The sequence below is a fragment of the Salvelinus fontinalis genome, unplaced genomic scaffold (genome assembly GCF_029448725.1).
Source record: "Salvelinus fontinalis isolate EN_2023a unplaced genomic scaffold, ASM2944872v1 scaffold_0030, whole genome shotgun sequence".
Taxonomy (NCBI): Eukaryota; Metazoa; Chordata; class Actinopteri; order Salmoniformes; family Salmonidae; genus Salvelinus; species Salvelinus fontinalis.
The window spans coordinates 271338-399682 of NW_026600239.1; the positions used below are offsets into that span (position 1 = coordinate 271338).

Consider the following 128345-nt stretch of genomic DNA (forward strand, 5'->3'; position numbering starts at 1 on the left):
GCTGACGGATCTGGCTGCTCATGGCCGGCTGACGGATCTGGCTGCTCATGGCCGGCTGACGGATCTGGCTGCTCATGGCCGGCTGACGGATCTGGCTGCTCATGGAGCTAGATCTTCTGTCTCTATTAAATTAAGACCAGATCTTCTGTCTCTATTATATTATGACAGACCAGCTAGATCTACTGTCTCTATTATATTATGACAGACCAGTGTCATGACGTTGGCCTATTTGGGTACAGCCTCTCCCTGCCTCTCCCTGCAACCCTACAATTACGCTGCTGTGGTCAGAGATCGTAAATTCCTGAGGAGAAGACCCTGCCACATGGCCACAACAGTAGAAGAAGCAGAGCTTTCATAGAAAACAAAGGAATTTCTTACACCTCACAGAACTTGAGGTACAAACAAATTTCATGTTCCGGAGAAAGTATAAAAGATCTTTGAAGAATCCAGCTACGAACTGGTCCGTTTGTTACAACTTGGGGAAGCTCATGGGAGACGGTGTGGCCACATTACCATAACGCTGTTAACTTCTCCACTTGGGACCTATCCTTAACTTCTCTAGGGTAGGGGGCAGCATTTTCACGTTTGGATGAAAAACATACCCAAAGTCAACTGCCAGTTACTCGTCGCCAAGAGATAAGATATGCATATTATCAGTAGATTTGGATAGAAAACACTCTGAAGTTTCTAAAACTGTTTGAATCATGTCTGTGAGTATAACAGAACTTATTAGCAGGCGAAACCCCGAGGACAAACCATTCAGATTAAATTTTTTGAGGTCACTGGCTTTTCAATGAGATTTCATTGGGACACCAGATTTCTAAGCAACTTACTTGCAGTTCCTACGGCTTCCACTGGATGTCAACAGTTGTGAGAAATAGGTTGATGTTATTCCTTTCTGTAATGAAGAAATACGGCCATCTTGAAGTCGAGGCACTCCAGGTGTCCTAGACATGCGTTTCAATCAAACAGAAGGCATGCTACATATCGTTTTAATCCTGTATTAAACACATATCACCCCGTCTTCAATTTTATCGATTAACGTTAAAAAATACCTAAAGTTGTATTACATAAGTAGCTTGACATTTCTTGGCAAAGTTTAAAGGTAACCTTTGATATATTTTGTCGTCATGTTTGAGCAAGCTGGAACCGGTGTTTTTCTGGATCAAATGCGCCAAATAAATGGACATTTTGGACATATATCGACGGAATTAATCGAACAAAAGGACCATTTGTGATGTTTATGGGACATATTGGAGTGCCAACAACAGAAGCTTGTCAAAGGTAAGGCATAAATTATATTTCTATTCTGCGTTTTGTGTCGCTCCTGCAGGGCTGAAATGTTTTCTCTCTTTTGTTTACAATGGTGCTATGCTCAGATAATAGCATCGTATGCTTTCGCTGAAAAGCCTATTTGAATTCTGACATGTTGGCTGGATTCACAACCAGTGTAGCTTTAATTTGATATCTTTCATGTGTGAAAGTTTGATTTTATAGTAATTTTCATAGTCATTCATTTTAATGTGGCACTCTGCATTTTGTCATGATTTTTGCCAAGTGATACAGTAGCATCTTGCCTAAACTCAGATTTTTTGGATATAAATATGAACTTTACCGAACATAAAATACATGTATTGTGTAACATGAAGTCCTATGAGTGTCATCTGATGAAGATTATCAAAGGTTAGTGATTAATTTTATCTCTGTTTCTGCTTTTTGTTAATGCTCTCTTTAGCTGGAAAAATGGCTGTCTTTTTCTGTGACTTGGCTCATACCTTATATAATCGTTTGGTGTGCTTTCGTCGTAAAACCTTTTTGCAACCGGACACTTTGGCTGGATTTACAACAAGTGTAGCTTTAAAATGGTGTAAAATACTTGTATGTTTGAGGAATTTAAATTATGGGATTTCTGTTGTTTTGAATATGGCGCCCTGCAGTATCACTGGCTGTTGATGACGCTAACGTCCCACCTACCCTAGAGAGGTTAATAACTAGCCTCAGATATGAGGTTTACATCTAATTGTTGTATAAGGTGAATGAGTGAGTATGATACTGTTTGTAAAATTGTGTAATATACTTTTGGACTGTTTAATGAAGGAAAACCCAATTCCCTTTTGATTTGAACTAAATCAGAGGACCGCCCCTGAGCCCCGTTAGGGTCAGGCATCCTGGGACAGCCCTTTTTCGGATAAAACCCCAACTCGGGTTTTCGATCACCAGACCGAGCTTACCTCAATTACGAGATGGCTGAAGGTTGCAGACCATTGCTGAATCTTTTAACCATACCACATGGTTAAACTCTTAGACGATCGATACCGACAGAATAATAACAAGTCTTTGATATTAATTACTAGTCTGCAGCTAGGAATTCGGTATCATTGAACGCGAAGAACGACGACCGCCGAAACATCCATTCTACAACAACACGAATGAATGTCACTCTGAACTACCCACGACAGAGAGAGAGAGAGAGAGAGGACGGAAACTCTCCAACAGAAACAAACTTTTCAACAGCGATCAAGATGACACACTGAGCGTAAATATAAATATATATATTGATTGCAATTGTTCCCGAATGAGTGAGCGTTCATGTGCAAAGGATTAGCATTTAAATTGTTATAATTATTAACTCTGTAGTGACGTCTCAGTCGACCCCCACTTCCCTTTGGTCTAACAAGCCGCTATGCCGGTTTAGCCCACTAGGGCACATTCTCCTATCATTTCTTGTAACCATTTAACTTTGTTTGTTTGCGGAATTTCTGTGAATTACTTAGTTAGTAATAAATAAATGTAGTGAAGACTGGGTTCGTGCAGATAACCAACAATTTACGACGTTAGAAATTAGACTAACGTGAGGTAAAGTAAATAATTCATTAATTAAGAAGACTATAGATCAGATATGAAAATATCTGAGAAGTTATTTTAGGAAGTGATAACTTTGTGATCTGAATATTCTCCTTGGTGCCCCGACTTCCTAGTTAATTACGGTTACATGATTAATCTATCTAATCGCGTAATACTAATTACAGGAATCTTTGATAAAAACGAAGTCTTCAATTTAATGATAGTAAAGACATGACATATATGGCGCCCCCTGCGAGGACTTTAAAACTAGGACGCACGTTTGGGTCATTTTGATAATAACGACCGTTTATAGACGCGGAAATCGACTCTGCCTTTCGAGCTTTTGCACGTGCCGGACCTCCGTCTAGAAAGTCGAGGGTTTTTGGCTGTGGAATTCTCAAGCAGAATTGTACAAACAGACTGCTTTGTATACAAACAAATTGGTTGCGTGTGTGTTCCCATTGGAACAAGCTATTTTGATAGCGCCTTCGGTCCTGTGTCGATAGCAATGAGTGATAAATTCCAGATTTAGTCCGTTAGGCCAAACGGTATTACTTCTGTCAGTCAATATTAATTCATAGAGCCAGTAAGGTTCGGAATTAGAGAATAGATCTTCGGGGTTCGAGCTGAAGTATTTAGCTGCCTACCGCACTACACCAGTGTGGACTGACTACAGGCATATCTGTATTTATGTACCGTGTCGCTCCGGTCAACATAACGCTAGCAAAGTATGCCGAATGGTTTAATGTGAGACGTCACTAGTAAACCCACCCTTTCCAGGGTAAAAGGGACCCTATTTTGTGCTTAGAACGTGATATAGCTGGCACGAGATGGCAAGCTAACAGAGAGGGAACATTTTTCACTTCCTGTGTTCCGTTTAAATTCGTCCGCCTTGCGCGACGGAAGTCCCGCCCTTTGTACTTCCGTTTGATTTCAGGATTCTGCATCACTGGTGGTGAAGAATCGCAAGTACATCTCTTAAAAGAAGTGTTGGAAATCCAAACATGGATCACGTTAAAATAATCCAGCAATCTCAATTGCTTGGGTATTATCGTCTCATTCAATTTATTTATTTAAATTGTCGAACACACCATTCTAGGTTCTTCCAGTTAAATGAGACACTTTAAGCTTTGCAATAGTAACCTAGATGAATCAACTTCCCAGGTTAATTTAAGATTTAATTCCCAGATAGCCTATCCAGGTATGATTAATCATTATCATTGATTATTTCAATTTGCTTTTGCAAATTCATTCACGTCCAACTTCCACAGTACTGTCGAGTACTGATGGTTCATTAACGTGTATAAATAGATTAAAATCGTCTTTGCAGCTCCCAATATATTACAAAACCAAACTTTGGAAAATTAGGAAAAACATTTTTTCCTTTCAAAATGTTCTAATAATGTGCAAGCTATCAGAGGGGGTAGTCCCCACTCGCCCGCTAATTAGTGAACCTCCACCCGCAAATGTATTGATCTCTGACCTCAGCAGCGATACCAACCCTAATTATGCCCTTAGTGGAAAAGCAGACAACAACGCTTTCTTAAATCAACCATCAGGTGCAGGCCTCGTAAAGGTTCTCTCCAGTCTAGCCCTGATGTCTTGCCACCCGAGATTGGCATCTGTCCAATACCACAGTGCACAGCTGAAGCACGAGTAGGTAATGGTAGACATAAAGGGACAGGTGGAGAGAACCGGGAAACCAATGACAAATGCAGAAAAGGGAAAAATTCTGCTAGCTATGTAACTGAGCTTGAAAACTGAACAATTAAATGAAATTGCAAAAACGTATGACGATGAACAAGCACAAGCTCTTCAACAAAATCGTCTTCTACAGGAACAACTCGATTTAGCCAAAAGTAAATACGATGATGTCCACGCCAAACTAGATAAATCTGAAGAGATATCTACAAACAGGAGCGCTCAACTTGATAACATGCATGCAGTTTTGTTGAACGTTACTCAAAGTAACACGGTTCTACTCAAAACGCTGCAGACCAAAGACCATCAGTTAATGAACACAATGACAAAGTTGGATGACAAATCAGCAGAACTCATTGAAGTCGCTAACCAAATGAATGATGAGAGAACTCAGGTGATGAAGATGGAAATATTGATTTCTAAGCAAGCGGCGGAAAACTCATCACTAAATCTCTCGCTCCGTACTCAAGACCTCTATCTGCAAACCATTACAAATAGGTTTGAGACCGAAAGGAGCAAGTGTGACACTCACGTGTCCAAAATCAGTACTCTAAGCGCTCAAGTGGACTCTGCAATGCAGCAGAATACCACCCTTAGGTACCATCTGGAGGAAGTCCAGAATGGTCACGCTCTACAGCGCGACTACCAATCCAAGCAACCGGAACCCTGTACTCACAGGAGTAAAGACGATAGGTTTCAGACCTTGCCTCCCTCATGTGTCCCTCAGTCTTCTCCTCTTGGCCATTCGGCTCTGAGTAATATTGCGCCTCTTGGCCAACAACAACAAGGCTTGGCTTCTCCTCTTGGCCTTTCGGCCCCACTTTCCCCACAGGATGAAGCCAACCCTCTCCGCCCGCTTGACGCGGAATACCTTGACAAACTCGTCAAGAATTTCCCCACCTTTGACCCCGTTCCAGGTCAGCCAAACGATACTGAGACGTTCCTAGCTGACATAGAGGACGCGTTGGATGGCTACCCGAACGCTACGGGTTCTGAGTTTACCTGTTGAAGCGAACATCGAATAGACACGTAACAAGGTTAATTCGTCTACAACAGCAACACGTGCTAAATGACTACGCTAAACTTGCCACAATTTTGAAATTAGAATTCAGTGGTTCTGCGACTCGCAAACACGATAGCTCACTGGCTACACCGTCAAACAAGCTCGGAACGAACACCCACAAGCTTACTATCATAGGCTTCGTTCAGCTTACTTTGGCCTACTCACTGAAACAGGCATGGAAGACCTGTTACCATTTAAACAAATGTTTCTGTCGAACATGTATCCCACCTTCATTACCTACTTGGGCCCTGCCGCCCACGTTGGCTTGCCTATCTTACAACTCAGAGAGCTTGCAAGCACAGCTTTTGAGGCATCAAAAGTTCACAACGCTAAGAGCCCTGACCACTCGGTTTTGAAGTTTGACGAGGAGCACTCACTCCAGTCAGAGGGTGCATTATCAGGTATTGGAGCGTTAAGAGATGACGCACAACAACAGTTTCTACCACGAAACCATGATTCCAATAACCTCCGCGGTCGAAATAACTGTAAAGTACGTCGCCATCAACATGACTATCGCTACAATCGACCTGTTCGCTACGTTCCTGCACCCAACCCACCCAAAAAGTGTCAGAGCACAAGGGTAACAAAGGGTTGAAGGACGATCAAAATGTTCTCCAGAAGTTCCACTGCGGGAAGAACTAAAGCGAGAACAATTTGAGAAAAGGGTAAAAGATAAGTCACAAGGACTAGACGGGGAATTACCGGACACCAGGTCCGCAGGAATTAACACCCATAGCAAGGATGTTAAAGTTCAAATTTCTCCCGCGGACGCGGTGGTGACTGACATGCCTCGACAGCCACTGAGCGTTTTGAAGCACAAACACCAGGAGATTTGGTTGAAAGGTTACAGCCATTCTCATAACGCAGCCGCTGACAACTCGTACATAGGGTCCGACCTTTTCATTTGCGCCTCGGATACCAACACCACATGCTGGTGGGGGGGTCCCGAGACACAAAGGGGGGGAATAGTAGCCCAGACCCATGATGAGCCTTATCGAGGCCGGTGGGGGGTCGAGACTACGGACAACACCGTACGAGGCCGCCAGAGCATAAATCAAATCTAGTTGTAAACTCCCCAATGAGAACATTGAGGAGCAGACAGGCCCCTAGACGGGGATTATCTTAGAACACATCTAAGATATTACTGAGGTGTACCACACTGGTCGTAAAGGAAGTCCAGTGGACTTGTCCACCTCCAAAACAAATGGCAACAATAATCATTCCTTGCCATGTGTAGGTTCAACTACAATACAACTAGTAAAATGCTCCAATCATGTGTTCCGGTAGTATAATATTTCAGAATAAATCGGCAGGATAACTGGTCCCTTTGAGCACCAGTACCAATACCAGCGACAGTCAGTCTAGCTACAATCAGTAAGAAGGTTAGAGACCTAACCAATCAAATTACCCTTGACAATAGCGACATAGGAGTCACTCAGAGTGCAACACGTGGAAGGGAATCTCCAGTGCACTCTTCCAATGGTTAACACACATGTCACTAATAAATAGAACCCTCCATTCAAGAGGAAAGTTATTAGAAGTCATGAAGCAAGATCACACCGCGTACGACAGGTCCAGTGCTTATAGAGTACTTCCGTCGTGAGGTTAGCTCCTCCGTGGATAACATAGCTATGAAGTAGAATTCTTCATACCGATCGCGACTACAATAGTGGAAGACGCAGTGACTTGTAGTAAAACTACTACAGACTCCCTCAACGGCAATTCTGACTGACCTCCAGGCATTGACCTGGAAATTACCTGATTACGTCAGACTCATTCTGAACAAGTTGAGGTCTACCAGGATACTTGGCTTGTGCATAAACGCACATGCACAACGGAAGATCCAATTAGGATTTATGCTAGGATCCCTTTAGGGTCCGAGCAAAATACCAGCCTTAGTAAAGTTGAACATTTACTTTGAGGACTTTGACTCTACAGCACTCACCAGTTTTCTTCCCAGAAGTCCATAGGTCATCCCTGTAGACTGCCCAAAACTAGTGCCTTACAGCTGTAAAGTTATCATATAGTTATCAACTTAGGATAGTGCCTAAACAACACACCAAGTAGGAAAACCCTAGATATGGCGTTAGAGACAATGCATAGAGTCATTGGACGTATATAGAATACAGTCCTGTAGCGACCCGCACAGACAGCTGTGTGTTATGTGTTAGGCTAGTAGGTGGTTGTGTTGTACTGACCAGTACCCAGTGTTCGCGGGGTCCGACATGTCAATCAACCTGCTATCTGCCAATCACGGGAATGCCTGGAATGTTCTGATGCCGGGCATCCTGGCGGTTGGCGGATTGGCGTGGAGGGGGTTGGGCAGGGAGACGGAGCATTGGAAGTTAAGACCAGGTTTCTCCTTTGTTCTCTCTCTTATGTCTGGGCTTCACAAGAGAAGGTCACGGTTGGCTTGTGGGGTATCTTTCATTTATTTGGCGTGTGCTACGGCCCAAACAGTAGCCTGTGTAAAGTTGGTTTAATAAACCGTCAATTCGCAAACTCAAGCCTCTGTCTGGACAATTGTTCATTTATGATCTTGTCAGGTCATTACAGTCCAATTGGATGATTTTGGTGTGAGAACTATATTTTCTATATCTTTAGTTATGCTTTCATTCCTTTTCAATTCAGTTCTTTTAACACTTAGGAAGTGATAGAGCCATAAACAAAGTCCCCATACACTTAGTGCCACAACGCCGCTCATTGGGGAATGAATGTAATTATATATACACTGCTCAAAAAAATAAAGGGAACACTTAAACAACACAATGTAACTCCAAGTCAATCACACTTCTATGAAATCAAACTGTCCACTTAGGAAGCAACACTGATTGACAATAAATTTCACATGCTGTTGTGCAAATGGAATAGACAAAAGGTGGAAATTATAGGCAATTAGCAAGACACCCCCAAAAAAGGAGTGATTCTGCAGGTGGTGACCACAGACAACTTCTCATTCCTATGCTTCCTGGCTGATGTTTTGGTCACTTTTGAATGCTGGCGGTGCTCTCACTCTAGTGGTAGCATGAGACGGAGTCTACAACCCACACAAGTGGCTCAGGTAGTGCAGCTCATCCAGGATGGCACATCAATGCGAGCTGTGGCAAAAAGGTTTGCTGTGTCTGTCAGCGTAGTGTCCAGAGCATGGAGGCGCTACCAGGAGACAGGCCAGTACATCAGGAGACGTGGAGGAGGCCGTAGGAGGGCAACAACCCAGCAGCAGGACCGCTACCTCCGCCTTTGTGCAAGGAGGTGCACTGCCAGAGCCCTGCAAAATGACCTCCAGCAGGCCACAAATGTGCATGTGTCTACTCAAACGGTCAGAAACAGACTCCATGAGGGTGGTATGAGGGCCTGACGTCCACAGGTGGGGGTTGTGCTTACAGCCCAACACCGTGCAGGATGTTTGGCATTTTGTGTCCACTTCTCTTCGTCCACCAAGCCGTCATATCGGCTTGGCCCACTAGGGAGCCTCCCCTATCGTTTCCTTGTAACCATATTTACTGTTTGTGTGTTTATGCATTTCTGTGATTATTTAGTTAGTTAGTAAATAAATGAGTAAGACATTGGTGTATGGATGATTCATAGTAAAGGCTGCGTTCGTGCAGATAACCAACAATTTACGACGTTTGGAATGAGACTAACGTGAGGTAAAGAATAATTCATTAATTAGAAGACTAATTGATCAGATATTAAAATATCTGAAAAGTTGTATTAGGAAAATTATAACTTTGTAATCTGAATATTTTCCTTGGTGCCCCGACTTCCTAGTTAATTTACATTTACATGATTAGAATAATCACCTAATAATAATTACAGAGAATTGATTTGATGAAATAAGTCTTCATTTTAATGATGCCAAAGACACGACAGGTGTGAACAAGGTACCATTTTCAATAAAGGAATGACAATCAAATGGTGAATAATTTAATATCGAACCTGAACACCAAAAGTACTCCAAGGTGAAAGTAGAGAAAAAGTACAATGCAACAGCTTTTTGATTCGGGTGCGACAATATCACTCATCTCTCAAACATTGTTTGATGATCTCAAAAGGGATTTAAAGCCAACTAAACGTTGGTTAAAAGTGGAACGATGCGACACTACACTTCGAGGGGTCACTCAGACTACCTCGGCTCTCACATTGAGAGAAACTACACTTCAAGGACGTATCGCTCCAGTTTTGAACACAGTTAGAACTGAATTAGTATTTTTCACAACATGGGTGTTGCTGGACCAGAAAATGTATTTTTGAAACACACCATTTCATCAACGCACTCACATGCCAAAACTCTTTCCTTGGACACTGTTTCAAAGCAATGTGTCTGCTTTCTTCGTAAATGTGTTTTAGTGTTTCTTGTTTAACTTCAGTTTGCAGTGTGGACAAGTTACAATGACTTTTCTTGACTTGCCATGTATGTTGGGACCAGGGGATTTCATTATTGTATATATTGTGTGTAGGCTGTGTAGACTCGCTGTGTGTAACTAAGGGAACGGCATCAACGACACACATTTAGAGCCAACACAACAAGGCATACATTGAAGAAACACAGAAAATCAACGATCAAATCTGTACACGTAAACCTAGGCTTACTGCTCAAGTAGGCAAATTCCCTCATAAGATTCCCTCATTGTGAGCAACTAGCTAGCTCAAGTGCAAATGGGTGCTAATTAACGCTATGCTAACATCGGTGCGGTAGTTGGTGATCTAAATATATACCACTGCACTGCTATAACATGAATATTACAAAGTACATATTGCATAATGAAAGTCTCACTTACTTCCATGGTTTATATTTTTATCCATGTAGGTTATCTTAAAAATCTTAAAATTTTATGATGCCAAAGACATGACAATACCATTCAACTGCATATACATGATCAATATATAATATACAGTGGGATCTGGAATTATTGACACCCTTGATAAAGATAATAATGACTAAAATAAATAATTCAAATACTGAGCTATATCATCTGCTCAACAACATGAGTTAATTATATTATTTTATATTAATACAATTGATCTGAGAAACCTGTGATTATCAGGTACTGGACATAAGAGAATCTGTAACAGATTCTAACAAGAGTTAACTATTTAAGTCTAAGGAAACTAAACTCTTCCTCCCCTCTCAGGACCCAGTAAAGATTCCATCTCCATCTCTTCAATCCCCTCAGAGTCCTCTATTGAAAGATAAGAGGATTTAGAATGAATCAACAACATTCAGAATTAATTCTAGAAACATTAGAATCATAAAGACTGATTACTTTGGGAAGGAGTCTGTGTTTCCTGTTGACCTCCTGGAGAGGTGGAGGGGGATTGGTTGGTCTCTTTAGCTTTCCCTGAGGACAAGAACATGTCAATGTTAAACCTTAACATGACAATGCAGACACAGACACACACACACGTACAGACACACACAGACGCACGTGAACACACACCCACACACACACGTGAACACACACACAGAGAGACAGACATACTTACGCAGTTCTTCTTTGAGTTCACCTGTAAAAATTAAATAAAGATAGTGAGATAGTGATAATTAAATCATCATTGAATCATGAGATTTATACACTACATGACCAAAAGTATGTGGACACCTGCTCATTGAACATCTCATTCCAAAATCATGGGCATTAATATGGAGTTGGTCCCCCTTTGCTGCTATAACAGCCTCCACTATTCTGGGAAGTCATTAATATGGAGTTGGCCCCCCTTTGCTGCTATAACAGCCTCCACTCTTCTGGGAAGGCTTTCCACTAGATGATGGAACATTGCTGTGGGGACTTGCTTCCATTCAGCCACAAGAGCATTAGTGAGGTCTCCCTCTCTTCTCTCAGAGGACCTGAGCCCTAGGACCATGCCTCAGGACTATCTGGCCTGATGACTCCTTGCTGTCCCCAGTCCACCTGGTTGTGCTGCTGCTCCAGTTTCAACTGTTCTGCCTGCAGCTATGGAACCCTGACCTGTTCACCGGACATGCTACCTGTCCCAGACCTGCTGTTTTCAACTCTCTAGAGACAGCAGGAGCGGTAGAGATACTCCGAACGATCGGCTATGAAAAGCCAACTGACATTTACTCCTGAGGTGCTGACTTGCTGCACCCTCGATAACTACTGCGATTATTATTATTTGACCCTGCTGGTCATCTATGAACATTTGAACATCTTCGCCATGTTCTGTTATAATCTCCACCCGGAACAGCCAGAAGAGGACTGACCATCCCCCATCGATTGATGCTGTGCGATTAGGCCTGGCTCGCAGTCGGCGTTCCAATTCATCCCAAAGGTGTTTGATGGAGTTGAGGTCAGGGCTCTGTGCAGGCCAGTCAAGTTCTTCCACACCGATCTCAACAAACCATTTCTGTATGGAACTCGCTTTGTGCACAGGGACAGTGTCATGCTGAAACAGGAAAGGGCCTTCCCCAAACTGTTGCCACAAAGTTGGAAACACAGAATCATCTATAATGTCATTGTATCGTGTAAGGTTTAGATTTCCCTTCACTGGAACTAAGGTGCCCGAACCATGAAAAACAACCCCAGACCATTATTCCTCCTCCACCAAACTTTACAGTTGACACTATGCATTGGGGAAGGTAGTGTTCTCCTGGCATCCGCCATACCCAGATTAATATGTCAGACTGCCAGATGGTGAAGCGTGATTCATCACTCCTGAGATCGTATTTCCACTAGTCCAGAGTCCAATGGTGGCGAGCTTTACACCACTCCAGCCGACGCTTGGCATTGAGCATGGTGATCTTAGGCTTGTGTGCGGCTGCTCGGCCACGGAAACCCATTTCATGGAGCTCCAGACAAACAGTTATTGTGTTGACGTTGCATCCAGAGGCAGTTTGGAACTCAGTAGTGAGTGTTGCAACCGAGGACAGACGATTTTTACACCCTTCAACACTTGGCGGTCCCATTCTGTGAGATTCTGTGGCCTACCACTAAACGGCTGAGACAATTTTGCTCCTAGATGTTTCCACTCCACAATAACAACACTTACACTTGACCGGGTTAGCTCTAGCAGGGCAGAAACTTGACAAACTGATTTGTATCAAAGGTGGCATCCTAATAGTGTTGCAACCGACGATTTTTACATTTTTATAGGACCTCTATTTCTCTATAATGTTTAAAATTACATGAATAATGACTCAACACTTACTCAGCCGTCCAGCCAGGTTGTGAAGTTCATCTAGGAGAAATAGGGGGGAAATATATTCATTCATGTTGCAAAAACAGACAGACGGGAAAACAGACAGACAGACAGACGGGAACACAGAGAGACAGACAGACAGACGGGAACACAGACAGACAGACAGACAGACAGACAGACAGACAGACAGACAGGAACAAAGACAGACAGACAGGAACAAAGACAGACAGACAGGAACAAAGACAGACAGACAGGAATCACAGACAGACAGACAGGAACACAGACCGAAAGACAGACAGGAACACAGACCGAAAGACAGACAGGAACACAGACAGACAGGACCACAGACAGACAGACAGACAGACAACATACCATGTTCAAGAATATGGCTGAAATCTGTGGATGGTCATAAAAAACAGATAATCAGTTAGAAGACATGTTGAAAACCATCATGTTATTATCCTGCTGGTCAGAGCCTGGTTCCTCTCTACCCAGTACAGCCAGTAGAGGACTGGTCACCCCTCAGAGCCTGGTTCCTCTCTACCCAGTACAGCCAGTAGAGGACTGGTCACCCCTCAGAGCCTGGTTCCTCTCTACCCAGTACAGTCAGTAGAGGACTGGTCACCCCTCAGAGTGATAGACTAGATAAGGTTTATATTCCAGTGATATGTAACCAGAGGTAGAGAGGTTCTTACCCAGGTGATAGACTAGATAAGGTTTATATTCCAGTGATATGTAACCAGAGGTAGAGAGGTTCTTACCCAGGTGATAGACTAGATAAGGTTTATATTCCAGTGATATGTAACCAGAGGTTGAGAGGTTCTTACCCAGGTGATAGACTAGATAAGGTTTATATTCCAGTGATATGTAACCAGAGGTAGAGAGGTTCTTACCCAGGTAACTGACAATGTCAGGTTTCAGATCCAGTAGAATCCTGAAAAAGTCTAATTTCGCCTTTTTCCCTTCTGAGTCTAGGAGCTCGTACAAGAGTCTCATCTGGTGCTGGCTGTTCATGGTGTGGTACAACTCATCATAGAACAGCTCATATGTTATGGGCATCACATCGGTAACCATCCACATGAGATGATCCTTGTAGTAGTCCACAAAATTGGAACCTAGAAAGGTAGAGTGGACATAAAAGTGGACATTACTAGTCAGGTTAGATGTAGAGTTATATAGTGTAGAACAAGAGGACATTACTAGTCAGGTTAGATGTAGAGTTATATACTGTAGAACAAGAGGACATTACTAGTCAGGTTAGATGTAGAGTTATATACTGTAGAGGACATTACTAGTCAGGTTAGATGTAGAGTTATATACTGTAGAACAAGAGGACATTACTAGTCAGGTTAGATGTAGAGTTATATACTGTAGAACAAGAGGACATTACTAGTCAGGTTAGATGTAGAGTTATATACTGTAGAACAAGAGGACATTACTAGTCAGGTTAGATGTAGAGTTATATACTGTAGAACAAGAGGACATTACTAGTCAGGTTAGATGTAGAGTTATATACTGTAGAACAAGAGGACATTACTAGTCAGGTTAGATGTCGAGTTATATACTGTAGAACAAGAGGACATTACTAGTCAGGTTAGATGTAGAGTTATATACTGTAGAGGACATTACTAGTCAGGTTAGATGTAGAGTTATATACTGTAGAACAAGAGGACATTACTAGTCAGGTTAGATGTAGAGTTATATACTGTAGAGGACATTACTAGTCAGGTTAGATGTAGAGTTATATACTGTAGAACAAGAGGACATTACTAGTCAGGTTAGATGTAGAGTTATATACTGTAGAGGACATTACTAGTCAGGTTAGATGTAGAGTTATATACTGTAGAACAAGAGGACATTACTAGTCAGGTTAGATGTAGAGTTATATACTGTAGAACAAGAGGACATTACTAGTCAGGTTAGATGTAGAGTTATATACTGTAGAACAAGAGGACATTACTAGTCAGGTTAGATGTAGAGTTATATACTGTAGAACAAGAGGACATTACTAGTCAGGTTAGATGTAGAGTTATATACTGTCGAACAAGACAAAGTGGACATTACTAGTCAGGTTAGATGTAGAGTTATATAGTGTAGAACAAGAGGACATTACTAGTCAGGTTAGATGTAGAGTTATATACTGTAGAACAAGAGGACATTACTAGTCAGGTTAGATGTAGAGTTATATACTGTAGAGGACATTACTAGTCAGGTTAGATGTAGAGTTATATACTGTAGAGGACATTACTAGTCAGGTTAGATGTAGTTATATACTGTAGAACAAGAGGACATTACTAGTCAGGTTAGATGTAGAGTTATATACTGTAGAACAAGAGGACATTACTAGTCAGGTTAGATGTAGAGTTATATACTGTAGAACAAGAGGACATTACTAGTCAGGTTAGATGTAGAGTTATATACTGTAGAACAAGAGGATATTACTAGTCAGGTTAGATGTAGAGTTATATACTGTAGAACAAGAGGACATTACTAGTCAGGTTAGATGTAGAGTTATATACTGTAGAGGACATTACTAGTCAGGTTAGATGTAGAGTTATATACCGTAGAACAAGAGGACATTACTAGTCAGGTTAGATGTAGAGTTATATACTGTAGAACAAGAGGACATTACTAGTCAGGTTAGATGTAGAGTTATATACTGTAGAGGACATTACTAGTCAGGTTAGATGTAGAGTTATATACTGTAGAACAAGAGGACATTACTAGTCAGGTTAGATGTAGAGTTATATACTGTAGAGGACATTACTAGTCAGGTTAGATGTAGAGTTATATACTGTAGAACAAGAGGACATTACTAGTCAGGTTAGATGTAGAGTTATATACTGTAGAGGACATTACTAGTCAGGTTAGATGTAGAGTTATATACTGTAGAACAAGAGGACATTACTAGTCAGGTTAGATGTAGAGTTATATACTGTCGAACAAGACAAAGTGGACATTACTAGTCAGGTTAGATGTAGAGTTATATACTGTAGAACAAGAGGACATTACTAGTCAGGTTAGATGTAGAGTTATATACTGTAGAACAAGAGGACATTACTAGTCAGGTTAGATGTAGAGTTATATACTGTAGAACAAGAGGACATTACTAGTCAGGTTAGATATAGAGTTATATACTGTAGAACAAGAGGACATTACTAGTCAGGTTAGATGTAGAGTTATATACTGTAGAGGACATTACTAGTCAGGTTAGATGTAGAGTTATATACTGTAGAACAAGAGGACATTACTAGTCAGGTTAGATGTAGAGTTATATACTGTAGAACAAGAGGACATTACTAGTCAGGTTAGATGTAGAGTTATATAATGTAGAACAAGAGGACATTACTAGTCAGGTTAGATGTAGAGTTATATAATGTAGAACAAGAGGACATTACTAGTCAGGTTAGATGTAGAGTTATATACTGTAGAACAAGACAAAGTGGACCCATCAGTATTACAGTAATAGATATGGTTTCTATTCCAGTGATATGTAACCAGAGGTAGAGAGGTTCTTACCCAGGTGATAGACTAGATAAGGTTTATATTCCAGTGATATGTAACCAGAGGTAGAGAGGTTCTTACCCAGGTGATAGACTAGATAAGGTTTATATTCCAGTGATATGTAACCAGAGGTAGAGAGGTTCTTACCCAGGTGATAGACTAGATAAGGTTTATATTCCAGTGATATGTAACCAGAGGTAGAGAGGTTCTTACCCAGGTGATAGACTAGATAAGGTTTATATTCCAGTGATTTTTTTATTTAATTATTTTATTTCACCTTTATTTAACCAGGTAGGCTAGTTGAGAACAAGTTCTCATTTGCAACTGCGACCTGGCCAAGATAAAGCAAAGCAGTGCGACAAAAACAACACAGAGTTACACATGGAGTAAACAATAAACAAGTCAATAACATAGTAGGAAAAAAAGAAAAAAAAGAGAATCTATATACAATGTGTGCAAAAGGCATGAGGAGGTAGGCAATAAATAGGCCATAGGAGCGAATAATTACAATTTTGCAGGTTAGCACTGGGGTGATAAATCATCAGATGATCATGTGCCAGTAGAGATACTGGTGTGCAAAAGAGCAGAAAAGTAAATAAATAAAAACAGTATAGGGATGAGGTAGGTAAATTGGGTGGGCTATATACCGATGGACTATGTACAGCTGCAGCGATCGGTTAGCTGCTCAGATAGCAGATGTTTAAAGTTGTTGAGGGAGATAAAAGTCTCCAACTTCAGAGATTTTTGCAACTCGTTCCAGTCGCAGGCAGCAGAGAACTGGAAGGAAAGGCGGCCAAATGAGGTTTTGGCTTTAGGGATGATCAGTGAGATACACCTGCTGGAGCGCGTGCTACGGGTGGGTGTAGACATCGTGACCAGTGAACTGAGATAAGGCGGCGCTTTACCTAGCATAGCCTTGTAGATGACCTGGAGCCAGTGGGTCTGACGACGAACATGTAGCGAGGGCCAGCCGACTAGAGCATACAGGTCGCAGTGGTGGGTGGTATAAGGTGCTTTAGTAACAAAACGGATGGCACTGTGATAAACTGCATCCAGTTTGCTGAGTAGAGTATTGGAAGCTATTTTGTAGATGACATCGCCGAAGTCAAGGATCGGTAGGATAGTCAGTTTAACTAGGGTAAGTGTGGCGGCGTGAGTGAAGGAGGCTTTGTTGCGAAATAGAAAGCCGACTCTAGATTTGATTTTGGATTGGAGATGTTTGATATGAGTCTGGAAGGAGAGTTTGCAGTCTAGCCAGACACCTAGGTACTTATAGATGTCCACATATTCTAGGTCGGAACCATCCAGGGTGGTGATGATAGTCGGGCGTGCGGGTGCAGGCAGCGACCGGTTGAAAAGCATGCATTTGGTTTTACTAGCGTTTAAGAGCAGTTGGAGACCACGGAAGGAGTGTTGTATGGCATTGAAGCTCGTTTGGAGGTTAGATAGCACAGTGTCCAAGGAAGGGCCAGAAGTATACAGAATGGTGTCGTCTGCGTAGAGGTGGATCAGGGAATCGCCCGCAGCAAGAGCAACATCATTGATATATACAGAGAAAATAGTCGGCCCGAGAATTGAACCCTGTGGTACCTCCATAGAGACTGCCAGAGGACCGGACAACATGCCCTCCGATTTGACACACTGAACTCTGTCTGCGAAGTAGTTGGTGAACCAGGCAAGGCAGTCATTAGAAAAACCGAAGCTACTGAGTCTGCCGATAAGAATATGGTGATTGACAGAGTCGAAAGCCTTGGCCAGGTCGATGAAGACTGCTGCACAGTACTGTCTTTTATCGATGGCGGTTATGATATCGTTTAGTACCTTGAGCGTGGCTGAGGTGCACCCGTGACCGGCTCGGAAACCGGATTGCACAGCGGAGAAGGTACGGTGGGATTCGAGATGGTCAGTGATCTGTTTGTTGACTTGGCTTTCGAAGACCTTAGATAGGCAGGGCAGGATGGATATAGGTCTGTAACAGTTTGGGTCCAGGGTGTCTCCCCCTTTGAAGAGGGGGATGACCGCGGCAGCTTTCCAATCCTTGGGGATCTCAGATGATACGAAGGAGAGGTTGAACAGGCTGGTAATAGGGGGTGCGACAATGGCGGCGGACAGTTTCAGAAATAGAGGGTCCAGATTGTCAAGCCCAGCTGATTTGTATGGGTCCAGGTTTTGCAGCTCTTTCAGAACATCTGCTATCTGGATTTGGGTAAAGGAGATGCTGGGGAGGCTTGGGCGAGTAGCAGCGGGGGGGGAGCGGAGCTGTTGGCCAAGGTTGGAGTAGCCAGGAGGAAGGCATGGCCAGCCGTTGAGAAATGCTTGTTGAAGTCTTCGATTATCACGGATTTATCGGTGGTGACCGTGTTACCTAGCCTCAGTGCAGTGGGCAGCTGGGAGGAGGTGCTCTTGTTCTCCATGGACTTTACAGTGTCCCAGAACTTTTTGGAGTTAGAGCTACAGGATGCAAATTTCTGCTTGAAAAAGCTGGCCTTTGCTTTCCTGACTGACTGCGTGTATTGGTTCCTGACTTCCCTGAACAGTTGCATATCGTGGGGACTCTTCGATGCTATTGCAGTTCGCCACAAGATGTTTTTGTGCTGGTCGAGGGCAGTCAGGTCTGGAGTGAACCAAGGGCTATATCTGTTCTTAGTTCTGCATTTTTTGAACGGAGCATGCTTGTCTAAGATGGTGAGGAAGTTACTTTTAAAGAATGACCAGCCATCCTCAACTGACGGGATGAGGTCAATATCCTTCCAGGATACCCGGGCCAGGTCGATTAGAAAGGCCTGCTCGCAGAAGTGTTTTAGGGAGCGTTTGACAGTGATGAGGGGTGGTCGTTTGACCGCGGACCCGTAGCGGATACAGGCAATGAGGCAGTGATCGCTGAGATCCTGATTGAAGACAGCAGAGGTGTATTTGGAGGGCAAGTTGGTCAGGATAATGTCTATTAGGGTGCCCATGTTTACGGATTTAGGGTTGTACCTGGTGGGTTCCTTGATGATTTGTGTGGGATTGAGGGCATCAAGCTTAGATTGTAGGACTGCCGGGGTGTTAAGCATATCCCAGTTTAGGTCACCTAACAGAACAAACTCTGAAGCTAGATGGGGGGCGATCAATTCACAGATGGTGTCCAAGGCACAGCTGGGAGCTGAGGGGGGTCGGTAGCAGGCGGCAACAGTGAGAGACTTATTTCTGGAGAGATTAATTTTTAAAATTAGAAGCTCGAACTGTTTGGGCATAGACCTGGAAAGTATGACAGAACTTTGCAGGCTATCTCTGCAGTAGATTGCAACTCCTCCCCCTTTGGCAGTTCTATCTTGACGGAAAGTGTTATAGTTGGGTATGGAAATCTTTTTGGTGGCCTTCCTAAGCCAGGATTCAGACACGGCAAGGACATCAGGGTTGGCAGAGTGTGCTAAAGCGGTGAGTAAGACAAACTTAGGGAGGAGGCTTCTGATGTTGACATGCATGAGACCAAGGCTTTTTCGATCACAGAAGTCAACAAATGAGGGTGCCTGGGGACATGTAGGGCCTTGGTTTACCTCCACATCACCCGAGGAACAGAGGAGTAGTAGGATGAGGGTGCGGCTAAAGGCTATCAAAACTGGTCGCCTAGAGCGTTGGGGACAAGGAATAAAAGGAGCAGATTTATGGGCGTGGTAGAATATATTCAGGGCATAATGTGCTGACAGGGGTATGGTGGGGTGCGGGTACAGCGGAGGTAAGTCCAGGCACTGGGTGAGGATAAGAGAGGTAGTATCTCTGGACATGCTGGTTATAATGGGTGAGGTCACCGCATGTGTGGGAGGTGGGACAAAGGAGGTAACAGAGGTATTAGGAGTGGAACTACGGGCTCCATTGTAAACTGAAACAATGATGACTAACCCGAACAACAGTATACAAGGCATATTGATATTTGAGAGAGACATATAGTAAGGCATAAAGTAATCGCAGGTCTTGATTGGGAGAGCTAGCTAAAACAACAGGTGAGACAACAGCAGCTAGTCAGCTAACACAACAACAGCAGGTAAAATGGCGATGACTAGGCAGAGAGGGTCGGATTAACTACACACAGAGCCTGAGTTCGCGGCTGGGGCCGACAGATAAACACAAATAAACAGAATGGAGTACCGTGATTGATGGACAGTCCAGCAGGCATCAGCTATGTAGCCAAGTGATCATAGTGTCCAGGGGGGAGCAGTGGATGGAACAGGGAAGCCGTCACCACGCTAGCACGCGGCGTTTAAAGTTAGTAGCCCGGGGGTGGTCTGCTCAGACGGAGGCCGGTTGAGGGCACAGCGGATGGAGTATTCACCGACAGACCAGATGTGGTGGTACGGCGGGGCGCCGTGTCGACAGAGAATCCAAGCCAGATGGCGAAAGAGGTATTGTAGTATTTTGTTTGCTAACTGGTGCTAGCTTCGTGGCAGTGGCGTTAGCCACTATAGCCAATCGGTAGTAGTGGTGATCCGGTGCCAAGGTCCAGAGTTAACAGCAAGGATCCGGTGGAGTATTGGGCTCTAGTCGTGTATGAGTGGGGTTCGGGTAAACAGCTGAGTAGGCCGGGGGTGGGCCTCAGGGATGGCTTCGGTACTGGGTGCCACGGAGGGTGCAAGCTAGCTGTGAGCTTGCTAGCTGCAAACTGTGAGCTAGCTAGCTGTAAGCCAGCCGTGAGGTAGCTAGCTGCAAGCCAGCCGTGAGCTAGCTAGCTGCAAGCTAGCCGTGAGCTAGCTAGCTGCAAGCTAGCTGTGAGGATCAGAAGTAGTGGCTCAGGGATTACGGCAGGAATCCGGCGTTGTTGTGGAGAGACAGTCCGATGCTGGTAGATTGGCGAGTAATATCCAGGCTAAGAACAGGGCTGGTGTCTGATGCATGAAGGTAAAAGCCGCTAGCAGTGGCTAAAAATGACTAAATAGCTTGTAGCTGATTAGCTGGTTAGCTACTAGAGGATCTTGAATGTGTTCCAAAGTTAAAAAAGTTAAAAAATAATAGCGATTCCGTATCACATTGGGTGAGGCAGGTTACCGGAAGGTATAATCGAATTAAAAATCGAAAAGAGTTAGATTTTTTTTTATTTTTAATACATACAAAAAATACGAAAAATACAAAAGTACATGAGAGGACAAACAAAACACGCCTACACTGCTACGCCATCTTGGAACAAAACCAGAGGTAGAGAGGTTCTTACCCAGGTGATAGACTAGATACGGTTTATATTCCAGTGATATGTAACCAGAGGTAGACAGGTTCTTACCCAGGTGATAGACTAGATAAGGTTTATATTCCAGTGATATGTAACCAGAGGTAGAGAGGTTCTTACCCAGGTCGATGACAACTTCAGGTTCCAGATCCAGTAGAATCTGGTAAAATGTAGATTTCATATTTTCCGTTCCTTTGTTTAGGGCCTTGTACAACAGTCTCATCTGTTCCTGTCTGGTACTGGCAGCATGGACATTATGGTACACCTCAGAACGGATTAAGTAAAATGCTATGGTAATCCCCGTGGTAACATTGTGAATGAGTTGGGAGCTGCGTACGTTCACAAACTGTACATCACCTAGACATGATAGAAAAGAAATGTCGAGTTATATACTGAAGAACAAGACAAAGTGGACATTACTAGTCAGGTTAGATGTAGAGTTATATATTGTAGGACAAGAGGACATTACTAGTCAGGTTAGATGTAGAGTTATATACTGTAGAACAAGAGGACATTACTAGTCAGGTTAGATGTAGAGTTATATACTATAGAACAAGAGGACATTACTTGTCAGGTTAGATGTAGAGTTATATACTGTAGAACAAGAGGACATTACTAGTCAGGTTAGATGTAGAGTTATATACTGTAGAACAAGACATTACTAGTCAGGTTTGATGTGGAGTTATATACTGTAGAGGACATTACTAGTCAGGTTAGATGTAGAGTTATATACTGTAGAACAAGAGGACATTACTCTTCAGGTTAGATGTAGAGTTATATACTGTAGAACAAGAGGACATTACTAGTCAGGTTAGATGTAGAGTTATAGACTACTTACGCCTCTTTTCTTGTGCCAATTCAACGTCCTTCACTGTAGACAAAGACAAAGTGGACATTACCAGTTTACTACATTTACTCCTGAGGTGCTGACCTGTTGCACCCTCGACAACCACTGTGATTATTATTATTTGACCATGCTGGTCATTCATGAACATTTGAACATCTTGGCCATGTTCTGTTATAACATGTCTAGCCCCGGGGTTCCGCTAGCGGAACCCCCCCCACATTCCACTGAAAAGGCAGAGCGCGAAATTCAAAAAATATTTTTTTGAAATATTTAACTTTCACACATTAACAAGTCCAATACAGCAAATGAAAGATACACATCTTGTGAATCCAGTCAACATGTCTGATTTTTTAAATGTTTTACAGCGAAAACACCACGTATATTAATGTTAGCCACCAAATACAAAAAAGCACAGACATTTCTTTCACAGCACAGGTAGCTTGCACAAAACCAACCAAACTAACCAAGAACCAACCAAACTAACCAAGAAACAACTTCATCAGATGACAGTCTTATAACATGTTATACAATAAATCTATGTTTTGTTCGAAAAATGTGCATATTTGAGGTATAAATCATAGTTTTACATTGCAGCTACCATCACAGCTACCATCACAAATACCACCGAAGCAGCCAGAGTAATTATAGAGACCAATGTGAAATACCTAAATACTCATCATAAAACATTTATGAAAAATACATGGTGTACAGCTAATGAAAGACAAACATCTTGTGAATCCAGCCAATATTTCAGATTTTTTAAGTGTTTTACAGCGAAAACACAATATAGCATTATATTAGCTTACCACAATAGCCAAAAACACAACCTATCAGCAGCAAAAGTTAGCGATCGCAAAAAAACAGCAAAAGATATAATTCTTCACTAACCTTGAAAAGCTTCATCAGATGACAGTCCTATAACATCAGGTTATACAATACACTTATGTTTTGTTCGAAAATGTGCATATTTAGAGCTGAAATCCGTGGTTATACATTGTGAAAACGTAGCAACTATTTTCCAGAATCTCCGGATATATTTCTGACACTCACCTATTCTGACCAAATAACTAATCATAAACTTTACTAAAAATATACTTGTTGTACAGCAAATGATAGATACACTAATTCTTAATGCAATCGCCGTGTTAGAATTCTAAAAATAACTGTAGTACGACATACAGCTTACGTTATAGCGAGACAGCGCCCAAAATAAGAGCGGAATATACGTCTAAACATTTTCGACAGAAATAGGAAATAACATCATAAATGGGTCCTACTTTTGTTGAGCTTCCATCAGAATCTTGTACAAGGGGTCCTTTGTCCAGAATAATCGTTGTTTGGATTTAGAAAGTCCTCTTCGTCTGTTGAATTAGCAATCAAAACTAGCCAAGTGGCGCGAAGCTGTCCATCGTCACCAAACGCAGAGAACGGAACACGCCAAAACTCCCGATAAACTTTCAATAATCTGATAAAACTATATTGAAAAAACATACTTTACGATGATATTGTCACATTTATCAAATAAAATCAAAGCCGGAGATATTAGCCGTCTATAACCAAAGCTTTTCAGAAGCCAATACTGATGTCCTTCCCGCGCCTTCCTGAACAAAGGAAATTGGGGTCATGTCATTCCAAGACCTCTCTTTTGACCATAGATATAGCTAGACACCCCATTTCACCGCTCACTGTCTATTGACATCTAGCGGAAGGCGTATGAAGTGCATATATACTAATAGATTTCAAGCAAATTAATAGGGAGGCCCTGAAACAGAGCCTCGATTTCAGATTTTTCACTTTCTGACAGGAAGTTTGCTGCAAAATTAGTTCTGTTTTACTCACAGATATAATTGAAACGGTTTTAGAAACTTGAGAGTGTTTTCTATCCAATAGTAATAATAATATGCATATTGTACGAGCAAGAATAGAGTACGAGGCCGTTTAAATTGGGCACGATTTTTTCCCAAAGTGAAAATAGCGCCCTCTATCCTCAACAGGATAATCTCCACCCGGCACAGCCAGAAGAGGACTAGCCAACACTCATAGTCTGGTTCCTCTCTAGGTTCTGGCCTTTCTAGGGAGTTTTTCCGAGCCACTGTGCTTCTACACCTGCATTGCTTGCTGTTTGGGGTTTTAGGCTGGGTTTCTGTACAGCACTTTGAGATATCAGCTGATGTAAGAAGGGCTATATAAATACATTTGATTTGATTAGTCAGGCTAGATGTAGAGTTATATACTATAGCACAAGAGGACATTACTAGTCAGGTTAGATGTAGAGTTATATACTCTAGAACACGAGGACATTACTAGTCAGGTTAGATGTAGAGTTATATACTGTAGAACAAGAGGACATTACTAGTCAGGTTAGATGTAGAGTTATATACTGTAGATGTCACGACTTCCGCCGAAGTCGGCCCTTCTCCTTGTTCGGGTGGTGTTCGGCGGTCGACGTCACCGGCTTTCTAGTCACCATCGATACATTTTTCAGTTTCGTTTTGTTTTGTCTGTATTATACACACCTGGTTTCAATTCCCCCATTATGTTCCCTATTTAACCCTCTGGCTTTCATTTCTGTTTTGTCCGTGATTGTTTGTGCGTTAGTGGTTGTGAAATATGGACAGATGGGAGAGAGGAGGTCTCCCAGTAAATCATACCCCAGCACCTCCACCCGCACCTTTACCTACACCACCGTCCATCCCTCCATCGTACGGGCCCAGTGGGATTCGGCTCTCGCTCCCAGGAGCGTATGACGGAACAGCAGCCGGGTGCCAGGGGTTCCTCCTACAGCTGGAGCTCTACCTGGCATCAGTTCATCCGTCCCCTTCGGGACACGAGAAGGTGGGCACCCTCATCTCCTGTCTGACTGGTAAAGCCCTGGAGTGGGCCAACGCCATCTGGGGAAGAGAGGGTTCTACCCGGGATAACTATGATGAATTCTCTCGCCGCATCCGGGCAGTCTTTGATCATCCACCTGAAGGGAGAGCGGCGGGAGGGCGATTGTTCCATCTAAGACAGGGGATGAGGAGCGCTCAAGAATTCGCCCTGGACTTCCGAACTCTGGCCGCTGGTGCGGGATGGAATGAGCGGGCCCTGATCGATCATTACAGGTGTAGTCTACGAGAGGACGTTCGTAGGGAGCTAGCCTGCAGGGACACCACTCTCAACCTGGACCAGCTGGTGGATTTATCTATCCGTCTGGATAACCTGTTGGCCTCCCGCGGGCGTCTAGATCGGGGTCCGCCCATTCCATTACCCAACTCCTTGGATCCAACCCCTATGGAGTTGGGAGGGGCTGCTAGGAGGGAGACCGGAGGGGGAACCACTCCATGTACCAACTGTGGCCGCAGAGGGCACACTGCTGTCCGGTGCTGGGGTGTTTCTCCTGGAAGTCGAGGTAGCAGGCGGAGCACTGGTGGGTCGTCTCAGGTGAGTAGGCACATAACTCACCCAGAGCCTTCTGTTGCACACATGTGGTTACCTATAGAATTTCCTGAGTTATCCCCGCATCCCAAGCATAAGGCGCTAGTAGATTCAGGCGCAGCTGGGAACGTTATTGAACGCTCTTTGGCTCATAGCTTAGGGATCCCTATTATTCCTGTTGATGTTCCCTTCCCTGTACATGCCTTAGATAGTCGTCCTTTGGGGTCGGGGCTGGTTGGGGAGGTCACAGCGCCCATCGCTATGAGAACGCAGGGGGATCACGAGGACAGAATTAGTCTCTTCCTGATCGACTCTCTTGCGTTTCCTGTTGTGTTGGGTCTTCCCTGGTTGGCCTCTCATGATCCGATTATTTAGTTGCAACAGAGGGCTCTCAAGGGATGGTCCTGTCAGTGTTCAGGGAGGTGTGTAGGTGTTTCCTTAGGTGCCACTACGGTGGAAAGTCCAAAGTTATATAGAGTTATATACTGTAGAACAAGAGGACATTACTAGTCAGGTTAGATGTAGAGTTATATACTGTAGAACAAGAGGACATTACTAGTCAGGTTAGATGTAGAGTTATATACTGTAGAACAAGACATTACTAGTCAGGTTAGATGTAGAGTTATATACTGTAGAACAAGAGGACATTACTAGTCAGGTTAGATGTAGAGTTATATACTGTAGAACAAGACATTACTAGTCAGGTTAGATGTCGAGTTATATACTGTAGAACAAGAGGACATTACTAGTCAGGTTAGATGTAGAGTTAAATACTGTAGAACAAGAGGACATTACTAGTCAGGTTAGATGTAGAGTTATATACTGTAGAGGATATTACTAGTCAGGTTAGATGTAGAGTTATATACTGTAGAGGACATTACTAGTCAGGTTAGATGTAGACTTATATACTGTAGAACAAGAGGACATTACTAGTCAGGTTAGATGTAGAGTTATATACTGTAGAACAAGAGGACATTACTAGTCAGGTTAGATGTAGAGTTATATACTGTAGAGGAAATTACTAGTCAGGTTAGATGTAGAGTTATATACTGTAGAACAAGAGGACATTACTAGTCAGGTTAGATGTAGAGTTATATACTGTAGAACAAGATGACATTACTAGTCAGGTTAGATGTAGAGTTATATACTGTAGAACAAGAGGACATTACTAGTCAGGTTAGATGTAGAGTTATATACTGTAGAACAAGAGGACATGACTAGTCAGGTTAGATGTAGAGTTATATACTGTAGAGGACATTACTAGTCAGGTTAGATGTAGAGTTATATACTGTAGAGGACATTACTAGTCAGGTTAGATGTAGAGTTATATACTGTAGAACAAGAGGACATTACTAGTCAGGTTAGATGTAGAGTTATATACTGTAGAACAAGAGGACATTACTAGTCAGGTTAGATGTAGAGTTATATACTGTAGAACAAGAGGACATTACTAGTCAGGTTAGATGTAGAGTTATATACTGTAGAGGACATTACTAGTCAGGTTAGATGTAGAGTTATATACTGTAGAACAAGAGGACATTACTAGTCAGGTTAGATGTAGAGTTATATACTGTAGAACAAGAGGACATTACTAGTCAGGTTAGATGTAGAGTTATATACTGTAGAGGACATTACTAGTCAGGTTAGATGTAGAGTTATATACTGTAGAACAAGAGGACATTACTAGTCAGGTTAGATGTAGAGTTATATACTGTAGAGGACATTACTAGTCAGGTTAGATGTAGAGTTATATACTGTAGAACAAGAGGACATTACTAGTCAGGTTAGATGTAGAGTTATATACTGTAGAACAAGAGGACATTACTAGTCAGGTTAGATGTAGAGTTATATACTGTAGAACAAGAGGACATTACTAGTCAGGTTAGATGTAGAGTTATATACTGTAGAGGACATTACTAGTCAGGTTAGATGTAGAGTTATATACTGTAGAACAAGAGGACATTACTAGTCAGGTTAGATGTAGAGTTATATACTGTAGAACAAGAGGACATTACTAGTCAGGTTAGATGTAGAGTTATATACTGTAGAGGACATTACTAGTCAGGTTAGATGTAGAGTTATATACTGTAGAACAAGAGGACATTACTAGTCAGGTTAGATGTAGAGTTATATACTGTAGAACAAGAAATTACTAGTCAGGTTAGATGTAGAGTTATATACTGTAGAACAAGAGGACATTACTAGTCAGGTTAGATGTAGAGTTATATACTGTAGAACAAGACATTACTAGTCAGGTTAGATGTCGAGTTATATACTGTAGAACAAGAGGACATTACTAGTCAGGTTAGATGTAGAGTTAAATACTGTAGAACAAGAGGACATTACTAGTCAGGTTAGATGTAGAGTTATATACTGTAGAGGATACTACTAGTCAGGTTAGATGTAGAGTTATATACTGTAGAGGACATTACTAGTCAGGTTAGATGTAGAGTTGTATACTGTAGAGGACATTACTAGTCAGGTTAGATGTAGAGTTATATACTGTAGAACAAGAGGACATTACTAGTCAGGTTAGATGTAGACTTATATACTGTAGAACAAGAGGACATTACTAGTCAGGTTAGATGTAGAGTTATATACTGTAGAACAAGAGGACATTACTAGTCAGGTTAGATGTAGAGTTATATACTGTAGAGGACATTACTAGTCAGGTTAGATGTAGAGTTATATACTGTAGAACAAGAGGACATTACTAGTCAGGTTAGATGTAGAGTTATATACTGTAGAGGACATTACTAGTCAGGTTAGATGTAGAGTTATATACTGTAGAACAAGAGGACATTACTAGTCAGGTTAGATGTAGAGTTATATACTGTAGAACAAGACATTACTAGTCAGGTTAGATGTAGAGTTATATACTGTAGAACAAGAGGACGTTACTAGTCAGGTTAGATGTAGAGTTATATACTGTAGAACAAGTCATTACTAGTCAGGTTAGATGTAGAGTTATATACTGTAGAACAAGAGGACATTACTAGTCAGGTTAGAAGTAGAGTTATATGCTGTAGAACAAGAGGACATTACTAGTCAGGTTAGATGTAGAGGTATATACTGTAGAACAAGAGGACATAACTAGTCAGGTTAGATGTAGAGTTATATATTGTAGAACAAGACATTACTAGTCAGGTTAGATGTAGAGTTATATACTGTAGAACAAGACATTACTAGTCAGGTTAGATGTAGACTTATATACTGTAGAACAAGAGGACATTACTAGTCAGGTTAGATGTAGAGTTATATATTGTAGAACAAGAGGACATTACTAGTCAGGTTAGATGTAGAGTTATATATTGTAGAACAAGAGGACATTACTAGTCAGGTAAGATGTTGAGTTATATACTGTAGAACAAGAGGACATTATTAGTCAGGTTAGATGTAGAGTTAAATACTGTAGAACAAGAGGACATTACTAGTCAGGTTAGATGTAGAGTTATATACTGTAGAGGACATTACTAGTCAGGTTAGATGTAGAGTTATATACTGTAGAGGACATTACTAGTCAGGTTAGATGTAGAGTTATATACTGTAGAGGACATTACTAGTCAGGTTAGATGTAGAGTTATATACTGTAGAGGACATTACTAGTCAGGTTAGATGTAGACTTATATACTGTAGAACAAGAGGACATTACTAGTCAGGTTAGATGTAGAGTTATATACTGTAGAACAAGACATTACTAGTCAGGTTAGATGTAGAGTTATATACTGTAGAACAAGAGGACATTACTAGTCAGGTTAGATGTAGAGTTAAATACTGTAGAACAAGAGGACATTACTAGTCAGGTTAGATGTAGAGTTATATACTGTAGAGGATACTACTAGTCAGGTTAGATGTAGAGTTATATACTGTAGAGGACATTATTAGTCAGGTTAGATGTAGAGTTATATACTGTAGAGGACATTACTAGTCAGGTTAGATGTAGACTTATATACTGTAGAACAAGAGGACATTACTAGTCAGGTTAGATGTAGAGTTATATACTGTAGAACAAGAGGACATTACTAGTCAGGTTAGATGTAGAGTTATATACTGTAGAGGACATTACTAGTCAGGTTAGATGTAGAGTTATATACTGTAGAACAAGAGGACATTACTAGTCAGGTTAGATGTAGAGTTATATACTGTAGAACGAGAGGACATTACTAGTCAGGTTAGATGTAGAGTTATATACTGTAGAGGACATTACTAGTCAGGTTAGATGTAGAGTTATATACTGTAGAGGACATTACTAGTCAGGTTAGATGTAGAGTTATATACTGTAGAACAAGACATTACTAGTCAGGTTAGATGTCGAGTTATATACTGTAGAACAAGAGGACATTACTAGTCAGGTTAGATGTAGAGTTAAATACTGTAGAACAAGAGGACATTACTAGTCTGGTTAGATGTAGAGTTATATACTGTAGAGGACATTACTAGTCAGGTTAGATGTAGAGTTATATACTGTAGAGGACATTACTAGTCAGGTTAGATGTAGACTTATATACTGTAGAACAAGAGGACATTACTAGTCAGGTTAGATGTAGAGTTATATACTGTAGAACAAGAGGACATTACTAGTCAGGTTAGATGTAGAGTTATATACTGTAGAGGACATTACTAGTCAGGTTAGATGTAGAGTTATATACTGTAGAGGACATTACTAGTCAGGTTAGATGTAGAGTTATATACTGTAGAGGACATTACTAGTCAGGTTAGATGTAGAGTTATATACTGTAGAACAAGAGGACATTACTAGTCAGGTTAGATGTAGAGTTATATACTGTAGAACAAGAGGACATTACTAGTCAGGTTAGATGTAGAGTTATATACTGTAGAGGACATTACTAGTCAGGTTAGATGTAGAGTTATATACTGTAGAGGACATTACTAGTCAGGTTAGATGTAGAGTTATATACTGTAGAGGACATTACTAGTCAGGTTAGATGTAGAGTTATATACTGTAGAACAAGAGGACATTACTAGTCAGGTTAGATGTAGAGTTATATACTGTAGAACGAGAGGACATTACTAGTCAGGTTAGATGTAGAGTTATATACTGTAGAGGACATTACTAGTCAGGTTAGATGTAGAGTTATATACTGTAGAGGACATTACTAGTCAGGTTAGATGTAGAGTTATATACTGTAGAGGACATTACTAGTCAGGTTAGATGTAGAGTTATATACTGTAGAACAAGACATTACTAGTCAGGTTAGATGTCGAGTTATATACTGTAGAACAAGAGGACATTACTAGTCAGGTTAGATGTAGAGTTAAATACTGTAGAACAAGAGGACATTACTAGTCTGGTTAGATGTAGAGTTATATACTGTAGAGGACATTACTAGTCAGGTTAGATGTAGAGTTATATACTGTAGAGGATATTACTAGTCAGGTAAGATGTAGAGTTATATACTGTAGAGGACATTACTAGTCAGGTTAGATGTAGAGTTATATACTGTAGAGGACATTACTAGTCAGGTTAGATGTAGAATTATATACTGTAGAACAAGAGGACATTACTAGTCAGGTTAGATGTAGAGTTATATACTGTAGAACAAGAGGACATTACTAGTCAGGTTAGATGTAGAGTTATATACTGTAGAGAACATTACTAGTCAGGTTAGATGTAGAGTTATATACAGTAGAACAAGAGGACATTACTAGTCAGGTTAGATGTAGAGTTATATACTGTAGAGGACATTACTAGTCAGGTTAGATGCAGAGTTATATGCTGTAGAACAAGAGGACATTACTAGTCAGGTTAGATGTAGAGTTATATACTGTAGAACAAGAGGACATTACTAGTCAGGTTAGATGTAGAGTTATATATTGTAGAACAAGACATTACTAGTCAGGTTAGATGTCGAGTTATATACTGTAGAACAAGAGGACATTACTAGTCAGGTTAGATGTAGAGTTAAATACTGTAGAACAAGAGGACATTACTAGTCAGGTTAGATGTAGAGTTATATACTGTAGAGGATACTACTAGTCAGGTTAGATGTAGAGTTATATACTGTAGAGGACATTACTAGTCAGGTTAGATGTAGACTTATATACTGTAGAACAAGAGGACATTACTAGTCAGGTTAGATGTAGAGTTATATACTGTAGAACAAGAGGACATTACTAGTCAGGTTAGATGTAGAGTTATATACTGTAGAGGACATTACTAGTCAGGTTAGATGTAGAGTTATATACTGTAGAACAAGAGGACATTACTAGTCAGGTTAGATGTAGAGTTAAATACTGTAGAACAAGAGGACATTACTAGTCAGGTTAGATGTAGAGTTATATACTGTAGAGGACATTACTAGTCAGGTTAGATGTAGAGTTATATACTGTAGAGGACATTACTAGTCAGGTTAGATGTAGAGTTATATACTGTAGAGGACATTACTAGTCAGGTTAGATGTAGACTTATATACTGTAGAACAAGAGGACATTACTAGTCAGGTTAGATGTAGAGTTATATACTGTAGAACAAGAGGACATTACTAGTCAGGTTAGATGTAGAGTTATATACTGTAGAGGACATTACTAGTCAGGTTAGATGTAGAGTTATATACAGTAGAACAAGAGGACATTACTAGTCAGGTTAGATGTAGAGTTATATACTGTAGAGGACATTACTAGTCAGGTTAGATGTAGAGTTATATACTGTAGAACAAGAGGACATTACTAGTCAGGTTAGATGTAGAGTTATATACTGTAGAACAAGACATTACTAGTCAGGTTAGATGTAGAGTTAAATACTGTAGAACAAGAGGACATTACTAGTCAGGTTAGATGTAGAGTTATATACTGTAGAGGATACTACTAGTCAGGTTAGATGTAGAGTTATATACTGTAGAGGACATTACTAGTCAGGTTAGATGTAGAGTTATATACTGTAGAGGACATTACTAGTCAGGTTAGATGTAGAGTTATATACTGTAGAGGACATTACTAGTCAGGTTAGATGTAGAGTTATATACTGTAGAGGACATTACTAGTCAGGTTAGATGTAGAGTTATATACTGTAGAACAAGAGGACATTACTAGTCAGGTTAGATGTAGAGTTATATACTGTAGAACAAGAGGACATTACTAGTCAGGTTAGATGTAGAGTTATATACTGTAGAGGACATTACTAGTCAGGTTAGATGTAGAGTTATATACTGTAGAGGACATTACTAGTCAGGTTAGATGTAGAGTTATATACTGTAGAACAAGAGGACATTACTAGTCAGGTTAGATGTAGAGTTATATACTGTAGAACAAGACATTACTAGTCAGGTTAGATGTAGAGTTATATACTGTAGAGGACATTACTAGTCAGGTTAGATGTAGAGTTATATACTGTAGAGGACATTACTAGTCAGGTTAGATGTAGAGTTATATACTGTAGAGGACATTACTAGTCAGGTTAGATGTAGAGTTATATACTGTAGAACAAGAGGACATTACTAGTCAGGTTAGATGTAGAGTTATATACTGTAGAACAAGACATTACTAGTCAGGTTAGATGTCGAGTTATATACTGTAGAACAAGAGGACATTACTAGTCAGGTTAGATGTAGAGTTAAATACTGTAGAACAAGAGGACATTACTAGTCAGGTTAGATGTAGAGTTATATACTGTAGAGGACATTACTAGTCAGGTTAGATGTAGAGTTATATACTGTAGAGGACATTACTAGTCAGGTAAGATGTAGAGTTATATACTGTAGAGGACATTACTAGTCAGGTTAGATGTAGAGTTATATACTGTAGAGGACATTACTAGTCAGGTTAGATGTAGAGTTATATACTGTAGAGGACATTACTAGTCAGGTTAGATGTAGAGTTATATACTGTAGAACAAGAGGACATTACTAGTCAGGTTAGATGTAGAGTTATATACTGTAGAACAAGAGGACATTACTAGTCAGGTTAGATGTAGAGTTATATACTGTAGAGGACATTACTAGTCAGGTTAGATGTAGAGTTATATACTGTAGAACAAGAGGACATTACTAGTCAGGTTAGATGTAGAGTTATATACTGTAGAACAAGACATTACTAGTCAGGTTAGATGTAGAGTTATATACTGTAGAACAAGAGGACATTACTAGTCAGGTTAGATGTAGAGTTAAATACTGTAGAACAAGAGGACATTACTAGTCAGGTTAGATGTAGAGTTATATACTGTAGAGGACATTACTAGTCAGGTTAGATGTAGAGTTATATACTGTAGAGGACATTACTAGTCAGGTAAGATGTAGAGTTATATACTGTAGAGGACATTACTAGTCAGGTTAGATGTAGAGTTATATACTGTAGAGGACATTACTAGTCAGGTTAGATGTAGAGTTATATACTGTAGAGGACATTACTAGTCAGGTTAGATGTAGAGTTATATACTGTAGAACAAGAGGACATTACTAGTCAGGTTAGATGTAGAGTTATATACTGTAGAACAAGAGGACATTACTAGTCAGGTTAGATGTAGAGTTATATACTGTAGAGGACATTACTAGTCAGGTTAGATGTAGAGTTATATACTGTAGAACAAGAGGACATTACTAGTCAGGTTAGATGTAGAGTTATATACTGTAGAGGACATTACTAGTCAGGTTAGATGTAGAGTTATATACTGTAGAACAAGAGGACATTACTAGTCAGGTTAGATGTAGAGTTATATACTGTAGAACAAGAGGACATTACTAGTCAGGTTAGATGTAGAGTTATATACTGTAGAGAGACATTACTAGTCAGGTTAGATGTAGAGTTATATACTGTAGAACAAGAGGACATTACTAGTCAGGTTAGATGTAGAGTTAAATACTGTAGAACAAGAGGACATTACTAGTCAGGTTAGATGTAGAGTTATATACTGTAGAGGATACTACTAGTCAGGTTAGATGTAGAGTTATATACTGTAGAGGACATTACTAGTCAGGTTAGATGTAGAGTTATATACTGTAGAGGACATTACTAGTCAGGTTAGATGTAGAGTTATATACTGTAGAGGACATTACTAGTCAGGTTAGATGTAGACTTATATACTGTAGAACAAGAGGACATTACTAGTCAGGTTAGATGTAGAGTTATATACTGTAGAACAAGAGGACATTACTAGTCAGGTTAGATGTAGAGTTATATATTGTAGAACAAGAGGACATTACTAGTCAGGTAAGATGTCGAGTTATATACTGTAGAACAAGAGGACATTATTAGTCAGGTTAGATGTAGAGTTAAATACTGTAGAACAAGAGGACATTACTAGTCAGGTTAGATGTAGAGTTATATACTGTAGAGGACATTACTAGTCAGGTTAGATGTAGAGTTATATACTGTAGAGGACATTACTAGTCAGGTTAGATGTAGAGTTATATACTGTAGAGGACATTACTAGTCAGGTTAGATGTAGAGTTATATACTGTAGAGGACATTACTAGTCAGGTTAGATGTAGAGTTATATACTGTAGAACAAGAGGACATTACTAGTCAGGTTAGATGTAGAGTTATATACTGTAGAACAAGACATTACTAGTCAGGTTAGATGTAGAGTTATATACTGTAGAACAAGAGGACATTACTAGTCAGGTTAGATGTAGAGTTAAATACTGTAGAACAAGAGGACATTACTAGTCAGGTTAGATGTAGAGTTATATACTGTAGAGGATACTACTAGTCAGGTTAGATGTAGAGTTATATACTGTAGAGGACATTACTAGTCAGGTTAGATGTAGAGTTATATACTGTAGAGGACATTACTAGTCAGGTTAGATGTAGAGTTATATACTGTAGAACAAGAGGACATTACTAGTCAGGTTAGATGTAGAGTTATATACTGTAGAACAAGAGGACATTACTAGTCAGGTTAGATGTAGAGTTATATACTGTAGAGGACATTACTAGTCAGGTTAGATGTAGAGTTATATACTGTAGAGGACATTACTAGTCAGGTTAGATGTAGAGTTATATACTGTAGAGGACATTACTAGTCAGGTTAGATGTAGAGTTATATACTGTAGAACAAGAGGACATTACTAGTCAGGTTAGATGTAGAGTTATATACTGTAGAACAAGAGGACATTACTAGTCAGGTTAGATGTAGAGTTATATACTGTAGAGGACATTACTAGTCAGGTTAGATGTAGAGTTATATACTGTAGAGGACATTACTAGTCAGGTTAGATGTAGAGTTATATACTGTAGAGGACATTACTAGTCAGGTTAGATGTAGAGTTATATACTGTAGAACAAGAGGACATTACTAGTCAGGTTAGATGTAGAGTTATATACTGTAGAACGAGAGGACATTACTAGTCAGGTTAGATGTAGAGTTATATACTGTAGAGGACATTACTAGTCAGGTTAGATGTAGAGTTATATACTGTAGAGGAGGACATTACTAGTCAGGTTAGATGTAGAGTTATATACTGTAGAACAAGACATTACTAGTCAGGTTAGATGTAGAGTTATATACTGTAGAACAAGAGGACATTACTAGTCAGGTTAGATGTAGAGTTATATACTGTAGAACAAGAGGACATTACTAGTCAGGTTAGATGTAGAGTTATATACTGTAGAGGACATTACTAGTCAGGTTAGATGTAGAGTTATATACTGTAGAGGACATTACTAGTCAGGTTAGATGTAGAGTTATATACTGTAGAGGACATTACTAGTCAGGTTAGATGTAGAGTTATATACTGTAGAGGACATTACTAGTCAGGTTAGATGTAGAGTTATATACTGTAGAGGACATTACTAGTCAGGTTAGATGTAGAGTTATATACTGTAGAGGACATTACTAGTCAGGTTAGATGTAGAGTTATATACTGTAGAGGACATTACTAGTCAGGTTAGATGTAGAGTTATATACTGTAGAACAAGAGGACATTACTAGTCAGGTTAGATGTAGAGTTATATACTGTAGAACAAGAGGACATTACTAGTCAGGTTAGATGTAGAGTTATATACTGTAGAGGACATTACTAGTCAGGTTAGATGTAGAGTTATATACTGTAGAACAAGAGGACATTACTAGTCAGGTTAGATGTAGAGTTATATACTGTAGAACAAGACATTACTAGTCAGGTTAGATGTCGAGTTATATACTGTAGAACAAGAGGACATTACTAGTCAGGTTAGATGTAGAGTTAAATACTGTAGAACAAGAGGACATTACTAGTCAGGTTAGATGTAGAGTTATATACTGTAGAGGACATTACTAGTCAGGTTAGATGTAGAGTTATATACTGTAGAGGACATTACTAGTCAGGTAAGATGTAGAGTTATATACTGTAGAGGACATTACTAGTCAGGTTAGATGTAGAGTTATATACTGTAGAGGACATTACTAGTCAGGTTAGATGTAGAGTTATATACTGTAGAGGACATTACTAGTCAGGTTAGATGTAGAGTTATATACTGTAGAACAAGAGGACATTACTAGTCAGGTTAGATGTAGAGTTATATACTGTAGAACAAGAGGACATTACTAGTCAGGTTAGATGTAGAGTTATATACTGTAGAGGACATTACTAGTCAGGTTAGATGTAGAGTTATATACTGTAGAACAAGAGGACATTACTAGTCAGGTTAGATGTAGAGTTATATACTGTAGAGGACATTACTAGTCAGGTTAGATGTAGACTTATATACTGTAGAACAAGAGGACATTACTAGTCAGGTTAGATGTAGAGTTATATACTGTAGAACAAGAGGACATTACTAGTCAGGTTAGATGTAGAGTTATATACTGTAGAGAACATTACTAGTCAGGTTAGATGTAGAGTTATATACAGTAGAACAAGAGGACATTACTAGTCAGGTTAGATGTAGAGTTATATACTGTAGAGGACATTACTAGTCAGGTTAGATGTAGAGTTATATACTGTAGAACAAGAGGACATTACTAGTCAGGTTAGATGTAGAGTTATATGCTGTAGAACAAGAGGACATTACTAGTCAGGTTAGATGTAGAGTTATATACTGTAGAGGACATTACTAGTCAGGTTAGATGTAGAGTTATATACTGTAGAGGACATTACTAGTCAGGTTAGATGTAGAGTTATATACTGTAGAGGACATTACTAGTCAGGTTAGATGTCGAGTTATATACTGTAGAACAAGAGGACATTACTAGTCATGTTAGATGTAGAGTTAAATACTGTAGAACAAGAGGACATTACTAGTCAGGTTAGATGTAGAGTTATATACTGTAGAGGATACTACTAGTCAGGTTAGATGTAGAGTTATATACTGTAGAGGACATTACTAGTCAGGTTAGATGTAGAGTTATATACTGTAGAGGACATTACTAGTCAGGTTAGATGTAGAGTTATATACTGTAGAGGACATTACTAGTCAGGTTAGATGTAGACTTATATACTGTAGAACAAGAGGACATTACTAGTCAGGTTAGATGTAGAGTTATATACTGTAGAACAAGAGGACATTACTAGTCAGGTTAGATGTAGAGTTATATATTGTAGAACAAGAGGACATTACTAGTCAGGTAAGATGTCGAGTTATATACTGTAGAACAAGAGGACATTATTAGTCAGGTTAGATGTAGAGTTAAATACTGTAGAACAAGAGGACATTACTAGTCAGGTTAGATGTAGAGTTATATACTGTAGAGGACATTACTAGTCAGGTTAGATGTAGAGTTATATACTGTAGAGGACATTACTAGTCAGGTTAGATGTAGAGTTATATACTGTAGAGGACATTACTAGTCAGGTTAGATGTAGAGTTATATACTGTAGAGGACATTACTAGTCAGGTTAGATGTAGAGTTATATACTGTAGAACAAGAGGACATTACTAGTCAGGTTAGATGTAGAGTTATATACTGTAGAACAAGACATTACTAGTCAGGTTAGATGTAGAGTTATATACTGTAGAACAAGAGGACATTACTAGTCAGGTTAGATGTAGAGTTAAATACTGTAGAACAAGAGGACATTACTAGTCAGGTTAGATGTAGAGTTATATACTGTAGAGGATACTACTAGTCAGGTTAGATGTAGAGTTATATACTGTAGAGGACATTACTAGTCAGGTTAGATGTAGAGTTATATACTGTAGAGGACATTACTAGTCAGGTTAGATGTAGACTTATATACTGTAGAACAAGAGGACATTACTAGTCAGGTTAGATGTAGAGTTATATACTGTAGAACAAGAGGACATTACTAGTCAGGTTAGATGTAGAGTTATATACTGTAGAGGACATTACTAGTCAGGTTAGATGTAGAGTTATATACTGTAGAGGACATTACTAGTCAGGTTAGATGTAGAGTTATATACTGTAGAGGACATTACTAGTCAGGTTAGATGTAGAGTTATATACTGTAGAACAAGAGGACATTACTAGTCAGGTTAGATGTAGAGTTATATACTGTAGAACAAGAGGACATTACTAGTCAGGTTAGATGTAGAGTTATATACTGTAGAGGACATTACTAGTCAGGTTAGATGTAGAGTTATATACTGTAGAACAAGAGGACATTACTAGTCAGGTTAGATGTAGAGTTATATACTGTAGAGGACATTACTAGTCAGGTTAGATGTAGAGTTATATACTGTAGAACAAGAGGACATTACTAGTCAGGTTAGATGTAGAGTTATATACTGTAGAGGACATTACTAGTCAGGTTAGATGTAGAGTTATATACTGTAGAGGACATTACTAGTCAGGTTAGATGTAGAGTTATATACTGTAGAGGACATTACTAGTCAGGTTAGATGTAGAGTTATATACTGTAGAACAAGAGGACATTACTAGTCAGGTTAGATGTAGAGTTATATACTGTAGAACAAGAGGACATTACTAGTCAGGTTAGATGTAGAGTTATATACTGTAGAGGACATTACTAGTCAGGTTAGATGTAGAGTTATATACTGTAGAACAAGAGGACATTACTAGTCAGGTTAGATGTAGAGTTATATACTGTAGAACAAGACATTACTAGTCAGGTTAGATGTAGAGTTATATACTGTAGAACAAGAGGACATTACTAGTCAGGTTAGATGTAGAGTTATATACTGTAGAACAAGAGGACATTACTAGTCAGGTTAGATGTAGAGTTATATACTGTAGAGGACATTACTAGTCAGGTTAGATGTAGAGTTATATACTGTAGAGGACATTACTAGTCAGGTTAGATGTAGAGTTATATACTGTAGAGGACATTACTAGTCAGGTTAGATGTAGAGTTATATACTGTAGAGGACATTACTAGTCAGGTTAGATGTAGAGTTATATACTGTAGAGGACATTACTAGTCAGGTTAGATGTAGAGTTATATACTGTAGAACAAGAGGACATTACTAGTCAGGTTAGATGTAGAGTTATATACTGTAGAACAAGAGGACATTACTAGTCAGGTTAGATGTAGAGTTATATACTGTAGAGGACATTACTAGTCAGGTTAGATGTAGAGTTATATACTGTAGAGGACATTACTAGTCAGGTTAGATGTAGAGTTATATACTGTAGAGGACATTACTAGTCAGGTTAGATGTAGAGTTATATACTGTAGAGGACATTACTAGTCAGGTTAGATGTAGAGTTATATACTGTAGAGGACATTACTAGTCAGGTTAGATGTAGAGTTATATACTGTAGAGGACATTACTAGTCAGGTTAGATGTAGAGTTATATACTGTAGAGGACATTACTAGTCAGGTTAGATGTAGAGTTATATACTGTAGAACAAGAGGACATTACTAGTCAGGTTAGATGTAGAGTTATATACTGTAGAACAAGAGGACATTACTAGTCAGGTTAGATGTAGAGTTATATACTGTAGAGGACATTACTAGTCAGGTTAGATGTAGAGTTATATACTGTAGAACAAGAGGACATTACTAGTCAGGTTAGATGTAGAGTTATATACTGTAGAACAAGACATTACTAGTCAGGTTAGATGTAGAGTTATATACTGTAGAACAAGAGGACATTACTAGTCAGGTTAGATGTAGAGTTAAATACTGTAGAACAAGAGGACATTACTAGTCAGGTTAGATGTAGAGTTATATACTGTAGAGGACATTACTAGTCAGGTTAGATGTAGAGTTATATACTGTAGAGGACATTACTAGTCAGGTTAGATGTAGAGTTATATACTGTAGAGGACATTACTAGTCAGGTTAGATGTAGAGTTATATACTGTAGAGGACATTACTAGTCAGGTTAGATGTAGAGTTATATACTGTAGAGGACATTACTAGTCAGGTTAGATGTAGAGTTATATACTGTAGAACAAGAGGACATTACTAGTCAGGTTAGATGTAGAGTTATATACTGTAGAACAAGAGGACATTACTAGTCAGGTTAGATGTAGAGTTATATACTGTAGAGGACATTACTAGTCAGGTTAGATGTAGAGTTATATACTGTAGAACAAGAGGACATTACTAGTCAGGTTAGATGTAGAGTTATATACTGTAGAGGACATTACTAGTCAGGTTAGATGTAGAGTTATATACTGTAGAACAAGAGGACATTACTAGTCAGGTTAGATGTAGAGTTATATACTGTAGAACAAGAGGACATTACTAGTCAGGTTAGATGTAGAGTTATATACTGTAGAGGACATTACTAGTCAGGTTAGATGTAGAGTTATATACTGTAGAACAAGAGGACATTACTAGTCAGGTTAGATGTAGAGTTATATACTGTAGAGGACATTACTAGTCAGGTTAGATGTAGAGTTATATACTGTAGAACAAGAGGACATTACTAGTCAGGTTAGATGTAGAGTTATATACTGTAGAACAAGAGGACATTACTAGTCAGGTTAGATGTAGAGTTATATACTGTAGAGGACATTACTAGTCAGGTTAGATGTAGAGTTATATACTGTAGAGGACATTACTAGTCAGGTTAGATGTAGAGTTATATACTGTAGAGGACATTACTAGTCAGGTTAGATGTAGAGTTATATACTGTAGAACAAGAGGACATTACTAGTCAGGTTAGATGTAGAGTTATATACTGTAGAACAAGAGGACATTACTAGTCAGGTTAGATGTAGAGTTATATACTGTAGAGGACATTACTAGTCAGGTTAGATGTAGAGTTATATACTGTAGAGGACATTACTAGTCAGGTTAGATGTAGAGTTATATACTGTAGAGGACATTACTAGTCAGGTTAGATGTAGAGTTATATACTGTAGAGGACATTACTAGTCAGGTTAGATGTAGAGTTATATACTGTAGAACAAGAGGACATTACTAGTCAGGTTAGATGTAGAGTTATATACTGTAGAACAAGAGGACATTACTAGTCAGGTTAGATGTAGAGTTATATACTGTAGAACAAGAGGACATTACTAGTCAGGTTAGATGTAGAGTTATATACTGTAGAACAAGAGGACATTACTAGTCAGGTTAGATGTAGAGTTATATACTGTAGAACAAGAGGACATTACTAGTCAGGTTAGATGTAGAGTTATATACTGTAGAGGACATTACTAGTCAGGTTAGATGTAGAGTTATATACTGTAGAGGACATTACTAGTCAGGTTAGATGTAGAGTTATATACTGTAGAGGACATTACTAGTCAGGTTAGATGTAGAGTTATATACTGTAGAGGACATTACTAGTCAGGTTAGATGTAGAGTTATATACTGTAGAACAAGAGGACATTACTAGTCAGGTTAGATGTAGAGTTATATACTGTAGAACAAGACATTACTAGTCAGGTTAGATGTAGAGTTATATACTGTAGAACAAGAGGACATTACTAGTCAGGTTAGATGTAGAGTTAAATACTGTAGAACAAGAGGACATTACTAGTCAGGTTAGATGTAGAGTTATATACTGTAGAGGATACTACTAGTCAGGTTAGATGTAGAGTTATATACTGTAGAGGACATTACTAGTCAGGTTAGATGTAGAGTTATATACTGTAGAGGACATTACTAGTCAGGTTAGATGTAGACTTATATACTGTAGAACAAGAGGACATTACTAGTCAGGTTAGATGTAGAGTTATATACTGTAGAACAAGAGGACATTACTAGTCAGGTTAGATGTAGAGTTATATACTGTAGAGGACATTACTAGTCAGGTTAGATGTAGAGTTATATACTGTAGAGGACATTACTAGTCAGGTTAGATGTAGAGTTATATACTGTAGAGGACATTACTAGTCAGGTTAGATGTAGAGTTATATACTGTAGAACAAGAGGACATTACTAGTCAGGTTAGATGTAGAGTTATATACTGTAGAACAAGAGGACATTACTAGTCAGGTTAGATGTAGAGTTATATACTGTAGAGGACATTACTAGTCAGGTTAGATGTAGAGTTATATACTGTAGAGGACATTACTAGTCAGGTTAGATGTAGAGTTATATACTGTAGAGGACATTACTAGTCAGGTTAGATGTAGAGTTATATACTGTAGAACAAGAGGACATTACTAGTCAGGTTAGATGTAGAGTTATATACTGTAGAACAAGAGGACATTACTAGTCAGGTTAGATGTAGAGTTATATACTGTAGAGGACATTACTAGTCAGGTTAGATGTAGAGTTATATACTGTAGAGGAGGACATTACTAGTCAGGTTAGATGTAGAGTTATATACTGTAGAACAAGACATTACTAGTCAGGTTAGATGTCGAGTTATATACTGTAGAACAAGAGGACATTACTAGTCAGGTTAGATGTAGAGTTAAATACTGTAGAACAAGAGGACATTACTAGTCAGGTTAGATGTAGAGTTATATACTGTAGAGGACATTACTAGTCAGGTTAGATGTAGAGTTATATACTGTAGAGGACATTACTAGTCAGGTTAGATGTAGAGTTATATACTGTAGAGGACATTACTAGTCAGGTTAGATGTAGAGTTATATACTGTAGAGGACATTACTAGTCAGGTTAGATGTAGACTTATATACTGTAGAACAAGAGGACATTACTAGTCAGGTTAGATGTAGAGTTATATACTGTAGAACAAGAGGACATTACTAGTCAGGTTAGATGTAGAGTTATATACTGTAGAGGACATTACTAGTCAGGTTAGATGTAGAGTTATATACAGTAGAACAAGAGGACATTACTAGTCAGGTTAGATGTAGAGTTATATACTGTAGAGGACATTACTAGTCAGGTTAGATGTAGAGTTATATGCTGTAGAACAAGAGGACATTACTAGTCAGGTTAGATGTAGAGTTATATACTGTAGAACAAGAGGACATTACTAGTCAGGTTAGATGTAGAGTTATATACTGTAGAACAAGACATTACTAGTCAGGTTAGATGTCGAGTTATATACTGTAGAACAAGAGGACATTACTAGTCAGGTTAGATGTAGAGTTAAATACTGTAGAACAAGAGGACATTACTAGTCAGGTTAGATGTAGAGTTATATACTGTAGAGGATACTACTAGTCAGGTTAGATGTAGAGTTATATACTGTAGAGGACATTACTAGTCAGGTTAGATGTAGAGTTATATACTGTAGAACAAGAGGACATTACTAGTCAGGTTAGATGTAGAGTTATATACTGTAGAACAAGAGGACATTACTAGTCAGGTTAGATGTAGAGTTATATACTGTAGAGGACATTACTAGTCAGGTTAGATGTAGAGTTATATACTGTAGAACAAGAGGACATTACTAGTCAGGTTAGATGTAGAGTTAAATACTGTAGAACAAGAGGACATTACTAGTCAGGTTAGATGTAGAGTTATATACTGTAGAGGACATTACTAGTCAGGTTAGATGTAGAGTTATATACTGTAGAGGACATTACTAGTCAGGTTAGATGTAGAGTTATATACTGTAGAGGACATTACTAGTCAGGTTAGATGTAGACTTATATACTGTAGAACAAGAGGACATTACTAGTCAGGTTAGATGTAGAGTTATATACTGTAGAACAAGAGGACATTACTAGTCAGGTTAGATGTAGAGTTATATACTGTAGAGGACATTACTAGTCAGGTTAGATGTAGAGTTATATACTGTAGAACAAGAGGACATTACTAGTCAGGTTAGATGTAGAGTTATATACTGTAGAGGACATTACTAGTCAGGTTAGATGTAGAGTTATATACTGTAGAACAAGAGGACATTACTAGTCAGGTTAGATGTAGAGTTATATACTGTAGAACAAGACATTACTAGTCAGGTTAGATGTCGAGTTATATACTGTAGAACAAGAGGACATTACTAGTCAGGTTAGATGTAGAGTTAAATACTGTAGAACAAGAGGACATTACTAGTCAGGTTAGATGTAGAGTTATATACTGTAGAGGATACTACTAGTCAGGTTAGATGTAGAGTTATATACTGTAGAGGACATTACTAGTCAGGTTAGATGTAGAGTTATATACTGTAGAGGACATTACTAGTCAGGTTAGATGTAGAGTTATATACTGTAGAACAAGAGGACATTACTAGTCAGGTTAGATGTAGAGTTATATACTGTAGAACAAGAGGACATTACTAGTCAGGTTAGATGTAGAGTTATATACTGTAGAGGACATTACTAGTCAGGTTAGATGTAGAGTTATATACTGTAGAGGACATTACTAGTCAGGTTAGATGTAGAGTTATATACTGTAGAGGACATTACTAGTCAGGTTAGATGTAGAGTTATATACTGTAGAACAAGAGGACATTACTAGTCAGGTTAGATGTAGAGTTATATACTGTAGAACAAGAGGACATTACTAGTCAGGTTAGATGTAGAGTTATATACTGTAGAGGACATTACTAGTCAGGTTAGATGTAGAGTTATATACTGTAGAGGACATTACTAGTCAGGTTAGATGTAGAGTTATATACTGTAGAGGACATTACTAGTCAGGTTAGATGTAGAGTTATATACTGTAGAACAAGAGGACATTACTAGTCAGGTTAGATGTAGAGTTATATACTGTAGAACGAGAGGACATTACTAGTCAGGTTAGATGTAGAGTTATATACTGTAGAGGACATTACTAGTCAGGTTAGATGTAGAGTTATATACTGTAGAGGACATTACTAGTCAGGTTAGATGTAGAGTTATATACTGTAGAACAAGACATTACTAGTCAGGTTAGATGTCGAGTTATATACTGTAGAACAAGAGGACATTACTAGTCAGGTTAGATGTAGAGTTAAATACTGTAGAACAAGAGGACATTACTAGTCTGGTTAGATGTAGAGTTATATACTGTAGAGGACATTACTAGTCAGGTTAGATGTAGAGTTATATACTGTAGAGGACATTACTAGTCAGGTTAGATGTAGAGTTATATACTGTAGAGGACATTACTAGTCAGGTTAGATGTAGAGTTATATACTGTAGAGGACATTACTAGTCAGGTTAGATGTAGACTTATATACTGTAGAACAAGAGGACATTACTAGTCAGGTTAGATGTAGAGTTATATACTGTAGAACAAGAGGACATTACTAGTCAGGTTAGATGTAGAGTTATATACTGTAGAGAACATTACTAGTCAGGTTAGATGTAGAGTTATATACAGTAGAACAAGAGGACATTACTAGTCAGGTTAGATGTAGAGTTATATACTGTAGAGGACATTACTAGTCAGGTTAGATGTAGAGTTATATGCTGTAGAACAAGAGGACATTACTAGTCAGGTTAGATGTAGAGTTATATACTGTAGAACAAGAGGACATTACTAGTCAGGTTAGATGTAGAGTTATATATTGTAGAACAAGACATTACTAGTCAGGTTAGATGTCGAGTTATATACTGTAGAACAAGAGGACATTACTAGTCAGGTTAGATGTAGAGTTAAATACTGTAGAACAAGAGGACATTACTAGTCAGGTTAGATGTAGAGTTATATACTGTAGAGGATACTACTAGTCAGGTTAGATGTAGAGTTATATACTGTAGAGGACATTACTAGTCAGGTTAGATGTAGACTTATATACTGTAGAACAAGAGGACATTACTAGTCAGGTTAGATGTAGAGTTATATACTGTAGAACAAGAGGACATTACTAGTCAGGTTAGATGTAGAGTTATATACTGTAGAGGACATTACTAGTCAGGTTAGATGTAGAGTTATATACTGTAGAACAAGAGGACATTACTAGTCAGGTTAGATGTAGAGTTAAATACTGTAGAACAAGAGGACATTACTAGTCAGGTTAGATGTAGAGTTATATACTGTAGAGGACATTACTAGTCAGGTTAGATGTAGAGTTATATACTGTAGAGGACATTACTAGTCAGGTTAGATGTAGAGTTATATACTGTAGAGGACATTACTAGTCAGGTTAGATGTAGACTTATATACTGTAGAACAAGAGGACATTACTAGTCAGGTTAGATGTAGAGTTATATACTGTAGAACAAGAGGACATTACTAGTCAGGTTAGATGTAGAGTTATATACTGTAGAGGACATTACTAGTCAGGTTAGATGTAGAGTTATATACTGTAGAACAAGAGGACATTACTAGTCAGGTTAGATGTAGAGTTAAATACTGTAGAACAAGAGGACATTACTAGTCAGGTTAGATGTAGAGTTATATACTGTAGAGGACATTACTAGTCAGGTTAGATGTAGAGTTATATACTGTAGAGGACATTACTAGTCAGGTTAGATGTAGAGTTATATACTGTAGAGGACATTACTAGTCAGGTTAGATGTAGACTTATATACTGTAGAACAAGAGGACATTACTAGTCAGGTTAGATGTAGAGTTATATACTGTAGAACAAGAGGACATTACTAGTCAGGTTAGATGTAGAGTTATATACTGTAGAGGACATTACTAGTCAGGTTAGATGTAGAGTTATATACAGTAGAACAAGAGGACATTACTAGTCAGGTTAGATGTAGAGTTATATACTGTAGAGGACATTACTAGTCAGGTTAGATGTAGAATTATATACTGTAGAACAAGAGGACATTACTAGTCAGGTTAGATGTAGAGTTATATACTGTAGAACAAGACATTACTAGTCAGGTTAGATGTCGAGTTATATACTGTAGAACAAGAGGACATTACTAGTCAGGTTAGATGTAGAGTTAAATACTGTAGAACAAGAGGACATTACTAGTCAGGTTAGATGTAGAGTTATATACTGTAGAGGATACTACTAGTCAGGTTAGATGTAGAGTTATATACTGTAGAGGACATTACTAGTCAGGTTAGATGTAGAGTTATATACTGTAGAGGACATTACTAGTCAGGTTAGATGTAGAGTTATATACTGTAGAACAAGAGGACATTACTAGTCAGGTTAGATGTAGAGTTATATACTGTAGAACAAGAGGACATTACTAGTCAGGTTAGATGTAGAGTTATATACTGTAGAGGACATTACTAGTCAGGTTAGATGTAGAGTTATATACTGTAGAGGACATTACTAGTCAGGTTAGATGTAGAGTTATATACTGTAGAACAAGAGGACATTACTAGTCAGGTTAGATGTAGAGTTATATACTGTAGAACAAGACATTACTAGTCAGGTTAGATGTAGAGTTATATACTGTAGAGGACATTACTAGTCAGGTTAGATGTAGAGTTATATACTGTAGAGGACATTACTAGTCAGGTTAGATGTAGAGTTATATACTGTAGAGGACATTACTAGTCAGGTTAGATGTAGAGTTATATACTGTAGAACAAGAGGACATTACTAGTCAGGTTAGATGTAGAGTTATATACTGTAGAACAAGACATTACTAGTCAGGTTAGATGTCGAGTTATATACTGTAGAACAAGAGGACATTACTAGTCAGGTTAGATGTAGAGTTAAATACTGTAGAACAAGAGGACATTACTAGTCAGGTTAGATGTAGAGTTATATACTGTAGAGGATACTACTAGTCAGGTTAGATGTAGAGTTATATACTGTAGAGGACATTACTAGTCAGGTTAGATGTAGAGTTATATACTGTAGAGGACATTACTAGTCAGGTTAGATGTAGAGTTATATACTGTAGAACAAGAGGACATTACTAGTCAGGTTAGATGTAGAGTTATATACTGTAGAACAAGAGGACATTACTAGTCAGGTTAGATGTAGAGTTATATACTGTAGAGGACATTACTAGTCAGGTTAGATGTAGAGTTATATACTGTAGAGGACATTACTAGTCAGGTTAGATGTAGAGTTATATACTGTAGAGGACATTACTAGTCAGGTTAGATGTAGAGTTATATACTGTAGAACAAGAGGACATTACTAGTCAGGTTAGATGTAGAGTTATATACTGTAGAACAAGAGGACATTACTAGTCAGGTTAGATGTAGAGTTATATACTGTAGAGGACATTACTAGTCAGGTTAGATGTAGAGTTATATACTGTAGAGGACATTACTAGTCAGGTTAGATGTAGAGTTATATACTGTAGAGGACATTACTAGTCAGGTTAGATGTAGAGTTATATACTGTAGAACAAGAGGACATTACTAGTCAGGTTAGATGTAGAGTTATATACTGTAGAACGAGAGGACATTACTAGTCAGGTTAGATGTAGAGTTATATACTGTAGAGGACATTACTAGTCAGGTTAGATGTAGAGTTATATACTGTAGAGGACATTACTAGTCAGGTTAGATGTAGAGTTATATACTGTAGAACAAGACATTACTAGTCAGGTTAGATGTCGAGTTATATACTGTAGAACAAGAGGACATTACTAGTCAGGTTAGATGTAGAGTTAAATACTGTAGAACAAGAGGACATTACTAGTCAGGTTAGATGTAGAGTTATATACTGTAGAGGACATTACTAGTCAGGTTAGATGTAGAGTTATATACTGTAGAGGACATTACTAGTCAGGTTAGATGTAGAGTTATATACTGTAGAGGACATTACTAGTCAGGTTAGATGTAGAGTTATATACTGTAGAGGACATTACTAGTCAGGTTAGATGTAGACTTATATACTGTAGAACAAGAGGACATTACTAGTCAGGTTAGATGTAGAGTTATATACTGTAGAACAAGAGGACATTACTAGTCAGGTTAGATGTAGAGTTATATACTGTAGAGAACATTACTAGTCAGGTTAGATGTAGAGTTATATACAGTAGAACAAGAGGACATTACTAGTCAGGTTAGATGTAGAGTTATATACTGTAGAGGACATTACTAGTCAGGTTAGATGTAGAGTTATATGCTGTAGAACAAGAGGACATTACTAGTCAGGTTAGATGTAGAGTTATATACTGTAGAACAAGAGGACATTACTAGTCAGGTTAGATGTAGAGTTATATACTGTAGAACAAGACATTACTAGTCAGGTTAGATGTCGAGTTATATACTGTAGAACAAGAGGACATTACTAGTCAGGTTAGATGTAGAGTTAAATACTGTAGAACAAGAGGACATTACTAGTCAGGTTAGATGTAGAGTTATATACTGTAGAGGATACTACTAGTCAGGTTAGATGTAGAGTTATATACTGTAGAGGACATTACTAGTCAGGTTAGATGTAGACTTATATACTGTAGAACAAGAGGACATTACTAGTCAGGTTAGATGTAGAGTTATATACTGTAGAACAAGAGGACATTACTAGTCAGGTTAGATGTAGAGTTATATACTGTAGAGGACATTACTAGTCAGGTTAGATGTAGAGTTATATACTGTAGAACAAGAGGACATTACTAGTCAGGTTAGATGTAGAGTTAAATACTGTAGAACAAGAGGACATTACTAGTCAGGTTAGATGTAGAGTTATATACTGTAGAGGACATTACTAGTCAGGTTAGATGTAGAGTTATATACTGTAGAGGACATTACTAGTCAGGTTAGATGTAGAGTTATATACTGTAGAGGACATTACTAGTCAGGTTAGATGTAGACTTATATACTGTAGAACAAGAGGACATTACTAGTCAGGTTAGATGTAGAGTTATATACTGTAGAACAAGAGGACATTACTAGTCAGGTTAGATGTAGAGTTATATACTGTAGAGGACATTACTAGTCAGGTTAGATGTAGAGTTATATACAGTAGAACAAGAGGACATTACTAGTCAGGTTAGATGTAGAGTTATATACTGTAGAGGACATTACTAGTCAGGTTAGATGTAGAGTTATATACTGTAGAACAAGAGGACATTACTAGTCAGGTTAGATGTAGAGTTATATACTGTAGAACAAGACATTACTAGTCAGGTTAGATGTCGAGTTATATACTGTAGAACAAGAGGACATTACTAGTCAGGTTAGATGTAGAGTTAAATACTGTAGAACAAGAGGACATTACTAGTCAGGTTAGATGTAGAGTTATATACTGTAGAGGATACTACTAGTCAGGTTAGATGTAGAGTTATATACTGTAGAGGACATTACTAGTCAGGTTAGATGTAGAGTTATATACTGTAGAGGACATTACTAGTCAGGTTAGATGTAGAGTTATATACTGTAGAACAAGAGGACATTACTAGTCAGGTTAGATGTAGAGTTATATACTGTAGAACAAGAGGACATTACTAGTCAGGTTAGATGTAGAGTTATATACTGTAGAGGACATTACTAGTCAGGTTAGATGTAGAGTTATATACTGTAGAGGACATTACTAGTCAGGTTAGATGTAGAGTTATATACTGTAGAACAAGAGGACATTACTAGTCAGGTTAGATGTAGAGTTATATACTGTAGAACAAGACATTACTAGTCAGGTTAGATGTAGAGTTATATACTGTAGAGGACATTACTAGTCAGGTTAGATGTAGAGTTATATACTGTAGAGGACATTACTAGTCAGGTTAGATGTAGAGTTATATACTGTAGAGGACATTACTAGTCAGGTTAGATGTAGAGTTATATACTGTAGAACAAGAGGACATTACTAGTCAGGTTAGATGTAGAGTTATATACTGTAGAACAAGACATTACTAGTCAGGTTAGATGTCGAGTTATATACTGTAGAACAAGAGGACATTACTAGTCAGGTTAGATGTAGAGTTAAATACTGTAGAACAAGAGGACATTACTAGTCAGGTTAGATGTAGAGTTATATACTGTAGAGGACATTACTAGTCAGGTTAGATGTAGAGTTATATACTGTAGAGGACATTACTAGTCAGGTTAGATGTAGAGTTATATACTGTAGAGGACATTACTAGTCAGGTTAGATGTAGAGTTATATACTGTAGAGGACATTACTAGTCAGGTTAGATGTAGAGTTATATACTGTAGAGGACATTACTAGTCAGGTTAGATGTAGAGTTATATACTGTAGAACAAGAGGACATTACTAGTCAGGTTAGATGTAGAGTTATATACTGTAGAACAAGAGGACATTACTAGTCAGGTTAGATGTAGAGTTATATACTGTAGAGGACATTACTAGTCAGGTTAGATGTAGAGTTATATACTGTAGAACAAGAGGACATTACTAGTCAGGTTAGATGTAGAGTTATATACTGTAGAGGACATTACTAGTCAGGTTAGATGTAGACTTATATACTGTAGAACAAGAGGACATTACTAGTCAGGTTAGATGTAGAGTTATATACTGTAGAACAAGAGGACATTACTAGTCAGGTTAGATGTAGAGTTATATACTGTAGAGAACATTACTAGTCAGGTTAGATGTAGAGTTATATACAGTAGAACAAGAGGACATTACTAGTCAGGTTAGATGTAGAGTTATATACTGTAGAGGACATTACTAGTCAGGTTAGATGTAGAGTTATATACTGTAGAACAAGAGGACATTACTAGTCAGGTTAGATGTAGAGTTATATACTGTAGAACAAGAGGACATTACTAGTCAGGTTAGATGTAGAGTTATATACTGTAGAGGACATTACTAGTCAGGTTAGATGTAGAGTTATATACTGTAGAGGACATTACTAGTCAGGTTAGATGTAGAGTTATATACTGTAGAACAAGAGGACATTACTAGTCAGGTTAGATGTAGAGTTATATACTGTAGAACAAGACATTACTAGTCAGGTTAGATGTAGAGTTATATACTGTAGAGGACATTACTAGTCAGGTTAGATGTAGAGTTATATACTGTAGAGGACATTACTAGTCAGGTTAGATGTAGAGTTATATACTGTAGAGGACATTACTAGTCAGGTTAGATGTAGAGTTATATACTGTAGAACAAGAGGACATTACTAGTCAGGTTAGATGTAGAGTTATATACTGTAGAACAAGACATTACTAGTCAGGTTAGATGTCGAGTTATATACTGTAGAACAAGAGGACATTACTAGTCAGGTTAGATGTAGAGTTAAATACTGTAGAACAAGAGGACATTACTAGTCAGGTTAGATGTAGAGTTATATACTGTAGAGGACATTACTAGTCAGGTTAGATGTAGAGTTATATACTGTAGAGGACATTACTAGTCAGGTTAGATGTAGAGTTATATACTGTAGAGGACATTACTAGTCAGGTTAGATGTAGAGTTATATACTGTAGAGGACATTACTAGTCAGGTTAGATGTAGAGTTATATACTGTAGAGGACATTACTAGTCAGGTTAGATGTAGAGTTATATACTGTAGAACAAGAGGACATTACTAGTCAGGTTAGATGTAGAGTTATATACTGTAGAACAAGAGGACATTACTAGTCAGGTTAGATGTAGAGTTATATACTGTAGAGGACATTACTAGTCAGGTTAGATGTAGAGTTATATACTGTAGAACAAGAGGACATTACTAGTCAGGTTAGATGTAGAGTTATATACTGTAGAGGACATTACTAGTCAGGTTAGATGTAGACTTATATACTGTAGAACAAGAGGACATTACTAGTCAGGTTAGATGTAGAGTTATATACTGTAGAACAAGAGGACATTACTAGTCAGGTTAGATGTAGAGTTATATACTGTAGAGAACATTACTAGTCAGGTTAGATGTAGAGTTATATACAGTAGAACAAGAGGACATTACTAGTCAGGTTAGATGTAGAGTTATATACTGTAGAGGACATTACTAGTCAGGTTAGATGTAGAGTTATATACTGTAGAACAAGAGGACATTACTAGTCAGGTTAGATGTAGAGTTATTTGCTGTAGAACAAGAGGACATTACTAGTCAGGTTAGATGTAGAGTTATATACTGTAGAGGATACTACTAGTCAGGTTAGATGTAGAGTTATATACTGTAGAGGACATTACTAGTCAGGTTAGATGTAGAGTTATATACTGTAGAGGACATTACTAGTCAGGTTAGATGTAGAGTTATATACTGTAGAGGACATTACTAGTCAGGTTAGATGTAGAGTTATATACTGCAGAACAAGACATTACTAGTCAGGTTAGATGTCGAGTTATATACTGTAGAACAAGAGGACATTACTAGTCAGGTTAGATGTAGAGTTATATGCTGTAGAACAAGATGACATTACTAGTCAGGTTAGATGTAGAGTTATATACTGTAGAACAAGAGGACATTACTAGTCAGGTTAGATGTAGAGTTATATACTGTAGAACAAGACATTACTAGTCAGGTTAGATGTAGAGTTATATACTGTAGAACAAGAGGACATTACTAGTCAGGTTAGATGTAGAGTTATATACTGTAGAACAAGAGGACATTACTAGTCAGGTTAGATGTAGAGTTATATACTGTAGAGGACATTACTAGTCAGGTTAGATGTAGAGTTATATACTGTAGAGGACATTACTAGTCAGGTTAGATGTAGAGTTATATACTGTAGAACAAGAGGACATTACTAGTCAGGTTAGATGTAGAGTTATATACTGTAGAACAAGACATTACTAGTCAGGTTAGATGTCGAGTTATATACTGTAGAACAAGAGGACATTACTAGTCAGGTTAGATGTAGAGTTAAATACTGTAGAACAAGAGGACATTACTAGTCAGGTTAGATGTAGAGTTATATACTGTAGAGGATACTACTAGTCAGGTTAGATGTAGAGTTATATACTGTAGAGGACATTACTAGTCAGGTTAGATGTAGAGTTATATACTGTAGAGGACATTACTAGTCAGGTTAGATGTAGAGTTATATACTGTAGAGGACATTACTAGTCAGGTTAGATGTAGACTTATATACTGTAGAACAAGAGGACATTACTAGTCAGGTTAGATGTAGAGTTATATACTGTAGAACAAGAGGACATTACTAGTCAGGTTAGATGTAGAGTTATATACTGTAGAGGACATTACTAGTCAGGTTAGATGTAGAGTTATATACTGTAGAACCAGAGGACATTACTAGTCAGGTTAGATGTAAAGTTATATACTGTAGAACAAGAGGACATTACTAGTCAGGTTAGATGTAGAGTTATATACTGTAGAACAAGACATTACTAGTCAGGTTAGATGTAGAGTTATATACTGTAGAACAAGATGACATTACTAGTCAGGTTAGATGTAGAGTTATATACTGTAGAACAAGAGGACATTACTAGTCAGGTTAGATGTAGAGTTATATACTGTAGAGGACATTACTAGTCAGGTTAGATGTAGAGTTAAATACTGTAGAACAAGAGGACATTACTAGTCAGGTTAGATATAGAGTTATATACTGTAGAGGACATTACTAGTCAGGTTAGATGTAGAGTTATATACTGTAGAGGACATTACTAGTCAGGTTAGATGTAGAGTTATATACTGTAGAGGACATTACTAGTCAGGTAAGATGTAGAGTTATATACTGTAGAGGACATTACTAGTCAGGTTAGATGTAGAGTTATATACTGTAGAGGATATTACTAGTCAGGTTAGATGTAGAGTTATATACTGTAGAGGACATTACTAGTCAGGTTAGATGTAGAGTTATATACTGTAGAGGACATTACTAGTCAGGTTAGATGTAGACTTATATACTGTAGAACAAGAGGACATTACTAGTCAGGTTAGATGTAGAGTTATATACTGTAGAACAAGAGGACATTACTAGTCAGGTTAGATGTAGAGTTATATACTGTAGAGAACATTACTAGTCAGGTTAGATGTAGAGTTATATACAGTAGAACAAGAGGACATTACTAGTCAGGTTAGATGTAGAGTTATATACTGGCGAGGACATTACTAGTCAGGTTAGATGTAGAGTTATATACTGTAGAACAAGAGGACATTACTAGTCAGGTTAGATGTAGAGTTATATGCTGTAGAACAAGAGGACATTACTAGTCAGGTTAGATGTAGAGTTATATACTGTAGAACAAGAGGACATTACTAGTCAGGTTAGATGTAGAGTTATATATTGTAGAACAAGACATTACTAGTCAGGTTAGATGTAGAGTTATATACTGTAGAACAAGAGGACATTACTAGTCAGGTTAGATGTAGAGTTATATACTGTAGAACAAGACATTACTAGTCAGGTTAGATGTCGAGTTATATACTGTAGAACAAGAGGACATTACTAGTCAGGTTAGATGTAGAGTTAAATACTGTAGAACAAGAGGACATTACTAGTCAGGTTAGATGTAGAGTTATATACTGTAGAGGACATTACTAGTCAGGTTAGATGTAGAGTTATATACTGTAGAGGACATTACTAGTCAGGTTAGATGTAGAGTTATATACTGTAGAGGACATTACTAGTCAGGTTAGATGTAGAGTCATATACTGTAGAGGACATTACTAGTCAGGTTAGATGTAGAGTTATATACTGTAGAACAAGAGGACATTACTAGTCAGGTTAGATGTAGAGTTATATACTGTAGAACAAGAGGACATTACTAGTCAGGTTAGATGTAGAGTTATATACTGTAGAACAAGACATTACTAGTCATTTTAGATGTAGAGTTATATACTGTAGAACAAGAGGACATTACTAGTCAGGTTAGATGTAGAGTTATATACTGTAGAACAAGACATTACTAGTCAGGTTAGATGTCGAGTTATATACTGTAGAACAAGAGGACATTACTAGTCAGGTTAGATGTAGAGTTAAATACTGTAGAACAAGAGGACATTACTAGTCAGGTTAGATGTAGAGTTATATACTGTAGAGGATACTACTAGTCAGGTTAGATGTAGAGTTATATACTGTAGAGGACATTACTAGTCAGGTTAGATGTAGAGTTATATACTGTAGAGGACATTACTAGTCAGGTTAGATGTAGAGTTATATACTGTAGAGGACATTACTAGTCAGGTTAGATGTAGACTTATATACTGTAGAACAAGAGGACATTACTAGTCAGGTTAGATGTAGAGTTATATACTGTAGAACAAGAGGACATTACTAGTCAGGTTAGATGTAGAGTTATATACTGTAGAACAAGAGGACATTACTAGTCAGGTTAGATGTAGAGTTATATACTGTAGAGGACATAAATCTACATCTAACCTGACTAGTAATGTCCTCTTGTTCTACAGTATATAACTCTACATCTAACCTGACTAGTAATATACTGTAGAACAAGAGGACATTACTAGTCAGGTTAGATGTAGAGTTATATACTGTAGAGGACATTACTAGTCAGGTTAGATGTAGAGTTATATACTGTAGAACAAGAGGACATTACTAGTCAGGTTAGATGTAGAGTTATATACTGTAGAACAAGACATTACTAGTCAGGTTAGATGTAGAGTTAAATACTGTAGAACAAGAGGACATTACTAGTCAGGTTAGATGTAGAGTTATATACTGTAGAGGACATTACTAGTCAGGTTAGATGTAGAGTTATATACTGTAGAGGACATTACTAGTCAGGTAAGATGTAGAGTTATATACTGTAGAGGACATTACTAGTCAGGTTAGATGTAGAGTTATATACTGTAGAGGACATTACTAGTCAGGTTAGATGTAGACTTAAATACTGTAGAACAAGAGGACATTACTAGTCAGGTTAGATGTAGAGTTATATACTGTAGAACAAGAGGACATTACTAGTCAGGTTAGATGTAGAGTTATATACTGTAGAGAACATTACTAGTCAGGTTAGATGTAGAGTTATATACAGTAGAACAAGAGGACATTACTAGTCAGGTTAGATGTAGAGTTATATACTGTAGAACAAGAGGACATTACTAGTCAGGTTAGATGTAGAGTTATATGCTGTAGAACAAGAGGACATTACTAGTCAGGTTAGATGTAGAGTTATATACTGTAGAACAAGAGGACATTACTAGTCAGGTTAGATGTAGAGTTATATATTGTAGAACAAGACATTACTAGTCAGGTTAGATGTAGAGTTATATACTGTAGAACAAGAGGACATTACTAGTCAGCTTAGATGTCGAGTTAAATACTGTAGAACAAGAGGACATTACTAGTCAGGTTAGATGTAGAGTTATATACTGTAGAGGATACTACTAGTCAGGTTAGATGTAGAGTTATATACTGTAGAGGACATTACTAGTCAGGTTAGATGTAGACTTATATACTGTAGAACAAGAGGACATTACTAGTCAGGTTAGATGTAGAGTTATATACTGTAGAACAAGAGGACATTACTAGTCAGGTTAGATGTAGAGTTATATACTGTAGAACAAGAGGACATTACTAGTCAGGTTAGATGTAGAGTTAAATACTGTAGAACAAGAGGACATTACTAGTCAGGTTAGATGTAGAGTTATATACTGTAGAGGATACTACTAGTCAGGTTAGATGTAGAGTTATATACTGTAGAGGACATTACTAGTCAGGTTAGATGTAGAGTTATATACTGTAGAGGACATTACTAGTCAGGTTAGATGTAGAGTTATATACTGTAGAGGACATTACTAGTCAGGTTAGATGTAGACTTATATACTGTAGAACAAGAGGACATTACTAGTCAGGTTAGATGTAGAGTTATATACTGTAGAACAAGAGGACATTACTAGTCAGGTTAGATGTAGAGTTATATACTGTAGAGGACATTACTAGTCAGGTTAGATGTAGAGTTATATACTGTAGAACAAGAGGACATTACTAGTCAGGTTAGATGTAGAGTTATATACTGTAGAACAAGAGGACATTACTAGTCAGGTTAGATGTAGAGTTATATACTGTAGAACAAGACATTACTAGTCAGGTTAGATGTAGAGTTATATACTGTAGAACAAGAGGACATTACTAGTCAGGTTAGATGTAGAGTTATATACTGTAGAACAAGAGGACATTACTAGTCAGCTTAGATGTCGAGTTAAATACTGTAGAACAAGAGGACATTACTAGTCAGGTTAGATGTAGAGTTATATACTGTAGAGGATACTACTAGTCAGGTTAGATGTAGAGTTATATACTGTAGAGGACATTACTAGTCAGGTTAGATGTAGACTTATATACTGTAGAACAAGAGGACATTACTAGTCAGGTTAGATGTAGAGTTATATACTGTAGAACAAGAGGACATTACTAGTCAGGTTAGATGTAGAGTTATATACTGTAGAACAAGAGGACATTACTAGTCAGGTTAGATGTAGAGTTAAATACTGTAGAACAAGAGGACATTACTAGTCAGGTTAGATGTAGAGTTATATACTGTAGAGGATACTACTAGTCAGGTTAGATGTAGAGTTATATACTGTAGAGGACATTACTAGTCAGGTTAGATGTAGAGTTATATACTGTAGAGGACATTACTAGTCAGGTTAGATGTAGAGTTATATACTGTAGAGGACATTACTAGTCAGGTTAGATGTAGACTTATATACTGTAGAACAAGAGGACATTACTAGTCAGGTTAGATGTAGAGTTATATACTGTAGAACAAGAGGACATTACTAGTCAGGTTAGATGTAGAGTTATATACTGTAGAGGACATTACTAGTCAGGTTAGATGTAGAGTTATATACTGTAGAACAAGAGGACATTACTAGTCAGGTTAGATGTAGAGTTATATACTGTAGAACAAGAGGACATTACTAGTCAGGTTAGATGTAGAGTTATATACTGTAGAACAAGACATTACTAGTCAGGTTAGATGTAGAGTTATATACTGTAGAACAAGAGGACATTACTAGTCAGGTTAGATGTAGAGTTATATACTGTAGAACAAGAGGACATTACTAGTCAGGTTAGATGTAGAGTTATATACTGTAGAGGACATTACTAGTCAGGTTAGATGTAGAGTTATATACTGTAGAACAAGAGGACATTACTAGTCAGGTTAGATGTAGAGTTATATACTGTAGAACAAGAGGACATTACTAGTCAGGTTAGATGTAGAGTTATATACTGTAGAACAAGAGGACATTACTAGTCAGGTTAGATGTAGAGTTAAATACTGTAGAACAAGAGGACATTACTAGTCAGGTTAGATGTAGAGTTATATACTGTAGAGGATACTACTAGTCAGGTTAGATGTAGAGTTATATACTGTAGAGGACATTACTAGTCAGGTTAGATGTAGAGTTATATACTGTAGAGGACATTACTAGTCAGGTTAGATGTAGAGTTATATACTGTAGAGGACATTACTAGTCAGGTTAGATGTAGACTTATATACTGTAGAACAAGAGGACATTACTAGTCAGGTTAGATGTAGAGTTATATACTGTAGAACAAGAGGACATTACTAGTCAGGTTAGATGTAGAGTTATATACTGTAGAGGACATTACTAGTCAGGTTAGATGTAGAGTTATATACTGTAGAACAAGAGGACATTACTAGTCAGGTTAGATGTAGAGTTATATACTGTAGAACAAGAGGACATTACTAGTCAGGTTAGATGTAGAGTTATATACTGTAGAACAAGACATTACTAGTCAGGTTAGATGTAGAGTTATATACTGTAGAACAAGAGGACATTACTAGTCAGGTTAGATGTAGAGTTATATACTGTAGAACAAGAGGACATTACTAGTCAGGTTAGATGTAGAGTTATATACTGTAGAGGACATTACTAGTCAGGTTAGATGTCGAGTTATATACTGTAGAACAAGAGGACATTACTAGTCAGGGTAGATGTAGAGTTAAATACTGTAGAACAAGAGGACATTACTAGTCAGGTTAGATGTAGAGTTATATACTGTAGAGGACATTACTAGTCAGGTTAGATGTAGAGTTATATACTGTAGAGGACATTACTAGTCAGGTAAGATGTAGAGTTATATACTGTAGAGGACATTACTAGTCAGGTTAGATGTAGAGTTATATACTGTAGAGGACATTACTAGTCAGGTTAGATGTAGACTTATATACTGTAGAGGACATTACTAGTCAGGTTAGATGTAGAGTTATATACTGTAGAACAAGAGGACATTACTAGTCAGGTTAGATGTAGAGTTATATGCTGTAGAACAAGAGGACATTACTAGTCAGGTTAGATGTAGAGTTATATACTGTAGAACAAGACATTACTAGTCAGGTTAGATGTAGAGTTATATACTGTAGAACAAGAGGACATTACTAGTCAGGTTAGATGTAGAGTTATATACTGTAGAACAAGAGGACATTACTAGTCAGGTTAGATGTAGAGTTATATACTGTAGAGGACATTACTAGTCAGGTTAGATGTAGAGTTATATACAGTAGAACAAGAGGACATTACTAGTCAGGTTAGATGTAGAGTTATATACTGTAGAGGACATTACTAGTCAGGTTAGATGTCGAGTTATATACTGTAGAACAAGAGGACATTACTAGTCAGGTTAGATGTAGAGTTAAATACTGTAGAACAAGAGGACATTACTAGTCAGGTTAGATGTAGAGTTATATACTGTAGAGGATACTACTAGTCAGGTTAGATGTAGAGTTATATACTGTAGAGGACATTACTAGTCAGGTTAGATGTAGAGTTATATACTGTAGAGGACATTACTAGTCAGGTTAGATGTAGAGTTATATACTGTAGAGGACATTACTAGTCAGGTTAGATGTAGACTTATATACTGTAGAACAAGAGGACATTACTAGTCAGGTTAGATGTAGAGTTATATACTGTAGAACAAGAGGACATTACTAGTCAGGTTAGATGTAGAGTTATATACTGTAGAGGACATTACTAGTCAGGTTAGATGTAGAGTTATATACTGTAGAACAAGAGGACATTACTAGTCAGGTTAGATGTAGAGTTATATACTGTAGAACAAGAGGACATTACTAGTCAGGTTAGATGTAGAGTTATATACTGTAGAACAAGACATTACTAGTCAGGTTAGATGTAGAGTTATATACTGTAGAACAAGAGGACATTACTAGTCAGGTTAGATGTAGAGTTATATACTGTAGAACAAGAGGACATTACTAGTCAGGTTAGATGTAGAGTTATATACTGTAGAGGACATTACTAGTCAGGTTAGATGTAGAGTTATATACTGTAGAGGACATTACTAGTCAGGTAAGATGTAGAGTTATATGCTGTAGAGGACATTACTAGTCAGGTTAGATGTAGAGTTATATACTGTAGAGGACATTACTAGTCAGGTTAGATGTAGACTTATATACTGTAGAACAAGAGGACATTACTAGTCAGGTTAGATGTAGAGTTATATACTGTAGAACAAGAGGACATTACTAGTCAGGTTAGATGTAGAGTTATATACTGTAGAGAACATTACTAGTCAGGTTAGATGTAGAGTTATATACAGTAGAACAAGAGGACATTACTAGTCAGGTTAGATGTAGAGTTATATACTGTAGAGGACATTACTAGTCAGGTTAGATGTAGAGTTATATACTGTAGAACAAGAGGACATTACTAGTCAGGTTAGATGTAGAGTTATATGCTGTAGAACAAGAGGACATTACTAGTCAGGTTAGATGTAGAGTTATATACTGTAGAACAAGAGGACATTACTAGTCAGGTTAGATGTAGAGTTATATATTGCAGAACAAGACATTACTAGTCAGGTTAGATGTAGAGTTATATACTGTAGAACAAGAGGACATTACTAGTCAGGTTAGATGTAGAGTTATATACTGTAGAACAAGACATTACTAGTCAGGTTAGATGTCGAGTTATATACTGTAGAACAAGAGGACATTACTAGTCAGGTTAGATGTAGAGTTAAATACTGTAGAACAAGAGGACATTACTAGTCAGGTTAGATGTAGAGTTATATACTGTAGAGGACATTACTAGTCAGGTTAGATGTAGAGATATATACTGTAGAGGACATTACTAGTCAGGTTAGATGTAGAGTTATATACTGTAGAGGACATTACTAGTCAGGTTAGATGTAGAGTCATATACTGTAGAGGACATTACTAGTCAGGTTAGATGTAGAGTTATATACTGTAGAACAAGAGGACATTACTAGTCAGGTTAGATGTAGAGTTATATACTGTAGAACAAGAGGACATTACTAGTCAGGTTAGATGTAGAGTTATATACTGTAGAACAAGACATTACTAGTCAGGTTAGATGTAGAGTTATATACTGTAGAACAAGAGGACATTACTAGTCAGGTTAGATGTAGAGTTATATACTGTAGAACAAGACATTACTAGTCAGGTTAGATGTCGAGTTATATACTGTAGAACAAGAGGACATTACTAGTCAGGTTAGATGTAGAGTTAAATACTGTAGAACAAGAGGACATTACTAGTCAGGTTAGATGTAGAGTTATATACTGTAGAGGATACTACTAGTCAGGTTAGATGTAGAGTTATATACTGTAGAGGACATTACTAGTCAGGTTAGATGTAGAGTTATATACTGTAGAGGACATTACTAGTCAGGTTAGATGTAGAGTTATATACTGTAGAGGACATTACTAGTCAGGTTAGATGTAGAGTTATATACTGTAGAACAAGAGGACATTACTAGTCAGGTTAGATGTAGAGTTATATACTGTAGAACAAGAGGACATTACTAGTCAGGTTAGATGTAGAGTTATATACTGTAGAACAAGAGGACATTACTAGTCAGGTTAGATGTAGAGTTATATACTGTAGAGGACATTACTAGTCAGGTTAGATGTAGAGTTATATACTGTAGAACAAGAGGACATTACTAGTCAGGTTAGATGTAGAGTTATATACTGTAGAGGACATTACTAGTCAGGTTAGATGTAGAGTTATATACTGTAGAACAAGAGGACATTACTAGTCAGGTTAGATGTAGAGTTATATGCTGTAGAACAAGAGGACATTACTAGTCAGGTTAGATGTAGAGTTATATACTGTAGAACAAGAGGACATTACTAGTCAGGTTAGATGTAGAGTTATATATTGTAGAACAAGACATTACTAGTCAGGTTAGATGTAGAGTTATATACTGTAGAACAAGAGGACATTACTAGTCAGGTTAGATGTAGAGTTATATACTGTAGAACAAGACATTACTAGTCAGGTTAGATGTCGAGTTATATACTGTAGAACAAGAGGACATTACTAGTCAGGTTAGATGTAGAGTTAAATACTGTAGAACAAGAGGACATTACTAGTCAGGTTAGATGTAGAGTTATATACTGTAGAGGACATTACTAGTCAGGTTAGATGTAGAGTTATATACTGTAGAGGACATTACTAGTCAGGTTAGATGTAGAGTTATATACTGTAGAGGACATTACTAGTCAGGTTAGCTGTAGAGTCATATACTGTAGAGGACATTACTAGTCAGGTTAGATGTAGAGTTATATACTGTAGAACAAGAGGACATTACTAGTCAGGTTAGATGTAGAGTTATATACTGTAGAACAAGAGGACATTACTAGTCAGGTTAGATGTAGAGTTATATACTGTAGAACAAGACATTACTAGTCAGGTTAGATGTAGAGTTATATACTGTAGAACAAGAGGACATTACTAGTCAGGTTAGATGTAGAGTTATATACTGTAGAACAAGACATTACTAGTCAGGTTAGATGTCGAGTTATATACTGTAGAACAAGAGGACATTACTAGTCAGGTTAGATGTAGAGTTAAATACTGTAGAACAAGAGGACATTACTAGTCAGGTTAGATGTAGAGTTATATACTGTAGAGGACATTACTAGTCAGGTTAGATGTAGAGTTATATACTGTAGAGGACATTACTAGTCAGGTAAGATGTAGAGTTATATACTGTAGAGGACATTACTAGTCAGGTTAGATGTAGAGTTATATACTGTAGAGGACATTACTAGTCAGGTTAGATGTAGACTTAAATACTGTAGAACAAGAGGACATTACTAGTCAGGTTAGATGTAGAGTTATATACTGTAGAACAAGAGGACATTACTAGTCAGGTTAGATGTAGAGTTATATACTGTAGAGAACATTACTAGTCAGGTTAGATGTAGAGTTATATACAGTAGAACAAGAGGACATTACTAGTCAGGTTAGATGTAGAGTTATATACTGTAGAGGACATTACTAGTCAGGTTAGATGTAGAGTTATATACTGTAGAACAAGAGGACATTACTAGTCAGGTTAGATGTAGAGTTATATGCTGTAGAACAAGAGGACATTACTAGTCAGGTTAGATGTAGAGTTATATACTGTAGAACAAGAGGACATTACTAGTCAGGTTAGATGTAGAGTTATATATTGTAGAACAAGACATTACTAGTCAGGTTAGATGTAGAGTTATATACTGTAGAACAAGAGGACATTACTAGTCAGGTTAGATGTCGAGTTAAATACTGTAGAACAAGAGGACATTAATAGTCAGGTTAGATGTAGAGTTATATACTGTAGAGGATACTACTAGTCAGGTTAGATGTAGAGTTATATACTGTAGAGGACATTACTAGTCAGGTTAGATGTAGAGTTATATACTGTAGAGGACATTACTAGTCAGGTTAGATGTAGAGTTATATACTGTAGAGGACATTACTAGTCAGGTTAGATGTAGAGTTATATACTGTAGAACAAGAGGACATTACTAGTCAGGTTAGATGTAGAGTTATATACTGTAGAACAAGAGGACATTACTAGTCAGGTTAGATGTAGAGTTATATACTGTAGAGGACATTACTAGTCAGGTTAGATGTAGAGTTATATACTGTAGAACAAGAGGACATTACTAGTCAGGTTAGATGTAGAGTTATATACTGTAGAGGACATTACTAGTCAGGTTAGATGTAGAGTTATATACTGTAGAACAAGAGGACATTACTAGTCAGGTTAGATGTAGAGTTATATACTGTAGAACAAGAGGACATTACTAGTCAGGTTAGATGTAGAGTTATAAACTGTAGAACAAGACATTACTAGTCAGGTTAGATGTAGAGTTATATACAGTAGAACAAGAGGACATTACTAGTCAGGTTAGATGTAGAGTTATATACTGTAGAACAAGACATTACTAGTCAGGTTAGATGTCGAGTTATATACTGTAGAACAAGAGGACATTACTAGTCAGGTTAGATGTAGAGTTAAATACTGTAGAACATGTGGACATTACTAGTCAGGTTAGATGTAGAGTTATATACTGTAGAGGACATTACTAGTCAGGTTAGATGTAGAGTTATATACTGTAGAGGACATTACTAGTCAGGTTAGATGTAGACTTAAATACTGTAGAACAAGAGGACATTACTAGTCAGGTTAGATGTAGAGTTATATACTGTAGAACAAGAGGACATTACTAGTCAGGTTAGATGTAGAGTTATATACTGTAGAGAACATTACTAGTCAGGTTAGATGTAGAGTTATATACAGTAGAACAAGAGGACATTACTAGTCAGGTTAGATGTAGAGTTATATACTGTAGAGGACATTACTAGTCAGGTTAGATGTAGAGTTATATACTGTAGAACAAGAGGACATTACTAGTCAGGTTAGATGTAGAGTTATATGCTGTAGAACAAGAGGACATTACTAGTCAGGTTAGATGTAGAGGTATATACTGTAGAACAAGAGGACATTACTAGTCAGGTTAGATGTAGAGTTATATATTGTAGAACAAGACATTACTAGTCAGGTTAGATGTAGAGTTATATACTGTAGAACAAGAGGACATTACTAGTCAGGTTAGATGTAGAGTTATATACTGTAGAACAAGACATTACTAGTCAGGTTAGATGTCGAGTTAAATACTGTAGAACAAGAGGACATTACTAGTCAGGTTAGATGTAGAGTTATATACTGTAGAGGATACTACTAGTCAGGTTAGATGTAGAGTTATATACTGTAGAGGACATTACTAGTCAGGTTAGATGTAGAGTTATATACTGTAGAGGACATTACTAGTCAGGTTAGATGTAGAGTTATATACTGTAGAGGACATTACTAGTCAGGTTAGATGTAGAGTTATATGCTGTAGAACAAGAGGACATTACTAGTCAGGTTAGATGTAGAGTTATATACTGTAGAACAAGAGGACATTACTAGTCAGGTTAGATGTAGAGTTATATATTGTAGAACAAGACATTACTAGTCAGGTTAGATGTCGAGTTAAATACTGTAGAACAAGAGGACATTACTAGTCAGGTTAGATGTAGAGTTATATACTGTAGAGGATACTACTAGTCAGGTTAGATGTAGAGTTATATACTGTAGAGGACATTACTAGTCAGGTTAGATGTAGAGTTATATACTGTAGAGGACATTACTAGTCAGGTTAGATGTAGACTTTTATACTGTAGAACAAGAGGACATTACTAGTCAGGTTAGATGTAGAGTTATATACGGTAGAACAAGAGGACATTACTAGTCAGGTTAGATGTAGAGTTATATACTGTAGAGGACATTACTAGTCAGGTTAGATGTAGAGTTATATACTGTAGAACAAGAGGACATTACTAGTCAGGTTAGATGTAGAGTTATATACTGTAGAGGATACTACTAGTCAGGTTAGATGTAGAGTTATATACTGTAGAGGACATTACTAGTCAGGTTAGATGTAGAGTTATATACTGTAGAGGACATTACTAGTCAGGTTAGATGTAGAGTTATATACTGTAGAGGACATTACTAGTCAGGTTAGATGTAGAGTTATATGCTGTAGAACAAGAGGACATTACTAGTCAGGTTAGATGTAGAGTTATATACTGTAGAACAAGAGGACATTACTAGTCAGGTTAGATGTAGAGTTATATATTGTAGAACAAGACATTACTAGTCAGGTTAGATGTCGAGTTAAATACTGTAGAACAAGAGGACATTACTAGTCAGGTTAGATGTAGAGTTATATACTGTAGAGGATACTACTAGTCAGGTTAGATGTAGAGTTATATACTGTAGAGGACATTACTAGTCAGGTTAGATGTAGAGTTATATACTGTAGAGGACATTACTAGTCAGGTTAGATGTAGACTTATATACTGTAGAACAAGAGGACATTACTAGTCAGGTTAGATGTAGAGTTATATACTGTAGAACAAGAGGACATTACTAGTCAGGTTAGATGTAGAGTTATATACTGTAGAGGACATTACTAGTCAGGTTAGATGTAGAGTTATATACTGTAGAACAAGAGGACATTACTAGTCAGGTTAGATGTAGAGTTATATCCTGTAGAGGACATTACTAGTCAGGTTAGATGTAGAGTTATATACTGTAGAACAAGAGGACATTACTAGTCAGGTTAGATGTAGAGTTATATACTGTAGAACAAGAGGACATTACTAGTCAGGTTAGATGTAGAGTTATAAACTGTAGAACAAGACATTACTAGTCAGGTTAGATGTAGAGTTATATACAGTAGAACAAGAGGACATTACTAGTCAGGTTAGATGTAGAGTTATATACTGTAGAACAAGACATTACTAGTCAGGTTAGATGTCGAGTTATATACTGTAGAACAAGAGGACATTACTAGTCAGGTTAGATGTAGAGTTAAATACTGTAGAACAAGAGGACATTACTAGTCAGGTTAGATGTAGAGTTATATACTGTAGAGGACATTACTAGTCAGGTTAGATGTAGAGTTATATACTGTAGAGGACATTACTAGTCAGGTAAGATGTAGAGTTATATACTGTAGAGGACATTACTAGTCAGGTTAGATGTAGAGTTATATACTGTAGAGGACATTACTAGTCATGTTAGATGTAGACTTAAATACTGTAGAACAAGAGGACATTACTAGTCAGGTTAGATGTAGAGTTATATACTGTAGAACAAGAGGACATTACTAGTCAGGTTAGATGTAGAGTTATATACTGTAGAGAACATTACTAGTCAGGTTAGATGTAGAGTTATATACAGTAGAACAAGAGGACATTACTAGTCAGGTTAGATGTAGAGTTATATACTGTAGAGGACATTACTAGTCAGGTTAGATGTAGAGTTATATAATGTAGAACAAGAGGACATTACTAGTCAGGTTAGATGTAGAGTTATATATTGTAGAACAAGACATTACTAGTCAGGTTAGATGTAGAGTTATATACTGTAGAACAAGAGGACATTACTAGTCAGGTTAGATGTAGAGTTATATACTGTAGAACAAGACATTACTAGTCAGGTTAGATGTCGAGTTAAATACTGTAGAACAAGAGGACATTACTAGTCAGGTTAGATGTAGAGTTATATACTGTAGAGGACATTACTAGTCAGGTTAGATGTAGAGTTATATACTGTAGAACAAGAGGACATTACTAGTCAGGTTAGATGTAGAGTTATATACTGTAGAACAAGAGGACATTACTAGTCAGGTTAGATGTAGAGTTATAAACTGTAGAACAAGACATTACTAGTCAGGTTAGATGTAGAGTTATATACAGTAGAACAAGAGGACATTACTAGTCAGGTTAGATGTAGAGTTATATACTGTAGAACAAGACATTACTAGTCAGGTTAGATGTCGAGTTATATACTGTAGAACAAGAGGACATTACTAGTCAGGTTAGATGTAGAGTTAAATACTGTAGAACAAGAGGACATTACTAGTCAGGTTAGATGTAGAGTTATATACTGTAGAGGACATTACTAGTCAGGTTAGATGTAGACTTATATACTGTAGAACAAGAGGACATTACTAGTCAGGTTAGATGTAGAGTTATATACTGTAGAACAAGAGGACATTACTAGTCAGGTTAGATGTAGAGTTATATACTGTAGAGGACATTACTAGTCAGGTTAGATGTAGAGTTATATACTGTAGAACAAGAGGACATTACTAGTCAGGTTAGATGTAGAGTTATATACTGTAGAGGACATTACTAGTCAGGTTAGATGTAGAGTTATATACTGTAGAACAAGAGGACATTACTAGTCAGGTTAGATGTAGAGTTATATACTGTAGAACAAGAGGACATTACTAGTCAGGTTAGATGTAGAGTTATAAACTGTAGAACAAGACATTACTAGTCAGGTTAGATGTAGAGTTATATACAGTAGAACAAGAGGACATTACTAGTCAGGTTAGATGTAGAGTTATATACTGTAGAGGACATTACTAGTCAGGTTAGATGTAGAGTTATATACTGTAGAGGACATTACTAGTCATGTTAGATGTAGACTTAAATACTGTAGAACAAGAGGACATTACTAGTCAGGTTAGATGTAGAGTTATATACTGTAGAACAAGAGGACATTACTAGTCAGGTTAGATGTAGAGTTATATACTGTAGAGAACATTACTAGTCAGGTTAGATGTAGAGTTATATACAGTAGAACAAGAGGACATTACTAGTCAGGTTAGATGTAGAGTTATATACTGTAGAGGACATTACTAGTCAGGTTAGATGTAGAGTTATATAATGTAGAACAAGAGGACATTACTAGTCAGGTTAGATGTAGAGTTATATATTGTAGAACAAGACATTACTAGTCAGGTTAGATGTAGAGTTATATACTGTAGAACAAGAGGACATTACTAGTCAGGTTAGATGTAGAGTTATATACTGTAGAACAAGACATTACTAGTCAGGTTAGATGTCGAGTTAAATACTGTAGAACAAGAGGACATTACTAGTCAGGTTAGATGTAGAGTTATATACTGTAGAGGACATTACTAGTCAGGTTAGATGTAGAGTTATATACTGTAGAACAAGAGGACATTACTAGTCAGGTTAGATGTAGAGTTATATACTGTAGAACAAGAGGACATTACTAGTCAGGTTAGATGTAGAGTTATAAACTGTAGAACAAGACATTACTAGTCAGGTTAGATGTAGAGTTATATACAGTAGAACAAGAGGACATTACTAGTCAGGTTAGATGTAGAGTTATATACTGTAGAACAAGACATTACTAGTCAGGTTAGATGTCGAGTTATATACTGTAGAACAAGAGGACATTACTAGTCAGGTTAGATGTAGAGTTAAATACTGTAGAACAAGAGGACATTACTAGTCAGGTTAGATGTAGAGTTATATACTGTAGAGGACATTACTAGTCAGGTTAGATGTAGACTTATATACTGTAGAACAAGAGGACATTACTAGTCAGGTTAGATGTAGAGTTATATACTGTAGAACAAGAGGACATTACTAGTCAGGTTAGATGTAGAGTTATATACTGTAGAGGACATTACTAGTCAGGTTAGATGTAGAGTTATATACTGTAGAACAAGAGGACATTACTAGTCAGGTTAGATGTAGAGTTATATACTGTAGAGGACATTACTAGTCAGGTTAGATGTAGAGTTATATACTGTAGAACAAGAGGACATTACTAGTCAGGTTAGATGTAGAGTTATATACTGTAGAACAAGAGGACATTACTAGTCAGGTTAGATGTAGAGTTATAAACTGTAGAACAAGACATTACTAGTCAGGTTAGATGTAGAGTTATATACAGTAGAACAAGAGGACATTACTAGTCAGGTTAGATGTAGAGTTATATACTGTAGAGGACATTACTAGTCAGGTTAGATGTAGAGTTATATACTGTAGAGGACATTACTAGTCATGTTAGATGTAGACTTAAATACTGTAGAACAAGAGGACATTACTAGTCAGGTTAGATGTAGAGTTATATACTGTAGAACAAGAGGACATTACTAGTCAGGTTAGATGTAGAGTTATATACTGTAGAGAACATTACTAGTCAGGTTAGATGTAGAGTTATATACAGTAGAACAAGAGGACATTACTAGTCAGGTTAGATGTAGAGTTATATACTGTAGAGGACATTACTAGTCAGGTTAGATGTAGAGTTATATAATGTAGAACAAGAGGACATTACTAGTCAGGTTAGATGTAGAGTTATATATTGTAGAACAAGACATTACTAGTCAGGTTAGATGTAGAGTTATATACTGTAGAACAAGAGGACATTACTAGTCAGGTTAGATGTAGAGTTATATACTGTAGAACAAGACATTACTAGTCAGGTTAGATGTCGAGTTAAATACTGTAGAACAAGAGGACATTACTAGTCAGGTTAGATGTAGAGTTATATACTGTAGAGGATACTACTAGTCAGGTTAGATGTAGAGTTATATACTGTAGAGGACATTACTAGTCAGGTTAGATGTAGAGTTATATACTGTAGAGGACATTACTAGTCAGGTTAGATGTAGACTTATATACTGTAGAACAAGAGGACATTACTAGTCAGGTTAGATGTAGAGTTATATACTGTAGAACAAGAGGACATTACTAGTCAGGTTAGATGTAGAGTTATATACTGTAGAGGACATTACTAGTCAGGTTAGATGTAGAGTTATATACTGTAGAACAAGAGGACATTACTAGTCAGGTTAGATGTAGAGTTATATACTGTAGAACAAGAGGACATTACTAGTCAGGTTAGATGTAGAGTTATAAACTGTAGAACAAGACATTACTAGTCTGGTTAGATGTAGAGTTATATACAGTAGAACAAGAGGACATTACTAGTCAGGTTAGATGTAGAGTTATATACTGTAGAACAAGACATTACTAGTCAGGTTAGATGTCGAGTTATATACTGTAGAACAAGAGGACATTACTAGTCAGGTTAGATGTAGAGTTAAATACTGTAGAACAAGAGGACATTACTAGTCAGGTTAGATGTAGAGTTATATACTGTAGAGGACATTACTAGTCAGGTTAGATGTCGAGTTATATACTGTAGAGGACATTACTAGTCAGGTAAGATGTAGAGTTATATACTGTAGAGGACATTACTAGTCAGGTTAGATGTAGAGTTATATACTGTAGAGGACATTACTAGTCAGGTTAGATGTAGACTTAAATACTGTAGAACAAGAGGACATTACTAGTCAGGTTAGATGTAGAGTTATATACTGTAGAACAAGAGGACATTACTAGTCAGGTTAGATGTAGAGTTATATACTGTAGAGAACATTACTAGTCAGGTTAGATGTAGAGTTATATACAGTAGAACAAGAGGACATTACTAGTCAGGTTAGATGTAGAGTTATATGCTGTAGAACAAGAGGACATTACTAGTCAGGTTAGATGTAGAGTTATATACTGTAGAACAAGAGGACATTACTAGTCAGGTTAGATGTAGAGTTATATACTGTAGAACAAGACATTACTAGTCAGGTTAGATGTCGAGTTAAATACTGTAGAACAAGAGGACATTACTAGTCAGGTTAGATGTAGAGTTATATACTGTAGAGGATACTACTAGTCAGGTTAGATGTAGAGTTATATACTGTAGAGGACATTACTAGTCAGGTTAGATGTAGAGTTATATACTGTAGAGGACATTACTAGTCAGGTTAGATGTAGAGTTATATACTGTAGAGGACATTACTAGTCAGGTTAGATGTAGACTTATATACTGTAGAACAAGAGGACATTACTAGTCAGGTTAGATGTAGAGTTATATACTGTAGAACAAGAGGACATTACTAGTCAGGTTAGATGTAGAGTTATATACTGTAGAGGACATTACTAGTCAGGTTAGATGTAGAGTTATATACTGTAGAACAAGAGGACATTACTAGTCAGGTTAGATGTAGAGTTATATACTGTAGAGGACATTACTAGTCAGGTTAGATGTAGAGTTATATACTGTAGAACAAGAGGACATTACTAGTCAGGTTAGATGTAGAGTTATATACTGTAGAACAAGAGGACATTACTAGTCAGGTTAGATGTAGAGTTATAAACTGTAGAACAAGACATTACTAGTCAGGTTAGATGTAGAGTTATATACAGTAGAACAAGAGGACATTACTAGTCAGGTTAGATGTAGAGTTATATACTGTAGAACAAGACTTTACTAGTCAGGTTAGATGTCGAGTTATATACTGTAGAACAAGAGGACATTACTAGTCAGGTTAGATGTAGAGTTAAATACTGTAGAACAAGAGGACATTACTAGTCAGGTTAGATGTAGAGTTATATACTGTAGAGGACATTACTAGTCGGGTTAGATGTAGACTTATATACTGTAGAACAAGAGGACATTACTAGTCAGGTTAGATGTAGAGTTATATACTGTAGAACAAGAGGACATTACTAGTCAGGTTAGATGTAGAGTTATATACTGTAGAGGACATTACTAGTCAGGTTAGATGTAGAGTTATATACTGTAGAACAAGAGGACATTACTAGTCAGGTTAGATGTAGAGTTATATACTGTAGAGGACATTACTAGTCAGGTTAGATGTAGAGTTATATACTGTAGAACAAGAGGACATTACTAGTCAGGTTAGATGTAGAGTTATATACTGTAGAACAAGAGGACATTACTAGTCAGGTTAGATGTAGAGTTATACACTGTAGAGGACATTACTAGTCAGGTTAGATGTAGAGTTATATACTGTAGAACAAGAGGACATTACTAGTCAGGTTAGATGTAGAGTTATATACTGTAGAGGACATTACTAGTCAGGTTAGATGTAGAGTTATATACTGTAGAACAAGAGGACATTACTAGTCAGGTTAGATGTAGAGTTATATACTGTAGAACAAGAGGACATTACTAGTCAGGTTAGATGTAGAGTTATAAACTGTAGAACAAGACATTACTAGTCAGGTTAGATGTAGAGTTATATACAGTAGAACAAGAGGACATTACTAGTCAGGTTAGATGTAGAGTTATATACTGTAGAACAAGACATTACTAGTCAGGTTATATGTCGAGTTATATACTGTAGAACAAGAGGACATTACTAGTCAGGTTAGATGTAGAGTTAAATACTGTAGAACAAGAGGACATTACTAGTCAGGTTAGATGTAGAGTTATATACTGTAGAGGACATTACTAGTCAGGTTAGATGTAGACTTATATACTGTAGAACAAGAGGACATTACTAGTCAGGTTAGATGTAGAGTTATATACTGTAGAACAAGAGGACATTACTAGTCAGGTTAGATGTAGAGTTATATACTGTAGAGGACATTACTAGTCAGGTTAGATGTAGAGTTATATACTGTAGAACAAGAGGACATTACTAGTCAGGTTAGATGTAGAGTTATATACTGTAGAGGACATTACTAGTCAGGTTAGATGTAGAGTTATATACTGTAGAACAAGAGGACATTACTAGTCAGGTTAGATGTAGAGTTATATACTGTAGAACAAGAGGACATTACTAGTCAGGTTAGATGTAGAGTTATAAACTGTAGAACAAGACATTACTAGTCAGGTTAGATGTAGAGTTATATACTGTAGAACAAGAGGACATTACTAGTCAGGTTAGATGTAGAGTTATATACTGTAGAACAAGACATTACTAGTCAGGTTAGATGTCGAGTTAAATACTGTAGAACAAGAGGACATTACTAGTCAGGTTAGATGTAGAGTTATATACTGTAGAGGATACTACTAGTCAGGTTAGATGTAGAGTTATATACTGTAGAGGACATTACTAGTCAGGCTAGATGTAGAGTTATATACTGTAGAGGACATTACTAGTCAGGTTAGATGTAGAGTTATATACTGTAGAGGACATTACTAGTCAGGTTAGATGTAGACTTATATACTGTAGAACAAGAGGACATTACTAGTCAGGTTAGATGTAGAGTTATATACTGTAGAACAAGAGGACATTACTAGTCAGGTTAGATGTAGAGTTATATACTGTAGAGGACATTACTAGTCAGGTTAGATGTAGAGTTATATACTGTAGAACAAGAGGACATTACTAGTCAGGTTAGATGTAGAGTTATATACTGTAGAGGACATTACTAGTCAGGTTAGATGTAGAGTTATATACTGTAGAACAAGAGGACATTACTAGTCAGGTTAGATGTAGAGTTATATACTGTAGAACAAGAGGACATTACTAGTCAGGTTAGATGTAGAGTTATAAACTGTAGAACAAGACATTACTAGTCAGGTTAGATGTAGAGTTATATACAGTAGAACAAGAGGACATTACTAGTCAGGTTAGATGTAGAGTTATATACTGTAGAACAAGACATTACTAGTCAGGTTAGATGTCGAGTTATATACTGTAGAACAAGAGGACATTACTAGTCAGGTTAGATGTAGAGTTAAATACTGTAGAACAAGAGGACATTACTAGTCAGGTTAGATGTAGAGTTATATACTGTAGAGGACATTACTAGTCAGGTTAGATGTAGACTTATATACTGTAGAACAAGAGGACATTACTAGTCAGGTTAGATGTAGAGTTATATACTGTAGAACAAGAGGACATTACTAGTCAGGTTAGATGTAGAGTTATATACTGTAGAGGACATTACTAGTCAGGTTAGATGTAGAGTTATATACTGTAGAACAAGAGGACATTACTAGTCAGGTTAGATGTAGAGTTATATACTGTAGAGGACATTACTAGTCAGGTTAGATGTAGAGTTATATACTGTAGAACAAGAGGACATTACTAGTCAGGTTAGATGTAGAGTTATATACTGTAGAACAAGAGGACATTACTAGTCAGGTTAGATGTAGAGTTATAAACTGTAGAACAAGACATTACTAGTCAGGTTAGATGTAGAGTTATATACAGTAGAACAAGAGGACATTACTAGTCAGGTTAGATGTAGAGTTATATACTGTAGAACAAGACATTACTAGTCAGGTTAGATGTCGAGTTATATACTGTAGAACAAGAGGACATTACTAGTCAGGTTAGATGTAGAGTTAAATACTGTAGAACAAGAGGACATTACTAGTCAGGTTAGATGTAGAGTTATATACTGTAGAGGACATTACTAGTCAGGTTAGATGTCGAGTTATATACTGTAGAACAAGAGGACATTACTAGTCAGGTTAGATGTAGAGTTAAATACTGTAGAACAAGAGGACATTACTAGTCAGGTTAGATGTAGAGTTATATACTGTAGAGGACATTACTAGTCAGGTTAGATGTAGAGTTATATACTGTAGAGGACATTACTAGTCAGGTTAGATGTAGAGTTATATACTGTAGAGGACATTACTAGTCAGGTTAGATGTAGAGTTATATACTGTAGAGGACATTACTAGTCAGGTTAGATGTAGACTTATATACTGTAGAACAAGAGGACATTACTAGTCAGGTTAGATGTCGAGTTATATACTGTAGAACAAGAGGACATTACTAGTCAGGTTAGATGTAGAGTTATATACTGTAGAGGACATTACTAGTCAGGTTAGATGTAGAGTTATATACTGTAGAGGACATTACTAATCAGGTTAGATGTAGAGTTCTATACTGTAGAGGACATTACTAGTCAGGTTAGATGTAGACTTATATACTGTAGAACAAGAGGACATTACTAGTCAGGTTAGATGTAGAGTTATATACTGTAGAACAAGAGGACATTACTAGTCATGTTAGATGTAGAGTTATATACTGTAGAGGACATTACTAGTCAGGTTAGATGTAGAGTTATATACAGTAGAACAAGAGGACATTACTAGTCAGGTTAGATGTAGAGTTATATACTGTAGAGGACATTACTAGTCAGGTTAGATGTAGAGTTATATATTGTAGAACAAGAGGACATTACTAGTCAGGTTAGATGTAGAGTTATAAACTGTAGAACAAGACATTACTAGTCAGGTTAGATGTAGAGTTATATACAGTAGAACAAGAGGACATTACTAGTCAGGTTAGATGTAGAGTTATATACTGTAGAACAAGACATTACTAGTCAGGTTAGATGTCGAGTTATATACTGTAGAACAAGAGGACATTACTAGTCAGGTTAGATGTAGAGTTAAATACTGTAGAACAAGAGGACATTACTAGTCAGGTTAGATGTAGAGTTATATACTGTAGAGGACATTACTAGTCAGGTTAGATGTAGAGTTATATACTGTAGAGGACATTACTAGTCAGGTTAGATGTAGAGTTATATACTGTAGAGGACATTACTAGTCAGGTTAGATGTAGAGTTATATACTGTAGAGGACATTACTAGTCAGGTTAGATGTAGACTTATATACTGTAGAACAAGAGGACATTACTAGTCAGGTTAGATGTAGAGTTATATACTGTAGAACAAGAGGACATTACTAGTCATGTTAGATGTAGAGTTATATACTGTAGAGGACATTACTAGTCAGGTTAGATGTAGAGTTATATACAGTAGAACAAGAGGACATTACTAGTCAGGTTAGATGTAGAGTTATATACTGTAGAGGACATTACTAGTCAGGTTAGATGTAGAGTTATATACTGTAGAACAAGAGGACATTACTAGTCAGGTTAGATGTAGAGTTATATGCTGTAGAACAAGAGGACATTACTAGTCAGGTTAGATGTAGAGTTATATACTGTAGAACAAGAGGACATTACTAGTCAGGTTAGATGTAGAGTTAAATACTGTAGAACAAGAGGACATTACTAGTCAGGTTAGATGTAGAGTTATATACTGTAGAGGACATTACTAGTCAGGTTAGATGTAGAGTTATATACTGTAGAGGACATTACTAGTCAGGTTAGATGTAGAGTTATATACTGTAGAGGACATTACTAGTCAGGTTAGATGTAGAGTTATATACTGTAGAGGACATTACTAGTCAGGTTAGATGTAGACTTATATACTGTAGAACAAGAGGACATTACTAGTCAGGTTAGATGTCGAGTTATATACTGTAGAACAAGAGGACATTACTAGTCAGGTTAGATGTAGAGTTATATACTGTAGAGGACATTACTAGTCAGGTTAGATGTAGAGTTATATACTGTAGAGGACATTACTAATCAGGTTAGATGTAGAGTTCTATACTGTAGAGGACATTACTAGTCAGGTTAGATGTAGACTTATATACTGTAGAACAAGAGGACATTACTAGTCAGGTTAGATGTAGAGTTATATACTGTAGAACAAGAGGACATTACTAGTCATGTTAGATGTAGAGTTATATACTGTAGAGGACATTACTAGTCAGGTTAGATGTAGAGTTATATACAGTAGAACAAGAGGACATTACTAGTCAGGTTAGATGTAGAGTTATATACTGTAGAGGACATTACTAGTCAGGTTAGATGTAGAGTTATATATTGTAGAACAAGAGGACATTACTAGTCAGGTTAGATGTAGAGTTATAAACTGTAGAACAAGACATTACTAGTCAGGTTAGATGTAGAGTTATATACAGTAGAACAAGAGGACATTACTAGTCAGGTTAGATGTAGAGTTATATACTGTAGAACAAGACATTACTAGTCAGGTTAGATGTCGAGTTATATACTGTAGAACAAGAGGACATTACTAGTCAGGTTAGATGTAGAGTTAAATACTGTAGAACAAGAGGACATTACTAGTCAGGTTAGATGTAGAGTTATATACTGTAGAGGACATTACTAGTCAGGTTAGATGTAGAGTTATATACTGTAGAGGACATTACTAGTCAGGTTAGATGTAGAGTTATATACTGTAGAGGACATTACTAGTCAGGTTAGATGTAGAGTTATATACTGTAGAGGACATTACTAGTCAGGTTAGATGTAGACTTATATACTGTAGAACAAGAGGACATTACTAGTCAGGTTAGATGTAGAGTTATATACTGTAGAACAAGAGGACATTACTAGTCATGTTAGATGTAGAGTTATATACTGTAGAGGACATTACTAGTCAGGTTAGATGTAGAGTTATATACAGTAGAACAAGAGGACATTACTAGTCAGGTTAGATGTAGAGTTATATACTGTAGAGGACATTACTAGTCAGGTTAGATGTAGAGTTATATACTGTAGAACAAGAGGACATTACTAGTCAGGTTAGATGTAGAGTTATATGCTGTAGAACAAGAGGACATTACTAGTCAGGTTAGATGTAGAGTTATATACTGTAGAACAAGAGGACATTACTAGTCAGGTTAGATGTAGAGTTATATATTGTAGAACAAGAGGACATTACTAGTCAGGTTAGATGTAGAGTTATATATTGTAGAACAAGAGGACATTACTAGTCAGGTTAGATGTAGAGCTATATACTGTAGAACAAGAGGACATTACTAGTCAGGTTAGATGTAGAGTTATATACTGTAGAGGACAATACTAGTCAGGTTAGATGTAGAGTTATATACTGTAGAACAAGAGGACATTACTAGTCAGGTTAGATGTAGAGTTATATACTGTAGAGGACATTACTAGTCAGGTTAGATGTAGAGTTATATACTGTAGAACAAGAGGACATTACTAGTCAGGTTAGATGTAGAGTTATATGCTGTAGAACAAGAGGACATTACTAGTCAGGTTAGATGTAGAGTTATATACTGTAGAACAAGAGGACATTACTAGTCAGGTTAGATGTAGAGTTATATATTGTAGAACAAGAGGACATTACTAGTCATGTTAGATGTAGAGTTATATACTGTAGAACAAGACATTACTAGTCAGGTTAGATGTCGAGTTATATACTGTAGAACAAGAGGACATTACTAGTCAGGTTAGATGTAGAGTTAAATACTGTAGAACAAGAGGACATTACTAGTCAGGTTAGATGTAGAGTTATATACTGTAGAGGACATTACTAGTCAGGTTAGATGTAGAGTTATATACTGTAGAGGACATTACTAGTCAGGTTAGATGTAGAGTTATATACTGTAGAGGACATTACTAGTCAGGTTAGATGTAGAGTTATATACTGTAGAGGACATTACTAGTCAGGTTAGATGTAGACTTATATACTGTAGAACAAGAGGACATTACTAGTCAGGTTAGATGTAGAGTTATATACTGTAGAACAAGAGGACATTACTAGTCATGTTAGATGTAGAGTTATATACTGTAGAGGACATTACTAGTCAGGTTAGATGTAGAGTTATATACAGTAGAACAAGAGGACATTACTAGTCAGGTTAGATGTAGAGTTATATACTGTAGAGGACATTACTAGTCAGGTTAGATGTAGAGTTATATACTGTAGAACAAGAGGACATTACTAGTCAGGTTAGATGTAGAGTTATATGCTGTAGAACAAGAGGACATTACTAGTCAGGTTAGATGTAGAGTTATATACTGTAGAACAAGAGGACATTACTAGTCAGGTTAGATGTAGAGTTATATATTGTAGAACAAGAGGACATTACTAGTCAGGTTAGATGTAGAGTTATATATTGTAGAACAAGAGGACATTACTAGTCAGGTTAGATGTAGAGCTATATACTGTAGAACAAGAGGACATTACTAGTCAGGTTAGATGTAGAGTTATATACTGTAGAGGACAATACTAGTCAGGTTAGATGTAGAGTTATATACTGTAGAACAAGAGGACATTACTAGTCAGGTTAGATGTAGAGTTATATACTGTAGAGGACATTACTAGTCAGGTTAGATGTAGAGTTATATACTGTAGAACAAGAGGACATTACTAGTCAGGTTAGATGTAGAGTTATATGCTGTAGAACAAGAGGAAATTACTAGTCAGGTTAGATGTAGAGTTATATACTGTAGAACAAGAGGACATTACTAGTCAGGTTAGATGTAGAGTTATATATTGTAGAACAAGAGGACATTACTAGTCATGTTAGATGTAGAGTTATATATTGTAGAACAAGAGGACATTACTAGTCAGGTTAGATGTAGAGTTATATACTGTAGAGGACATTACTAGTCAGGTTAGATGTAGAGTTATATACTGTAGAACAAGAGGACATTACTAGTCAGGTAGATGTAGTTATATACTGTAGAACAAGAGGACATTACTAGTCAGGTTAGATGTGGAGTTATATACTGTAGAACAAGAGGACATTACTAGTCAGGTTAGATGTCGAGTTATATACTGTAGAACAAGAGGACATTACTAGTCAGGTTAGATGTAGAGTTATATACTGTAGAACAAGAGGACATTACTAGTCAGGTTAGATGTAGAGTTATATACTGTAGAACAAGAGGACATTACTAGTCAGGTTAGATGTAGAGTTATATACTGTAGAACAAGAGGACATTACTAGTCAGGTTAGATGTAGAGTTATATAATGTAGAACAAGAGGACATTACTAGTCAGGTTAGATGTAGAGTTATATACTGTAGAACAAGACAAAGTGGACCCATCAGTATTACAGTAATAGATATGGTTTATATTCCAGTGATATGTAACCAGAGGTAGAGAGGTTCTTACCCAGGTGATAGACTAGATAAGGTTTATATTCCAGTGATATGTAACCAGAGGTAGACAGGTTCTTACCCAGGTGATAGACTAGATAAGGTTTATATGCCAGTGATATGTAACCAGAGGTAGAGAGGTTCTTACCCAGGTGATAGACTAGATAAGGTTTATATTCCAGTGATATGTAACCAGAGGTAGAGAGGTTCTTACCCAGGTGATAGACTAGATAAGGTTTATATTCCAGTGATATGTAACCAGAGGTAGAGAGGTTCTTACCCAGGTGATAGACTAGATAAGGTTTATATTCCAGTGATATGTAACCAGAGGTAGAGAGGTTCTTACCCAGGTGATAGACTAGATAAGGTTTATATTCCAGTGATATGTAACCAGAGGTAGAGAGGTTCTAACCCAGGTGATAGACTAGATAAGGTTTATATTCCAGTGATATGTAACCAGAGGTAGAGAGGTCCTTACCCAGGTGATAGACTAGATAAGGTTTATATTCCAGTGATATGTAACCAGAGGTAGAGAGGTTCTTACCCAGGTGATAGACTAGATAAGGTTTATATTCCAGTGATATGTAACCAGAGGTAGAGAGGTTCTTACCCAGGTGATAGACTAGATAAGGTTTATATTCCAGTGATATGTAACCAGAGGTAGAGAGGTTGTTACCCAGGTGATAGACTAGATAAGGTTTATGTTCCAGTGATATGTAACCAGAGGTAGACAGGTTCTTACCCAGGTGATAGACTAGATAAGGTTTATATTCCAGTGATATGTAACCAGAGGTAGAGAGGTTCTTACCCAGGTGATAGACTAGATAAGGTTTATATTCCAGTGATATGTAACCAGAGGTAGACAGGTTCTTACCCAGGTGATAGACTAGATAAGGTTTATATTCCAGTGATATGTAACCAGAGGTAGACAGGTTCTTACCCAGGTGATAGACTAGATAAGGTTTATATTCCAGTGATATGTAACCAGAGGTAGACAGGTTCTTACCGAGGTCAATGACAACGTAAGGTTCCAGATCCAGTAGAATCCTGTAAAAGTCTGATTTCACTCTTGTTGTGTCTTTTGCTTTTTCTAGGGCCTTGAACAACAGTCTCATCTGGTCCTGGCTGTTCCCGGCAGCACTGATCTGAGACTTCATCTCATCAGGGATCAAGTCCTTCTTGTGCAGGTCAGATGCTATGGAAACCCCGTTGTTAACCTTCTGAATAAGGTGATCCTTGTGTCTGGTCACAAACTGGGCATGATCTAGTCAGGTTAGATGTAGAGTTATATACTGTAGAGGATACTACTAGTCAGGTTAGATGTAGAGTTATATACTGTAGAGAACATTACTAGTCAGGTTAGATGTAGAGTTATATACTGTAGAACAAGAGGACATTACTAGTCAGGTTAGATGTAGAGTTATATACTGTAGAGGATATTACTAGTCAGGTTAGATGTAGAGTTATATACTGTAGAGGACATTACTAGTCAGGTTAGATGTAGAGTTATATACTGTAGAGGACATTACTAGTCAGGTTAGATGAAGAGTTATATACTGTAGAACAAGAGGACATTACCAGTCTGGTTAGATGTAGATGTGATTAACAGTTGACCCATCAGTATTATAGTAATAAACCATGAGGCCTGTGATTAACAGCCATCAGTATTATAGTAATAAACCATGAGGTCTGTGATTAACAGTTGACCCATCAGTATTATAGTAATAAACCATGAGGTCTGTGATTAACAGTTGACCCATCAGTATTATAGTAATAAACCATGAGGTCTGTGGTTAACAGTTGACCCATCAGTATTATAGTAATAAACCATGAGGTCTGTGATTAACAGTTGACCCATCAGTATTATAGTAATAAACCATGAGGTCTGTGATTAACAGTTGACCCATCAGTATTATAGTAATAAACCATGAGGTCTGTGATTAACAGTTGACCCATCAGTATTATAGTAATAAATCATGAGGTCTGTGATTAACAGTTGACCCATCAGTAGTTAGTCATAAACATAATCTGTATTATAGTAATAATATATGTGAAACAAGACAACAGTTCACTTACCTAGTTGCTCCATTATTTTCAGAAACTTCTTCCTTTGTTCTCTAAGCTTCTCCTCTGTTGACAAAAGAAAACAAATGTATAAAAGCATTACAATAATAATAATGAATGATCCCTTGTGGTAATCTAATTAATTCCTTGAATTAGCATAATACTAAACTGAAATCTGCGAATTTAAGATACTTCCACTATTTGGCTGTTCTGGTAAATATATATATTTTTGTCTGTTTGAGCTACAAACTAAAACTTTTGAAAAAAGTTAAACTCTCCTGAACTGTTTTGATCTACAACTAAAAGTCCCTAAACTTTTAAAAGTGAATAGTAGTGAATACAGGTCTGGTCTGAAGGAAACCTGGTATAAATAGAGTCTAATGGACAGTATATGGGTCATTCCTAGTTATATCCTGATATAATACAGGACTGGTCTGAAGGTAACCTGGTATAAATGAATAGAGTCTAATGGACAGTATTTGGGTCATTCCTAGTTATATCCTGATCTAATACAGGACTGGTCTGAAGGAAACCTGGTATAAATAGAGTCTAATGGACAGTATTTGGGTCATTCCTAGTTATATCCTGATCTAATACAGGACTGGTCTGAAGGAAACCTGGTATAAATAGAGTCTAATGGACAGTATTTGGGTCATTCCTAGTTATATCCTGATCTAATACAGGACTGGTCTGAAGGAAACCTGGTATAAATAGAGTCGAATGGACAGTATTTGGGTCATTCCTAGTTATATCCTGATCTAATACAGGACTGGTCTGAAGGAAACCTGGTATAAATAGAGTCTGATGGACAGTATTTGGGTCATTCCTAGTTATATCCTGATCTAATACAGGACTGGTCTGAAGGTAACCTGGTATAAATGAATAGAGTCTAATGGACAGTATATGGGTCATTCCTAGTTATATCCTGATCTAATACAAGACTGGTCTGAAGGTAACCTGGTATAAGTGAATAGAGTCTAATGGACAGTATATGGGTCATTCCTAGTTACAGTGGGGCAAAAAAGTATTTAGTCAGCCACCAATTGTGCAAGTTCTCCCACTTAAAAAGATGAGAGAGGTCTATAATTTTCATCATAGGTACACTTCAACTATGACAGACAAAATGAGAAAAAAAATCCAGAAAATCACATTGTAGGATTTTTAATGAATTTATTTGCAAATTATGGTGGAAAATAAGTATTTGGTCACCTACAAACAAGCAAGATTTCTGGCTCTCACAGACCTGTAACTTCTTCTTTAAGAGGCTCCTCTGTCCTCCACTCGTTACCTGTATTAATGGCACCTGTTTGAACTTGTTATCAGTATAAAAGACACCTGTCCACAACCTCAAACAGTCACACTCCAAACTCCACTATGGCCTAGACCAGACATGGGCAAACTACGGCCCGCGGGCCACATACGGCCCGTTAGGCTTTTTAATCCGGCCCGCCGAACTTGTCCAAATTATAGTAAAAACCTCCTTTTTTCCCCTTTCCCTGCAATGCCCACGTTTCCCCAATAGATGGCGCACTCAAAACACATTGACCGTTGTTGGAGTGGCGCGTATTTCTCTTTATTTCACTTCATTTCACGTCACCATTAAGCCCTTCTGTGAAAATGAGCGGACCAAAGAGAAGGAAAGTGGACAGCGAATGCCGAGTGTTTAATAAGGAGTGGACAACAAAATACTTCTTCACTGAAGTCCGATCAACGGCTGTATGTCTGATATGCCAAGAAGCTGTTGCGGTTTTCAAAGAGTACAATATCAGCCGTCACTTTGCCACGAAGCATGCAAACTATGCTAGCAAGCAGTCAACACAAGAACGGGCGGCTACTGCTCAGAGGTTGGCAGCTAATTTACAGAGTCAACAGAACTTTTTTCACCGACAAACTGCAATTCAAGAGTCAAGTACCAAGGCAAGTTATTTGCTGGCATTCAAATTAGCAAAGGCTAGCAAGCCTTTCTCCGAAGGCGAGTTTTTGAAAGAGTGCATGGTAGAGACAGCAGGTCTCTTGTGTCCGGAGAGCAAAGCCAAGTTTGAAAAAATCAGTTTAGCACGCAGGACAGTGACTCGCCGCGTGGAACTGATTGACGAAGATATAGTCAGCGAGTTAAACAAAAAGGCGGAGTCCTTTAAGTTATATTCACTAGCACTGGATGAAAGTAACGACATAAAAGACACTGCTCAGCTCCTAATTTTTATCCGAGGGATTAACGACAGTTTTGAGATAACGGAGGAGCTTTTGAGCATGGAATCACTGAAAGGGAAAACGCGAGGAGAGGACTTATATGAACAGGTGTCTGCTGTCATCGAGAGAATGAAGCTACCTTGGAGTAAACTTGCCAATGTCACCACGGATGGATCGCCAAATTTAACTGGAAAAAACATCGGGCTGCTGAAAAGAATCCAGGATAAAGTGAAAGAAGAAAACCCTGACCAGGATGTTATTTTACTTCACTGCATCATTCATCAGGAGTCTCTGTGTAAGTCTGTATTGCAGCTTAATCACGTCGTGGATCCAGTTGTAAAACTTGTTAACTTCATACGAGCAAGGGGACTTAATCATCGTCAGTTCATTACGTTCCTGGAAGAAACTAATGCGGATCACCAGGACCTACTTTACCACTCTCGCGTCCGCTGGTTAAGTTTGGGGAAAGTGTTTCAACGAGTCTGGGAGCTCAAAGACGAGATTCGCTCATTTTTTTATTTAATGGGGAAATCCGAAGAATTCCCCGAGCTGAGCGACACAAACTGGCTTTGTGACTTTGCGTTTGCTGTGGACATATTTTCACACATGAATGAGCTGAACGTGAAGCTACAGGGGAAAGATCAGTTTGCGCACGACATGTACACAAATGTGAGAGCCTTCAAATCCAAGCTGGTTTTATTCTCCAGGCAAATGTCAAACAAATCTTTCGCACATTTCCCCACACTAGCCGTGCAGAAAGAGGCCGCCCGAAATGCGAAGAAATACTGCAAATCACTGGACGATCTGCACAGAGAATTTTGCCGTCGGTTCTGTGATTTTGAAAAAATTGACAAGTCACTTCAACTGGTGTCCTGTCCCCTGTCACAAGACCCCGAATCAGCACCGCAGGAGCTGCAATTGGAACTGATCGATCTTCAGTCTGACTCCGTCTCAAAGGAGAAGTTCAAGTCTCTTAAACTGAATGACTTTTACGCTTCACTTAACGAGACCGCGTTTCCAAACCTCCGGAGGACGGCGCAGAAGATGCTGGTGTTGTTTGGCTCGACCTACGTGTGTGAGCAGACGTTTAGCGTCATGAAAATCAACAAAGCCCATCACAGATCCAAGTTAACTGACCAACACCTCAGATCTGTCCTGAGAATTGCCACAACAAAACTAACTCCAGACTTTGATGCACTGGCAAAAAAGGGAGACCAACAACACTGTTCCCACTGAAATGGTGAGTTTTTCTGCTGTGTTATGAAAAATTGCATATGGAAAGTTTGGAAGTGCGTCTTTTAATTAAGAGCAATGCGCATTTACGCACAGTAGCGGTACAGTAGCTTTATTAACATGCCGCACATCGCTCTTAATTTAAATTTAAATTTTCAGCTGCAGGTAGGATATTTAATACAGCCTATGTCTGTGTGCTTGGCAACGATACACGTGTACTGTTTGCGCGTGAAGGCGAGGGCGTCCGTGGCGAGTTTGTAGAGCGCGCGGTCAGGATAATCCATCCATGATTTTGCAGAGTTTAACACAAGTAGATATTATTGAGCTTGAGTATTTCGTTGTGTAATAATATGTTTTGAATGTTGAAAGTGATTCCATTTTTCAATAAATGTTGATTTCTTTAACTTTGCACCTTCGATTGAAACTTATTAAAAACAGACGCAATCTTGATAAATCACAGTGCGTATGTTATTTTAATCTATTTACATTTCCTCATCCCGGTATCTGCGAAATAGTATGTAAATGCCATATCTTGCATATTCCTTGAGACAAATTTATTAACTGATAAGGGCTATTTTTCACATTTGAAAGACAGTTAATAAATTGGGTTGTAGTGTTCTTACTGTGCTATGAGGTTTGCACACACTACATTTAATGCTTTAGTATATCCGGCCCAAACACTCCCTCCAAATGCTCCTGGCCCGGCCCCTCTGTCAAATTTTAGAACCCATTGTGGCCCGCGAGTCAAAAAGTTTGCCCACCCCTGGCCTAGACCAAAGAGCTGTCAAAGGACACCAGAAACAAAATTGTAGACCTGCACCAGGCTGGGAAGACTGAATCTGCAATAGGTAAGCAGCTTGGTTTGAAGAAATCAACTGTGGGAACAATTATTAGGAAATGGAAGACATACAAGACCACTGATAATCTCCCTCGATCTGGGGCTCCACGCAAGATCTCACCCCGTGGGGTCAAAATTATCACAAGAACGGTGAGCAAAAATCCCAGAACCACACGGGGGGACCTAGTGAATGACCTGTAGAGAGCTGGGACCAAAGTAACAAAGCCTACCATCAGTAACACACTACGCCGCCAGGGACTCAAATCCTGCAGTGCCAGACGTGCCCCCTTGCTTAAGCCAGTACATGTCCAGGCCCGTCTGAAGTTTGCTAGAGAGCATTTGGATGATCCAGAAGAAGATTGGGAGAATGATGAAACCAAAATATAACTTTTTGGTAAAAACTCAACTCGTCGTGTTTGGAGGACAAAGAATGCTGAGTTGCATCCAAAGAACACCATACCTACTGTGAAGCATGGGGTGGAAACATCATGCTTTGGGGCTGTTTTTCTGCAAAGGGACCAGTAAGACTGATCCGTGTAAAGGAAAGAATGAATGGGGCCATGTATCGTGAGATTTTGAGTGAAAACCTCCTTCCATCAGCAAGGGCATTGAAGATGAAACGTGGCTGGGTCTTTCAGCATGACAATGATCCCAAACACACCGCCCGGGCAACGAAGGAGTGGCTTTCAAAGAAGCATTTCAAGGTCCTGGAGTGGCCTCCAGATCTCAACCCCATAGAAAATCTTTGGAGGGTGTTGAAAGTCCGTGTTGCCCAGCAACAGCCCCAAAACATCACTGCTCTAGAGGAGATCTGCATGGAGGAATGGGCCAAAATACCAGCAACAGTGTGTGAAAACCTTGTGAAGAATTACAGAAAACGTTTGACCTCTGTCATTGCCAACAAAGGGTATATAACAAAGTATTGAGATAAACTTTTGTTATTGACCAAATACTTATTTTCCACCATAATTTGCAAATAAATTCATTAAAAATCCTACAATGTGATTTCTGATTTTTTTTTTCTCATTTTGTCTGTCATAGTTGAAGTGTACCTATGATGAAAATTACAGGCCTCTCTCATCTTTTTAAGTGGGAGAACTTGCACAATTGGTGGCTGACTAAATACTTTTTTGCCCCACTGTATACCCTGATCTAATACAGGTTTGGTCTGAAGGTAACCTGGTATAAATTAATAGAGTCTAATTGACAGTATATGGGTCATTCCTAGTTATATCCTGATCTTTCTAATACAGGACTGGTCTGAAGGTAACCTGGTATAAATGAATAGAGTCTAATGGACAGTATATGGGTCATTCCTAGTTATATCCTGATCTAATACAGGACTGGTCTGAAGGTAACCTGGTATAAATGAATAGAGTCTAATGGACAGTATATTTAAATCCTGATCTAATACAGGACTGGTCTGAAGGTAACCTGGTATAAATGAATAGAGTCTAATGGACAGTATATGGGTCATTACTAGTTATATCCTGATCTAATACAGGACTGGTCTGAAGGTAACCTGATTTAAATGAATAGAGTCTAATGGACAGTATATGGGTCATTCCTAGTTATATCCTGATCTAATACAGGACTGGTCTGAAGGTAACCTGGTATAAATGAATAGAGTCTAATGGACAGTATATGGGTCATTCCTAGTTATATCCTGATCTAATACAGGACTGGTCTGAAGGTAACCTGGTATAAATGAATAGAGTCTGATGGACAGTATTTGGGTCATTCCTAGTTATATCCTCATCTAATACAGGACTGGTCTGAAGGTAACCTGGTATAAATGAATAGAGTCTAATGGACAGTATATGGGTCATTCCTAGTTATATCCTGATCTAACACAGGACTGGTCTGAAGGTAACCTGGTATAAATGAATAGAGTCTAATGGACAGTATATGGGTCATTCCTAGTTATATCCTGATCTAATACAGGACTGGTCTGAAGGTAACCTGGTATAAATGAATAGAGTCTAATGGACAGTATATTTAAATCCTGATCTAATACAGGACTGGTCTGAAGGTAACCTGGTATAAATGAATAGAGTCTAATGGACAGTATATGGGTCATTACTAGTTATATCCTGATCTAATACAGGACTGGTCTGAAGGTAACCTGATATAAATGAATAGAGTCTAATGGACAGTATATGGGTCATTCCTAGTTATATCCTGATCTAATACAGGACTGGTCTGAAGGTAACCTGGTATAAATGAATAGAGACTAATGGACAGTATATGGGTCATTCCTAGTTATATCCTGATCTTTCTTATATTCAGAAAGTATTCAGACCCCTTGACTTCTTCCACATTTTCTTACGTTACAGCTTCGTTCTAAAAGTATTAAATCGTTTTTTTCCATCATCAATTTACACACAATACCATTCACAAAACAGGTTTTTAAAAATATTGTATGTATACAATTTTTTAAAAAGTGTTTAACAATGAGACATCAAGGACCAGTCAGAGATCAAGGACGAGTCAGAGATCAAGGACCAGTCAGACATCAAGGTTAAACTCACCTTCAATATGTTTAATATCTCTGACTGAGGGACTCTAAATGATGAGACATCAAGGACCAGTCAGACATCAAGGACCAGTCAGAGATAAAGGACCAGTCAGAGATCAAGGACCGGTCAGAGATCAAGGACCGGTCAGAGGTCAAGGACCAGTCAGAGATCAAGGACCAGTCAGAGATCAAGGACCAGTCAGACATCAAGGACCAGTCAGAGATCAAGGACCAGTCAGAGATCAAGGACCAGTCAGAGATCAAGGTTAAACTCACCTTTAGTACATTTTCTCCACATGTAGACACCAGCTAAAGATGCAAGAACTGCAACAGCTACAGCTATTGACAGACCAACAATCAACACTATGTGTGATTTAGGAAACAGGTCATCTGAAACAGAGAAGTCATGTCAAACCCTTACAACAACACTACATATATACTGTACAGGAAGTAAAGCATCATTTATAAATACTACTGAAAACAGACCAATAAGGTCATCCCCTAGGAAACCATCCTCCACTAACTAGTCTAACTAACAAGAGGTCTCAGGTGTTTGGGTTAACCAATGAAGACCTCACCAGGGACATGAATCTCTGTCTCCTTCAGGTGGTTGATCTCCTGCTGTTGAACTCTACAGGTGAACCTGTTGGTGTCAGTCTTGTTCACGGAGACATGTCGTCTCACAGTGTAGAGGTCCTCATCCCTGTGTTTCTCTGGTCCATCAGCAGGGAGGATGGTTCCAGAACTGTCCAGCCACTCCATTTCAGGTTCAGGAAACCAGCCTCCAGACTCACACTTCAGGGCCACCCCCCAGCCTTTAGTTCCATCAATAGATATCACTGGCTGAGATACAGCACCTACAGATACAAGATAACAGAGATCACTGGCTGAGATACAGCACCTACAGATACAAGATAAAACAGAGATCACTGGCTGAGATACAGCACCTACACAGATACAAGATAAAACAGAGATCACTGGCTGAGATACAGCACCTACAGATACAAGATAAAACAGATAGAATTTCCTTTCTTTTCCATAAAATGTCCAATGTCTGTATGTAGGTATAAAAAAGTCAGCGTAATGTGGTGTCATGACTCCCCAGAGTTGGGCCGGTTTATGACTTTCTATCTCCCACTCTGCAGAAATGGAAGTAAAATAATCCCTTTGGTACAACAGAGAGAGACTTTGTTTTTTCAAACATCAAAAGATTGGACATTGGGACATTAGTTTTCAAATGCAAACGTCTGAAATGGTTGGTGGGGACCCAAACAATAATTATGTCATATAATTTGTTGTTTTGTAATATCATTAAGGACGGTATAACTAAAGAACTGTAACTCTACAAATGTATACGTCCCAGTTATCAGATTTACATCTAAATGTTGTGGAACTTATATGATTAAATATGAAACTATTTGTATATTATTTAACTATATTTGTGAGAAGATTAAATGTGATTTTAGCCTTCTAAATGAGATAATTGCGTTTCATATAAACTTTGCCAAGTCAGTAACCACACCCACATGAGCACAGACATTGTGGCAACTTGATGGAACGCCCCCTTTTTACCCAAGTGGGAAATTTACATTCGACAAATGGTTTAAAACTAGAAGACCAGAAAATGGTAAGACTCTCAAACTCTCTACACAAAAATAAAAAACTGACTAGACCGTAACATTCCCAGTCTGCAGCTGTAACGGAGTCTAGGAAACTCGACCGAAGACGGGAGGAGAACAAACTCTCACCATGTGACATTTCAAACTCTGAAGACAACCAGAGACTTATAACCACGACGATCAAGGACAGCTACATGTAAATTTGTACATTGCAATTTTTGTCGAATGATCGGTCGTTCATGTGCAAAGTAGCCATATTGCCATGAGCATAGTTTACAAACGTCCCGATAGTTGAATTCCTTTGTCTCTCCCTTTCCCTTTTTACTTCTCTTTTGAATCTGCCATTTTGTGTAACAAGTCATCATATCGGTTTAGTCCACTAGGGACCTTTCATTGCATTGTGTTAGTAACCAGTAACTATACCATGTGTGTGTTTATGTATTTCTGTGTGAATATTTAGTTATGTAGTAAATAAATAATTAAGCCAATTTGTATATCGCTGATTCATCATTTATGGGTTCGTGCAGATATCCAATAATTTTGCGACGTTCAGAATGAGACTGATATAAGGTACCAATTAATTAAGAACTGATTGATGACGGGTATAATATCGATATTCTGATATTCTTGAGTTAATTCAGGAAACGGTAACTCGTTAAATAAACTTTTCCCGTGGTGCCCCAGGTTACTAATGAGTTAATTGTTGCATCATTAATTTAATCACATAATAATTAAACGTTAGGTTCGATTTGATAAAATAGCACGTCATCACATTAATAGTCACGTCATGTACCATATCCTGTTGTTGACAATGGTATTGTCACAGAGAATCTGTTCTCTGATCCCATGTACCATCTCCTGTTATTGATCAAGGCACTTAACCCCCATGAAGTAGAATACCTGTTAGGCAACTATAAACACATGTGGTCAACCCTCAGTCTGGAGAGTGTGAGAGAAATTACAAGATTGTGTTATAATACATTTATTGCATCAAATGGTTGTTTTATGCAACAGAATAGTATTTTTTAGAAGACTCATCTGTGTGTGTGGACTGAAAATGGGCCTCTGGGAGATTTAACACTGACAGTGAATTTACGATGGATTGGTGATGAAGACAACATTCCATAGTTAATGTTTCTGTTCTATATGGTACCAGGGAGAGATGACTCCAGGGCCAGATTTGTCTCTACAAAAAGAGTACTGTTTTTACAGCAGATATGGTCTGCTCTGAATTATTAGTAACTTTCATACAAATCTTAACCTTGTGACCATTCCATACATCTGTTGTTTGTCATGTAGACTGAAGGGGGTGTATCTTGGCTATAAAAGACCTTTGTAGCTTTGTCTCGGGGCTCTCAACGAATCATCTGAGGGTGATTCGTCAACCAGCCATCATTATCGTAGAGAACTCAATCCATTCACTTTATACGTGTTGTATTGACCTGCTCCCTTATGAATAAGTGTATAAAGATTTAGTTTAAGTATGACTCTGACCTGTGTGATGATAATTTGATAGTAAAGAAATTAACCACCACAAGAGATACTGGGTGTGCAGGCTTTTAATTGCCCTGCTCAAACACATCAGAGACAGTTTATCAAGGTCCGGTTGAGCAGCTCATTTCTAAAATGTGGTTTGTTAGAGGACTGGAATAAAAGCCTGTACACTCATTCTGTCTCCTGGAGGATGGCCGCCCACCCGTTCTCTCTCCTGGAGGATGGCCGCCCACCCATTATCTCTCCTGGAGGATGGCCGCCCACCCATTATCTCTCCTGGAGGATGGCCGCCCACCCGTTCTCTCTCCTGGAGGATGGCCGCCCACCCATTATCTCTCCTGGAGGATGGCCGCCCACCCATTCTGTCTCCTGGAGGATGGCCGCCCACCCATTCTGTCTCCTGGAGGATGGCCGCCCACCCGTTCTCTCTCCTGGAGGATGGCCGCCCACCCATTATCTCTCCTGGAGGATGGCCGCCCACCCATTCTGTCTCCTGGAGGATGGCCGCCCACCCATTCTGTCTCCTGGAGGATGGCCGCCCACCCGTTCTCTCTCCTGGAGGATGGCCGCCCACCCATTCTCTCTCCTGGAAGATGGTTGACCACCGTTGATGTAAAACATTGCAACATTACAACCAATTACGTTTTATGCCTTTGAAATAATTATCTTATTCAATATATCGAAGACCAAATGACTATGGTGGCTACACATTGTTTTATTCACCTATAGAAATGTCCTAAATCATGTTCTTCATGAAATGTACCTTCTCTAGTTTAGTCATATTTATCTTAGCTACCTAAGAAGTGTTCACTACCTAAGGAGTGTTCGCTACCTAAGGAGTGTTCACTACCTAAGAAGTGTTCACTACCTAAGGAGTGTTCACTACCTAAGAAGTGTTAACTTTGCAGGTTGACTAGCATCTATTGAGTTGCAATGTCCCACACATTGGATGGCCAAATCATCTGGAAGTGTCTACAAAACAAGTTTTGAAGAATCACATGATTCAATTCAATGCAATTGAACCGCATACCATCTAATACAATGGTGAAGTGAATCGATCATTTCGTCAAAAATAATAGTTTAAATGAATCATATGAACCGTTCATGAGTGTCGGTGATACGTTTTTTGGGACATGATGAAAACATTGATACATTCTAATAAAAGCTAAACTGTTAACCAGAGGGTAAAATATATGTTTTGAATTGGCTACCTATACCAAAGAAAAATATAAACTCAACATGTAACGTGTTGGTCCCATGTTTCATGAGCTGAAATAAAAGATCCCAGAAATGTTCCATTCGTGCAAAAAGCGTATTTCTCTCAAATGTTGTGCACAAATTTGTTTACATCCCTGTTAGTGAGCATTTCTCCTTTGCCAAGATAATCTGACAGGTGTGACAGGTGTGGCATATCAAGATTAAACAGCATGATCATTACACAGGTGCACCTTATGCTGGAGACAATAAAAGGCCACTCTAAAATGTGCAGTTTTGTCACAACACAATGCCAGAGATGTCTCATTTTGAGGGAGATTGCAATCGGCATGCTGACTGCAGGAATGTCCACCAGAGCTGTTGTCAGAGAATTGAATGTTAATTTCTCTACCATATGCCGCCTCGAATGTCGTTATAGAGAATTTAGCAGTATGTCGGCTTCACAACCGCAGACCGTGACCTCCACATCCGGCTTCTTTACCTGCAGGGTTGTCTGGGACGAGCCACCCGGACAGCTGATGAAACTGAGGAGTATTTCTGTCTGTAAAAAAGCCCTTTGTGGGGAAAAACTCATTCTGATTGGCTGCTCCCCTGTGATGCGTGGAAAGACAGAGGAGTCATTTCCATCCTGGCTGATACAGTGCATTCGGAAAGTATTCAGACCCCTTGACTTTTTCCACATTTTGTTACGTTACAACCTTATTCTAAAATGGATTAAATAAAAATGTTTCCTCATAAATCTACACACAATACCCCACAATGACAAAGCGAAAACAGTTTTAAAACACATACATTTATATAAGTATTCAGACCCATTGCTATGAGACTCGAAAGCTCAGGTACATCCTGTTTCCATTGATCATCCTTGCGATTTATCTACAAGTTGATTTGGAGTCCACCTGTGGTAAATTAAATAAATAAATTCAATTGATTGGACATGATTTGGAAAGGCCCCATAGGTGACAGTGAATGTTAGAGCAAAAACCAAGCCATGAGGTCGAAGGAATTGTCTGTAGTGCTCCGAGACAGGATTGTGTCGAGGGTAAGGGTACCAAAATATTTCTGCTGTGTTGAAGGTCCCCAAGAACACAGTGGCCTCCAGCATTCTTAAAATGGAAGAAGTGTGGAACCATCAAGACTCTTCCTAGAGCTGGCCGCCCGGCCAAACTGAGCAATCGGGGGAGAAGGGCCTTGGTCAGGGAGGTGACTAAGAACCCGATAGTCACTCTGACAGAGCTCTAAAGATCCTCTGTAGAGATGGTAGTACCTTCCAGAAGGACAACCATCTCTGCAGCACTCCACCAATCAGGCCTTTATGGTAGACTGGCCAGACGGAAGTCACTCCTCAGTAAAAGGCACATGACAACCTGCTTGGCGTTTGCCAAAAGGCACCTAAAGACTATCAGACCATGATAAATAAGATTATCTGGTCTGATGAAACCAAGTTTGAACTCTTAGGCCTGTATGACAAGTGTCACGTCTGGAGGAAACCTAGCACCACCATGATGTGTTGGTTACCAATCTAACAGCAGCATGGTAGAGTGTCTAGTGTTGGTTACCAATCTAAGAGCAGCATGGTAGAGTATCTAGTGTTGGTTACCAATCTAACAGCAGCATGGTAGAGTGTCTAGTGTTGGTTACCAATCTAACAGCAGCATGGTAGAGTGTCTAGTGTTGGTTACCAATCTAACAGCAGCATGGTAGAGTGTCTAGTGTTGATATATGGTGATGTGTTGGTTACCAATCTAACAGCAGCATGGTAGAGTGTCTAGTGTTGGTTACCAATCTAACAGCAGCATGGTAGAGTGTCTAGTGTTGGTTACCAATCTAACAGCAGCATGGTAGAGTGTCTAGTGTTGGTTACCAATCTAACAGCAGCATGGTAGAGTGTCTAGTGTTGGTTACCAATCTAACAGCAGCATGGTAGAGTGTCTAGTGTTGGTTACCAGTCTAACAGCAGCATGGTAGAGTGTCTAGTGTTGGTTACCAATCTAACAGCACCATGGTAGAGTGTCTAGTGTTGGTTACCAATCTAACAGCAGCATGGTAGAGTATCTAGTGTTGGTTACCAATCTAACAGCAGCATGGTAGAGTGTCTAGTGTTGGCGACCAATCTAACAGCAGCATGGTCGAGTATCTAGTGTTGATATACAGTGATGTGTTGGTTACCAATCCAAAACTGTTTACATAATAGCCTCAGTTATGAGGCTTACATCTAATTGTTGTATAAGATGAATGAGTGAGGATGATACTGTTTGTGAAATTGTGTAATGTGATTTTGGACTGTTTAATGAAGGAAACTACAATTCCCTAAAAAAGTTTCACTAAGTCATTGGCACGCCCCCAGGGGCACAGACAGGACCTGGCTTCATGAGAGCCCATTTCGATGTTCTGATTAAAACCCCCACCTGGACGTAATGACGTAAAGGTAACGTAAGGGTAATGGCGGGCTGAAGGGATTTATGTAGAGCACCTCAAGATAAAACATAATATTCGAATTATCTGCTAAATTAGACTAAAATATTAGCACTACTTAATCTGGTGAGTGATAACCTTCAATCTGGACAATAACACAAAACAAATTCTAAAACTAGAGACATTTATCGACAAATATTACGAAAACAGGCAACAACCAAACATGACGGAGAGTAAGACAGGGGAACCGATTACAAAACGAAAACGTGACTCTTCTACAGACACTGATGATTTAATATTCTCACCACCGGGAATGGTAAAGGTCGAAACCGATCTGTTAAAATCAATAAATTACAAACTGGGTATACTTGAATTACTTAGTAAGGATATAAAAAAGTTGAAGGCAAGCCTAGAGATGAGTGATGAAAAAGCTGCGACATTGGAGAAGGAAACACACAAGCTAAAAGGGACAGTCAATAAGATTGAAACCGAAATGAATGGAATAAAAAAGGAGAACACCGTTCTGAAGGAAACCTTACTGGACATACAAACTAGATCCATGAGAGAGAATTTGGTACTTACAGGTATCCAAGAAAAAGAAGGAGAAGTTCCTGAATCTATAGTTAGAGAGTTCCTCCTTACAGCGCTTCAGATTCCACGCGAAGTTATCGACAAAATCCAACTTGAACGTGTTCACCGCTTCGGACAGAGAGGGCAGAGGTACAAACGCCCAATTGTTGCCAAATTTGCTTCATTTAAAGATAAAATAATGGTTAAAAGCCTGGGTAAAAGACTTGCTGGGACCAAAATTGGCATGAATGATCAGTTTCCGAAGAAAATTGCAGAACGGCGCAAAGTTCTGTATCCAATTTTCAAAGAAAATAGATTAAAAGCGAAACGAGTACCTCTCGTCGTTGATAAACTATATATTGATAACCAGTTGTTCAGAGACACAAAGACTACTGCATGGTTATTTTAAAATTTACAAAGTTCTCATAGACGAGGAAAATAAACACAATTCAAGCCCGGTTACTAACAATACAACAAAAATATATAGCTTTTCTATAAATCTTCACATATAACTAATTGAACACACAAGCACTATTTTTACATAGTGAAGATAAAAACTAAGTAAACAGAAGGCACAGTATGTGTGGATGGTATGGTTTGTGTTTATTTTTTATTTTATTTGTTATTTTTGGAAAGTTGAGTGAGTGAGTAATGAAATGGTTGCATATCCCAGAGACAATGTATTGCTGTGAGCAGGGTATGAGAGGGCTTTCAATGTTGTTCAGATGATGGATATACTTTTATAATGAATTATACGTCTTATTTATTTATTGTCCTATCATGGAGAACTACATTTATTTTTAATTTTAAATAAATTATATCTAATTATTTATTATCCGATTTTAATGGTACGGTCCATGGCCCTATACCCTAGACACCCACCTGAATGACCCAGATACTAAGGAGAAGTCCCTAACTGTTTTATGTGCTCACTGTAAGCGGTCTGTATGCAGCTAAAATGAGGTCAGAGACCAAGAGCAGCACTGCCCCCTCAAGATTCTGAGCCTGCTTGGCAGGGTTGGTCCTGCAAAGCCAAAGCCCCCTAAAGGGAGAGCATAATATACAAGGAAATTCTCAAAGCTGCTAATGAGAACCTTGACGACCTTGTACCTAGCCGGTGGGGATTCCGGTGGGGTGCCCCCACCCAGGCAGTGGCGGTGCTGGCAACACTAGCTGCAGTAACCCATGGGGAGGGGGTCACACTCGGACATTCAGAGAGGGGGTATATTATTGTTGCCCTGGCGGCACAAAATCAAAGTCGGACTGCATGGAGATGCGTGGGGACATGGTCATGACGGGTGGCCGTATTGTGGGTGTTTCAGGAATAAGGTGTACATTTGACCTCCATCATCTAGGATGTGACAATGGTAAATAAATCTCTCAATTTTTGCTCATTTTTTTGCGCGGTCTTGCAGGCCTTCTCATGCAGCTGCAACTGCAGTAACATTTGTAAATCATGACCCATCTTGAGTTGGGCTCTGGGATGGTGCAATTGTTGAGAAAGTGAGCTTATGGTTGTGTGGGGGTAAGGGCTGAGTGTGTGTGTGTGAGTGTATGTGTGTATCCCACAACTTTTGCGAAGGAAGAAGTAAAAGATGTTAGGGACAATAGAGGATGATCCACAGCTATATATAATACAAAAAGAGGTGAGGGCAATGGAAATGCATATGGCAATTGATTTACTTCAATTCGGTAAATGGCACTGTATGCTCTTTTCAAAGAATGGATCCCAGTCGGTTCAGGGCTATGGGATACAGGGGGTCGAGGGTGGTCTGCCGGGCATTGGGATGACAAGCCATCTCGAGATGAGGCCTTTTAGCGGGTGGAATAGTAGGGACCAATTGGAGGTTTACTTAGTAGAAATGCAAATATCATGGTACAACTATATAGACACTCAATAATTATGTTACTTTTTAATAGTACGTTTACAAAAATATATTCTGATTAAAAGAATGAAAGGTGTGTCTCATTATGGTAAGTGGTGAAATAAGTATAGCCAGTTACAATTGTAATGGCTTAGCAGATAATAAGAAAAGACGATCAGTATTTACCTGGCTAAAAGAGAAGGATTATAATATCTATTGTTTACAGGAAACCCATTCAACAGTTTTAGATGAAGTTTTGTGGAAAAAGAACTGGGGGGGCAAAATATATTTCTCCCATGGGCAAAGAAATTCAAAAGGGGTGATGGTCTTAATTAACAATAATTTTGATCCAAATGTGCAAATTGTCCAAACAGATCCTCAAGGTAGATGGATTATTTTAAATATGTTATTGGACAATAAACAAATATGGCTTGTTAACCTATACGGTCCGAATAATGATGATCCAAGCTTCTTTGAAAATATATATAAGAATTTATCAACTCTACAAGCAACACTAGACTCTATTATTATAGTGGGAGATTTTAATACGGTCTTAACCTGTCTAGGATCAGCGTGGCGCTAGCGGCACCCCCCCCCCCCCCCCACTGAAAAACCAGTGCCGCGAAATTCAAAAAAAATATTTTTTTAAAATATTTAACTTTCACACATTAAAGTCCAATACAGCTAATGAAAGACACAGATCTTATGAATCCAGTCAACATTTCCGATTTTTAAAATGTTTTACAGGGAAGACACAATATGTAAAGATGTACATCTATTACCTAAAAACACATTAGCATAATCCACCATCTTTTATTTGTCCACCAACACCAGTAGCCATCACCAATTCGGCTAAACTAAGATATTTATAGCCCCTAACCAACAAAAAAACTCATTAGATGACAGTCTGATAACATATTTATGGTATGGGATAGGTTTTGTTAGAAAAAAGTGCATATTTCAGGTATATGGCATAGTTTACAATTGCACCCACCATCACAAATGGACTAGAATAATTACAATGAGCAACGTGTTTACCTAACTACTAATCATCAAACATTTCGTAAAAATACACAGCATACACGAATCGAAAGACACAGATCCTGTGAATACAGACAATATTTCAGATTTTCTAAGTGTCTTACAGCGAAAACACAATAAATCGTTATATTAGCTTAGCACATAGCAATTAGCAGCCCAGCATTGATTCTAGCCAAAGTGAGCGATAAAAGTCAACATCGCCAAAAGATATTAATTTTTTCACTAACCTTCTCAGAATTCTTCCGATGACACTCCTGTAACATCACATTACAACATGCATATACAGTTTGATCGAAAATGTTTATATTTAGCCACCAAAATCATGGTTAGACAATGTGAAATGTAGACAAGCTGGTAAAGAAAACGTCCTTGCGCCACTTAGACAGTGATCTACTCTTATACATAAATACTCATAAACGTGACTAAAAAATATAGGGTGGACAGGGATTGATAGACAATTTAATTCTTAATACAATTGCGTTATTACATTTTTTAATTTATCCTTACTTTTCAATACAGTTTGCGCCAAGCGAAGCTACGTCAAAAAACATGGCGTCCTAAGCCACTAAAATGTTTCGACAGAAACACGATTTATCATAATAAAAATGTCCTACCTTGAGCTGTTCTTCCATCAGTATCTTGGGCAAAGGATCCTTTCTTGGGAGAAATCGTCTTTTGGTGGAAAGCTGTCCTCTTGCCATGTGGAAATGTCAACTACGTTCGGGATGAACTGAAAAGCGTGCCCAACTTTTCACATCGTTGCAAAAATAAATGTCCCAAAATCGCACTAAACGGATATAAATTGCTATAAAACGCTTTAAATTAACTACTTTGTGATGTTTGTAACTCCTATAACGAGTGAAAAGATGACCGGAGAAATATAACAGGCTAAACTAACGCTTGGAACAGGAGAGGGTCGGTGTCTTCCACGCGCGTTACGCAGCAAGAAAAGACTTGCTAGCTAAAGGTTTTTTTCATTTGTAGGGCCTGTGAACGAGCAATCGAGCCCGTTGGAATCGTCATCACGTAAAGGCATCCAGGGGAAGACGTAAGAAGTGTCCGTATAGTCATAGCAACGACAGAGCCCTTTTAAATGACTTCAGAAAAGTGGCCAACGTTTCTCAAATCTGACTCCATGTCAGGGAAATTGCTGTAGAATGGGCTCTGTTCCACTTAGAGACAAAATTTCAACTCCTATAGAAACTATAGACTGTTTTCTATCCAATAATAATAATAATATGCATATTGTACGATCAAGGATTTTGTGGGAAGCCGTTTAAAAAATTAGCCACATTAGCATAAATAGTCTAAACAGCGCCCCCATCCCCAACAGGTTAAATACCTCTATAGACCGGAAAGGAAATCACACTACAAACTATCACCCTCAGGCACTTAAGGAGATCAGGAATGTCATGGATATATTGGAATTAGTGGATATATGGAGACTTAATTAAATACCCTGATTTAGTGAGATATACATGGCGGAGGCTGAATCAAGCTAGTCGTCTTGACTACTTTCTTATACCATTCTCTCTGGCACCAAAAGTTGAAAAAGTGTTGATAGGGGATAGAATGCGGTCGGATCATCACATAATTGGCATATATATTTCTCTTACAGAATTTCCACGTGGGCGAGGATATTGGAAATTTAATCAAAGTCTACTAGATGATAAATTGTTTAGAACTAGGACAGAAGATTTTATAACTGACTTTTTCAGACATAACATAGGTACAGCAGATCCCCTTATTGTATGGGACACTTTTAAGTGTGCCTTTAGAGGCCATGCAATTCAGTACTCATCTATAAAACAAAAGCAATTTAGATCAAAAGAGTCCATATTAACAAAGGAAATTGAAGGACTAACAGTACAGTTAGATAGCAATAAAAACGGTACCATAGAGGCACAGAATAAGTTAGAGGAAAAACAAAAAGAAATGGAGGAACTTATTCAAGAAAGATCCAGTGTAATATATTATAAAAATAAAGCGAACTGGATGGAATATGGGGAAAAATGCACCAAATTCTTTTTCAATCTTCAATATAGAAATGCTACCAAAAAAAATGTATTAAAACTTGTTACAAATGATGGAGTCACGCATGATTCACCAAAATATATTTTGAAAGAGGAAGTAAAGTACTTTAAGAATATGTTTTCATTTCAGGTTCCTCCATCTCCACTAACTGAAACTAATTGTATGGATTTTTTTCCTAATAATAATGTAAAATTAACATCTGTACAGAAAGACTCATGTGAAGGCCAAATTACAGAGGAGGAACTGCTTGATGCAATTGGGGCCTTTAAAGATGGGAAAACTCCAGGGCTGGATGGCATACCAGTGGAAGTATACAAAACTTTTTTTGATATACTCAAAGGACCATTATTAACTTGTTTTAACCACTCCTATATAAATGGTAGATTATCAGACACGCAACAAGAAGGTCTGATATCGTTATTACTGAAACAGGACCCAAGTGGTATATATAAAGATCCAGTCCAATTAAAAAATTGGAGACCTCTTACACTTCAGTGTTGTGATGCAAAAATCCTAGCAAATGCTTGGCGCATAGAATAAAACAAGTTTTGTCAGATATTATTCATCCTAATCAGACAGGTTTTTTACATGGACGATACATTGGAGATAATATAAGGCAAGTACTGGAAACAATAGAACACTATGAAATATCGGGGACACCAGGCCTGGTTTTCATAGCTGATTTTGAAAAGGCTTTTGATAAAGTACGACTGGAGTTTATATATAAATGCCTAGAATATTTCAATTTTGGGGAATCTCTTATAAAATGGGTTAAAATTATGTATAGTAACCCTAGGTGTAAAATAGTAAATAATGGCTACATCTCAGAAAGTTTTAAACTATCTAGAGGGGTAAAACAAGGTTGTCCACTATCGGCATATCTATTTATTATTGCCATCGAAATGTTAACTGTTAAAATTAGATCAAACATTAATATTAAGGGATTAGAAATCCGTGGCTTAAAAACTAAGGTGTCATTGTACGCTGATGATTCATGTTTTCTTTTAAAACCACAACTAGAGTCTCTCCAGGGCCTCATAGAGGATCTAGATACCTTTGCTATTCTCTCTGGATTAAAACCAAATTATGATAAATGTACCATATTACGTATTGGATCACTAAAAAATACACATTTTATATTGCCATGTAGTTTACCAATTAAATGGTCTGACGGAGATGTGGACATACTCGGTATAAAAATCCCAAAAGAAAGAAATGATCTCACTCCAATACATTTTTATAGAAAGTTAGCAAAAATAGATAAGATCTTGCTACCATGGAAAGGAAAATACCTGTCTATTTGTGGAAAAATCACCCTGATTAACTCTTTAGTCATATCACAGTTTACCTATTTGCTTATGGTTTTGCCTACACCTAGTGACCTGCTTTTTAAATTATATGAACAAAAAATATTCCATTTTATTTGGAACGGCAAGCCAGATAAAATTAAAAGGGCCTATTTATATAACGAATATGAATTCGGAGGGCAGAAATGATTAAATATTAAAGCATTAGACCTCTCACTAAAGGCATCAGTCATACAAAAGTTATACTTAAATCCAAACTGGTTCTCTAGTAAATTGGTACGAGTGTCTCATCCTATGTTCAAGAAGGGCCTTTTTCCCTTTATTCAGATTACACCTGCTCACTTTCGGTTGTTTGAAAAGGAAATAATCTCCAAAATATCCTTATTTTTTAAACAAGCCTTAGAAAGTTGGTTGCAATTTCAGTTTAATCCACCTGAAAGGACGGAACAAATAGTACAACAAATATTGTGGTTAAATTCAAATATAGTAATTGATAAAAAAAACTGTATTTATTGAAGAAATGTTTAAAAAAGCTATAATTTTTGTGAATGATATCATAAATAGGACTGGTGGAGTTATGTCACACATGCAGCTAACACAGACATATGGAAATGTCTGCTCTACCCAAAATTACAACCAATTAATTGCAGCATTACCACAAAAATGGAAGAGTCAAGTAGAAGGGGAAAAAAGTAAGGAACTTGTATGTCGGCCCTGTATTAAAGAACATAAATGGTTAAAGAAAAGTGTGATAAATAAAAACATATACCAATTTCATTTAAGGACCAAAAAACTGACAGCTGTGCCATATAAATTGCAAAATAGTTGGGAAGAGATTTTCGATGTACCCATTCCATGGCACATGGTTTATGAATTGATACGCAAAACAACGCCGGATTCAAAACTTCAAAACAAAATTCTTGCAACTAATAGAATGTTATATATATGGGGTATACAATCTTCCCAGCTCTGTAGATTCTGTTGTGAGGAGGCAGAGTCATTAGATCATTTATTTTGGTATTGTCCATATGTAGCTCGTTTTTGGTCACAGGTCCAGGAATGGCTGAAGAATTGGAACATTTGCCTAAAACTAACGCTACAGATAGCAATACTGGGGGATTTGAAAAGCCATAGTCAATCAATCAATAATATAATAATTATTTTAGCAAAAATGTTTATTTTTAATTTACAATCTATAGAAGCTATGAGAATAGGAAGGTTCAAGTCTTTTGTGAAGCATCACAGCACAGTTGAAAAATATATGGCAAATAAAAATCCGAAATGGATGATGTTGGAAGATAGATGGGAGGGGTTGAGTGGAACTGAAGGGTGGGACTAATAACAAGATAAACAATGTAGGGCATACGGGATCTGTGAAATGTGTATAGGTGCGGAGCTTTTGTGAAATAGCACAGTTACAAGTGGAAATAAAATTGGATGGACAACAGAAATAGAGGAAGGACTAAGAACAAATGAGAGAGAACTATTGTAAAGTGGACTGTGTCTGTAAGATGGGTATAAGATGTATAAATTGAAGGTAAAAGCAGAAGTGTTTATTAGTTTACTCCAATTGGGGGATCGGTGGTAGGGTGCGGGGAATAATAATAAAGGTATATTCTTTAAAAAAGCATGTATGTCTATATAGGTATGTGTATGTATATATGTGTATATGTATGCATGCGTGTATGGATGTATATATTTACCCCAAAAAATATGGGGGATTGGAAATGATGCAGACAATTACATTGGAAACAACATTCTTTCCGCAATATTAAGCTGATCCACCCCCAAAAAAAAACAACAAAAAAAAAAAAAAAAAACACCTGGGTTTTCTATCACCAGACTTTCCAATTCCAATTTCCAAAACCAATTGTTTTTCTCAATTACGAGAGGACTAAGGTTGAGACCAGTTTACCTCGATAACGAGAGGTTTGAGACGATTGAGTAGATGGCTGAATCTTTTAACTTCTTATGGCTGCAGGGGCAGTATTGAGTAGCTTGGATGAAAGGTGCACAGAGGTGCCGAGTGTAAACGGCCTGCTAGTTACAAATATATGCATATTATTATTAGTATTGGATAGAAAACACTCTGAAGTTTCTAAAACTGAGGCTGGTCGATTTTCAACCAAGATCCCATTGAATTCACAGCGAGATATGGATGAGTTTGCACTTCCTACGGCTTCCACTAGATGTCAACACTCTGTAAAATCTTGTATGATGCCTCTACTGTGAAGGGGGGCCGAAGGTCTGCCATGACCTGACCATTCTTTGACCATGCGCGTTCACATGAGGGAGCTCTGTTCCATCGCTCATCTGAAGTCAATGTAATTCTCCGGTTGGAACGTTATTCAAGATTTATGTTAAAAATATTCTAAAGATTGATTCAATACATCGTTTGACATGTTTCTACGGACTGTTACGGAACTTTTTGACATTTCGTCTGCTTTTAGTGAACGCGCTTCCTGGCGTTGGATTTGTTTACCAAACATAGCTAAAATAGCTATTTGGACATAAATGATGGACATTACCAAACAAAATGAACATTTCTTCTGGAAGTGGGAGTCCTGGGAGTGCATTCCGACGAAGATCATCACAGGTAAGTGAAGATTTATAATGCTTTTTATGAGTTTTGTTGACTGCACAATTTGGCGGGTAACTGTATGGCTTCCTTTTGTGGCTGAACACTGTTCCCAGATAATTGAATATTGTGCTTTTGCCGTAAAGATTTTTGAAATCTGACACAGCGGTTGCATTAAGAACAAGGGTATCTTTAATTCTATGTAAAACATGTATCTTTTATCAAAGTTTATGATGAGTATTTCTGTTATTTGACGTGGTTCTCTGTAGTTTCTCTGGATATTTTGGAGGCATTTCTGAACATGGCACCAATGTAAACGGAGGTTTTTGGATATAAATATGAACTTAATCGAACAAGACATATATGTATTGTGTAACATGAAGTCCTATGAGTGTCATCTGATGAAGATCATCAAAGGTTAGTGATTAATTTTATCTCTATTTGTGCTTTTTGTGACTCCTCTCTTTGGCTGGAAAAATGGCTGAATTTTTCTGTGAGTTGGTGGTGACCTAACATAATCGTTTCTGGTGCTTTGGCTGAAAAGCATATTTGAAATCGGACACTTTGGTGGGATTAACAACAAGATTACCTTTAAAATGATATGAGACACATGTATGTTTGAGGAATTTTAATTATGATATTTCTGTTGTTTGAATTTGGCGCCCTGCACTTTCACGGGCTGTTGTCATATCGATCCCGTTAACTGGATTGCAGCCATATTAACCATACCACATGGTTAAACTCTTAGACTATCGATACCGACAGAATAAGAACAAGTCTTTGATATTAATTACTAGTCTGCAGCTAGGAATTCGTTATCATTGAACGCGAAGACCGACAACCGCCAAAACATCTTCTACTAAAAGTCTTCAGTTAACATCTCTAGGGTAGGGGGCAGCATTCAGAATTTTGGATGAAAGCATGCCCAAATTAAACTGCCTGCTTCTCGGGTCCAGAAGATATGATATGAATATAATTTGTAGATTTGGATAGATAACACTCTAAAGTTTCCAAAACTGTTAAAATAGTGTCTGTGAGTATAACAGAACTGATTTGGCAGGCAAAAACCTGAGAAAAATCCAACCAGGAAGTGGGAATTCTGAGGTTTGTAGTTTTCAAGTGAATGCCTATTGAATATCCAGTGTCTGTGGGGTCAGATTACACATCTAGCTTCCACTAGATGTCAACTGTCTTTAGAAGTTGTTTCAGGCTTCTATTGTGAAAGGGGAGCGAAAAAGACCACTCTAAGCAGATGGCTCCACTGAAAGCCTTTAGTTTAGTCACGCGAGCTCCGTTCCCTTTCCGGTTGAAACATTATTGAATATGTATAAAAACACCCTGAGGATTAGAAACATCGTTTGACATCTTTCTACGAACTCTAAAGGGAACTTTTTGACTTTCCGTCTAGACTTTGTGCCCGTGCTTTGTGCATTTGGATTACTGGAGTAAACGCACAAACAAAAAGGAGGTATTTGGACATGTATAACACTTGTAACTTATATTAATGTTTGTGAAGAGTATTTCTATAATTTGATGTGGCTCTCTGCATTTTCACCGGATGTTTGTTTGAGACAATGCATTTCTGAACAAAATTTCAAATGAGGTTTTTGGACATAAAGATTCACTTTAGGAGTGTGTTGTAAAGGCTGTGTGCTGAGCAGCTGAATACATGATCTATAACAGAGGAAGGAATGATGAGGGAGGAAGACCAGCTGAATACATGATCTATAACAGAGGAAGGAATGATGAGGGAGGAAGACCAGCTGAATACATGATCTATAACAGAGGAAGGAATGATGAGGGAGGAAGACCAGCTGAATACATGATCTATAACAGAGGAAGGAATGATGAGGGAGGAAGACATGTTGATATTTTAGCAGCCAATCATTTAGCCAGATTTACCAATACAACCTCTGATCACATCTCCAGTATTCATGACTCACCAACAAAGAGTTGAACGGTGGTTTCCTTCACCTGGCTGGTCAGTGTCGGAATGAAGCACATGTAGCTTCCAGCATCAGAGAGAGTAACTCTGGTCAGCTTCAAGGAGACGTTGCCGTTCTTCAGTTCTTCATGAAACATTGATGTCCTTCCCCTATAGGATGGAAACTGCTCCACATTGGAGTCTCGACCTTGACGGTAAAGATGGACGTTTCTTGTTTTCAGGTACAATCCTGTCCACTCCACTGTCATGTCCTCAGCACCGACACTGGGTTTCAGGGAACATGGTAGAATGACGTCATCACCAGCTAAGGCAACGACTGGGTCAGCCGAACCAACAACCTCAGACGACCCTGGAGAAAGACAAAATGACAAAATGATCCGGCTGTCAGACCCTGGCCAGCAGTTTTAGTGCCCCCCGCTTCGTGAACACACTCAATTCTTCATTGCTGAGACTTGCTAGTTGAGATTTCTGCTGTTGTCAGTATTTCAGTAGCAGAAAACATGTTTTATTTGTGTCCTTAAAGCTGCGTTTCATGGCGGTTTGATCTTGACGTTATCTCAGTCGGTCTGTCAAAACAAGATGTTTTGAATTTCTCTAAACTGATTCAATGATTAGGAAAGACTGACTCACTGTCCTGTCGGGCAGTTTTCAGTTTGTTTCAAGTGTATTAGTCTATAAATCTCTTTTCCAAAACTCGTCATCTCTCCCATGTCTTATTCAACTCGTAGTTGAAATGTTTATTGCCTACATTTGACTCCCTCCTCTATGTTTAATATAACACACATACATTAATTATTCATTTCGGTTGCCTATCCTGACATTTGTTCTATACAAAGTATTTGACTCTGATGTGTGCCACAGAAAAGTACAAAATTAAGGAAATTAGAAGGGGTGGGGGTCAAATACTTTCTACAGAACAAGCTTCAGATCAGGATAGGCAACCGAAATTAATAATGAATGTATGTGTGTTATATTAAACATAGAGGCGTGTTAACAGCTACTAAGATCAGTGAAATATAGTAGTAAACTAAACTGACAACGGAGTGAAGAGCAGAAATCTCAACTAGCAAACAAGTCTCAATCAAATCACATTTTATTGGTCACATACACATGGTTAGCAGATGTTATTGGTCACATACACGTGGTTAGCAGATGTTAATGATCACATACACATGGTTAGCAGATGTTATTGGTCACATACACATGGTTAGCAGATGTTATTGGTCACATGGTTAGCAGATGTTATTGGTCACATACACATGGTTAGCAGATGTTAATGGTCACATACACATGGTTAGCAGATGTTATTGGTCACATACACAAGGTTAGCAGATGTTATTGGTCACATACACATGGTTAGCAGATGTTAATGGTCACATACACATGGTTAGCAGCTGTTATTGGTCACATACACATGGTTAGCAGATGTTAATGCGAGTGTAGTGAAATGCTTGTGCTTCTAGTTCCGACAATGCAGTAATAACCAACGAGTAATCTAACCTAACAATTCCACAACAACTACCTTATACACACAAGTGTAAAGGGATAAAGAATATGTACATCAAGATATATGAATGAGTGGTGGTACAGAACGGCATAGGCAAGATGCAGTAGATGGTATAAAGTACAGTATATACATATACATATACATATGAGATGATAATGTAGGGTATATAAACATAAAGTAAAAAAAGTGGCATAGTTTAAAGTGGCTAGTGATACATGTATTACATAAAGATGGCAAGATGCAGTAGATGATATAGAGTACAGTATATACATATGAGATGGGTAATGTAGGGTATGTAAACATAAAGTGGCATAGTTTAAAGTGGCTAGTGATACATGTATTACATAAAGATGGCAAGATGCAGTAGATGATATAGAGTACAGTATATACATATACATATACATATGAGATGAGTAATGTAGGGTATGTAAACATAAAGTGGCATAGTTTAAAGTGGCTAGTGATACATGTATTACATAAAGATGGCAAGATGCAGTAGATGATATAGAGTACAGTATATACATATACATATGAGATGAGTAATGTAGGGTATGTAAACATTATATTAAGTGGCATTGTTTAAAAGTGGCTAGTGATACATTTTTACATACATTTCCATCAGCGGCCACTAAATGTTAGTGGTGGCTGTTTAACAGTCTGATGGCCTTGAGATAGAAGCTGTTTTTCAGTCCCTGCTTTGATGCACCTGTACTGACCTCGTCTTCTGGATGATAGCGGAGTGAACAGGCAGTGGCTCGGGTGGTTGTTGTCCTTGATGATCTTTTTGGCCTTCCTGTGACATCGGGTGGTGTAGGTGTCCTGGAGGGCAGGTAGTTTGCCCCCGGTGATGCGTTGTGCAGACCTCACTACCCTCTGGAGAGCCTTACGGTTGTGGGCGGAGCAGTTGCCGTACCAGGCGGTGATACAGCCCGACAGGATGCTCTCGATTGTGCATCTGTAGAAGTTTGTGAGTGCTTTTGGTGACAAGCCAAATTTCTTCAGCCTCCTGAGGTCGAAGAGGCGCTGCTGCGCCTTCTTCACAACGCTGTCTGTGTGGGTGGACCAATTCAGTTTGTCCGTGATGTGTACACCGAGGAACTTAAAACTTACTACCCTCTCTACTACTGTCCCGTTGATGTGGATAGGGGGGTGCTCCCTCTGCTGTTTCCTGAAGTCCACAATCATCTCCTTTGTTTTGTTGACGTTGAGTGTGAGGTTATTTTCCTGACACCACACTCCGAGGGCCCTCACCTCCTCCCTGTAGGCCGTCTCGTCGTTGTTGGTAATCAAGCCTACCACTGTAGTGTCGTCCGCAAACTTGATGATTGAGTTGGAGGCGTGCATGGCCACGCAGTCGTGGGTGAACAGGGAGTACAGGAGAGGGCTCAGAACGCACCCTTGTGGGGCCCCAGTGTTGAGGATCAGCGGGGTGGAGATGTTGTTACCTACCCTCACCACCTGGGGGCGGCCCGTCAGGAAGTCCAGGACCCAGTTGCACAGGGAGGGGTCGAGACCCAGGGTCTCGATCTTAATGACGAGTTTGGAGGGAACTATGGTGTTAAATGCTGAGCTGTAGTCAATGAACAGCATTCTCACATAGGTATTCCTCTTGTCAAGATGGGTTAGGGCAGTGTGCAGTGTGGTTGCGATTGCGTCGTCTGTGGACCTATTGGGTCGGTAAGCAAATTGGAGTGGGTCTAGGGTGTCAGGTAGGGTGGAGGTGATATGGTCCTTGACTAGTCTCTCAAAGCACTTCATGATGACAGAAGTGAGTGCTACGGGGCGGTAGTCGTTTAGCTCAGTTACCTTAGCTTTCTTGGGAACAGGAACAATGGTGGCCCTCTTGAAGCATGTGGGAACAGCAGACTGGGATAAGGATTGATTGAATATGTCCTTAAACACACCAGCCAGCTGGTCTGCGCATGCTCTGAGGACGCGGCTGGGAATGCTGTCTGGGCCTGCAGCCTTGCGAGAGTTAATACGTTTACATGTGACTAAAGTTAATGTGAATTGGCTAGCTAGTTAGCCGTGGTGCGCGCTAATAGCGTTTCAATCGGTGACGTCACTCACTCTGAGACCTGAAGTAGTGGTTCCCCTTGCTCTGCAAGGGCCGCGGCCTTTTTGGAGCGATGGGTAACAATGCTTCGTGGGTGTCAGTTGTTGATGTGTGCAGAGGGTCCCTGGTTCGCGCCAGGATATGGGCGAGGGGACGGACGTAAAGGTATACTGTTACATTTAAATGCTTTAAATGTTTTACTCACCTCGGCTGCAGTGAAGGAGAGCCCGCAGGTTTTGGTAGCGGGCCGTGTCAGTGGCACTGTATTGTCCTCAAAGTGAGCAAAAAAGTTATTTAGTCTGTCTGGGAGCAAGACATCCTGGTCCGCGACGGGGCTGGTTTTCTTTTTGTAGTCCGTGATTGACTGTAGACCCTGCCACATACCTCTTGTGTCTGAGCTGTTGAATTGCGACTCTACTTTGTCTCTATACTGGCACTTAGCTTGTTTGATTGCCTTGCGGAGGGAATAGCTACACTGTTTGCATTCAGTCATGTTTCCGGTCACCTTGCCCTGGTTAAAAGCAGTGGTTCGCGCTTTCAGTTTCACGCGAATGCTGCCATCAATCCACGGTTTCTGGTTTGGGAATGTTTTAATCGTTGCTGTGGGTACGACATCGCCGATGCACTTTCTAATGAACTCGCTCACCGAATCAGCGTATTCGTCAATGTTGTTGTTTGACGCAATGCGGAACATATTCCAATCCGCGTGATCGAAGCAGTCTTGAAGCGTGGAATCAGATTGGTCGGACCAGCGTTGAACAGACCTGAGCGCGGGAGCTTCTTGTTTTAGTTTCTGTTTGTAGGCTGGAAGCAACAAAATGGAGTCGTGGTCAGCTTTTCCGAAAGGAGGGCGGGGAAGGGCCTTATATGCATCGCGGAAGTTAGAATAACAATGATCCAGGGTTTTACCAGCCCTGGTAGCACAATCGATATGCTGATAGAATTTAGGGAGTTTTGTTTTCAGATTAGCCTTATTAAAATACCCAGCTACGATGAATGCAGCCTCAGGGTGTGTGGTTTCCAGTTTACATAGAGTCAGATAAAGTTCGTTCAGGGCCATCGATGTGTCTGCTTGGGGGGGAATATATACAGCTGTGATTATAAACGAAGAGAATTCCCTTGGTAGATAATGCGGTCGACATTTGATTGTGAGGAGTTCTAGATCAGGTGAACAGAATGACTTGAGTTCCTGTATGTTGTTATGATCACACCACGTCTCGTTAATCATAAGGCATACACCCCCGCCCCTCTTCTTACCAGAAAGATGTTTGTTTCTGTCGGCGCGATGCGTGAAGAAACTAGCTGGCTGCACCGACTCCGTTAGCGTCTCTCGAGTGAGCCATGTTTCCGTGAAGCAAAGAACGTTACAGTCTCTGATGTCTCTCTGGAATGCTACCCTTGCTCGGATTTCATCAACCTTGTTGTCAAGAGACTGGACATTGGCGAGTAGTATGCTAGGGAGTGGAGCGCGATGTGCCCGTCTCCGAAGCCTGACCAGAAGACCGCTTCGTTTTCCGCTTTTACGGTGTCGTTGTTTAGGGTCGCCGGCTGGGATCAGATCCATTGTATTGGGTGGAAGGCAAAACACAGGATCCGCTTCGGGAGAGTCATATTCCTGGTTGTAACGATGGTGAGTTGACGTTGCTCTTATATTCAGTAGTTCCTCCCGACTGTATGTAATGAAACCTAAGATTACCTGAGGTACCAATGTAAGAAATAACACGTAAAAAAACAAAATACTGCATAGTTTCCTAGTTTCCTAGGAACGTGAAGCGAGGCGGCCATCTCTGTCGGCGCCGGAAGGGGGGGGGGTTCAATCGGGCCAGATGTGAGTCAGACGTTTGTCCTACCTGGGTACATAATTTAAAAGTATGGACGATATGTATTGGGGTGCAAAAGCGTGATTTGATTTGAAAACCAATAGAAACATTTTCAAAGTAATTATTAAACTCACAGGCAGCCAGTGCAGAGACTTTAAAACCAGTGTGATGTGTGTTCTCCGTCTGGTCAGTACCCTGCAGCATTCTGTATGTTTTACAGTTGACCAGACGATACAATGTCACAGATATAAAGATGAGTCCTCTACCTCAATGGGCATTACCCTAATCTATAATGTCACAGATATAAAGACCTATCTCTATAGGCATTACCCTTATCTTAACACTCACTAAACTATACTTAACCGTAACATAATTTAGAACTATTCAAAAGGACGGTCGGAGGTACAATCTTAAGTAAAATATAAACCCTAGTCCATATGAGATATTCTAAACTCACCAAGAAAACAATGGGAGGTAAATCCTCAAAGGAAGTCCCGGGATTAACCGGGGATGAAAGGTATATGGAGTCTAAGTAAACTGTAAGGAAGATTTAATTACCCATAAAAAGGAATGAAGGAAGAAGTATGGAGGGCGCCTAGATGTAGATCAACTAGAAACTATGATACAGCAGATACATAAGACGTGTGTAGATAATCAAGGGAAACAGCAGGTCGAGGGGTAGATATAGTGTGGCTGTCTGAAGCCCGGAAAAGAAGGCAAGAAGGCAAGTGTAATGAAAGAAGAATAAAGTGATAAAGGAGCAGAGGGAGCAAGATAGAGAGACAGAGACAGAGACAACGAGAGCGAGAGCAGAGATACAGTTTCAAGCTAGACACCGGAGATGTTATGGTTAAAAGGAATGGCAGTAGTGGGATTTATTAAAGGAGTTTTACCTGTTACTGTTACTCCTAAATTATTTTATTGACCTTATTGATGGCAGTATTTATTGAAACCAGAAGTAATAGCAGGGATTATACCTATGTTTAATTAAATCATGGATAATGTTATTATTGGAGGAGAAGATGTTTTTTGAAACTTGTCCATGTTTTAAGTCCAAAAGGCTCCACCGTTAGTGGGATGGAGAATCGTGCTGGACTTATAAGGAGTAAATAGAAGTATTATTTTAAGCATCACTGAATCTAGTACTCTCCTAAATTTGGTAAAATTAGATAGTAGATATTTCTCTGTGATTGATTTGGTAAATTAGTTTTTCTTAAATTCTAATTCACCCAGATAGTTAGGGGTGGTTTGGATTACAAGTTTTATTCTCCCTTAGGTAGTTAGCTGTTGTTGTATGTAGATGATATTTTTGTGAGAAATGTTACACAACAAAAAAAGCTGTAAAATTGATTTTATAGTATTATTATATTTTTTAGTTGAATAAGGTTAGAAAGTTAGCAAGAATACGTTTTAATTATGGTAGACGTATGTTAAGTATTTAGGACATATTTTAAGCCAACACGGCAGGGAAATAGATGAAGAAAGAAAAACAGGGATTTTATAAGCGTTAAAATTAATTATGAAAAGAAATATGATGCAGTTCTTAGGGATGGCAAATTACTGTAGATAATGGATCCCACACTATAAAATATCAATGCAGTATGACTAATGACGATGTGGCCCAAAGACTGACTGGGTTAGTAACTTTATGTAACATGTTTTTAATCTTTTGACAACAGTGACGGTATGTAAGAAAATGTATGATATAACACAATGGATGGCTAATTCATTTATTTATAAAGTGTTATGCTTTGTTTTGTTTTAGATTGAATGTTTTGCATGCCAACGGTGGTTCCATGTGCTCGGAATGAAGACAAACGGGTCCAACAGAGTGAAGAACACAAACAGGAAGTGCCGTATTTGTTGTTGAAAATGTTATATATATATATAATGCTATACCCCATCCACACTGAAGAGGCTCTGACATGTACATCAACCAGGGATAAAGAGAAAGTTAACACTGTGAAATGTTTGGTACTTATTTGAAGTTAAGTGTCTGTTGACATGTTGGAAAAGGTCTACAATTTCTGTTAAATTTGTCAATATTCTGTTTTAATTTATTGATTTTCTGGCCACCATTACTGTGGTTACATGTTCAGTATATGTATTGACCAGCAAACCCACTGCAGCCTACCTCACTAGCTCACTCTCCATCCCTGCTTTGGACAATTAATAACATGACTCTAGTACTTTGCCCTTTTCCTTTATGGTTGATATTAATGATGAAAGGAGATATTATCTGTCTCTGTCCTACTGTGTACCGCTGTTAAATACTGTGGAAAAATACTTAAGGACAAAGGAATATAAGTACTCAGAACTACTAATTATTATAGATAAACATTCAAGAAAAGGGTAAACACAACACTGGACCTCCTCAACACAACACTGTACTGAACCTCCTTATTGTCAAACTAATATTAATGTACAACAATATAGAAGAGACATGACTAGAAGTTATGCAATATGGACCCCCTAATGGTCAAACTAATAATAATGTACAACAATATAGAAGAGACATGACTAGAGGTTATGCAATATGGACCCCCTAATGGTCAAACTAATAATAATGTACAACAATATAGAAGAGACATGACTAGAGGTTATGCAATATGGGTGTATATCCACTGCACGCTTCTTGCAATTAACATGACCAAGGAGCTTTAGAAATGTAAAAATATGAAAAATGTAAGTTCCATCATTCTGCACCATGTTTGAAGTCAGAAGGTCACATGACCAAGGAGCTATTGAAATTCAAAAATGTAAAAAAATATTTAAAATAGTGCCAGGTGTAAATCGACAAAAAATAAATGTGTGCAATGTATGTCTATGCCATCCGGTTAGCTAGAAACAGTTTTAGGAGTAATGGTTAAATAGCTATTGAAATTTGAAAAAAATTGATTTGTCACTATGTTGACGGTCCCTAACTGTTGTTGGTAGAGTAAGGAAAACTACAGGTGAATATCCGTTGAATATCCAACCTGAAACTGGCTTTACCTCGGTCAAGACGTCGTGTGCACTTGAATTCTCCCAGTTTCTTTCTTGTTAATATTATGTTCAGATAATAAAATAGCCTACAGGTTAAATAATGAAGGAATAATGTTGTGGCCTACCGGTCGTTATCAATAAAACACTGATGAACAGAATCCCAAAACACCAGACCGCCGCGGTCGGAAAGGTCTTCATTTCACGAACAAAACAAGTCTGACTCCAAGGTAAAGCTGTTTGTAAATGGTCAATAAAATAATTTGGAGTTTAGAAAAATAAACCAAAACAGTTGAAAGGATAATTTGGCAACTAACAGAATGTAACACGACGTCTGTTCCAAGAAATAACGGGGAAAAGGGTGGTGGAGTTTCACACTTTACTTTCACTTTCACTTACAGTACTTCCAGTTGGATATCATCTCGCGATATCTAGCTCCATCTAGTGTTCTGATATGGACGTTAACTTCATGTCATCTCGCGATATCTAGCTCCAATATAGTGTTCTGATATGGACATGAACTTCATGTCATCTCGCGATATCTAGCTCCAATATAGTGTTCTGATATGGACATGAACTTCATGTCATCTCGCGATATCTAGCTCCAATATAGTGTTCTGATATGGACATGAACTTCATGTCATCTCGCGATATCTAGATCCCTCTAGTGTTCTGATACGGACATGAACTTCATGTCATCTCGCGATATCTAGCTCCAATATAGTGTTCTGATATGGACATGAACTTCATGTCATCTCGCGATATCTAGTTCCGTCTAGTGTTCTCATATGGACATTACATTCATGTCAAATGTCCTAAAACACATTCGAGCACTAATGTGAATCTTGAAATAAACGTGAAAAGAAGTAGGCTGTAGTAAATATTTCAATTTACAACTTGTGATGTGAAACTGTCCCAATTACATTTGGTCATATAAAATGAATGTGACTTTCACTGTCAGTTGTTGACTAGCTAGAGATGTGTGAGCAGTATGGCAGAAATTACACTAATTTTATCAGAGAGAAAGGTAGAGTTATCACCAAGTTGCTGCATGATACTTATTTAATGATTCAGGAATAATTCAATATTATACATATACTATATTATAGATATACTCCCTGGGGGCTGTAGATATACTCCCTGGGGGCTGTAGATATTATAGATATACTCCCTGGGGGCTGTAGATATTATAGATATACTCCCTGGGGGCTGTAGATATTATAGATATACTCCCTGGGGGCTGTAGATATTATAGATATACTCCCTAGGGGCTGTATATATTGTAGATATACTCCCTGGGGGCTGTAGATAAACTCCCTGGGGGCTGTAGATATTATAGATATACTCCCTGGGGGCTGTAGATATACTCCCTGGGGGCTGTAGATATTGTAGATATACTCCCTGGGGGCTGTAGATATTATAGATATACTCCCTGGGGGCTGTAGATATACTCCCTGGGGATTGTAGATATTATAGATATACTCCCTGGGGGCTGTAGATATTATAGATATACTCCCTGGGGAATGTAGATATTATAGATATACTCCCTGGGGGCTGTAGATATTATAGATATACTCCCTGGGGGCTGTAGATATACTCCCTGTGGGCTGTAAACATAGTAGATATACTCACTGGGGGCTGTAGATATTATAGATATACTCCCTGGGGGGTGTAGATATTATAGATATACTCCCTGGGGGCTGTAGATATACTCCCTGGGGGCTGTATATATTATAGATATACTCCCTGGGGGCTGTAGATATTATAGATATACTCCCTGGGGGCTGTAGATATACTCCCTGGGGGCTGTATATATTGTAGATATACTCCCGGGGGGCTGTAGATATTATAGATATACTCCCTGGGGGCTGTCTATATTATAGATATAATCCCTGGGGGCTGTAAATATTATAGATATACTCCCTGGGGGCTGTCTATATTATAGATGTACTCACTGGGGGCTGTAGATATACTCCCTAGGGGCTGTAAATATTATAGATATACTCCCTGGGGGCTGTCTATTTTATAGATATACTCACTGGGGGCTGTAGATATACTTCCTAGGGGCTGTAGATATTATAGATATACTCCATGGGGGGTGTAGATATTATAGATATACTCCCTGGGGGCTGTAGATATTATAGATATACTCACTGGGGGCTGTAGATATACTCCCTGGGGGCTGTAGATATTATAGATATACTCCCTGTGGGCTGTAGATATTATAGATATACTCCCTGGGGGCTGTAGATATTATAGATATACTCCCTGGGGGCTGTATATATTATAGATATACTCCCTGGGGGCTGTATATATTATAGATATACTCCCTGGGGGTTGTAGATATTATAGATATACTCCCTGGGGGCTGTATATATTATAGATATACTCCCTGGGGGCTGTAGATATTATAGATATACTCCCTGGGGGCTGTAAATATTATAGATATACTCCCTGGGGGCTGTAGATATTATAGATATACTCCCTGGGGGCTGTAGATATTATAGATATACTCCCTGGGGGCTGTAGATATACTCCCTGGTGGCTGTAGATATTATAGATATACTCCCTGGGGGCTGTAGATATTATAGATATACTCCCTGGGGGCTGTAGATATACTCCCTGGGGGCTGTAGATATTATAGATATACTCCCTGGGGGCTGTAGATATTATAAATATACACCCTGGGGGCTGTAGATATTATACATATACTCCCTGGGGGCTGTAGATATACTCCCTGGTGGCTGTAGATATTATAGATATACTCCCTGGGGGCTGTAGATATTATAGATATACTCCCTGGGGGCTGTAGATATTATAGATATACTCCCTGGGGGCTGTAGATATTATAGATATACTCCTTTGGGGCTGTAGATATACTCTCTGGTGGCTGTAGATATTATAGATATACTCCCTGGGGGCTGTAGATATTATAGATATACTCCCTGGGGGTTGTAGATATTATAGATATACTCCCTGGGGGCTGTAGATATTATAGATATACTCCCTGGGGGCTGTAGATATTATACATATACTCCCTGGGGGCTGTAGATATTATAGATATACTCCCTGGGGGCTGTAGATATTATAGATATACTCCCTGGGGGCTGTAGATATACTCCCTTGGGGCTGTAGATATTATAGATATACTCCCTGGGGATTGTAGATATTATAGATATACTCCCTGGGGGCTCTAGATATTATAGATATACTCCCTGGGGGCTGTAGATATTATAGATATACTCCCTGGGGGCTGTAGATATTATAGATATACTCCCTGGTGGCTGTAGATATTATAGATATACTCCCTGGGGGCTGTAGATATTATAGATATACTCCCTGGGGGCTGTAGATATTATAGATACACTCCCTGGGGGCTGTTGATATTATAGATATACTCCCTGGGGGCTGTCTATATTATAGATATACTCCCTGGGGGCTGTCTATATTATAGATATACTCCCTGGGGGATGTAGATATACTCCCTAGGGGCTGTAGATATTATAGATATACTCCCTGGGGGCTGTAGATATACTCCCTGGGGGCTGTAGATATTATAAATATACTCCATGGGGCTGTAGATATAATAGATACACTCCCTGGGGGCTGTAGATATTATAGATATACTCCCTGGGGGCTGTAGATATTATAGATATACTCCCTGGGGGCTGTAGAAATACTCCCTGGGGGCTGTAGATATTATAGATATACTCCCTGGGGGCTGTAGATATTATAGATATACTCCCTGGGGGCTGTGGATATTATAGATATACTCCCTGGGGGATGTTTATATTATAGATATACTCCCTGGGGGCTGTAGATATACTCCCTGGGGGCTGTAGATATTATAGGTATACTCCCTGGGGGCTGTAGATATTATATATATACTCCCTGGGGGCTGTAGATATTATAGATATACTCCCTGGGGGCTGTAGATATTATAGATATACTCCCTGGGGACTGTAGATATTATAGATATACTCCCTGGGGGCTGTAGATATTATAGATATACTCCCTGGGGGCTGTAGATATACTCCCTGGGGGCTGTAGATATTGTAGATATACTCCCTGGGGGCTGTAGATATTATAAATATACACCCTGGGGGCTGTAGATATTATACATATACTCCCTGGGGGCTGTAGATATTATAGATATACTCCCTGGGGGCTGTAGATATTATAGATATACTCCCTGGGGGCTGTAGATATTATAGATATACTCCCTGGGGGCTGTAGATATTATATATATACTCCCTGGGGGCTGTAGATATACTCCCTGGTGGCTGTAGATATTATAGATATACTCCCTGGGGGCTGTAGATATTATAGATATACTCCCTGGGGGCTGTAGATATTATAGATATACTCCCTGGGGGCTGTAGATATTATAGATATACTCCCTGGGGGCTGTAGATATTATACATATACTCCCTGGGGGCTGTAGATATTATAGATATACTCCCTGGGGGCTGTAGATATTATAGATATACTCCCTGGGGGCTGTAGATATACTCCCTTGGGGCTGTAGATATTATAGATATACTCCCTGGGGATTGTAGATATTATAGATATACTCCCTGGGGGCTGTAGATATTATAGATATACTCCCTGGGGGCTGTAGATATTATAGATATACTCCCTGGTGGCTGTAGATATTATAGATATACTCCCTGGGGGCTGTAGATATTGTAGATATACTCCCTGGGGGCTGTAGATATTATAGATACACTCCCTGGGGGCTGTAGATATTATAGATATACTCCCTGGGGGCTGTCTATATTATAGATATACTCCCTGGGGGCTGTCTATATTATAGATAAACTCCCTGGGGGATGTAGATATACTCCCTAGGGGCTGTATATATTGTAGATATACTCCCTGGGGGCTGTAGATAAACTCCCTGGGGGCTGTAGATATTATAGATATACTCCCTGGGGGCTGTAGATATACTCCCTGGGGGCTGTAGATATTATAGATATACTCCATGGGGCTGTAGATATAACAGATACACTCCCTGGGGGCTGTAGATATTATAGATATACTCCCTGGGGGCTGTAGATATTATAGATATACTCCCTCGGGGCTGTAGATATACTCCCTGGGGGCTGTAGATATTATAGATATACTCCCTGGGGGCTGTAGATATTATAGATATACTCCCTGGGGGATGTGGATATTATAGATATACTCCCTGGGGGATGTTGATATTATAGATATACTCCCTGGGGGCTGTAGATATACTCCCTGGGGGCTGTAGATATTATAGATATACTCCCTGGGGGCTGTAGATATTATAGAAATACTCCCTGGGGACTGTAGATATTATAGATATACTCCCTGGGGGCTGTAGATATTATAGATATACTCCCTGGGGGCTGTAGATATACTCCCTAGGGGCTGTAGATATTGTAGATATACTCCCTGGGGGCTGTAGATATTGTAGATATACTCCCTGGGGGCTGTAGATATTGTAGATATACTCCCTGGTGGGCTGTAGATATTATATATATACTCCCTGGGGGCTGTAGATATTATAGATATACTCCCTGGGGGCTGTAGATATTATAGAAATACTCCCTGGGGACTGTAGATATTATAGATATACTCCCTGGGGGCTGTAGATATTATAGATATACTCCCTGGGGGCTGTAGATATACTCCCTAGGGGCTGTAGATATTGTAGATATACTCCCTGGGGGCTGTAGATATTGTAGATATACTCCCTGGGGGCTGTAGATATTATAGATATACTCCCTGGTGGGCTGTAGATATACTCCCTGGGGGCTGTAGATATTATAGATATACGCCCTGGGGGCTGTAGATATTATAGATATACTCCCTGGTGGCTGTAGATATTATAGATATACTCCCTGGGGGCTGTAGATATTATAGATATACTCCCTGGGGGCTGTAGATATTATAGATACACTCCCTGGGGGCTGTAGATATTATAGATATACTCCCTGGGGGCTGTCTATATTATAGATATACTCCCTGGGGGCTGTCTATATTATAGATATACTCCCTGGGGGATGTAGATATACTCCCTAGGGGCTGTATATATTGTAGATATACTCCCTGGGGGCTGTAGATAAACTCCCTGGGGGCTGTAGATATTATAGATATACTCCCTGGGGGCTGTAGATATACTCCCTGGGGGCTGTAGATATTATAGATATACTCCATGGGGCTGTAGATATAATAGATACACTCCCTGGGGGCTGTAGATATTATAGATATACTCCCTGGGGGCTGTAGATATTATAGATACACTCCCTGGGGGCTGTAGATATTATAGATATACTCCCTGGGGGCTGTAGATATACTCCCTGGGGGCTGTAGATATACTCCCTGGGGGCTGTAGATATTATAGATATACTCCCTGGGGGCTGTAGATATTATATATATACTCCCTGGGGGCTGTAGATATTATAGATATACTCCCTGGGGGCTGTAGATATTATAGAAATACTCCCTGGGGACTGTAGATATTATAGATATACTCCCTGGGGGCTGTAGATATTATAGATATACTCCCTGGGGGCTGTAGATATACTCCCTAGGGGCTGTAGATATTGTAGATATACTCCCTGGGGGCTGTAGATATTGTAGATATACTCCCTGGGGGCTGTAGATATTGTAGATATACTCCCTGGTGGGCTGTAGATATTATATATATACTCCCTGGGGGCTGTAGATATTATAGATATACTCCCTGGGGGCTGTAGATATTATAGAAATACTCCCTGGGGACTGTAGATATTATAGATATACTCCCTGGGGGCTGTAGATATTATAGATATACTCCCTGGGGGCTGTAGATATACTCCCTAGGGGCTGTAGATATTGTAGATATACTCCCTGGGGGCTGTAGATATTGTAGATATACTCCCTGGGGGCTGTAGATATTATAGATATACTCCCTTGTGGGCTGTAGATATACTCCCTGGGGGCTGTAGATATTATAGATATACTCCCTGGGGGCTGTAGATATTATAGATATACTCCCTGGTGGCTGTAGATATTATAGATATACTCCCTGGGGGCTGTAGATATTATAGATATACTCCCTGGGGGCTGTAGATATTATAGATACACTCCCTGGGGGCTGTAGATATTATAGATATACTCCCTGGGGGCTGTAGATATTATAGATATACTCCCTGGGGGCTGTAGATATTATAGATATACTCCCTGGGGGCTGTAGATATTATATATATACTCCCTGGGGGCTGTAGATATTATAGATATACTCCCTGGTGGCTGTAGATATTATAGATATACTCCCTGGGGGCTGTAGATATACTCCCTGGGGGCTGTAGATATTATAGGTATACTCCCTGGGGGCTGTAGATATTATATATATACTCCCTGGTGGCTGTAGATATTATAGATATACTCCCTGGGGGCTGTAGATATTATAGATATACTCCCTGGTGGCTGTAGATATTATATATATACTCCCTGGGGGCTGTAGATATACTCCCTGGGGGCTGTAGATATTATAGGTATACTCCCTGGGGGCTGTAGATATTATATATATACTCCCTGGGGGCTGTAGATATTATAGATATACTCCCTGGGGGCTGTAGATATTATAGATATACTCCCTGGGGACTGTAGATATTATAGATATACTCCCTGGGGGCTGTAGATATTATAGATATACTCCCTGGGGGCTGTAGATATACTCCCTGGGGGCTGTAGATATTGTAGATATACTCCCTGGGGGCTGTAGATATTATAAATATACACCCTGGGGGCTGTAGATATTATACATATACTCCCTGGGGGCTGTAGATATTATAGATATACTCCCTGGGGGCTGTAGATATTATAGATATACTCCCTGGGGGCTGTAGATATTATAGATATACTCCCTGGGGGCTGTAGATATTATATATATACTCCCTGGGGGCTGTAGATATACTCCCTGGTGGCTGTAGATATTATAGATATACTCCCTGGGGGCTGTAGATATTATAGATATACTCCCTGGGGGCTGTAGATATTATAGATATACTCCCTGGGGGCTGTAGATATTATAGATATACTCCCTGGGGGCTGTAGATATTATACATATACTCCCTGGGGGCTGTAGATATTATAGATATACTCCCTGGGGGCTGTAGATATTATAGATATACTCCCTGGGGGCTGTAGATATACTCCCTTGGGGCTGTAGATATTATAGATATACTCCCTGGGGATTGTAGATATTATAGATATACTCCCTGGGGGCTGTAGATATTATAGATATACTCCCTGGGGGCTGTAGATATTATAGATATACTCCCTGGTGGCTGTAGATATTATAGATATACTCCCTGGGGGCTGTAGATATTGTAGATATACTCCCTGGGGGCTGTAGATATTATAGATACACTCCCTGGGGGCTGTAGATATTATAGATATACTCCCTGGGGGCTGTCTATATTATAGATATACTCCCTGGGGGCTGTCTATATTATAGATAAACTCCCTGGGGGATGTAGATATACTCCCTAGGGGCTGTATATATTGTAGATATACTCCCTGGGGGCTGTAGATAAACTCCCTGGGGGCTGTAGATATTATAGATATACTCCCTGGGGGCTGTAGATATACTCCCTGGGGGCTGTAGATATTATAGATATACTCCATGGGGCTGTAGATATAACAGATACACTCCCTGGGGGCTGTAGATATTATAGATATACTCCCTGGGGGCTGTAGATATTATAGATATACTCCCTCGGGGCTGTAGATATACTCCCTGGGGGCTGTAGATATTATAGATATACTCCCTGGGGGCTGTAGATATTATAGATATACTCCCTGGGGGATGTGGATATTATAGATATACTCCCTGGGGGATGTTGATATTATAGATATACTCCCTGGGGGCTGTAGATATACTCCCTGGGGGCTGTAGATATTATAGATATACTCCCTGGGGGCTGTAGATATTATAGAAATACTCCCTGGGGACTGTAGATATTATAGATATACTCCCTGGGGGCTGTAGATATTATAGATATACTCCCTGGGGGCTGTAGATATACTCCCTAGGGGCTGTAGATATTGTAGATATACTCCCTGGGGGCTGTAGATATTGTAGATATACTCCCTGGGGGCTGTAGATATTGTAGATATACTCCCTGGTGGGCTGTAGATATTATATATATACTCCCTGGGGGCTGTAGATATTATAGATATACTCCCTGGGGGCTGTAGATATTATAGAAATACTCCCTGGGGACTGTAGATATTATAGATATACTCCCTGGGGGCTGTAGATATTATAGATATACTCCCTGGGGGCTGTAGATATACTCCCTAGGGGCTGTAGATATTGTAGATATACTCCCTGGGGGCTGTAGATATTGTAGATATACTCCCTGGGGGCTGTAGATATTATAGATATACTCCCTGGTGGGCTGTAGATATACTCCCTGGGGGCTGTAGATATTATAGATATACGCCCTGGGGGCTGTAGATATTATAGATATACTCCCTGGTGGCTGTAGATATTATAGATATACTCCCTGGGGGCTGTAGATATTATAGATATACTCCCTGGGGGCTGTAGATATTATAGATACACTCCCTGGGGGCTGTAGATATTATAGATATACTCCCTGGGGGCTGTCTATATTATAGATATACTCCCTGGGGGCTGTCTATATTATAGATATACTCCCTGGGGGATGTAGATATACTCCCTAGGGGCTGTATATATTGTAGATATACTCCCTGGGGGCTGTAGATAAACTCCCTGGGGGCTGTAGATATTATAGATATACTCCCTGGGGGCTGTAGATATACTCCCTGGGGGCTGTAGATATTATAGATATACTCCATGGGGCTGTAGATATAATAGATACACTCCCTGGGGGCTGTAGATATTATAGATATACTCCCTGGGGGCTGTAGATATTATAGATACACTCCCTGGGGGCTGTAGATATTATAGATATACTCCCTGGGGGCTGTAGATATACTCCCTGGGGGCTGTAGATATACTCCCTGGGGGCTGTAGATATTATAGATATACTCCCTGGGGGCTGTAGATATTATATATATACTCCCTGGGGGCTGTAGATATTATAGATATACTCCCTGGGGGCTGTAGATATTATAGAAATACTCCCTGGGGACTGTAGATATTATAGATATACTCCCTGGGGGCTGTAGATATTATAGATATACTCCCTGGGGGCTGTAGATATACTCCCTAGGGGCTGTAGATATTGTAGATATACTCCCTGGGGGCTGTAGATATTGTAGATATACTCCCTGGGGGCTGTAGATATTGTAGATATACTCCCTGGTGGGCTGTAGATATTATATATATACTCCCTGGGGGCTGTAGATATTATAGATATACTCCCTGGGGGCTGTAGATATTATAGAAATACTCCCTGGGGACTGTAGATATTATAGATATACTCCCTGGGGGCTGTAGATATTATAGATATACTCCCTGGGGGCTGTAGATATACTCCCTAGGGGCTGTAGATATTGTAGATATACTCCCTGGGGGCTGTAGATATTGTAGATATACTCCCTGGGGGCTGTAGATATTATAGATATACTCCCTTGTGGGCTGTAGATATACTCCCTGGGGGCTGTAGATATTATAGATATACTCCCTGGGGGCTGTAGATATTATAGATATACTCCCTGGTGGCTGTAGATATTATAGATATACTCCCTGGGGGCTGTAGATATTATAGATATACTCCCTGGGGGCTGTAGATATTATAGATACACTCCCTGGGGGCTGTAGATATTATAGATATACTCCCTGGGGGCTGTCTATATTATAGATATACTCCCTGGGGGCTGTCTATATTATAGATATACTCCCTGGGGGCTGTAGATATACTCCCTGGGGGCTGTAGATATTATAGATATACTCCCTGGGGGCTGTAGATATTATAGATATACTCCCTGGGGGCTGTAGATATACTCCCTGGGGGCTGTAGATATTATAGATATACTCCATGGGGCTGTAGATATAATAGATACACTCCCTGGGGGCTGTAGATTTTATAGATATACTCCCTGGGGGCTGTAGATATTATAGATATACTCCCTGGGGGCTGTAGATATACTCCCTGGGGGCTGTAGATATTATAGATATACTCCCTGGGGGCTGTAGATATTATAGATATACTCCCTGGGGGCTGTAGATATTATAGATACACTCCCTGGGGGCTGTAGATATTATAGATGTACTCCCTGGGGACTGTAGATATTATATATATACTCCCTGGGGGCTGT

The 128345-nt window shown here is 38.5% G+C and overlaps 1 protein-coding gene across 1 annotated transcript; it reads right to left on the reverse strand.

The window, feature by feature from the left end:
- Positions 1 to 9519: 9519 nt before the first annotated feature.
- On the reverse strand, positions 9520 to 117482 carry LOC129842286 (butyrophilin-like protein 1). The gene is made up of 14 exons (XM_055910771.1): positions 117206 to 117482; positions 108711 to 109061; positions 91208 to 91486; positions 90906 to 91019; positions 83863 to 83916; positions 82793 to 83050; positions 22306 to 22338; positions 21588 to 21824; positions 13660 to 13881; positions 13139 to 13162; positions 12776 to 12805; positions 11096 to 11116; positions 10876 to 10950; positions 9520 to 10791 (listed from the first exon to the last, which is right to left on the reverse strand). Exons 1-14 carry the CDS (start codon positions 117276 to 117278, stop codon positions 10721 to 10723), a joined length of 1842 nt encoding a protein of 613 aa, XP_055766746.1. The 5' UTR covers positions 117279 to 117482; the 3' UTR covers positions 9520 to 10720.
- Between the last annotated feature and the right edge of the window lie 10863 nt (positions 117483 to 128345).

What these genes read in the sequence shown, in the direction of transcription:
- LOC129842286 (XM_055910771.1), bottom strand. Translation starts at nt 117,278, where the DNA reads ATGAAGACCTTTCCGACCGCGGCGGTCTGGTGTTTTGGGATTCTGTTC. An exon ending in GACAGAGATTCATGTCCCTG is followed by an intron (nt 91,020 to 91,207) that starts GTGAGGTCTTCA and finishes TCTCTGTTTCAG; the next exon opens with ATGACCTGTTTCCTAAATCA. An exon ending in GAAAATAATGGAGCAACTAG is followed by an intron (nt 83,051 to 83,862) that starts GTAAGTGAACTG and finishes TAACCTGACTAG; the next exon opens with ATCATGCCCAGTTTGTGACC.